The sequence below is a fragment of the Vanessa cardui genome, chromosome 6, assembly GCF_905220365.1.
Source record: "Vanessa cardui chromosome 6, ilVanCard2.1, whole genome shotgun sequence".
NCBI classification, from domain to species: Eukaryota; Metazoa; Arthropoda; class Insecta; order Lepidoptera; family Nymphalidae; genus Vanessa; species Vanessa cardui.
The window spans coordinates 412,879-557,057 of record NC_061128.1 but is presented as its reverse complement, the minus strand read 5'-3'; the positions used below and the strand labels follow the sequence as shown (position 1 = coordinate 557,057).

At 32.1% G+C, this 144,179-nt stretch overlaps 1 protein-coding gene across 3 annotated transcripts; it reads left to right on the top strand.

The window, feature by feature from the left end:
• The first annotated feature begins 27,630 nt into the window (after window positions 1-27,630).
• On the top strand, window positions 27,631-106,879 carry LOC124530763 (lachesin-like). Of its 3 annotated transcripts, none has more exons than XM_047105038.1 (11): window positions 27,631-27,792; window positions 57,008-57,158; window positions 63,742-63,848; window positions 80,439-80,646; window positions 85,245-85,406; window positions 86,836-86,958; window positions 92,901-93,075; window positions 99,238-99,347; window positions 100,499-100,561; window positions 104,314-104,451; window positions 106,774-106,879. In XM_047105038.1, exons 2-11 carry the CDS (start codon window positions 57,086-57,088, stop codon window positions 106,866-106,868), a joined length of 1,254 nt encoding a protein of 417 aa, XP_046960994.1. In that variant the 5' UTR covers window positions 27,631-27,792; window positions 57,008-57,085; the 3' UTR covers window positions 106,869-106,879. The 3 variants fall into 3 exon arrangements, with proteins under 3 accessions (XP_046960994.1, XP_046960993.1, XP_046960995.1); XM_047105037.1 differs by having other exon boundaries at window positions 86,830-86,958; XM_047105039.1 differs by lacking the exon at window positions 104,314-104,451 and having other exon boundaries at window positions 86,830-86,958.
• The last annotated feature ends 37,300 nt before the right edge of the window (window positions 106,880-144,179 follow it).

The window sequence follows — 144,179 nt, the reverse complement described above, 5'->3', positions numbered from 1 at the left end:
CTTAGAAAGTTGGTTGTAAGTTGAAACAGGAGTTGGTAACTTAGTTGATACTTGGACAAGGAGCAAGGAATGCATTATTCCTGAAAATAGATAACAGTGAAATGTGCTTATAATAGCTCAGCTATGTTATTGTTTTATCGTCAAGTAATTCTACAAAATTAAATTAAATGTTTAAGAATGATTATTTTCCTATGCTTATTTAAAAAAATCAGGTAGCGGCCTTTTTAAATAAAATTATACCACATTTATTTTCTTAAGACAAAAAAATCCGCAAAACCACATAAATCAAAAGGCTTAGGCCCAGCAATTATATATATTTTTTGGTTCGATTTCGGTATCAACTGTATCTATCGCATTTGCTATTAGCACAAATGTAATAATAATAATTTAGATTAGGAAACTCTAAATTCGCTATAAATTAGCCAAAAGTCTATATATAATGGCTTGAATTTGATTTCGCTGTACAAACAGACATTTAACATATTATTAATTCTCAGTCTGAATTGGTAACAACATCCAAATTAAGAATAAATTTCTCAAAAAAATAAGGAACAAAGGAAAACGTAACAATTTATATTTCAATAAGCAATAAAAACATTTACAAACAGAGCATTTTAAGTATTTTAAAGCACAATAGCCTTTCGATACACGAAATCACCGAAATGATTTTCACTTTTGCAAAATCACGTCACGGTCATAAATAAAGACCGAGCGCGTCAATCAGACTCATTACGTATTAAACTTGCAGTTCCGTAGCGTATATAGCACTTGCATATATCGCATGAACATTTCGGCTTGCACTATGGCCCGGCGCGCATTCATAAATTTATCATCTACCAATTTAAACGTTATTTTCGAATCCATCGCTGCACATGTAAGAACGTAACACATTTCGTTTGGATAAATACAAGCAATGGACGTAGTTTTTGGAATTAAGTGCTTATAATCGTTCAGTAATAATACAAGTCAGGTAATGCCAGTGATTCATTGCGCGGCGGACGCTGGCGTTGGGCTCAACTCATCAATATCGGACCGTTTGATATCGGCCGTTATTACATGGCGTACGGTTCGTGCAGCTATATAACGTACACTAGGCTATACAGATTGCTGATTAAAACTTCCTGTTTGTTGAATGGACTTGACAATTCAATGTTCTTTTGATGTCAATACGCAATGAAGTTCACGCCATATGGCTGTTGCGTTTAACTCAAAATTAATAGTTGTATTGGAAAAATATTAGAAAATAAATGTTATTTTTATAATTTATTTTGTTATCAGTACGACCTTTCTTAATCTTAGTATTAGAAGGGTGCAAATTCAAAGACTCAGAATGCGGCTTTTAATTTCACAGGCTGGAAATCCTTCTGGAAATTCACAGTAACACCCTAATGTGCTAGTGTCCTCTTCCCTACATTTCTGATCGTAACCAATTGCTATCCCATGAACGAAAGATTTGGGTGAAACCGACTTGCATGGCGTGATGAACAACGGAATTATCATATTTCTTTTTATACTTTATACTTGTTAATATTTAGTAGATTTATTTCATTATAAAATATTTCAAAAACTACACATACCTACAAATAGACTGTTACGGTTACAAATTCCCATTTATGTGCTAAGGTTAAGTACGCGCTCTAACCACTGGGCCATATCGGCTCACTGGGCTATCTCAGCCATTGATTACTAAATTTATTAATTCAAGCAGAACAAATAAAAACGTACCTACATTAGTAAATAGATATTCTGATATTTATCCTACGAAATATTTTCTACATTAACTTTTTCCTTAATTTGAGGAACTGCGTGTCTGTGTGTGTCTTGTTCCTTGAGTTATAATAAGGTTTTAGTAAACTTTACACAAGTCTCAAAGTTAAAATTTGGACACGTGAACATAACATCTTCGAGTTGGAGTTAATTTTATAAAACAATTTCGTGATAACTTCGCAGACGTTTACGTCGAATATGTAAATACATTTTATCAACAATCTTCATCTTACATCATGGAAGAAACAGGAATTTCCGCTTAATATCTCGAATTAAACATGGTTATTGTTTATTTGTCAAAAATGGTAATATTTGAAAAGTTGCACTATCATTATCCTACGGTCTCGATTCTATCATTAGATTTAGATGTTGCCAAAATATTTTATAATTAGTAAGAAGGATTTTATCAAGCCCCACTTGAGAGGTACCATTCTCCAATTTCATATTTTACCACCAACAGCAATACGTATTTTATATTGGTATTTTTGTGACTGGACCAGGCGTTTACTGGCACAAGTGGCATATTTTAGTTCATAAGATTGGTGTAACATTGATATCACAATAATTGTTCATAAAATGTAACATGTACAAGCCTTCAAGCCCATAAATAAATAAAATGTAATCGATATTGCATGTTATATGAATCTTTATATAACAACAATCAACAACCTGCTAATTTCCCACTGCTGGGCAAAGACCTTCTCTTCTTTTGAGGAGGAAGTGTGGAACATATTCCACCACGCTGTTCCAATGCGGGTATCTTCAAAACGATACAGTAATTTGAAGTAGGTTAATTTTGACTTCCTAGATGTTTACATAAGAACTTTATAAGTTTGATACAAGTTACAAGTGAAGCTAATAACATAAAGCGTTTGGATTGCATGTAATTACTTCCTTTTGAAAAGGTATTATAATATATTATTTTTTAAATATTTTACGACGTTTAAGTTCTTTGGCATTTATTAAAACTTAAAATACAACTGTGTCAAATACAAACGTAAACTAATTTTAGTTCCGATGATGTTTTCGCCAGTTTATTCATTGAATATTTTAATCGTCGCAACCGGCAATGCGACACCGTTCCAAATTGAAACTGCAGTGAGAAACAAACGATGACATTACATAAAACTTTACTTTGACAAAAAAATCGCATAATATTATTACAAATACGGATAAGACTAGTTACAGTTCATAGTTTTATTTCAAGTCTGTTCTCTTAAATTAATAGAGAATAGCTCTTGTTTTTGTAAAGTACATTTTAATGGCTAGACTACGCAATAACGAGGACGAAATAATTTCAGAGTAATATTTTATCATGAATTCAAAATCATTCTTATGGTAGCTTTCATATTAATCTGATATTTTAAATATTATCTGTATTTTCTAAAAACTATTACATTAATTATTCTAATATAATTAGTGCAGAGGTAGGATATCGCTGTATGGTTTTGTAATATTATATCATTTTAATGGATGTTCGTGTTTTATTTATGTACTAGCTTTAGTGGTTGAAATGTTATTCATACGTTATTTTTAGTATTTATATCTGAAATTACTGAAACAAATAACAACGTACCAAAATCAGATTAAATTCCTTTTCATGTATGTGAGGGTAAATTTTTTAGTTGAATTTAAGTCTGTTTCATCAACCGGTTTGGGTTTGATACCACATGAGTTTAATTTGTACCATACAACAGTATTATGGTGATATGTGAGTGGGTGGATTTATATGTGGCAGAATTTCGTTGAATTTAGACATTCGGCATATTAGTTGAAATTAAACACATAAAAATTCAGTTGTGTGTGAACCCGAACTCATCGGTTAAGATATTTCTAACAATTGGGCCATCTCAGCTTATTTAATACTATTAAAAATGAAACCTCTGCAAAAGCAAATTTATTAATATAGGTTTATATTCCTCGATATTGGCTCACAAGTTCGTTACGCTATACACAATATTTGTGCCGCCGCATACTTGATTGAATTTGAGCAGAGAACTGTGAATTTGTTCTCATTTTGATGGATATGTCATGAACACGTCCTTCACTTCAGAACGAGGAATTGTGGCCAAATTGTCTAGTAATTCTAGGTAGCCTTTGTCAATATTGCAAGCTACGTTTTTTTATTCCTTTTTCAAATATTTTTTTTCAATACCAAAACTAACCATTGCGTCTACTACAAAGGTTTAATTAAAGTAAAGACAATATTCAAATATATTTGCTTGTTTGAACTCATCACATCAAATCTACTCCAGTATCCACAAATATTTTGTAGTTCTACCAAAATTCCTTCATCCATTTATGGCAAAGTTTCATTCGACACCTTTATCGCTGATGGATAATTAAAAAATTAACTAAGTACAAAACCAGGGATGACCATTGCCCGTACCTCGTATCTCAATTCTATATTTGTAGTATTTTTTTACCTATAACTAATTGATTGTACTGGGGTATCATTTACTTTAGTAAATAATTTATTAATATTCACTTTACCAGATCCATATATTCGTGCATCGTGATCAAGTGGGGCATAATTAAGATTAGTTTACGCGAGATCAATTCAACGACTTCTGATAGTAAATCAATCTAAATGATTGAGTCTTGATCAATTTCAAACATCGGTGTTAATTTAACTTCACTATCAAACTGTTTCAACTCTCGAGGTATGTTACTGTCAGGATAAGTTACAGATTATAGTAAACATGTCAAGTTAATATACATGATGTTAATTGGATTTAGGTATTTATTAACATAGCTAATTATTCAAAATCAAAATCTAAATAAACTTTATTGAAGTAGGCAATTACAAGCAACCCCGAGAATCCCCCCTAGGTTTTGGAGGCTCGCATAGGCGGGCCGACCGTCAGGGCGTCACGGTAGCATGCGTAAGCGATCCCGTGGCGCCCGCCGAAAGACTGAGAGGGTACCGCTGGTTTTTTAGTCGGTAAACCCGGTAGACCAAGGAGCACTCGTCGTTCAGGGAAGCGGGGAGTCCCACAACCCCCCCCCCACCTCCCATCACGTGGGGGAAGCGCGTAACGCGTTTTTCCAGCGAGAAAAAAAAGGCCTTTTCAAGCACTTTTGGATCATTTCAGTCATTTAACAACTGTATTACGTTAAGCTACCACCCTGTTCGGAATAGATCAGACTCTACGGAGAAGAACAGGTAGGAAACTCAGAAGTTAAATAGCCTATCATGGGCTCTAAGATACTGGGGTTCAAGCTCCACTTTGGAAAAAAAATCGTTGGGTTTTCTGGCGTGATATGAGAACATCGGCAGATTAAGTGATCTTATTTTTCGAAATAGGATTGCAGGTGTGTCTGTTGTGTAATATAGAATTAGTGCGAAAAGCTTCCCTTAAAATGCGGCTCAGGAGAAAGAAATATTGGTATTCAGTTTTTTAGCTACTAATGTCAAATATTTTATTCACTTAATTATTATAAGACGGGAAATTAAAATGCCAACCGGACTAACCTGTTAAAAATTAGTTTTACTAGTAAGTGGATGATATCTTCCAATTGACTGTGCTTAAAATGCCAATAAAAAATCTTATATTCAATTGTAATAACGTAATTATATTATATGAATAATGACATGGTTTAGTTTTGGGCAATAGCGCTATTATTTTCAAAGACAACAAATTGAATACAATAGGAGCTCGTATTAGACCCTGTAACCATCATGATACGTATTAAACCCACTACAAAATTAATGCATGATTTATAGTGATATATAAAATATAGCCTCTATGTCATATAAAATAAAGATTAAAATCCAATTTTCAACGATTTCGCGGGAAAAGCAACATTGATATCAACGATTCCATTGGTCCTAAACCAAGCATTGACGATAAAATAATTCATTTTATAACGCTATTGAATTTCATAGCCCTACAAACTCTACTTCATGTGTATACGATGCGATGTTTATTGTAATGTTCGTCATGTTTAACCGACTGCGCAAAATCAAATTGGGTGATGATTTTGTATAACTCAAGTTTAAATAATATACTTTAAATCTATTGTGAAATACAAACAACAGATTTGGATGCGGTCTGTAGTAATAGATAGATTGATTTAAGAGGAAGATTTATATGTATAATACTTGCACAATATAGTAGAGAAACACAGACAATTTTAGTTTCTAAAGTGATGTCGTAAGACGTAGCAGTTTGTATTGTCTAATGGCAGAAAAATTATGAACGTTGTAAGACAATCTGTAGTATATCTATAGTATCAGCATTGCACGTGCAAAGCCGTGTATGCTATGTAAGCTTAATCATACAACTAACTAAATCAGTACGTAATAAAATATAAGAAATAATAAATATGAGACAACATCACATACATTACTCTGATCCCAATGTAAGTAGCTGAAGCACTTGTGTTATGAAAATCAGAAGTAACGACGGTACCACAAACACCCAGACCCAAGACAACATAGAAAACTAATGGTAATCTACATTGACTCGGCCAGGAATCGAACCTCGGGACCTCAGAGTGGCGTACCCATGAAAACCGGTGTACACACCAATCGACCATGGAGGTCGTCAAGTCGATTTTAACCAGCTTATAATTGTGTCAATTTAAAACTTAAAAATACAATTAGCTGAACTGATTGGGTCAAGAGTCGACCAGTAGTGCTCTGTTACCAAAAACTATACGAGTTTGGTTGAATTTTAACTAGAATTGTAAAGACAAAGGCGTATTTTTTGTTTTGATGTGAAATATCTTAGTAATAAGTACACACTACACAGACTTCGAGCAACAGACGAGAAAGTGTTAGCGTACCCATTGTGTTATTTAAATATTGTCTAACTTTATTGTTAATACAAAAATATAATATGATTAAACAGTTATTAATTAAAGATTTTTAAATTGATGAAGAAGGCATATTATTCAATACAAGATTATATCAAAGATAAAAAAACGTGGAGTTAATTAATACTTGTTGACTTATGAAAGGATGTATATACATATTACATATTAATTTTGTTGTTAACATACCTTGAAATACCGTATTAGTTATCTATACTACTTCTGCTCTATGTATATGTAGACATATGTATCTACTCTGTGGCAGGTTTGAGACACTACATGTATAGTATATATTAACTCGAACGACTTGTAATTTAACTTAGTCTAATGATAAACTTGTTACCTCGACTACACAGGGATAATAATTTTGTGGGGAAATTCACTTTTACATCAGCATACTAGACACGATTCAAAAAGATATAATAGTAAAGATAAATAAAATCTAATAAAATTTGCTTTAAAAATATTAACCTCATAGATCGCCTGGAAATCAACTGATCGTCTCCAGGACGTCTCAAATTATATTATTATTTAAATAAATAATATAATCATATTGACTTTCTTTTGTCGATTCTTTTCAAGTTTGCAGTATTCCTCCCCAATACGGAAACGTCAGAGATTTTTAACAATAAGTTAGGAAATGGAATGATTCTATATCAAAGAATTACATAGAGAGAATTGCCAGGATCAATCAAAAATAAAAAAAAAACTCAGACTAGTTTTATAAAATGTAGACTTCCGCTAAGCTCGGATGGAGTTTCGTAAATTCCATTCTTAATTCGTAATTCCGTTATAAGGGGACAGAAGGAAGGTTATAAGATTGTGTTTCATAAAATTCGCGCGGGTAAAGCCTCAGGTTTCGGTAGTAATTTATAATTGCGAAAATAGCTCTGCATGTTTGGTAGTAGTCTGATTAATACTAAACTTTCATTCGTTTTTAGCATTGATAGGAAAAGCTAGCACTCCTATTTTTTATCCGGTCTTATGTAAGCTTGTCCGGGTAGGCACCAATCACTCATGAGCTGAAACTGAAACTGAATCTGCAATACTAATTATTGTTGTGTTCCGGTTTAAAGGGTGAGTCCCTACAGGTACTAAGGACAAATGATTTTACTTCCTTAGGTTCGTGTTGCATTGACGATGTAAGGAATGAATTATATTTCTTAGTGCTAACCTAACCTAACCTATAGATGGTTATGACACTGACAAATAGGTCCATTTTACTGCCTACCTGCATTCCAAACAGAAATTAAATTTTTATATGATTAATCTTATAAAATGACACTTAAGCTTGCTTCTTTATGTCATAAAAGGTACAAGTAAATAGAGGTATTTCTTTATATTTCATGGTCATATAACATTATTTCTGTTTGTGTGGCTTAAGAACTCTTTGACAAGTTTGTTAAATTAACCATGTTAATAATTCAGTTATATCCGGGATAAAAATACAAAACTAATTTAATACCTGTAAATAAGAGTATTGTCAAGGGAACGAGAAGGGATATTAAACTATATCTCCCGACGAAGTCCAAGTATAATAATTTGCGGGCAGTACAATTCGAACATATATAAATGAACACAATAGTTTTGAAGCTTCATATAATATCGCACAATGCATTCCCGGGAGGTCCGTGATGCGGTAACAAGTTGCAGTTGATATTGCGGAACCCGGATTTTAATAAACGCGGTAATTCCGCACCGAGCCGCGATTGCCTCTTAATTACCCTACACATCATTAAACTTGCTTAATCACCGACCAAATTACTTATGCTGAAGTTATTTGTACAAGGTTCAGGAACATTCGTCAGACCTTTTGCTGTATTACTTTTTTATGTGTTTGTTGTGAATTCGATTAAAATACTTGTAAGTGTATTGCGCGTCAATATTTGTGTGTAATTTGTAACGGACTATACTATATACATGAGAATGAATGTGATTGATTTAATACATTTTTTTTTAAAGTATGTTGTAGAGCAACTATCCGGGTTCAATATAAGTCGTCGGTGAACCATATAAAGCACGTATTAAAATGTAATCAAAATTGGTCGCGTTGTTTTGGAGATATTAAAAACATGCATACATACATACATACACACATAAATACATATACGGAAACATAAAAACATACATAGAGATTACATTGCATAGTAATTGAATACATATACATGTAATAAATAAGGATGATAAAAGGAATGGCATTATAATAAACATACTTTTTTTTAATATACATTATTGTGGATAACGTTCGTGTAATAAATAATATGTTTCATGTATTGATTTTAACGTTAGACCGCGCCGAATGTCATACTCATCGCCAGGCATATATAGGGGCTATGATGCCCAGCGACTCGGTGCAATTTGAACGCGAGGAGCGACGCGCTCGCCGCACCGGCCGCGTGCAATATGAGGGGCTATGATGCCCAGCGACTCGGTGCAATTTGAACGCGCGGAGCGACGCGCTCGCTGCACCGGCCGCGTGCAATAATACAAATTATTATTACAAATGACGGTATGGCAGGCCGTCATATAAATGAATGTTCTCAATGAGACATCATATATATTATATAAAATTTAATAATGATATCAATATGATATAAAACGGTTTGATGGTGGCCGTATTGGAAATATTTAATTGCAAATACGTATGTACGGGGCGATACATACTGATGTCAGAGGTTTACCTCAATGACTATTAATTATGGAATATACTATATTGAAGAGTTTACTCTTCTTGTAAAACTGTGTCGATCGACGGACGCAAGTTCGTAAAGCGGTCGTTCTAAGAAATCTATAAATATTATCAGTAAACAAGTTTGCATACAAGCATTGTTTTGGTACGATCACAGGTTTGCTGTGATGATTGACGAACATAAGTTCGTGTAACAATTAAAATCTAAACTCTTCTTGTAAAACTGTGTCGATCGACGGACGCAAGTTCGTAAAGCGGTCGTTCTAAGAAATCTATAAATATTATCAGTAAACAAGTTTGCATACAAGCATTGTTTTGGTACGATCACAGGTTTGCTGTGATGATTGACGAACATAAGTTCGTGTAACAATTAAAATCTAAACTCTTCAATGTAAAACTGTGTCGATCGACGGACGCAAGTTCGTAAAGCGGTCGTTTTAAAAACTCTATAAATATTATCAGACATATGCATAAAAGCATACTTATTGGTACGATCACAAAGACGATGATCTATTTGTTTTAAGATTATTATTGTTTAATAACAAAACCTTTATAATATATTTGTATTGTGCACATGCATAATGATCGCGCACGAATACTGTACTGCATATACTCTGGTGGATTCTTGATGATTCGACGCTTGGTTTGAGGCTGTGCTGTGCTTGATCGCTGCATTAGTGTCCCTCGTGGCGATGTCGTCTTGAATTTGCTTCGGTGATACAGTTGCGGGGTTTGAGGTTACTGTATAACGTCTTCGGCGATACGGTAGTGTCCCCCCTTCTGTTGCCGAGGAGGCTGCCTATGTGAGATGGTTTCGGGGTTCGAGGTTACTGTATAACGATATGGTAATATCCCTCACTCTGTCTTACTGGGTTGCTAGAGTAGTGTATGTACTATGTGGTACTGAGCTATGGCTGGTTGACGTTACGATGGCGTTGTTGATGTCTTTCATCAATCGGTAGTACCAGTATCACGACCGAATGCTGCAGGGCGTTGCGGAGGCTGTAATAAGCTGAAGTGATACGTTCATGCAGTGACGGGCTCAAATAATGGATTTCATCCAGGCTGCAATAACTATATACACAATCATGGCGCACTAATCGTTTTATACGAGAAGTGTCGTTTGTAGCAAAATGTTCGTCCTTTTAGGGACGCCCCTTTAGTTTAGTGTTAAGAATATCATACGAGACATGAAGTAGGACACCTAATTTAGTTATAAGTCTGCATATCACATTGAAATTGATTATCACATGCAATTAATGATCTGTGCTTTGTGCTGGTTTGGGTAAACTAGTATCGGGTGTGTGCCTGTTGTAGGTTGAAGTTAAGTTTTATATCCACTTTAGGTTTAAGTAAAACGAAATATGTGAAGCGTATAATAGGTTTATAAGCTAGTTAAGGAAACGTACGGTTTAGATATAAGTCTTAGTTTTAAGTTTTAGATATAAGAGAGTACGGCGATAACGATCACACAACTATACGGTTATGATGTATATTCATACTTTATAATCTACTACGGTAGAAAATATAACAAATTGTGTTATATTCACTCGTATGATTCCTACGCGGTAATCTATGAGTTTCATCGAATTTTATTCCACTATGTTTGGAATTATTACGTATTATATATATATACGATATAACAACACTCTGCGTTAGTGGATATTTGAACGAAATACGTATTCCTTACATTAGGCCGCCTGACAGTGCGCTTGAACTGGTATGAGAGACAGTGATTTGATGCTGTGATAATCCAGGGTTGAACCCATGGCTACAGTTTTCCTCAGCGATAACTGGTTTACTATTTATGAGACTTTGATCCTCACATTGATTATTATTTTTGTGGCATTGGCTACTCTTTATACACCGCAGTTACGACTGTGAAAACTACCGAACCACGGTTTAGTTTATTAGTAAGACTATGAGTCTCCTATACACCTCAGCTACGGCTGTGATATCTGCTGGACTACGGTCTAGTTTATTAATAAGACAATAATATTTTATACACCGCAGTTACGACTGTGCAAACTACCGAACCACGGTTTAGTTTATTAGTAAGACTATGAGTCTTCTATACACCTCAGCTACGTCTATGATACCTGTTGGACTTTAGTTCCACTTTATACGTATATTATTTTACAAAGTGTGTGCGCACTATAAAAGTGCACGTCCCATGTTCGAGGAAGGTTCGCCGATCAATGGTTGGAATCTACTGTTGATGGCGGGCGCGGGGCCAATTCAACCTCCCCCCCACTTTTATATTTTTCAAAATTAGTTAAATATAAAATGATGGGTTGGAGCGACATCCTTCAGCTACTCGTAAGAGGTGCTAAAGGAAATGGGACCGGAATCTCATACATCTGATTATTTATTATTTTTTTTAATTAAACAAATTATTATTATAACACGTATTTAAATGATTAACCTAGTTTTATTTGACTCCGCTATAGTCGATTGAGCATGTGATCTCTGACGCTCTAAAAGAACACGGTTATTACGCATACATAACGTATATTGGGTCCAAACCATCTAGACGAAATCACGAGCCAAAACGCAATTTAAAATAAAAACGTAAAATTATATATTAATACTTTAGGTAGGGATTAGTTACAAATTGTGTGACAGCTAAGTTGGCCCCGTGGTTAGAATGCATACACTTTAACCATTAAATGTCGATTTAAAATTTTAAACCCACGCAAGCACCACCGAATTTTGATGTGCTTAATTTGTGTTTGTAATTCATCCCGTGCTTAGAGGTGAAGGAAAACTTTGTGACGAAACCTACGAAGTGAAAGATTTTATTCATTCAAATTCTGCCACATGTGAAATCCGCATTGAAACAGCGTGGTGAAATGTGTTCCTAAACTTCTCCTCAAAAGGAGAGGAGGCTTTTGCCCAGCAGGGGAAAATTTACAGGCCATTCAAAAAAAATCAAAATAAACTTTATTCAAGTAGGCTTTTACAAGCACTTTTGAATCGTCATTTTACAATTAAGTGGAGCTAAAGCCAAAGCCAACTGTTCGGAAAGTAGATCCTACCGAGAAGAACCGGCAAGAAACTCAGTAGTTACTTTTTTTAACATTTAAAAAATACAAAGTCATGTTAGTTAAATACAATTATTTAAATTAATATTGTTACTTTTTTTTTATTGTGTGATATTGTTTAACATTTAGAACAGCAGTTTGGAATTTTATACTTATAATCCACAGGTTATTGTAATTGTTTATTTGTAGATGTGTCGTGCTTACTTAAAATTTTGGCGATTTCGTGTCGAATTTACACCATTGTCGTGTAAATAAATTCACAATCTTGGCAACTTTAGGCATTGGCAGTGCTTGTATTATTAACGAGTCGATTTTCTGTGACTTGTTGTATAATTTTTAAATATTTATTTCGTTTTGTAGATGTCGTTATTCAATTTGATCCAGTTTCTAAATCACGCTATAATTTCAAATCAAATCACCACGCGACCAAGGGAATGACCGCTTCATCATCGTCGGCTGACGGGCGCTCGCTGGGATACACCGGCGAACTCGACCTCGCTGTGCGATGGGAGAAGCAATCACACGGACACACCACAGCGGGATCCGCCACAGCTCGCCGATCGCCTAGGCTCGATCGCTCAATGGTGTGAACCCCACCCGGATCAGACACGATGTATAGTAATCCACCCAGTGACCCGTCTGTAGTTGCAGATGACGTTTTGACGATTGACGATTGTCGACCACCACTGTAAATGGCCATCGCCCCGACCTCGATATCTTTTATTGAATAAACTGTAATTGTCTTGGGAACTTATGATGTCTTATTTATGGTCCTTCGAGCCGGATGACCAAGGTAAAAATGGTAGTTAAGTGAATTTGATTGTATCGTAGAAGAACAAACTGTGAATACTCACTAATAAAAAAGTAGTTACTAACGAAGCAATCACACAATCACAGTGAGGTAAGAACTAGTGGTGTTTTACTCACTTGCGCATCATATATGTTTTTTTAGTGCGCCGTCGTTATAATGTGTAATCCTAGGTTTTAATTAACTTTGTATCGTCTAAACTTCACTGACGAGTGGAAGACGACTCATTGTTAAACGGCCGCATTATGTGACTATATCCCATTCACATCCAAATTCCCTCCCTACCTTTCCGTGTTTAAACACTTTGGCATCAGTAAGCAACACTAGGATTGCATTCAGAGTTATTAGGTGCCTACAACTGCATGATAACATTATTCATTTTTACTGAAGTTTAGAAATTGTGATTTCTCCTCAATAAAATGAAAATTATTAAAAACATTCTTGACTTTTTTTAGAATTCAAATAGCGAATTTATTTTGAAAACTATGAATGAATCGTTTTTGTTTTTATAAAAAACTCAATCTCGTTTCAGTAAAACTAACCTGAATAATACAGTTGGATATGTCATGTAAAAAAGTGTTAGAAAAACTGACATTTCTAGCATGTCTGAGTTCTCCACACTAATGTATGTTATTCTAACAACGGTCGAGCAATTTTCTTTTAACACCATATTCCACGTTATACGGCAAAGCCATAGTTGCGAGTTGCGACTTTTAATCAAAATCAGCCGTTTGAAACTCGAATCAACTGGACGAAACTAGTTCCGAATAATATTTATCCGCTATCAGCGAAACAAAAGTGTTTGAAGCAAGAACTCTGCAATCCGAACGAGGCAACCCTAGTTTATTTGCTCCGCGAAAATGCCCTCTATTTTAACAGCGATACAGTGTAAACTATAGGGTTGTGTTTCCTTTTTGTACTGTACGAGCGTGTGAAATGTTTTTACAGAAAAATTCAATGGATTTTGAATTCTATTCGATAAACAATGGCGACGAGATTTGCTTGCATTTCGAGTGAATTCCATGAATTTCTCCCGTCACGGCGGTGTCGCGAGGGTTTACAGAGTTCACTCTTCAGCCAGTTCTATGTTGCTTTTTGTGTTTTTGTTTTTATTGAGATGGAATATGTTTCTCTTGGCAATCGAATCGTAATAGATTCGTACTCGTATTGATATTATTTACTTATAAAACAAAAAATATGCGACTTTGGGGACAATTGACGATGCTGTGGAAATTAAATATTATTTTTTATAAATAGAGTGTATTTATATTCTCTTATTATAGTTCTCCCTTCGAGTTAAGGTATGGAGCATATTACACCAAGCTGCTCTAATGCAGGTTGTTTCCGATTGTTTTTGTTGACGATGTTTTCCTTCACCGCTGACACGAGATGAATTATAAATACAAATTAAGCCATTGAAAATTCAGTGGTGCTTGTTTTGGTTTGAACCCGCAATATGCACGCGTTCTAACTACTGGACAATCTCTATACAATATACTGTGTATAGTATATATTATTTACTTGCAACTCTTCCCAGTTTCATAAACATTGAAATCTCGTTGTTAGCATGATTCTCATAATTTTATGATCATTTTTCACAAAGTTATAACTTTATTATTACACCTAAACAATGTACTCCGTTCGTAACAATGCTAAATACCTGTTACAGGGTTTATGCGTTTGTTGCATTTAAACAACGAGACAGACGAGGCTGATTTGTTTTATCATATGACATGATAAAGCCCTTGATACCTTTTCTATACATATAATAAAATTGGAGTGTCTGTTTGTAATATTAAAATAGGCCTATTTTACTCAATGCATATGTACACGGTACATTTAACATAATAACATTTTTTACAATTTTTGTCAGTCTGTTTGTTCCGGCTAGTCTCTGGAACGGCTAGACCGATTTTGGCGGGACTTTCACTGTCAGATAACTGCTATAATAAGGAGAAACTTAGTCTACAGTAATATACATTTATTTGTAAAATTCAAACGCGTACACGGTCGCGGGCATAGCTAATAAAAACATTAGACGTTCGCCTTATGCCGCTTATTACTATAAATGTCCAAGTACTTTATGTTGCAAATAATTTAAGTGGAAACTTTTATTTCAGAAAAATATCTTAAATTTTTAAAAGTTTAAATATAACATTAAATTTAACATTACATATAATCACTAAAACCAAATACTGTAGTACAATAATATTACTGCTTAATCAAATAAATCTTGATGATCATCAAAAATTAATTTCCAAAAGTATGAAAAGTAGCCATAACTTTTAATTGATTACTGGTACTTTTATCTGTTCACATAGTTATATCACCCTCGTACCTGTAATGCATCTCTAAAACCGGAACAAAGATGGCTATTTCTGTATGAACATTGATAAATCTGGCAAGTAACGCTACTATTGAAAATATTGATGTTTTGGGGTAGAATAAATTGTGAATAGATTTATCTAAACACGCCGACACATAGCCTTATAATGGCATGCCTTGATATTTTCTTTTTTATAGCTATTCAAGTAACAGTCACGCTTCATTAGAAGTTAAAAATACCCATAAACCCTTTACGTATCCGAAGACCTATATCGATGGACAACTATAAAGATGTTTACAGCAGCTTTTAATGTCTATAGATTCTATGAAAGGAGTATAGTGGTATAGAAATACGCCCATCAATGGATGTGCAGTGAAGCCTGCTTATCTGCTTCAAACTAGTTAATAGCTAATGCGTGTATGTTAAATATAATCTCATGTAAGTGACAAAATAATGCAAGCGAATTCGATAATTATTGCTATGACGTTAAGAAATATATTCGTGCACAAGGTGCTCGAGTGCGGTCGACTGTTTCTTTGTAAATTGATTTGCAATTTCCCTTTGATATTTAGGTAATAGATTAGACATTTTGGGCATTCAATAATAAATGTCAAAGGAATTCTTCTTTTAAATTCTGATGAAAAAGTTTGAATGGAATGGTTAAATATTATTTTCAAGCGATTTTTCAATGGGATATTATTTTACCGAATAATTTTATACAATATTTACTTTTATAGAAAAAATATATTAATATTCATAAAAAATATTAAATTACAGCTGCGATAACTTAATACTTGGAATAAACTTACTGATATATTACAACAATAACAGTCTATTACTGCCAGATACTCCTCTTTTTCGCTTAAAGAGAAAGACTTAGAGATTACTCCAGTCGGCTCCACTACTAGTTAGGCAATTCGCTTTCTATAATAATGATACGCTGCTACTATTCGTAAGAGCACCAGTGCTAAGGCTCATTTCAAATGACGTTTAGTTTTAGATAAATAAATAATTACGTATTACGTATTAATTATTATTAATTTTATTTATTTTTTGATTTTAAGTGAAGCTGATGTTGACTAACTAATTTTTTTTCAATATGGATAGATTAAGCGTTCCGTTTATATGAGTCAGAAACTACTTCGAGGACAATTTCAAAGAAAACTGGCGAATAAAGCAAAAATAAACTTTCGAAAATGCGGATTTAATACGTCACGCGGCGTAAACTACAAGGATCCCCCGAAAGAGCTGTAATCGAACTCAGCAAAAAAACTTTGAAAAAGACCAACTATATTTCGTACATCATATGACATCACATCACATACACAAAATTTGATTAAAGATAGTAAGAAATTCTGCCCCATATCGCACCCTAACTGCGAGCCGTATAGGAGTTCCATCACTACATAGTATAAAACAAAGTCGCTTTCTCTGTCCCTATATCTTTAAATGTACGCAACGGATTTTGATGCGGTTTTTTTTAAAGATAGTGTGATTCAAGGGGAAGGTTTGTGTATATAATACATGAACAATATAGTAAAGAAACACTGATAATTTTAGAAGTTTGCGATGTGATGTCGTATATAAACAAATTCTGTAGTATATTTAGTATCAGTATTGCACCAGTGCGAAGCCGGGGTGGGTAGCTAGTTGATTATAATATTCGACTATGATAATTATATAAACATAACCACATTACGGAAGGTGACTCAAATATCCAAATAACTTATAAATGAAAGATTCGACCGAGTATCGCTAACGTGCTCCTCAGAATTGTTCCGTTCCCTTCCGTTCCGTTACTTTGTCATGGATCCTGTGCTCAGAACCTTATCAAACTTTCACCAAATTACCCTTGAAGTATATATTTTATAATAAGAAAAGAATTATCAAAATTTCGAGGGATCCTTGTAGTTTACGCCGCGTGACGTATTAAATCCGCATTTTCGAAAGTCTATTTTTGCTTTATTCGCAAGTTTCCTTTGAAATTGTCCTCGAAGTAGTTTCTGACTCATATAAACGGAACGCTTATCTATAATCTATCCATATTAAAAAAAATTAGTTAGTCAACATCAGCTTCACTTAAAATCAAAAAATAAATAAAATTTTAACAAAAAGAAAAACCGACTTCAAACAAAACACTATTTTAAAACAAATGAATATGCACGAAAAAGTAATAAAAATAATTGCGTATTCAACATATTTTTTAGAGTCTTCCTAAGTTAAATGAAATGAAAAATATTAGACTACTTAAAAGTCGATTAACGATTATATCATGTAGTTATAGTTATTGGTATATTTGGAGTCGGTGTCAGCCACGGTGCCCTTGCCCCAACAATCAAAAGAAAGAAGCGATACGAGCCCCTTGATTGATCCAGTATATTATTGTTGTTGTTGTACAGTTATTCACCTATTTGTCGCGCATATACATAATGCAAATTTAAGACTTATGTCGTTTTCACATGGATACCATCATCGGAAAAAAAAATAAAAAAAATGGGACCCCACGGGAAGCACTACCTTTCAAACAAAAAAAAAATTATCAAAATCGGTCCACCCAGTGAAAAGTTATGAGGTAACATACATAAAAAAAAAAAAAAAAAAAAAAAAACAGACACATTGATAACCACATACAGACGAATTGATAACCTCCTCCTTTTGGAAGTCGGTTGAAAAATACTATTTGAGTTTTCTGTAATATATTAAGCACATTTGTTTGTTCAGTACACTACATGGTCTTATACAAGCTTGAAAATAAAGTAGCTTTATACTTGAGAAAAAAAACTTAACAAGTGTCCGTTAATGAAATGAAGTTTTCGAGATCTTTGTAATAAATTAGTATTTAATAGGGGTCATTTTAGGTGGTTTTTTATTTAAAATTTAAGCAAATTATACAATTTTATTTGTTAAGTTAATTGTAGTAATATTTTTTTTTATGGTATAGGTTGGTGGACGAGCAGATGGGCCACCTGATGGTAAGTGGTCACCATCACCCATAGACAATGACGCTGTAAAAAATATTAACTGTTCCTTACATCGTCAATGTGCCATCAACCTTGGGAACTAAGTTGTTATGTCTCTTGTGCCTACAGTTACACTGGCTCACTCACCCTTCAAACCGGAACACAACAATACTGAGTACTGTTATTTGGCGGTAGAATAACTGATGAGTGGGTGGTACCTACCCAGACAGGCTTGCACAAATATGAGATGTTGTATTTAACTCATAACTTTATGAAAGTAATTCCTATAAGGCCTTTTTTTAAACGCTACTATAACAAAACGTTTAGTGTTTTGCGTGCCTAATATAAATAGCGACTTCAATTGATTCACGAATTATTTTAGATGTAAAGCTTAATTTGAATGAGTGATTAGGAAAATTAGAGTACTAATGAATAATTATACCGGTCCATTTGTCATAATATTATTTAAGGCTGATGCCGATTGGCAAGCATCTAAGGGTCAAGTTAATTTCTTCTGTACTGAATCCCATTTTCCCACAGTCTTCCTTAACTTTGATAATATAGACATTCACATTGTTACCACAGTCTTTAATATCCCTCACTATTTGTAGTTCAACAAATAATACTTTACTATTCGTTTTTGTAGATACTTATTTGCACACATAATATATGATACTGTTATTACATATTGCTGTTTACATTCTCATAATCATTTATTTAGTATAATTTTATTTCGGTTTCAGTGGCGAGAGATCCAGTATAAATGCCTGCACAAAGAACCCAACTATAACTATAACCTTTGGTTCTCTCGAGGTCGTTGACGCATTAGCATGTGAAGAATGGCCATTTTTTATTACCTATTTAAAATAAAATGTATATAAATGTTCACGTACAGTATGCAACTCTTTCGCCCCTGTCCTGTTTAATATTTTATGGGAATCGAATAGACTCTTCAGTATGTTTTTAGTTAGGATGGCATTACAATATAGTGTACAGGATATAACAATATTCTCACAAAGAAGTCCCTGACAATTCGTATTCTAATAATTGTGTAATTTGTACTTCGCAATCTTCTCCGAAACGCCGTAAACTGGGGGTTTGATTTGATCCATGACATATAAATCGACCGGCGTTTGATCCGAACTCCGGCTTAATAGTTTTTATAAAACAAAAGAAAAAAAAAATAGATTTTAATTGATACTTCTTTTTAAATAAATTTTTGTAGTTGCATTTTTGAAAAAAGCTAAAAAACGTGATAACTCAAAAATGATTCACTTTTGCTTTTGCATATGGGTATGAAAATTATTTCAAATAGTCACTCCTATCTCTTCTTAACGGATGTACGTCGAATTACCAATAAAACTGTATGTAAATTTAAATAAATGTAAACATTAATTGTCGTTATTAAAATGAAAATATTATTCTTATTAATAATACCAATAATTATAGCACATTAAGATATATTGTATGTGCACCACGCATCTATATAGAAGTACAAAGTAGCGACGAAGCCTCCTTCGCCTCTTTGCTTGTCTGGGTAGCGGGAAGGACAAAACTTTATCTTTGGTATGAAATATTACGGCAATACTTAGTCAATTTTAAAAATTCCATATTCAATTACACATTTTAATTAAAACTGTTTTTAAAACACAGCTACATATTCATTTACTATTTAATTGAAAATATATAAAAAGAACATAAATCAAAAACTCTTTCATGGTAGAAAAGCGTCAACATTACTTGTAAACAACAATTACAATGGAACACTGAAAATGTAAACGTTTTATCAGAAGTAACATTTTACACAATAAAATTGTAAATCTCATATCAACATAATAGGCACGTCCATTTTAATGTATAAAAATATATTTATTTGCCATTTCACACTTTAGAATTTTGTTTTTGTAACGACAGAAAATAATATAATCCGTAACCAAATCCATTAAATTATCATTCTTTGAATGTCAGATTTAAGTTATGCGCATTATCGCTACGTATTTTTAGCGCGAGATGTAATAGCTTTCGTTATTGTGATTATAATGACTGCCTAAATAAAAATATTGTATCCCTTACTGAAAGCTATTTTAGTGATGTCTACTTTTAGTTTAGTTAGAAGTAAAAATAAATATGTTATATTTAATCGTAGCAAATTGCTACGCGTACCTACGTCGTAGCAAGTTCACTACAAACGGGCGTAGTATCATTATGAAAGTTAAATTCTAACAAAGCTTTTCTAACATATGCTTATATTTTAAGCTTGATTTACATGTATTCTTGTAGTAGTTGCATCTCCACATTCGGCATTTTTTTTTGACTAAATTATATTATGAAACTGCTTCGATATTAAGATTCATTACATGAACTCAATAGTTTTCTGTGGTGAACCGGCAAAGAGACAGTCGGGGCTATTTGTATTTATATATTTTAATAATTAGTCAAGTATCGATACATATATCTTTAATACTACGTAGTTTTTATTACATAATATTTGACTTGCTGATTAAAATGTTAATTTAAGTATTTAGATTATTAAATCGTCGGTATTTTTTTTAATATGAGACAACATCACATACATTACTCTGACCCAAATGTAAGTAGCTAAAGCACTTGTGTTATGGAAAATCAGACGTAACGACGGTACCACCAACACTCGGCAAATGAACCCGCGACCTCAGAGTAGTGTACCCATGAAAACCGGTGTACACCACTGGACCACGGAGGTCCTCCTAGCTTTGTATTTAAACATTCATAATGTTCCAATATTTTTAAATTGAATGACTGTATACTTTACAGCGTCGCTCTAAAAATATACTATATGGAAAAAGAATTATATTTGTATTCATATTGTCATTGTCCTTTATCAAGATCTAAATATATCAAAATACTTTTTTATTCACCTTTGTGGCACAAAACGAAAGTATCTCCCACATGTTAAGACTCTAGGTCCGAGAATTTGTGTGCGTAGGTCGTTATTCAGTCAGTATGCTACCCTTTATAAACCCACACAACCATAAGTACATGCAAAGCAACCAGGCGATTCGTAGTCTATCAACAAAATTGAATACTATTCGATATTAATATGACTACATTAAACACTTCAACATCTCGTAATGAATTTCGTGATGGACAGAAATTTCAATCAGACAGCTATAATCAATGGAGGTCCGGCTGAAGGCAGTAATTTCTGGCGCTACATTAATACATTGAATCAATCTAATTTGTCAATAGCAGTCGTGGGCAGACGGAATACCTGAGCGCGTTTAAAATGCCGCTCTGCTCTACTTCGCATTTATAAATATTATGAAATGGGATGATATTAAATAATTTGCTATACGATTATTAAAAAAATACACAGTATTATTCGAGTATTAAAATGAATTAGTATAAAATCAAAATAAAATAATTAAAGAGTAAATTAAATATAAAGATAGAGTTTATTTTAATAGATGTATTTTTTCTGTATGTTTTCTGCTTGTGTGTGTAAAGTGGAAGTAATAAGTGACAGTGGAGGGATAGGTAATAGGGATTGGCGATATAAGACAGCGTCACTACCTACTATATTAAGCTATTTTTAGTTATTGTTAGATAATCTCTTTCATAAATATATTATGCGGTATTTTATAATGATATAATAAAGTTGTGATTTGCTGTTAATTTCAGAAAGTAATGCGATGTAAAATTACTTATTACTCTGTCCGATGTTGATTGTATTATCTCAATGCTGTTTTTCAGTGAAGGCGTAAATAAGTGACTTAAGTACTCACTGTTAATATTTTTATTCATTATCTATCATTAAATTTCTATAATTTAATATCTAGAGACTTGATAATTAAACCTCTTTGCTAAGAGTCTCGATAAAATATTATGTAGATGGAAAAGTATAGAACTAGTATTTGTTGATTTTCATACAGATCATAAAAAGTAAAGTAACAACCTGATAATTTTCCAATACTGGGTTACTTCTTCTTGAGAAGAAAGCTTGGAATTAACCGAATCTTCACGAACCAGTACAAGTTGGTAGATACTCGTGGTTAGGTTAGGTTAGATTATCATTCACCACATGCAGGTTTCCTCATTTTCACGAGATGAACTATAAATTAAAATTATACATGGTATGATTTGATTTGAAATTAAGCGCATTTCGCTATTTGAAATATTAGCTTTTATAGCCGTTATATAATATCGCCCATAAAACACAAAATTTTATCAAAAATATGTTTATGATATTTGAAATAACTCAGGATATATTGTATGATATTTTATTAAAGTTTTCAATGTAAATTAATTCCAACTGAAATTGATTTAGGAATTCAAATAAAAAATAACAGCGATGTTTCAAATTAGATAAAGGTCATACAATAAATATATATTATTTTATAGTTCAGTAAGTATAGTTCTATCTTTATTTTCTATCTAATATTATCCAATGTATTTTGGACCGTCCTTAGATGATAACGATGTAATATATATTAACCACTCCACACATCGCCAAGGCTCTACCTACCCTGGGAAGATATTATGTGCCTGTAGTTACACTGGCTTATTCATCAGAACACAAACAAGAATGAGTACTGCTGCTTGATAGTAGAATATCTAGTGAGCCGGTGGTATTACCCAAGTTAATACCACCGGCTCACTAGATATTCTACAAAGCCTACCAAATAGAACTAAGTAAGTAAAGTAAGTAAAGTAACAGCCTGTAAATTAAAATGCTGGGATAAGGATTCCTCTTCCATTAAGTAGAGGATTTGGAACACATTCCTCCACGCTTTTCCAATGCAGGTTGGTGGAATGCACGTGTGGCAGATTTCGATGAATTTAGACACGTGCAGGTTTCTCCGCGATGTTTTCCTTCACCGCCGAGCACGAGATGAATTATAAACACAAATTAAGCACATATATAAAGTGATGCTTGCCTGGGTTTGAACCCGTAATCATCAGTTAAGTGCGTTCATGCATGCGTTCTAACCACTGCGCCATCTCAGCTCATCTCAACTAAAGTTCCTTAAATTATTAATTTTATGAAGCTCTCCTTGTTTATACGCAAACATTTTAGCGGCTTCATAACTAAATCGAAGGCAATTAACGTCAAATCAGTGATAGTCGATTCGATACTCAAATATTCACAGGTTTATTCATTGCCAGATAGATGCACCTTCCTATACGAAGTAACTACGTATACTTATAAGTAAGTTCTATACAAAAGACGATTTTCTTTGAAATATTGTTTCAATGCCTCTATAACTAATTTTAATGTCATTTGAATTGGATTTTCTGCATATTTACATTTACTGATGGTTGTTTGTCATATACTTTAGATTGTAGAGGACTGCGTTTCGTTGATTCGCATTTATTATTTATATAATTCGAGCTTAATAAACTTATACTATTAAATCAAAATCAAAATATTCTTTTTTCAAATTTGTCTTTTTACTAAACTATATTAAGCAAAGCTACCACTGGTTCGGAATGTACATAGGCAAGAAACTTACTAGTTGGTAGTTTATCCTTACGTCTCGTGTATATGTAATGATTTTATGATTTTTGTTTACGGCCAACTATGTGCTAATAACACATCATTATGTTCATTTGCTTTTCAGGGACTTTGGAAAAATCTGCATTGTATACGGAACAGTAGATTTTCCAAGTGATGTCGAGAGCCTACACTAATTGATATAAGCAACGGCTTCACTTCTAGCCTATTGTTACCCACGTAGTGGATTTTCTGTTTCATTCTATTTGCTTAATAAGTGTCTTTATTCTTCATCTGAATCCCAACTTAAAACTTAAATGTCAAGGATAATATCACTAGTGAAATTCATATTTATCTAATGTTTGCCTTCAATGATAGATGGGTTTTGTGGCGAGGAAAATATCAATATTAGATATTGTATAACACTAAAATATATAATAACACTTGCTAATTCTTCCTGCAACCAAAAAATAAAGGAAGTTTGGTACAGAACGTTCACAAAATCTGTGAAGCAATTGCTTAACATTTGAATTTCATTAAATACGGTTCAAATATCTTAAATAACGTGTAGAATTGCTATCATAGCCAAAATTAGCCCATGCTATTGATCAAGATTAAGATGCATATTTTAATTTAAAGTAAATATTATGTTCGAAATCATTGTCAACCCTAACTACGGTTTGCATGAACTCTCGGAACGGGATATCGTGAAGAGAAATTCATTAACATAGAACAATGCAATGTAATTATGCTATTAACGATTACAGTCAGACTGTAGTCGGTATGTCGATATAATATTAGGTTTATGTTTAACTATCAGATATTATTAACTAACATTTGACGTTAAGTGATATTTACTATAACATACAGCTAAACACATAATAAAATTATATAATATATAATTTACAACTAATTAAAAAAAATATCATCACTGAGTTTTTGTGAATTTTTTTGTCTGCTTATTTATGCTATTGTTATTATTACATTTTGTCAAATAAATATTTGGTTTGGCAAGTGGACCACCTAATGTTAACTGATCACCGCGAATAGGTATTTGTTTCTATAAGAAGTATTAAACTTTTCTCCTAACGCGCGCAAATCTTGGGAGCTGAGATGTTATGATCCCTGTGCCTGCCGGTACACTAGCTCCTTTCTATTTTAAACCGAATCCCAATAATATTAAGTATAGATATTTGGCTGTAGAATGTATGACGTTTTAGTGGTACCTACTCACATGACAATCTGCAAATACCTACCACTAAGTAAGCAATGTATTTGAGTTACAAACGTATTTTATGTGATTAATTAATATTTATGTGACTATCTGTAAGTAGCGGAAAGATTTAGAAATATACCTAATTTTGTTTTTGTTGTGACACTGTTTGATTGTCCTAGTAAGAAAAATAAACATAAAAACTCTTTATAAAATATAGTTTTAAATCCTTTGCATATTTATTAGGTAGTATAAATTTATGTATCTATGTTTTATGTGATTGTAAAAACTTACCAAATTGATAAGTGCCTTCCTCGTGAGGATTACCGTAGGCGATCTCTGTTTAACTGAGATATTAATTAATTACTTTATGCAATTATGTGATGAGGTTTAGGTCGAAATTGCCCAGTCGTTAGTTAGTTTTACTTGTGTCTGCGGATTCAAAACCAACCATTAAAATTTCATTTGCTTAATTCGTGTTTCTAATTCAACTCGAGCAGGTTGGTAAAGAAGAAATATCGTAAGAAAATCTATGTGTCTAATTTAAACAATATTTTGCAAAACAAAATGGTTAATCGTCAATCGTCATTGTAGCAGAATGGTGGAATGTGTTCCAAACATTCTACTATGAGATATGAAACTTTTATATTATTTAATGAAGGAATGTTTATTGAAAAAAAAAATATATAAAATTGGGTAATGGACAGGCAAATGTGCCATTTAATTTCGTACGAGTATGAACTCATTGGCGCTGTTAGAACTATTCCTCAAATCACCAATGCTTCGAATATTTTAGTGACTAAGATGTTATGTTCATAGTTGCCCCTTTTTTATTGGACATAAATTATGCGCACTTTTATCTGAGTTTTATCAATGACAATTTCTTCCTTTACTCATCTTTTGTATGCGCTTGTAAATCGTATTTAGAAGTTTTTACTTTGAAACAACTAAATCATAATAATTGATGAAACGTCCAATAATGAATTAAACGTTAAAGTATTCTAATATTTTAGTATTTTTTTTTAATTTATTTTGTAACCTAATTAAACAATCCTCGTTTGATACTGAATTTGTGGATAGTTCAGAACCGTATAAGTGAAACGATTAGATGTGTCAGGAGTACTCTCCACCGAGCGAGTCAAGAGCCGAGATGCGATCTCATAGGAGACGCCTCTAAGGCAGTCGTCATTCGGAACTCGAGATAGCTCAAATTTCAAGGCGGAGTCTAGTCCCCTTCAACTCGCTACACTTGGAGACCAATACACCCAAAAACAATTACGAAATCTTCCTTTAGCAAAATAAAATTTAGAAAGTATTTTTTCTTAAAAAGGCACTTAAAACCACTTTTCATAAATTAAATTTAAACAGCGCCGGCTCGTAAAACAGATTCAACTGAGGCAAACGGCAAGAAAGACATTTGTTAATATTTTTCACCGATTAATTTACATAGGTGTTTGTAATTAAAAAAGTTGAATTATTTCAATACCTTATTGAACTATATTTACAAGATCATACTATGTTAATAAAGATATAGTCTCATATATCATCAGAGCTTAGCCATGTTTGTTGTAAGTTAATTGAAATTATTTCGTAGTCCATATCACTGTTTGTAAGATATGAAATAAGGATCAACATCATCATTACTTGATGTTAGAGCTTCGTGACCATCCCATTACCACTCAGCTCATATTATAGTTAGTTAGAAATAATTTTTTTTTTTTTGTGTTTCGCTTAGAAAAATAAGTAGCCAGTTTAACTACAGCAACGAAGATCATTTCATTTGAGATCAAAGTTTAGTGGTGCATTGTTGATGCGAAAAATTAACATTTCTAAGTTTGATGACCACTTTCCATCAAGTGACCCATTGGCAGTTTCGCTCACCAATATACACAATACTTGATGTAACATTACGTGTGTACGTATAAAATATTACATCAAATTTGCGTCAAATTAAAGGACACGCATATGCGCATTTCTGGAGGGTATTTTAGATTAAAAAGTAATTGTTATTCAATTTAAAAATAGAACGATATAGTTACTTGAATCTTTTTTTAAGAACTTAAGTTCAGATTGATTTCATTGTCACTAATTAGTGATGTAAAATAATAATGTTACTCCAATAGGAACGAAGTATCGTACTCATTTATTTTCGAAATAATTTCTGTAATATTTAATGCTACCGTCAGTACGAAATCAGTTGAATTCGGCTCAAAATTCTAATTCTCGGAACTATTGGATACTGACAAAAGAACCTCATTCTCATCATGTCATAACTAGTATAATATAATAAGGTAATATAATCCGACAGAAATGTCTGACGGAGAGGGAATTAGTATCAGAACCAAAAAGCTAGGTAATGCAGCTTGCACTAATGGCGCATGCGTCGTATTCACACGCTAAATAGCCTACGATCTGTCTTAGTGAGCGCCCTAACTGCGTTCAAATTTCGATCTTACTATGTAACCAAGTGAATCCTTTTGGCGGTACGCGGTACGGTTGGGTGTATGGGAAATATTCAGTAGTCCGCTGGCCGCCGTGCACTGTGCACGCGTATCTCTTCAGTAACACTCTGGCCGGCAAAAGTTTCGAACTTTCGTCGTGTTTTTGTTTGGTTCTATCGTGTTTTGTTATGAGAATTGAGTTTTAAGGATTGTTAGTGTTTTCGTCTGGGATTTTTAGGATGTGTTTTAAAAGGTACGTTGTTTTTATTTTAACTTTACGTTAACTAAGTTATTGTGAGTAAGGAAACTTTGTGAATAATTTATTTGAAGAGGATACATCTATAATTTTTCTTTATTACTAAATTATTTAGATCTTAGAGTTTTATGTGATACGCTTAAGTACTTAATACTAATAAGATATGATTTAAAAAGCAATAAAGCATATTATTATTATTATATCGTATAGTTGAATAATAAATTATATAATATGTATTGAATAAAATTAATAGAATTAATTAGTTTTGTCTTAAATATTTATATGACAAAACTAATAAATATTTACGATATTCATAACTTATTATTACAAATAAAATAAATTTATTTTTAAGTTATAAATAAAAATATTATAAAGCACTATATTTGGAGAAAAGGAAATATTTAAATAAAATGCATACTTAAATGTAAATCTGATAACTTTATGTATTTGAACGCGCTAATATCAGGAAAAGTCTACTCAAAAAAAAAATCGTTAGATTGCTTGTATCAAAAACGGTTAAAGCCTTCATAACATCACGCTACAACTTGCAGGGTAGTAAAGGTTGTCACGAGGAAAACCGCGCGGAGCAGAGAGTACAATCTGGGCTTTCTTTTACTAACGAAAATAATTGCACTTGGTGGTACGGCTTTATATATGTATAACAGCAATATTTAGTATTTGGAATACATTCCAATTGAGAGACTCCCAGACGCGGGCACAGGGGATATTACTTTTAAGTTCCCAAAGTTGAATATTTGATTTAAGGAATGATTAATATTTATTACGGCTTCAATATCTAAATAATACTTGCTGAGTAAGAATTTAAAAAGCCCATAAATATACCCAAACGGGCTACTCAGCAATTCGTCGTAGTCAAACATTTATGTACAAGTCTTTGCAAAATATTAATTTTAAAAGTCTAAAGAATCATCTTTGAAAAATCTCTAAAATAAATATGAAAACTATGAGCTAACCTATAATGGTTATGTATTTGCTATTTTTATTTATATAATTCTTATTTTCGTGGAAGAAAATCTTGTGGGCGCCACATATTCTGTCACCCCAAATAAATTAAGAATAATCCTTGACACATGTATATATATTTCGAAATAAAACTATATGGACTTCGCGAATATCGCAAATTGATTTTATTAGTGATTTATATTACTATCTCTATCAATATTTTCATTACATTAATCCCTGTGTATATCACAGGATCGATATTCCGAAACGATACCTTTTAACGAATTTGCAAATGACAATTATAAATCGAGACTACTGGTATAAAAATAAGACGAACACGATGACGGTAAATACTTTCTACTTAACATTCTGTTACTGCTCAAAATAGTAACTTATCTATAAAAGGTCAATATATTAATAATTGCTCATAAAACTCAACTGTAAATACGGCTAAATATGGCTATATTTTACATGAAAGTGTATTAAACTTATATAACTTTGTATTTTACGTGTTGAAAAGTTAAGAAAGACAAAGAAATGTTCTAATCTTGATTTGTCTTTAAAAGTAATATTCTAAATTTGAATTTGCAGTAAGAAATTCAACAAATAATAATCCTACACCTTTTATCCTTCGTAGATGTTTCTTACATATATTCTATGTAGCAATGAATTTAAATTTAATATTTCAAAATGATAGAAGTGGAAAATATAAAATTGGTTCTCCTATCTAGAGGATGACAGCGAAATGTCAAGTATACGTCAAATGATCCTTGCAGTATTACTATAGAGATAAATATTTCAAGCATTCGTGAATGTCCAAATCCTGTAGTTTACGAGTTATAGCAAAATTTTCCCAAAATATACTCGAGATATATTTTGATGTAAACTGTTTTTTTTTTTAATTCTTCATTCGTTTAGTTTGCTTATAGCCATTATTTAGTAAATTTGTAGATATAATTCTCTAAAATACCTGATTAAATTAATATTCATCTTCATTACTTTCATTGGCATATATCTTTATACATATTAATTGTTTATATAAAACAGTTAAAAAGACATGTAAGTCAAAATATTTCCATTTTATTTTCAACTTTTCCACGTCTCTCATACGCATTTAAACAACCCTATGTAGTTTTTACAATACATTTCCGAAACATAACAATTCGAACAATGTACGCGTGACACAATAGAGCTATACCAATTTAGTCTTTAACCCTATAGTTGTATAGATTAAAATCGCCTCTTAAAAGCAAATAAGGGGAGACACGTCAAGCGCACGGATGCTGCGAATAGCAACAATAGCACAATAGGCGCAGATGGCACCTTACACGAGATTGATTGAAATACGGAACCGATTAATATTTAGTATTATGGCGTAAACGATAATAGTTTAATGTATGCTATAATCTATAACAACTAAGATATATTATGTACAAACAAACTAACATATCATATGTATTTGATCTTAGTTTTATACCTAGGACTAAAAACGTGAAACGCTAGAACGTTACACTGGGGTAGAACGACTATCTTAAAAAAAAAATATATGTATAAAGGAACTCCTTTACTTTTTTGTCCTCTATGCTCCGCCATGCCACTAGCTGAGAATATCATGGGACGGTCTCGAACGATCGCATAGCTGTCCTGATCAGTGGGAGGATCAGAATCAGTAAAATAGAAAGTTACTTTTGACATATTACAATATTTTTCTCCACATTGATCGTTTAAAGTCTAGGCGATGTTTGTCAAAATTCGTTCTAACATATTTAAGTTTCCTACAGGTGTTTTCCTTAATTGCTCAGAGAGCATCACATGAAACAATGATGATTTAACCCATGGTAACATCAACTGACCATCAAAACAAGCGGAGCAGCTATAATAAAAACATTTGGCTACCATTGGGCATTGATTCTTCCCTATTATTATATTCTAGAAGAACACAGCATTGTTTAACAAATCACCCCCTGAATAATATTATAAGTAATATCATCATGTAATTAAGATACTGAGATAATAAGCATATGTCTGTAGTTTTAACCTTAAAATTTGACATCAAAAATTATAAAGTAAGAAAAGTAAAGTAACAGCCTGTAAATTTCCCACTGCTGGGATACACACATGCAGGTTACATCACGATGTTTTTCTTCACTGCTAAGCACGAGATGAATTATAAACACAAATTAAGCACATATATTTATATAGTGGTGCTTGCCTGGGTTTGTACCTGCAATCATCGGTTAAGATGCACGCGTTCTAACCACTGGGCCACCTCGGCTCTCAAAAAATTATATCGGAATATAATTTTGAAACAAACAAAAATCGTATGGTTACAGTGTACGTCCTCTAAAAACCTTTTAATTTACAAAAATGAAAATAATGTAGGTAACGCTTAGTCTCCAAGGAGTGTAATGTTAGATGTTAATTAGTTGATTAAACTTTAATATTACAACACCTAAATTTTAATGTTCTAATTTCAAATTTAAATATCGTTTCATTTGAAACTTTATTAAATACAATTAGAAATGTCCAAAATTGCGAATTATTTATTTTCTTTTCTTATAAAAAACATAACAGAAAAATCTGAATGTAAATACCTAAAGAAACTATTATTGTTTTTTATATGTTTTTGTTTTTTAATAACCTTTTTCTGGTGCAAATGACGTCTACCAAGATATAAATATAAGAATAATATCGATTCGAACAAATTTGCCAATACATCGAGAACCCAAAGAACTGGCAGCGTTTTTCGTTTGTATGCCCAAACTTATACTTACTGAAGTAGTTGCCAGCTCGTGGGCCCCAATCAACTCGATGAGCCATTTTGAAATTACCTTGAATAAAGACCGTGCCCAAGTGATTCCACTCAAATTGGCACAAATATGAAGGCTTCCCCAATGCTATGCTTTTTGATTTTGTTCTACGAAAAGTTACGACTGCATTGGTACCACAGAAACGTATTTAAAAGTACATAGTGTAGCTTTGCAGAAAAGATGTGCATTATCTGATAACTGTGCCTCGATGCCTTGGAAAATTTCTAGGTACCAAAATAAATTCGTGCTTCGGAATCTCCTCATGTGTAATATTCCAGGCCTCTTTTATCTGCTGCATCTGCTCTGCAAACAAAATTAAGTGTTTGGTGATTTTTATATAAAATAGGGAAGATTATAAAAATAACAATATCTTGTATATTGTTTTCGTTTTTATCTATAAGAAATAAATTTAAAATACATTAAAAAAAATCTAAATATACTTTATTCAAGTAGGCTGTTTTGAATCGTCATTTAACTTTTTAAAGTGAAGCTATCACATACAATATCGACCCTATAATAATATTGATTATAATAGTAATCAATATTATAAGGTAATAACTGAAGCTAGAAGTGACGTTTACCTCTTGTAATTTTTATTTAAATAACACCTAGAATCATAAACTAATTGAAATCAAACAACCAATTCGACGTAAGCATGAAATGGCGCAACGCTCCTCTGAACTGCTCATTAGTTAAGATACTTGTGCAAAGAGATTATGCAGTAAAGCATTATTAATCTGCATTAGCTTGGAATCAGCTTCAGGGTTTTAGCTTATCTTGTATCTTAGAATATTTACTTCGAACTTTATTTCATTATAAAATTTAATATATATAAATATTTTTACAGCTAAATATAATCGAACAATCAAAGCAACGTTTACATCGATGAAGAGCTCGGGTACTGTTTTATGCTCAAAATGAAAGTAAATCCAGAATCTTGGGATTATTTAGAAAAAAAATGAATCACGATTGAATAGCAAATGATACAAATTTAACCTGTTCATAAGCTCCATAGCACACTTCTTCGGCAAATTAGAATTATCTACTATCATTCGGGTTCCTCTCCTCTTATAAACTTGGTTCCATCAAATGAGGCATGACAGGGACTTCTTTCGGGCCATACCAGTGCAGTGCAATCCCTCTGACCGTATCGGTCATCTTTGCGTTTAGACTCCAATACTTAAAAGTCATTTGCCTATATATCCAGTTAATATATTTAGACCTCTACTCTAGCTAGAATAACGGTGATATTAAATCTCGCAAATCAAGCTTATTATTCCTTCAAATTGGAATACCACACTAAAATATATTAAAAATAATTGGATTGTAGCTTAAGCAAAATGTACAACTAATTCAAGTTTGCAAATCTCAAATGAATTATATAGTAATTGTTACATATTCCAAAAATTTATACATTTTTCGAATAGTTAAATTTTCATTTTATATTTTAAAGGCAAATTACACGAAACAAATGCATTTATATTTATTTCTTTGTCGAGAACGAATCTCTCATATTTTTATGAATAGTACAATACTCTAACAAGAATTAAATAATTTATTAATCCTGATATCGAGAGAACAGCCAAGAAAATAATATTCCCGGTCTTTACGTTATACAGATGAAATGAGTAAAAAAAATATACAAGTTTTCTGTAGTTTGTTAAATAACAACAAGACCAACAACAGCTCCCTTTGACGAGAAGATATTCCGTATACATATTCCACCACGCTGTTCCAATGCAGGTTGGAAAACACATGTGGAATAATTTCTATGAAATTTGACACATGCAGCTTTCCTCACGATGTTTTCCTTTCACCGCCGAGAAAGAGATTATAAACACAAATTAAAAGCACATGGATATTCAGTGATGCTTGCCTGGGTTTGAACCCGAAATCATCGGTTAAGATGCACGCGTTCTAGTCACTGAGAAACCTCGTCTCGCTTCGTTTAATAATCGTAATTAAAATGGTGGAAATGAGTAACTACTAAGTTTCTTGTCTGTGCTCCTCGCTAGAATCTACTTTCCGAATAGATGGTAGCTTTCAATTTAATTAAATACGACTAATACGAATAGCTATGCGATGATTCAAAGTGCTTTCATGAGCCTACTTAAATATGGTATTAAGTTGATTTGATTTTGACATGCTGTCTTAGTATGCTGTCTTAGCCGATCCGATATGACCTCAAAATGGCGCCCTAATTATGCACATCCTGCTTATTTTCAATTCATATATTTGCTATAGGTAATGTATCTAAGACAATACAACAAAAGTTATATCATTTATTCAATGATAATTTTTGTTTCGTTTATTTGTTAATATTAAATAATGATAAAAACGCAACCCTTTTAGTTCGGTCTTTATACCTTATGAAGGTATATTCTAGTTTTGTTAATGTATTCTCCAATGTAGTGCTCGCAGTTATATAATTTTGTTAAAATACTTCACAAACTATAAACGACAAGAAATAAAAAGTTAAAACTCTGCCATAATAGAATGCTTAAAAGTTGCCATGCGTTTTTAAAACCATTAGAGTTTTGAGATGTTTATAAAAGCCTGTTAATATGCAGGTAAATGTACATCATTAATTAAGCCTCATTCAAATATATATTTCAGTAGAAATATACTCGTATAAAATAAACTCAAATGTACGACAGACTGGTGTAAAGCATTGAAAGAGTTTATAATTAAGGAAATCCAATAAATATATCTGGAGTAAAATATATTCAAACATATGATTACGTTAATAAAATAAATATATTTTGTGTGTGTGTTACATACACTTACTCAGAGAAGAGATACTGCGGCGAAAAATTCGACATATGCAGGCGCGTTACATCATCACAATCAATCATCAATGCAAGCAACGCAAATTTACGTGCATAACTTGTAACAAATTTGTAGCTAATTGCCTCTCAATATAACATTTTACAAAAAAAAAATCCTTAAATAAAGACTCTTAACAGATCTCGTCCAGTTACTTACATCCCTGAAAATTTTGTGTAGCTTAATTGTTTTGTTATTTGTTACAGTGGTAATGAATGCTACAACGATTAATCAAACTAGAGATATAATTTATTGTGTCCCATTTTTAAATTGAAAAAATGTTTATTCTAAATCTCCTAAAAATAGTTAATATATAACAATATATATATATATATATATATATATATATATATATATATATATATATATATATATATATATATATAAAGTCCCACTAAACAAACTACTTTGAAGAAAAGGCTTGGAGTCTCAACCGATCCCAAAGTCCGATTATATAGATTTCGTTTAACTAGACTATTATTATTATTATATTATAAATTTATTTGTAGTAAATATTACGGTTATTTGAATTTATTTTTAGCAGCATCTTCATAACAATAGAACAGTAACCTCATTATTAAAATTTACACATTGAATAGATATCTATGTGGTTTAAAGTTTTAACGATATGAAACTCCGCAGGAACACAGTCGACGTTCGTATATATTCGGGGATCGATAACGAGTGATATTTTCACCGGAAAAGACGGGAATTTCTGAGAATAACCAAAAATATTTCCAACGATTTCATGTATTATCGTAATTTTTATGTTTCGTAGTAGTAATTAGTGGTATGTTCAAATAATTCGTAAGATTCATTTCATAGTATAAAACAAAGTCGCTTACCGTTGTCTGTCCGTATGTTTAATTTTTAAAATTATGCAACAGATTATGATGCGGTGTTTTTCAATAGAAAGAGTAATTTAAGGTTTTTGTATACGACAAAAAACACTGATAAGTTTCAAATGTAATGTCATCAATAAACTAATTCTGTAGAATGTTTAGGGTCGCTCGTTCTAAATAATTTAAGGTTAATTTATAGGATAATAAGATTATTGAAGGTTAAAGTAAAAACATACATTCTTGTGCCTTGACAATACTGGTTTCTAGTCATAGCATCATCATCATCCTCCTGCATATCCCAAACGTCATCCTCTACCTTTACATCCACATCCATACTCAAGACCTTCATATACCATATGGTCTCATATATATGATCCAGTCATAGCAAATACGATATTAAAAAGTGCTTAAATGTCATCGAACACTGTAAATAAAACTTTGGATGTTTTCAATGCACGCACAGTTAAGCCCACTTGTAAACTGTTAGATCGTTCCCCGTTAACGCCGCGGGTCGCTCCCGGCGGACCTGACTTTTGTATAGTGACCTATTCTATTCAGTCACGTGTCGCTTGGGATCCGATTTATGGAGTTTTTCTTACCTGAACACAGAGAATACGTTCGGTCGGTATCGTTAGTGTGTGTTGTTGAATAAAAAAGATCACACAGCTTTTTCAATTTTAGATTCGACGGTTTTTACAAATGCTTTTTAATTTTCATTTTAGAGATAGATAATAGTTACAATAGTTAATGGATGAATCTCAGTCAAAGATTGATTCATATCATTTTAATTGTCGATTAATCGAGAAGAGTAACCTGTGTAAGTTCCATCAAAAATGAGTAGCTAGAGTAACTTGTCCTCGAGAGTCTGCTTTCCGAGCCCGTGGTAGCATTATATTCATCTCTTAGAATATTTTGATTTAAAGTAACAGTCTGTAAATCTCCCATAGCTGGACTAAGTCTTCATTTTCATTTTCACCAAGGAGTATCTACATATGTGTATTTGTGGGTGTTGATTTGTAATAAAATAATATATTTATATTATATGCTATATAAGCTAAAAATATAACGTCATTCGTGGAATCAAATGTAAGTTTAAACGTTATATCCCATTATAAATATAACTACATAATTTATTTTCTTTTCATAAAATATTATGTGAATAATTTCTATTTAAAAGTCAATAATTTGTTGATCTAACAAAACTTTGGATGGCAAATTATTTAAAGAGGATTGTGCGTTTGACGTTTATTTCAACGCAAAAGAAATAAAACTAGAAGTAAAAAAAAAGTGTAATAAAATCCTCATTAAGATTAAAACGATTTGAGACAAAAAAAAAACTATTATTACCTAGCGCTACCATTATACTTATTAATGACTTAGAGTATATTAGCCCAGTAATTTACACGAACATATCATACTACCTGAACCTGCGGCTTTACCTACTTATTCACTCGCTTTTTAAAAATACCTGTAGCGTAGAACCCATAACGTTTTAACCCGAGGTAAGGAGTAAATTTAAAACGTCGTGTATGTCCTTTTCCGGGAGCTCAAGCTATCTTCATATCATATATTTTATGGTATAGATTGACGAACCAGCATATAGGCCACCTGACGATAAGTGGTCACCACCGCCCAAAAATAATGGAGCTGTATGAAATATTATTACCATTCCTTACATCGCCAATGCGCCACCAACTTTGGAAACTAAGATGTTATGTGTCTGTAGTTGCACTGGCTAACTCATGCTTCAAACCGGAACACAACAATTCTAAGCACTGTTGTTTGGCAATAGAATATCTGATAAGTGGTTTGGTACCTACCCAGATGGGCACAAAGTCCTACCAAGTAAATCATGAAGAGGTAACAGACGGGAATAAAATATTAGTATATATATACAGTATATAATACTATACTATTTAATAGCCAACGCCAACGTCCAATTAATATAAATAAAGATTTTATGTAAATGTTTTCATATTACTTCGCTTGTTAGTATGTGCGAGCCAAAGTTTATAACTGAATTTTAAACCAATTCTACTCGGCCGATTGAGCTGAAATTTTGCTCACACTTTCGGTGCTGGCGATTTTAATAATCCAGTTCAGTTTTATTAGATGAAATATGTTAGGTTTCATCTTTAATAATATAATTTCAAACTTATACTTAGATCCCTATCTACTGCAGGTACCTTTATTAGTTTTAAATAAAGGTGAGGCTTTAGCTTGGATAAACGCATTTCCTCCAACTTGAGTGGGGATCGCTGGTGCCCAGGACATACGGAATACCCACTAAAAAACAGGGGTACTCTTTCCGTCCCTTCAGCGAACGTCACAGGACTTCTTTTTAAATGCTACCATTGCGAAAACAAGTGACGATCATTTGTGAAAAAAAATAGCTAAGTTAGGCATATATATATATACATATATATATATGACTCGATATATAAGACTCGTTCAGTTAAATATTCACGGATATCTTATTAATAGCAATATCCAAAATATATTACTATTTATAAGATATCCTTTCATATATTACTGAACGGGTTTAAATAAGACGATCACTGTGGTCGAGTGGTGTGTACACCGGTTTTCATGGTTACGCCACTCCGAGGTCCCAGGGTTGATTCCCGGCCGAGACGATGTAGTATATTAGTTTTCTATGTTGTCTTGGGTGGCCGGGTGTCTGTGGTACCGTCGTTATTTCTGATTTTCCATAACACAAGTGCTTTAGCTACTTACATTGGGATCAGAGTAATGTATGTGATGTTTTCTCATATTTATATATTTATCCATACAAAAAATATCCATCGGAAAGCTTTGATAAAAACTAAACAAATAATAAAAACAAATAATAAATATTATAAATACATCGAGATAAATCTTATTACTCGATGAAATATAAAAAAAGAAATAGATCATAAAATAGCGTGTAATTGGTATTCGAAGATATTCATAAGGCATAAATAATAATTTACGTAAAATGGTTCCATTTCAATTATATTATATCACCAAACAACGGCACTTTTTGATTTAAAGGGACCCAAAGAACGTAGCATCTTAGCTCCCAAAGCCAATGGGTTATAATAATAATCCTTGCAGCACGACCACTCACCAACACTGGTGATCACTACCCATTAGATACCTTTTTCATATAAAAATAATACATATTCAATTGTATTTATTTAACACTTCTATCTTATTTCTTGAAAAAGTAAATAATTTGCAGAGTTTACATTCCAGATCAGTAGTAAATTTAATTTAATTGATTCTTACATAATCAGGTTATATAAAAACGACTGTAAGATTTTACTGAAACGGCGTATATTTTCAACCGACTTCCAAAAGGAGGAGGTTATCAATTCGTCTGTATTTTTTTTTTTTTTTTTTTTTTTTATGTTTGTTACCTCATAACTTTTCACTGGGTGGACCGATTTTGATAATTTTTTTTTTGTTTGAAAGGTAGTGCTTCCCGTGGGGTCCCATTTTTTTTAATTTTTTTTCCGATGATGGTATCCATATGAAAACGACATAAGTCTTAAATTTGCATAATGTATATGCGCGACAAATCGGTGAATAACTGAAAATCACGTTAACCAATTTTGATACTTCTTTTTTTATTATAAAATATATACTTCAAGGGTAATTTGGTGAAAGTTTGGTAAGGTTCTGAGCACAGGATCCATGACAAAGTAACGGAACGGAAGGGAACGGAACAATTCTGAGGAGCACGTTAGCGATACTCAGTCGAATCTTTTATTTATAGGTTATTTGGATATTTGAGTCACCTTCCGTAATGTGGTTATGTTTATGTAATTATCATAGTCGAATATTATAATCAACTAGCTACCCACCCCGGCTTCGCACGGGTGCAATACTGATACTAAATATACTACAGAATTTGTTTATATACGACATCACATCGCAAACTTCTAAAATTATCAGTGTTTCTTTACTATATTGTTCATGTATTATATACACAAACCTTCCCCTTGAATCACACTATCTTTAAAAAAAAAACCGCATCAAAATCCGTTGCGTAGATTTAAAGATATAGGGACAGAGAAAGCGACTTTGTTTTATACGATGTAGTGATGGAACTCTTATACGGCTCGCAGTTAGGGTGCGATATGGGGCAGAATTTCTTACTATCTTTAATCAAATTTTGTGTATGTGATATAGTTGGTCTTTTTCAAAGTTTTTTTGCTGAGTTCGATTACAGCTCTTTCGAGGGATCCTTGTAGTTTACTCCGCGTGACGTATTAAATCCGCATTTTCGAATGTCTATTTTTGCTTTATTCGCAAGTTTCCTTTGAAATTGTCCTCGAAGTAGTTTCTGACTCATATAAACGGAACGCTTAATCTATCCATATTAAAAAAAAATAGTTAGTCAACATCAGCTTCACTTAAAATCAGAAAATAAATAAAATTTTAACAAAAAGAAAAACCGACTTCAAACAAAACACTATTTTAAAACAAATGAATATGCACGAAAAAGTAATAAAAATAATTGCGTATTCAACATATTTTTTAGAGTCTTCCTAAGTTAAATGAAATGAAAAATATTAGACTACTTAAAAGTCGATTAACGATTATATCATGTAGTTATAATTATTGTTATATTTGGAGTCGGTGACAGCCAATAAAACCCTACAGTATATCTATCAAAAAACAATACGAGAATACTTTAACAAATATGTTTTTTACAAATTACCTTTTACACAATAATATACTGGATCAATCAAGGGGCTCGTATCGCTTCTTTCTTTTGATTGTTGGGGCAAGGGCACCGTGGCTGACACCGGCTCCAAATATACCAATAATTATAACTACATGATATAATCGTTAATCGACTTTTAAGTAGTCTAATATTTTTCATTTCATTTAACTTAGGAAGACTCTAAAAAATATGTTGAATACGCAATTATTTTTATTACTTTTTCGTGCATATTCATTTGTTTTAAAATAGTGTTTTGTTTGAAGTCGGTTTTTCTCTTTGTTAAAATTTTATTTATGATTATTTTTATTTGTCTAAGCAGTTAATATTAAAAATAAACGTATAATATTTGTAGATTTAGATCATCTAAACCAAATAGTACTCTATAATAAACAATTTTCTGTATATTAATAAGTAAACAAATGAGGCTAATCTATTCAATAAGTAATATCTTTGATCTCTTGGGAAATTTATTGCGAAAAATAATTCAACCGCAAAGAAAGGCTATTTTTTCGCAGACTTGTACCGTCAGTACAGACGTCGAGAACTGTGATTATATCTTCTTGTTTTCTATCATAAGATATAGTACTAAGATTTACTGAGCATACTTTATAATTATTTAAGTTATGTTTAAGAGTATAGATATAGTACAACAACAACCTGTAATATTCCCACTGCTGGGCCTCCCCCTTTGAGGAGAAGATTTGGAACAGATTCCACCAGGTTGTTCTAATGCCGGTTAGTGGAATACACATGTAGCAGAATTTCTATGAAATTTGACACATGCAGGCACCTCACGATGTTTTTCTTAACCGCCGGGCACGAGATGAATTATAAACACAAAATAAGCGCGTGCATATTCAGTGGTGCTTGCTAGGGTTTGAACTCGCTATCAACTGATAAGATGAACGCATTCTAAGCACTGGGCCATCTTGGCTTAGATATAGAAGAGATAGAGTTATTAAAGTATCGTAATTGTTCAAAAGGCTTCCCATTGAGAAAAGTTTTGCAGCTTCTCTAATTTGATATTCAACACATGGAGGTTTCTTTACGATAATTATATAATACAGGATTACAAACTATTACAAAAATGCAGAACTTGACAATAACAAAGCTTGCCTGGTATTAAATTCTCAATGAAGAAAAATCACTCAATGGAAATCTTCTCGAAAGAATTTTTAAGGTACTTGGAACATGTTTCACCCAGCTGTTTCATAACATGACAGGTTACATACATTGCAAATTAAACAAACAAAATTTATCGTTTCATAAACCTTATTTAACGTGATAATACAAGCTCACATCTATTTTACGGCAAAGTCGGTTATTATAGGAAATATACCCAAGTGTAAGAGAAACATTTCTTTTATTTTCGAACAACGATGAATATTCAACTAAATTCATGCTTTATATACGAAAGAATAACCCGCGGCTGACTATTTTCGCAGCGGTTCTGATTTATAGTTCGTTTTACTTTTCCCTTCGTTTGTTTAAAGCCAATTTGAATAAAACAGTGCAGCTGAAAGATCGTCTTGAAATGTATTAAGATAAACACTTAGTTTCGTTTCAAGTGGTTTTATATTCTAAAATAATTCTCAACGAGACGGAGCAACATTCTTTTGAGATAATTTAATTAAGATTAAGTTGTTTTAATAAATGTTGTTAATTAATGTGAGTTCGTTTTCAAAGTTGATTAATTATTTTATGATAGTTTATTTATCTATTAAGAAATAGTTTCATTAAAGTTATATTAATATTTCAATTAAATTTTAATAAATTAAACAGTACATCGATTTCCGCAATCATTAATTAATTATATTTCCATGTATAATCATTCAATAATTGTTTTATATATGACATTGTAAACTGTAATTATATTTCAAATCATATAACATAGCTTTTATTTATTTTTATTTAATAATAGTACTTGAAAAGTATTTTTAAACAATGTTAGCAGATTTTTTTTTTTGCATTACTGACGCCTATTTCACCCTTCGGTTAAGCATAAGGCTAATTTGCTTATTGAACGAAGATGACAATCGCCCAAGGAATAATAATTTTACGCAGTAGTTATCATTGATTCTATTTAGCTATATAAACATTTAAAAACACTTATACTTATGATAATTAAGTGATTTATATAAAGTATATGTGTTTGAAAGAAAAATATTATTTATTTAAAATCTTTGTTCAATTCGTTACAAACTTATTTTCACTAAAGCTTATAAATTACTGATTAAATTGTAAATCTATATATATTTTATACATATATGTATATTTTTTACGATTTAGGCCTACATCTTTAAAATATGTAGTGTGTTAATTAATAGATATTAGAAAAAATTCCGTACCGTCTGTTTAACTTTATAAAGAAAGGGAAAATGATTGATAATTGTAAATTAAGCTTTGGAGGTACTCATTGATATAAGTAACAGTTTATGTTTAAACATGTAAAAATATTCGTACAAAACAACTAAAATATATATATAAAACATTTATCATTGTAAAGTTAAATAGTACGAAATAGCGATGCATCTATCATAACTATGAAATTGTGAACAAAACCTTTAAAATATCACAAGTCATAGCTTGACATGAAACAGAACATGTCGAGTAAATATTGTTCAAGTCTACATGATTCTATTTATTAAACATTAAAACAAACTCGTTGACTGTATATCTCATATACAAAACGCCCCCGGACACAACTTATTAGCTGAGGTAGCTCGACTTGATTAAACGCTGGGAGGTATCCGCAAAATTGTACTACGAATTACAACATAAAGTGACGCACATAGGCGCTGTCTCCGACTAAGATAAATTAGGATTTGTAAATAAGTTTTTATAAGGCAATTATATATATGGTGAAAATATTTACTTCTATTTTCATATGTCGATTTAAAGTATATTACTAAACTAAACATAACTTAATTGGTTGCACAGCTTGTGCGTTGTGTGGTAAGCGATGACCGCCTTTAGACTATTTAAAATAACGCAAACTTGTGTTATTTATTTTTTGTACAATACGAATATTAGTTAAAGATGACATTAAAATACAACAGATCCGAGATCAGGAGTGAATCGGTCCGGGGTATTTATTTCTGAACCAGTGGTAGATTTTTGATAATCAATAAAATGTAAAGTTTCTATATTGAATAAAGATGTTTGTAGTCAACTTTTGACTTTGACGATGTTTTTTTAAAGCGTACTGTAACTCTTGTTTTAGAGTCAGGAATAATAGAACTCAATAATTCACCACAATTGCCTTCCATGAAATGAATTCGGGGATAAAATTATTTTTTAGAGTATCCAGAATAAAATGAACATTCCCTACTATACGTATGCAATTGTACACTCGTACAAACTTCCTTCTAAAAACACAAAACTGGCATGTGGGAACCTCGGCACGTGGGGAGATGTCAATAAAAATTTCAGTCATTACAATAAAGTCTGAATGTATTCACAATCAAAAATATCTAAATCAACATATATTTTATTTAAGTAGGCCTTCAGAAGCACTTTTGAATCATCATTTAATAGCATAATAGTAATATGTGAGTATTTGTCTATGTTTTTCTTTGCTTATAATTGCCATTCTAGAATTCTACTTATCGGGAGACATTACCGTGAACAATAATTTTGTATAAATAATCACAGGTGCGCTCCCTATTTCCTTACTCTTATAGTCTGATCTGACTGCTCCAGTAATTGGACAGTTCATGTCAATGTTTTCACGTGTTATTCCATGTCAGAAAGATCTTGCCTGCCCTTGGATCTCGTCAGTTCGATTCGTATAGTCCACTGTTCACTGGAACGGAAACAAAATAATAGTGGTAAGCTTTCAATAAATTGGTGATATCTCTAATATAGTGATCAATTTTTGTTTACTCTCATTTTACGGTTTAATGGTGTAAAACAATAACCACTTATAACAAAATATTTATTTTTTTATCATTTACGAGACAAGAATTTCATCTCAGAAAAAGGCAATAAATATAATCGATTTGGTACGGGAATCAGGACCCTAAGGCATAAATACAAAATACTTCAATTAGATACAGAACTTGTTCACTTGAATTAAAAAACTATAGATATTATAGAAGCAAACGTTGAAACAATGGTTTCCGTGTGTTGTGTAAAAACAGCTTTAGCGCTATTACGAAACAGGCTACTGAATTTGACGAGTGTATCTTTGTTCCATCCGAAGTAGCTGTTGGGGACACTTGGAAAGAGAAAACATTATAATTGAAAAAGACAGCCCGTCAAACCCATTACAGTTGTTTTAAAATTGTAACTATAGTAGAAAAAAAAAATAGTTTCTGAATTTAGTATTCCTTATTAAATTTGAAAAAATCAATCATAATTGTTTAGATGTATAACGTACGGGCTCGTCTTATTTAAAAAAAAAAAAACTTAGAATGAGTGTACATAACATACACATACTATAAAATATAACGAATATTTGATATTTGACATGGTCAGTGTGTGTAACAGTCGGGAGCTTCTATAAAATTATGTTCAGAGCCGCTCTACTGAGTCACATTAACTCATCTGTCAATAGATAAATCATAAAAAATACACTATAAAACACTGATTATTCGTTACTTTCTATTGGATTTAAAGATTACCCGCTAATTTCTTACGTGTATGGTAGTTCGTCTCTTAGTTACGTATTTAAAATCCCACACAAAATCAAAAATAGAAAACATATTCAGGCATAAAAACAAAGTTGAGAGCGTAGATTCAAATAGTAAATAAATAAAAAGGTATCAAGCCGAGCGAACGGTATCGCTCACTTTGATTTTTGTCGACGCAGTATTTTTACGGTATGTACATATTAATATTTAAAAATATCACAAAGACCTACGTGACATATAAAGAAGACTCAATTATATTTACACGACCATATAAAAAGATTATGAGCATCTATACAAACCAGTATGACATCACAACAACAACAGCCTGTAAATACCCACTGCTGGGCTAAAGGCCTGCTCTCCCTTTGAGGAGAAGGTTTGGAACATATTTCACCACGCTGTTCCAATGCGGGTTGGTGGAATACACATGTGGCAGAATTTCTATGAAATTTGTCACATGCAGGTTTCCTCACGATGTTTTCCTTCACCGCTGAGCCTGAGAAGAATTATAAAGACAAATTAAGCACATGAATCAGCGATGCTTACCTGGGTTCGAACCCGCAATCATCGGTTAAGATGGACGCATTCTAATCACTGGGCCATCTCAGCTCTATGTATCTCTAGTATGACATCTATCTACATTTAATTTACACGTCTATTTTAGATAAAAAGATGTTAGTCAAGATTATAATAGACACATGAAAATGCTTTCGAGTTGCCTCTTAAAAATAATGTAGAGTGAAGCAAGGATTGGAGGAGAATCTAATAAAACGAAGGGACCCGCGGCAAAATGAAAAATCGGTGACAGAAAGTGTTTTATTAGTTTTGGGAGTCTGGACATTTAGTAAGTTGACATATATTTATGGAATCACTCGCATGATGGACATAGTTGAAGTTTTTTGTATCGCTGAAAAGTGCATCTAACTATCTCTCTCACAGATTGAGATTGTACCCCTTAAGGATATAGCCATCATGCAATGAAATAGTCCTGGTTGTCTGGGAGCAATCATTGACGCCCCATCAACTGGCTTGTTAATCAGGAAGGCGATCCCGAGAAGACAAAGTTCTAACTAGTCTTCTCTCTGGTGGTGGAAGAAGGTGCACACAGCACCATATTTTTCCAGGTCATATCTGATGCAGCAAATTTTCAAAAGTACCGTTGGTCGTGCACTTTGGTTTTCATGCTATAAAATAGACAGAATATAAATATTATCAAAATTTCTATATATATATATACATAAAATATTTTCAGAGCAAGTTTAAAAAAAAATATGGCGCATTCATTTTTATATATATTTATTATAACATTAAAGTCTTGCCTTAAATGTGTTCAACAAAAGTATTCGTTCTGACCAACATGAAATATCGTCAACTCAAGGCGAAAGACCGTTCATATTTGAAAAGACGGCTGACTTGGTTGAGAACGGGCAATTATTTTTATTGGTCATGTCCACGGGCTTCCTCGCTCATAATAGTAGCTTCACTCTAATGTTCTAAAATTGCTATTAGACGAAAAGACGTAACTTTCAATGCTTGCCGTTATCTTTATTGTTATTTATTACTAAAGTTATAAACGTCAAACGAGTTTAAAGTACTTTATAGACACGTGCTGTCTGTAATTATCGTAATAATAATAATAACTCTTGTTACATGAGATTTTTCGTCTTGAGATAGCGTTCAAGTTTTGTTTTAGTTTTTGTTTATCGAATAAATAATACAACATCCATCTGTAATATAATAAATATTATAACACAAATTCATTGTCCGCTTTTTACTTTTTCTGTATCCCTCAACAGTACGATTTTCACCATTAGTGACAAACAAGAAGGATAAATCCGTATGTGAAATTATTAAATATACACAAAAATCTTCATCCCTAAGTTTACTCCTTTGAGGAATATTTATTTTTTTAATATGAGACAACATCACATACATTTCTCTGATCTCAATGTAAGTAGCTGAAGCACTTGTGTTATGGAAAATCAGAAGTAGCGACGGTACCACAAACACCCAGACCCAAGACATAGAAAACTAATGTTAATCTACATTGACTTGGTCGGGAATCAAACCCGGGACCTCGGAGTGGCGTACCCATGAAAACCGGTGTACACACCACTCGACCACATAGGTCGTCAATCAATTTAAAGTAAAATACGACAGTCCTTTCTTCTTACCAGATTTAATTCTAATCGGTTATGAAAGTATAAATACAGACAAGCAGAAATAACCTCACATTTATAATGTCAGTGTGGGTTTGTAAATACAGTATCTGACTAGCTAAATTACGAATATCAATACAAAATACTGGAGATAAGCTGCATAGAGCAAGAATAAAAGAATAAAATCAATGTCTACCTTGTAATGTAAACACATAGTAACTAGTTTTTTTATAAAAAAAACTAAAGGTTATTTGGCGAAACCATTTTCAAAAAATTATTTTATTAAATTTAATTCTTATCCAGACAAACATGTTACTTCTTTTTTATTATAACTATTTGAATAAGACTTAGACTTTATCGATCCAATAAATACATCAGAAGATATGATCGATACCAAATTACCTCCAATCAAAAAACATTATTATCTTCAAAACGGTGGTCGGATAACTCACTGTAGTTAAGCCTTAGCAGTGAAATAACTAAATTTGAAACAATAACACCAATGAAAACTATTGATCGCACAATAATATTACGACTCAAATCAATTTATAATGTATTTCTATAAACTAATAAAGAATATTTAATAAATATATCTATTTCATGTTTTATTTATAAATAGACTAGTCAAGTGAAGCCAGGCTTGATCAATGGTATTATAATATAACTTCAATTGTGTTTTCAATTAACTAAGTAATTACACGATTAATTGAAATGCACTAATTTAGTCGAGTGGTTCATACAGTGAATAGTCAGATATAGCCAGACTAACTATAGACCACAATTGCCCATAGTCATTATCTCTGTAAGAAATATTAACTAATTCCATAAGCCATAACGACCAATCATAGCATTTAAAATCTTACAGGAAATGAATCAAGAGTATTTGTGACGTATTATTTTTGTCAAAATGACAGACATATTGTAGGATTTGTGTTAACTGGCCTGGTTGAGTGCGTTCACATTTGTATGGTCAGTGGACTATCGTAATACCGAATGTATATGGCTTCTTTGCACATTTAATTCTATGAGATTGTTATACTTCTAGCATCTTGAGCTTAAACTTAAAGAAAGACCAATTTATTCGTCTATTTTGTCTTTTAATATTTCAAATTGATTAAAAAACTTATGCGTAATCTCTTTTATAAGAAAAACAATAATCTTTAACACTTTCACACCACACAATTAACAAGCAGTAAACGCTACCTACCCTATCCTTTCGCTTTGAAACTGTCATGTTCTGTAAAGCATACAAATATTAAGCGAAATTTGATGGTCGAAATATTTCGAGATTATTGGACAAACTTACATTTTTTCAATAGAAATGAATTCAATATATTCTAATAATGAATCAGATTTTTTTATAAAGTTTATCTGTTGCTATTATATTTTAAAGAAGTAAGTTTTTCTTTTCTTAAATTCAACTGCAATCAGTAATTAATCTCGTACTTAAACTTCTTTTAAAAAAGCAAAAAGTACCAAGATGGTTATCTGTTTGAAATTTCTTTAAGCGACGGTACTTTTTAATTAAGATATTATTCTATGATGTATAAAATATTAAGTATAAAATAAACTAAATAGAAGCAAATATCAAGTAATATAAAGAACACATAATATCTTATGTGAGAATAAAACGAAGATAAAGTATCAAGGTCATACAATAAAGAGACTATATCTTAGAGACTCTCAAATTGCGTGAATTTACGAAACATAAATAAATGGCAAGTTTTTGCAAACAGCGTACTCATTCGTGCGGAATTTCTAATGTAATTTCACAATGTTGTAATAAGATACAGCCTAGGTAATCTTAATTTAGCCCAACGTTCTGTGAAATACGATGGAAATTGTAATTTATTTATTATTTCACATTTAATTCTGTTAAACTTAATAATACTAATTTGTTACCAAAAACTACTTACTAATAAACTTAATTTGTTAATTTTCATGCACGATAAATTATAATTTGTTTTATTTATTTGATACGTTATTTATTACTCATATCATTTTACTGGCTGTAAAGAGAAATCACGTTTATGATTGTTTCTGTTCTGTAGATTAATTTCGAAATTTTGCAATTTTATTGTAAGATGACGACTAATCATAAGTGACTCATTAAACCTGCTTAATTAAAGTAGAACTAATGTTTTTTACATATTGAGACAATTTTAAATTTCGTATGCAAAATATATTATATAATGTATACTTAAAAAAAATTGTCAACAAAACGCGCCAACTTTTTGATTTTATTTTATACAAAATGTTTAACTCTGACCAGATCTTTCAACATCAGATTTCATTAAACAAAATTGAGGTAAATATAGAGCTGAGATGGCCCATTGGTTAGAACTCATGCATCTTAACAGATGATTTCGTGTCCAAACCCAGGCAAGCACCACTATATAACCCGCATTGGAATAGCGTGGTGGAATATGTTCCAAGCCCTCTCCTGAATGGAAGAGGAGGCCTTAGTCCAGCAGTGGGAAATTGACAGGCTTTTTTTAAGGTAAATTTAAAATTAACAAATATGCTTAGTAATAATAATAATACAATGCTTATAGTATAGCAAATTTAAATATATATATCTTAAGATAACGATATAAACCAATACCTGATAATTTAAAAATAGAACTGTCAAGATTGTAATTAATAACTGAGTCCTGATTACGCCTAACAAAAATTCTAAAGAAAGGAAGATCAAAAGTAAACAAAGTGGGCACACTTTGCAAACGCGATTATTCCACCCCACAATTACGCTTGCAAATAGAGACGTCAGGCAATTCGATGGGGTGAGCATAAAAAATTATCACCCCATCCCGTTCTTCCGTCACGAATAAAAGAAGTAAGTCGCGAGTAATTTTTCTACAAGCTTTACACATAGCGGCAATAAAAACGCGTCGAGTTGAGGACAACCTTGTATATATCATTTTCTTGGCTCCTTTATTTTCGGACGGCCGCTGTTTCTGACACTCGGAATGAAAGTTTAAACGTTGGAGAATAATGTGAATTACGTGGTCCGTGATGAGTTCTGACATCCTTCCTAAAAAGAGTTGGAAAGTTTTCAATGTTTTTAGGCCTTTTTGATTTGAAGTAAGATTTGATATTTGTGTTGTAATGATTGGTAATTGAGCCAAGTGCAAATGTTTACACAATACTCATAAAAGAATGAAAGAAATTGCGTAACCAACCTTGATTTTAAAACATCATGTCCCTTGCTGGCTCACTATTCCAATCTAATCATTATGATAAACAGAATATTTGGCAGTCTAATATATGATAAGGGCATGGTTATATCCTACTGAGACGGTTTTACATAAATTTCTACCACCAAGTTCATATAAGTTCATATCAAAATGTAGGAAGTTTTGCTAGGTTATGTTTTTTGTGATCAAAGTGGACAAGTGAAGAATTCTGTATATATAAATAAGGTTAATCGGGATCGCCCTTAAAAAATGTAATAATTTCGAAATTACTAATAATCTATTCAATTTTCAATCTCCAATGTATAATATTAGGACTCATTTGCGGGAGGTTCCCTTAAAACGTTTAATATAGCGAGATGAGGTAAAATTGTTCATAGTCACGCTCCTTATTACCCTCTAGAGGTTTGAGATTTTCACTCTAATAGCATTATAACCCTTGGAAATATTCATATCTTTGCACAAAAAATTGAAAAGGCTCCGATACTCGAACTCGCTTCACGGTTTAGAAGGATTCAGCGCTCGCAATAAGAAGGAAATTTTAAATTATCAAACGTTCAAAGCTAACTCGATATATGATTGTCTCTTTGACGTTTCAAATTTTATTTTCTTTAGACGCGCTTCTGTTGGATGGTTTTAAAGATTCAATATTTACAATACCAATGCCATTTGAATACTTTAACATATAACATATAATAATCGAAATGAGTACTCCAAAATGTTCCACGTCATTAGTCATAACAATATCATCTTAATCAGTATCAACGTTATAAGTTTACTCAATTACATTATTTTTATAGATTACTATATTGCAGAGATTAGTTTATTTTTCTAATAATTTATTTTAATTATTTTAGTAAGAACTAGAAAAAATCCCACAATGCAAGAGGATGCACTAGCTTAGATACAAGTTAGAGTAAGTGCTCTCAAAGTGGAGCACGGAAAGCACTCGTGCCTCGCGGCTGACTTCTCGGGAAATGACGAAAATAGGCAACGAAGGGTCATGCCAAGAATACATTTATAAAGAGTGGAGCCCGTGACTTCGTGCACCTAGATTAAGACACAGATATAAAGTTTTTAAACAGTCTTTCACTTTCAGTGAAAATGTTTTATAATTAGATAACTTTGACCAGATTTTCTTATCTATATCTATAAATGTGAAGTTCAGTATATCATACATCTATATTTTATAAAAGTGTCATTATTTTCAACGATTCCTTAGCATGCTTAAAAATTCTATTCATTGCCTTATATATTTCTAGTTTTATTCGCTTCTCCTTTATCTATTGATTTGTGATCACGACAGTGCGTTTCTTGTGTTACAAGAAATTTGATTTGCCTAACGACCAGCTGCCTGCTTGACGCAAACAGTTCTTGGGAATGCTTTTGCTGATTGGCTTATCATTGAAACTCTATGCTCAATCTTATCTCAATCTCAAGGTCTCTTGAGATGAAGTCTTTAAAATATATCTGTGTGTAAATATATCGTACATTTTGTTATAATAATATACGTTACTTAAAACGTATTCATTACTTTGAATATTAAATTAAAGGTCCCTTGAGCAAATAATATAATGTTACATAATATGTAATATAATAATGTATTATCTGGTCATATTAAAAACGAGTGATTTATTATTCCATAGACTAGAGCAAACATTATCCGTGACACAAAAGAGGAATAAAATTATCCGTCAACATTGTCAATTCAGCCGGCGGTTAAAGGACTGTTGAACATCAAATCTAATATAATTCCAAGCATTGAACAAACAACGATATCGTAGACGATAAAAATATTTTTAGCAAATATTTTGTCAAATTTTTGCCCTCGGATATATGCAGAGGAAATAGAATCATTTCACCCTTATAATAGAATTGCAAATTGATCAGCGGTTGCCGCTGAAACGGCTCCGGGCGGACAGTGTCCAGTTGTAATTCCTCTTTATACAGTTTTACCGTCGGCCTTTTTAGTACTATGTGAGCTTAAGTAGCTCCGAACATGCTCGTTTAGTTCAAAATCAACGGGAAAAAGCTCATTCATGACATTATTTCATGAATTTGTAATCTAAAAATTAAGTCAACTTCACCTAAAATTTCTTATTCACTGTTTAGCACGTTTTTGGTTTATTTGAGCATAAAGAATTTTCACCAGTCTATCAGTTGGTCGGCACCACTTATTTATATATTGTTTTTTCACCAATATTTTGTTTCTTTTTTTTTGTCAACGTAAAGTAAGCCATTGATCATAAAGATTCAGGGAACATTACATTAAAGACCAAATGAACGAAGACCAACACACACATGACACAAAAGGTAAGAGAAGTGATTTCTACTCCTTGCAGTTACAGTCTCAACGAGCTGAGGTGAATAACCACATAATAGCTCATTTGCACATCGGCGTTCCTAAAAAAAACGAAAAGTAAAGGATGTATGGTAATAATAAAATGTATAAGAATATTCACTAAAATTGCTAAATCGAATAAAGAATAAAAATGTCTGAAATAAAAAAGAAACCTGTAAAATTTTACGAGATTACGACCTAAATTATCGGAAGTATCAAAATTTGATAGACATAACCGAATTACGAGGAGCATCGTCACAAAGAAATACAAACGAAAATGTCGGTAATATTACGGAGCCGACAGAAGTCATAGATTCAAATTCATAAAAACGTAATACCGTCAGTGGCGACAGTTGAATTTTTAGTCAATTTCTCGTTTGACACAATTGAATTTGATCTTCGAGTAAATCGGGTTTCAGGGCACGGAGAACGGTTGCCTTTAGATGTCGATTTTCATAGAAGAGATGAGCGTCTAGCGGCTTAAAAACTTGATACGCATATTTATAAAAAATCAACTCATATTTGAACTGCTACTAAACAAACTAGAATTGATTGTTAGAAATCATCCTAATAATGAAATATCACGCCTATTATTATGCATATGTACAATTAGTTATAAATAGGGCAAGCAAAGGGCAAAGCAATGTCACCATATATGTAGAACATATGGATTCAAATACTTGGATTTTGTCTTCGGATTTTAAGTTTCAGCGGCCAATGTAATTAAAAACTAAAGGGATATAATATTTTAATGCCCTTGCTTGGGCGCATTCATATCGATATGAGAAATGTGCATTCATATCGATGTGCTGACCACTCAGCATCAGGTGAATATTTGTCTGAAATTATATTTGATAAATTTGATCAAAATCCAAAATATTAATGATTTAGTCTAGATTTCGCATAGGAAATAATTGTGTTACGTTTTTTTTATTGGGTATCATCTACACTCGAATCATTTGGAAGCATTTGACGAGTACATTCAAATCAATCAAAGTTCCATAAAAGTAAATATCAAAGATTTGACTTGATTTGGTTTATTAAAATAAATCTATCCATGTCACCTTCAACGCGATCAAAGAAAACAGATATTTAGACAATATTGAAAAAATAAGGTCTGATGTTTGTGTCAAATGTAATAACGTCAATATAATAGCTTAAATAAGATGGAAATTAAATTATTAATATGATAAGCGAGTCTCCTATCACTTGTACCATCCACGAAGCCTTTGTCTCGCCGTCCGTCGTGGCTACAGATGAATCGTTTGAGGCTACTTAACGAGTCTTTGTACCGAGTTGTGGCGGTCGAAGGCCAATCGGTGCTGCAAATTGACTTCCAGCATTTTGGTATTTGCTATCTATTGCTTCTATTGCCACTTACTATGAAATTAAATTTAATGAAAATGTGTGACAGTGGTGAGTTGCTAGACTTATTTTTAATATAACATAAATAAAAGTCCTAATGCTGGTGAACTATAAATACTTCTCTTTTTCCGAGGTTTGGACGTTGTTCCACCCTTAAAGACACGTTACAAAATATACCGTACTTTTTCAACGGAAGATCAGTGATCAGAAACAACACTGAATTTTCATATGCCTAAGTTCTGCTTATATATCATTTCGAAATCCGCAATAAAGAAAGCTGTCGTCAATCCATATTAGAGCAGCGTGGTGGAAGGATCCAAACCTTCTTCGAAAAGTCTACTGTCTACTAAACATCTACTGGCTGTTACTCTACCGTATACTTTACTATAATTTTTATTCAATGGAAAAAAATAATTTTCCATTGAATAAGAATTCATGTTACGCCATATATAAGATAGAACGCAAAGAAGATATCAACACTCGTGGCGGGATCCTCCTCCCGCATATCGTTTTCGTTAGGAGCTATAAAGATGCCATCACCTGTTAGCAATATGTGTGAAGCAAAGTTTTATGATAACCCAAATATTCTCATATAAATCTAGTTACGTGAATTCTATTAAACGATTTTTATATATCACAAGAGTCTATCAAATACCCACTTTATGCAAGAGTATTCTCTCTTCTTAAGTAAAATGCCTCCATATGAGTTTAGTTATATGTGAATAGTGTTTGCCGGTTTTTTTCCCAGTGATTATGGGACGATAGCACATAAATAATTATATGTGTTCTTATATTAAATAGATTCAACCCCAGATGTAGAAAATTTAAGAGGATTCTCGATTTACTAAATTGTTAAAATTTACCAAGGAAGTAATTTTAAAGTGCGAAAATGTTATTGGGCGGTTAGAGAGTAATATAGCTACATAAGGAACAAAAAGGAAAATTTAAACAAAAATAATGTAAATTGTTTTCGACAAACTGCAATACTAACTGAACTATTGTATACTATTTGATATTAAAAGTTTCATTTAAGTATGCTTTCATATTTTTTTGGACCCTGTTTAGATGACTGACTATCTAGCAGGTCACAATGAAATTAGATCACATAAAACCTGGCATAGGTTTCGAAAATAATAAATCATCTTTTGAATAGATGCAAAGTTTGTGTAATTATGCATTTTCTCCACCATTACTATGTTACAAAAACATGTTATTTCTATCATCTGAATCTAGAATCCCAAAAAAATGATCTCTAAGCTACTAGATAAACGAAGTACGTAAGTGAGATTATATTTAAAAATATATGTCCATTGGAATCCCATTAACTCGCTGTGTAAACAGAGATAGTTTATATTCAATTATCATGTTTTAGTGATAGTAAATTCTGCAACAAATTAGTTTGCCTGTTACAATGTAATTACTGAACTCTCACATTACCAACAACCTGTGCTACGCTTTGAATAACGTTTAATTAATAAACAAACACTTACTATCCAGGATATTACTAATGTACGTGATACGAATTGGATATGTGGTGTTCTAATAAAAGCTATGATCCTAATAAAAGCAATAGGGAAGTCTATAGATATATATACGTATTTATAATATATGTGATAGTGCTATTAATACTATGTAGTAATAGGTGTTTTATATCAAACTAGATGGGTACGTGACTATGTGTGCGTTTGAATTTAACCAAAAAGTTTTTGTTGTCTAAGTTACTCCTTATTACATCAACTATCTGCCAGTGAAAGCCTCGTCAAAATCTGTTAAGTCGTTACAGAGATTAGCCGGAACAAACATACAGATTGACAGACAAAAATTAAAAGGAAAATTGTTTTGGTATATGTAAAGTGTATGCATTCAGTAAAAAGCAGTTACTTTAAATTACAAACAGACACTATAATTTTATTATAATTATGTAAAGTTGGTGAAGATTAAATTTCCCTCGAATGCTTAGTCTATGATAAGCGGTATTGTAAGTAGCGTTACAAAGTTTTGTGTATTTATATAACATACACATATAAATATAAAAACAACACATATAAATATACATATAATTTCTATAATAATACATATTAAAAATACTGTTAAGTTCATTCGTTTAAGCAATGAGGTTCTATGTTCTTAATTTGGGTTTAAATAAATTCATCTCTTTGTCAGCAATTAAGGAAATAAGCCATATTACTAAAGACTGTATGTCGCAGCCATCTTGTTCAATTAGCCTTTCAACGAAACGCCTAGTCTTTACTCGACGCTTTTGAATTCACTAACTTATTGAATGACATCAAACCATTCATCTCCGTTTATGGAATAGAGACGCTCCTGAAAATAAGATTGTTTATCAACAATTTCGAAATTCATCTTCGAAGCTATGAAATGTGCAGCGCCTCTGTCTTGCTTAACAAAGCAGATGCACAGTCTTAGCGCTTTCAGTTTCTGAAGAAAGAATATAAAGTTAAGACCACCACGCCACGCCAATAGTTTCATTTGAAAATACAACTAACTACATGTGCAGTATCAGTGGTTGCAAACAATTTATCTTTAATATCAATTAGCAGTCGTTATGCGAGGTTTCACGTAGATGTTCATCATCGTAGCATGACGTATGTGTTAAACCAATCTTTGACTGATATCTAATAACAAAAGATTTTTTCAAGTCGCTATTATCCTGGGATAATTACTTGAAACTAAATGTAGATTAGCTTCTATATTACACATAAATATTTACTACCTTTGATATCATAAAAAAACATTTTCTTCAATTCCTTAAGTATGAGTATGAGAACTAATGACGATCGATTGTTTATGATAAATGAATTCGAGTCTGTTTAAATGATACCAAGCAATACGTACGTTTTGTGAATTATTTATTTGGTATATTCGATTTTTTGTCTTTGCTAGTCAGCTTTATGATAGCGTTTATTTTAATGTTATCGTAATTAATCAGGTCCATAGGGTTATCAAAACAGTACATTACTTAAATATTTAATGGCACTTGAAACTAAGTGAGGTTGTTCAAATATTGTCCAAATGTTCTCCTTCAGACGAGAGGAGAGTTTTAATCTAATATTGATTTAAAAGAAATATCTCTATTTCTGATGTAGGTAGGTGGATGAGCAAATAGGTCACATGATAATGAGTGGTTAACACCGCCCATATGACATGATGATAATCGCACTGTTACAAATGTTAACCACTCCTAATATTGCCAATGCACCACCATCGTGCCTGTTACACTTGCTACTACTGTTTGGCGGTAGAATATCTGATCAGTGGATGGTACCTACTTAGGCGGGCTTGCGCAAATCTCCATGCCCAGTGACATCTCTATTTTACTGACTTATGTCTTCTTTCTTTTTAGATGCTGAATTGTCGATATGAGGGAGCCACCGCCCGTCGATCGCTAAGTGGTTGGTGAGACACGAGCTCTGATGTCACCATGAGCGGGAAACGCGGACCCTTCAGGAGTTTTGCTATCAGCCTCATACAGATCATCACGATCATATGTCAAGGTGAGAGTTACGCACTATTAAAACTGTTAAAAATTCAAATTTGTCATTGTTCAAGAGGCTTTTACGAGCATGTTTTATTCGACATTTTATAACGCTTCATTTTATAGTACCATTGAATCGAAATGTAAATATCGAGGAAAAGTATAAAATGACACCATTTGGTTTCATTTTTGTATTATATGTAATAGTGATATTGGCAGATGATCTACCTATCTTTGGGTTGTCTGGAAGAGATGGCTAACAAGCCATAATCTCGCCCATTACACAACACTCGAAATCAACATTTTGTTTTTTAAATTTTACTTTTTTTGTGGTGTACAATAATACATATTTCATTCGTTTCATTAAAATGTTAAAAGATTACCACTGTGTCTGTTTCTTGCTCCAAACCACCACTAAGGGAGGAGGAACGTGGATGTTATCTCCATTGTATTTAATTACACTAACTCAGTTACCCCCCCGACAAAACATAGTAATAGAAATTGCTTGTTAGTGATATAATCATTGCTTAGCACTAAACCTACCAATGCAATGCCTTAACTAATACGAATTATAGTAGGTCGCTCTTTCAAATTTATAGAATAAATATTTATTGAACAGATTGATCAAAATAAAAAAAATCAAAATATACTTTATCCATGAAGGTTTTTATTTAAGCAATTTTGAATCGTCATTTTTAACAACTATATTAGGTAAAGCTACCACCGGTTCGGAAAGTAGATTCTTTCGAGAACTGGCAAGAAATTAAAATATATATCATTTAGTTTAACACATTTAATTCGAATGAAATGTTTTTAACATATATGTAGATGATAAAATCAATTAATCAATCAAATTACTATACCTTTAAGTAGGCTCATAAAAGCATCTCTGAAACGTCGTGTAACATTACTGGCTATAGATTCTACCAAAAATACACTAAATAATTCCAGCATTAATAAATAGATTATATCAAATTAAATATAGGAAAATTCAAGTTCAAAAATGACTAATAAAAGGAACTAACTTCTTAAATATTCTTCTATTATAAGATCTATGTTATGAAACTATTTTACTCTTTTAAAATGAATATTTAAAAGTACAATATAATATATTTTACATTTTGGTTCTCATATTATAATACAAATAGCGACCCGCCCTAGCCCTAAACGTGGAACGAATGAAAAGGGCGTCTAGCAAGAAATATTTAATAGGGATATTTATTTTGGACGTTTATTTATTTATTTGTTTATAGAAGCGTGCCATAAATGTGAATGTGAATAATAGTTTTACTCTGAAATATAGATTAATAAAATACATCCACGGAATGTACATTTAAACTTAAATTTTAACTTTAAGTCAATGTTTTAACTTCTCGGTTCTATTGCCTCACACATTAGTATGATTAACGCTCGTACTTAAAATATGTCTTAGTGTGCGTAAGACTAACTGCCTTTGCTCTTAAGTAAAGACATAAATACGGCAAGATATTTGCTAATTAACGTCTTCTTGAGATATTTAAAGCCAGTTACCGAATTGCTCGTTATGCAGTGAAAGTTAATTTTTGCTCAAAATTTGGAAACTATGATATCTTTTTTTAGAGCCGAAATAGACCAGTGGTTAGAACGCGTGCATATTAACCCATGATTACGGGTTCAATCTCAGGCAAGCACCACTGAATTTTTATGTGCTTAATTTGTGTTTATAATTCATCTCGTTCTCAACGGTGAAGGAAAACATCGTGAAACCTGCATGTGTCTAATTTCATAAAAAAATCTGGCACATGTGTATTCCACCATTCCGCATTGGAACAACTCGGAATATATAATATATTCCAAACCTTTTTCTCAAAGGGAGAGGAGCCCTTAGCAGTGGTAATCGACGATTTAGTCTTTATTAAAGGCCCAACAAAACTAACCTATTGTCTAAAATAGATTAATAACGATTATAAAAAAAAATATTGCCAAAATAGAAATAGTTTTTAACTAATTCGTAATAGATAAAAATAGTCATCATGAATGTAACTTATATCATAGAAATCATAGAAAGACCAGTAGTTTTTAGGACAATACATTTACGTTTCTTATAAAGGTTAGCTAAAATTAATTATGTAAGCGTAGGAAAGCAGTTTTAGGCAATAAAAATTGTAAATTAACTGCAAATGTTACAACAAACGGTCCACGTAATATCACTCTTTCTAGTCGTAAAAACTATATCAAAATTCGTTCAATCGTTTAAAACAAATGAGGTACAGATAGAAAAAGAAAACAACTTTGTTAGATACTACTTATAGATATAGATAAGTATCGAGGCGAGAATCACACCCCTGGGTACTTAGTGATAAAACACGTTACGGAACATGTCTTCTGATGCGATCTCTGTAACATCTTGTAATATCTTCGAAGCACTGTGATTTATGTATAAAAGATAGATAAATTCTGTTGCACATATTTCTATAATAATTTTAAGTTTTATAAATCTCAAAGTTATTTCTGTTACGGCTTAACAAGCCTGACTAATAATAGCGTCGGACTAATAATCCTCTTCTCAGATATTTTAATAAACTATACCTTAAACTTATATACTGTTATGGTATGGTATGGTTATGTTATGGTCTGTATTCGTTGTGAGTATAATATTAAAGTTATATAAAATTTTTACAATGTTCGAGAAACGCATTAATAATATTCAAATAGGAGAGTAAGGGTTCCCCATACTATAAGTAAAGATGTATTGGCTAATCATCTTAATGTTTGTCTGAATGCTTAAACGATTAAGAACATTGTGCTGTTAGTTAAAAGGCTAATTAATCAAGCTGGCTACTTACAATGGCTTATGTCAATTTACAAAATCTCACATATATTTCTGAATGCGTCTATTTGAAATATCATAGATATTTAAATGAATTACTGACAATAGATCCGTATATGCGTGTTAATGAATTTTTTTAGTTAATATACGTGTCATTGAAATTTAAAAAAAAAAAAACGAGAACACTAGAAATCCGACGTGAGGCGACAATCGTAAACGAAACCGGTTATAGGCTAACTAACTTTTTGGAATTACATGAAAACTTTTCAAATAAAACAAGCTCAAAGGGCGCGTCTTAATGAAGACAATATTTTGAAGGGTTCTCAACTTCAGTAATTAAATCTTGCTCCTCATATCTTGGCGTGTCTTTGAGGAACGGTGACGATGTGGCATCAATCAATTTGAATGTGTGCGGTGTAGTTAGACTTAGTTCGTTTGTAGTAAGTTTTGAATTAGCTTCTCTATGCTTGACTGTCACTAATTCTCAAATTATATTATTAGTTTATATCTCATTAAGGTATTTACGATTGATGTATTATATTAAGTAGAATATAAAACGGCAGAGTAAGCTCGTTACAAGTGTTATCATCACTGCAAATTAAAAAAAAAAGTATGTAAACCAAATTAATAAATAAATCTTATTACTAATTAAAAGAGTACTTTTTTGAAACAAAGTGCTTGTATATAGGCTCAGGATCCATCACATGATACTAATTATTGTAAAGAACACAATCTTTTTATTTGAAAAGAGCAACTATGCGAGTTTCTTGCCGTTTCTTCTCGCTGGAGGCTGCTTTCCGAAACGGTGGTCGTAATTAATTATCGAAGATTTAATAACAACATGAAAAATCAAGAGATGTTTGCCCAAACTCGTAAACTTCAGTTAATATACCCGTTTTCTAACCATTGGGCCGCATCAGGCATACCCGTATCTACGATACCTACGTTAGTTGAGCGCAAAATATATTATGGTAAATATAACGCAAGTCGGAAAAGACACGTAGAAGATTGATCGGTTCCAAATTTCGACGTTTATATTGATGGCATGAGAAATAATGCAACAAACCGGGAGGTATATAAAATATAATATTATTATCATAATGCATATATAACATAGTATAGGTGTAATACAATTAAATACTGTCGCTCATCTAGCTCAAAGACTGAACCTAGTAATGAAAATTCATCTAATAGTGTACAATTTAACAGCGATTTGTAGCTAAATATTGTTTCCTTTCGGCTTAAAGGATGGATAAACCAATGTGACTACAGGCACAAGGGACATAGCATCTTAGTTAGCAAGTTTGGCGCTGTAAAAAATGGTATTATTTCTTACAGTGCCAATGTCTAAGGGAAGGTGACCACTTACTTGATGTAGGCGATAAGTAGACTTATATAATAAAAAACCTGTGATTTTTTTCATTTCATTTTCTTTAACATTTTACCCATCTTCAAAAAAAGGCGCACCTCTATTCTTTCCATATACATGTACAAATGCAATACGTATGTGTAATATATACAATGTACCTTATAAGTATTTATTTTTGTCCACTATCTTCTCAATAAATACTAATTCTATTTGGATGAGGTTTTCTTTATCTGCCAATTTGCATAAGATAATTTTTTCTTAACCTTCTCCACAAAAGTAAAGGAGGCGTTAGCCCAGCATTGAAAAATTTACAAGCTGTTATTGATTGGTCTTTGTTAAATACTTATTTTTACAGAGAAATGCTTATATTTGTAAGTATTTCGTATAAAAACACACAAAAATGAAACGAATGATTTATTGGAATACAACATAGTATAAACAAATAATAAAAAATGTAACTTTAATTTATTTCTCATAATTAATTAGATATTTATAATAAAATTGAACATGATAAATTAAAAGATAACTATCAGTTCGTTGAAAGTTGCAGCGGAGTTATTTTTACAAACAGTCTTGTTGTTCGGATTATAAAAATCGACATTTATAGATATTGGAAGACTTTCTAATATTGAAGAAAACTAATAGAAGTAAAATCAAAGAGTTTCGTAAATTAAATAATTATATTATATTATGATTTCACGTACAAACGAAGTATAATAATATAGTTGTATGCGCTACGCACACATTGTCGACTGTAGACTGTAAACGTCATTGGTGATGGAGATTTGACGGATCTGAAGGTCGTTTGTCATCAGGACATACGAATCGAACCATAGATGTCAAATTATTGTAACAAAAATATATGATGAGTTGAATTTGACCTAAGCCGCGTTAATAATAGCGCTATCTATAATATCATTTAAGCTTTTTGTGTTGTGAATATGAAATATGTCAAATATTATATTACCGTCGATGTTATGACGACACACAGACAGGTATGCTTTGTGCTTAGAATTTCTATCGTCCGAAATTTTATTAAACTATGTTAAAATGTTTTACAAGCCGTGGCACTCCAATTAAAATTCGAGAGCACTGCACTGTGGCGAAGTAAAATGTATACAGTTATAAAAAAATATCTGTATTAAATAAGTAACTTCCTTATTTTACAACATAATTAAACAATTTTCTGTAATTAATTAATACGCGATTACGATACGTTTACAGTGACATACACTCGTATGACTCACTCAAAATTAATACAACTTGAAGATTTTTAACCAGGAAGGTTTTTCTTTTAGACACACATATAGTATACATATAGTGAACATATATATTCTCCTTATTTTTTCAAACTCAGGTAAGAATATGAGAGATAGACTTTCTGCAATTAAGAAAGGAGTTGGATTTAAAAATTTTAAGGTCTTAAAAAAGCGATAGGTTTGGTGCAAGTATAAAAATCCATAATAAAGAAATATCAAATATATTTTATTTTCCAGAAACGTAAAAACCTATTTTATTAATATAATACCATTTTCATCCCACACTTCTAACCCAGACCACGTAGAAGTCTATCTTTATTACTTTAAGAGCAGCCCTTTCCAAGACCCTTTTTTCATCTCATAATTTATCCAAAATTAAACCAATCCTAAAGTTTAGTTCGTATTTATTAATTATTAATTTGAATACTCTGGAAATTGCTTGGGCATCATTATTGGTATATTTTACAAAGCGTCTATTATCAGCTTTACCCTAGTTAATGGAGAATGTTTCGCCTGTCACAGTATCATTCATAGCTATTTTAAAACATCCAAAGGCGTCTTTAAAATTATTTACAATCAATTTATCTTTTCTATGTTATTTCATTTTTTTTTAAATTTAGAATCACAATTCCTTCGGTTATTAACATCATACTCATTTAGGTTTCTGTACACAAAGATTAAAATGCAACTTTTGCTTAAAATATTAATGTATTTATTTTTCACTGAGACTTGCACCATTTACATCGCGAACTAAGAGGTTATATCTATTTACATGTAGTTACTCACGCTCATTCGCCCTTCAAACTGAAAAACTACATTACTAAATAACATTGCTTCACAGTAGAATATTCATTGAGCAGCTAATTAATTATAATAACAGGATACGTGTGTTGGAAAAGAATAACTACTGACTTTCTTATCAGTTTTTCTCGGTAGAGTCTACTTTCTGAACCGATGCTTTAAATTTAATTCAATACTGTAAAATAACAGATCAAAAGTACTTTTATAAGCCAAATTGAATAAAGAATATATATTATTTTCAATAACCTATACTGTTTATAGGGTAGATATTAAACCTAGTAAACTTACTTAAAATCTATTTTGTATAACAAAGAAAAGCTAATGAATAAAATAATTAAAGCTTTATATATATTTTTTGTTACAGTTTTAACAGAGGAGCCAAGGTTCGCTGAGCCGATACCTAACGTGACGGTGGCGCTTGGCCGCGATGCGAGTCTGCCATGCGTCGTCGAACACCTTGGCACATACAAAGTAAGTTACATATAAATATTACCATTACATTAATCTTAACAAATCCAGCTACATTACATTGTATAATCTGTAAATGTTTCAGACCTAAAATTCGTCGTTTCTTATACTTTTTGAAGTTACTAATTTTTTGAAGGGAAAGCAGAGTAGATTCGAGATGGCCCAGTGGTTAGAACGCCTGCATCTTAACCGATGTTTGTGGGTACAAATCCAGGGACGCACCACCGAATATTCTTATGCTTATTTAGTGTTTTCTTATGCTAAATATATTTCAAACCTTCTCCTCAAAGGGGAAAGAGGCCAGCAGTTGGAAATTTATAGGCTGTTTTTGCTGTAGTTGTTCTTGATATTAGAAATGTGGAAATCCGTATTGAAGTTTATGTCAATGAGGTTTGGCAAAATATGCCAAAGATTTTTCGAACATTAAAGGTGAAACTGGTATTTAAGCTTGCTTCATAAATAAAAGTTAGTCGTGAAACTGCTAACGATAATTCATCGTCTAAAGAGTTAAAATTGAGAATGAAAGTTTGCACGGAATTTCATCTTCATTTAAGTTGTAAAATTGGTGTATAGGCATTCTGTTTATAAGGATCAACGTGGTAGAGTTTTCCGATGGGATTATACTTTACTGAACGAATTATTATATAGAAAATTAAGTTCAATATTGGAACATAATTCATTTATTTTGATAAAAAAGAAAATCTCTCTACCACTCACACACACACACACACAGACTGTCTTCAATTTGCCTGTTTATAATTGTGATGTTGACAATTATATTGATTATTTTGATAAAAACACTGACGAGCATTGAATATACACGACTAGTTGAGATAAACTTCTAACTCCAAGATCCGGAAATTCACCCTTCATTGGTTACATTTAGCTTTGTCAACTATTTAAATATAATTTAATCCGGTAAATTAACGACTCAATGGCCCTAGTAAGAGCCTTACCGAATAAAGTATATTATATGTATTTAGTCGACTTCCAGAATAGTGGTGCAGTATAGTGTGTGTAATAAAATGTCTCCCAATTCGGATAAAAATGAATAGCTAACATAAGCTTGATTTTGCATTTTATTCATAATTTTCGAATTTAGTGTAATCGTCATAAAATGAAGTAAATAAAATAGGTAATATTAGATTTAGAAAATTGAATGAAATATAGACATTAATTTATTATTGAATCCTTATCGAATGTATATTTGCATTCATATACAATATTAGAATCTCAACACTAAAATTGTACATTGTTTCCACGATAGAATATTTTAGAGTGGAATGTAAAACTACGCCCGGATATATGTATATATTCCATATTATATTACATTTCAAATAAATTAAATTTATAAACGTATTATTTTTTGTTTAACTCGAATGGAATGCAAGCGATATATTAAATTATTGACATTCGCGTTTCGATACTGTTTCACAAAACAAAGGTATATTAATACAAAATACTTTATTCTAAAATTGCATTGGAAAGAGTGCTCTAAAATTCAGCATTCGACTTCCAACATATGCATTTTAAATGTGCAAAGTTACCCTCGTTTATTCAAACGAAAAATGGAGACAGGAGTACTATATTGGTATTCGGAGCTCCAAATTTTCTCGACAAAAAATATAAAGTGCTGCTAGTGTATCTTTCTAATCTCATGCGAGTGTTTCGACACCGAGTTACGAGAGATCTAAATATAGTGTATTGATAGTGAATTTATGCTGTGGGGAGATGGTAGATAGCAAGTTCGTATTTATTGGCTGTAATAAAAAACGGTGTAAGGTTAAATTTAATATCGAATTTATGCTGGGGGTAGAAATTCCGTTGGATGTGGATTTTTTAGGCCTCTTATGGAATACCCTTAAATTATTGTATATAATACTAGCAATCACCCGCATTTTGGGCTGTTGGTTGTCAGAAATTCGCAAAAAGTTGCCTATATATCCTTTCTTGGAAATCAAATTTCATGAAATTCGGTTTGGCCGTGAGAGCTACAGACACATAGAAAGACAAAGTTACTTTCATATTTATATATATAATAATATAGACTTATGAATAAATTACGTTTCAACAAGTTTAATAATTAAAAATAATAAATGTTTAAGACGTAATCTATATGAGTATTTCACTCAGTTAAAAAAAAAATACCTTGTTGTTTATTACAAAAGAACTTTTCAACCGAACAGGATATTATTATTCATACCATATTATTAAAGGGTAAAAAGTCGTCATCACAAAACACACATTCGAAAACTTCCAAATATACGGTCTCACACTAATTATACTTTACCAGAGCATCAAAGAAGTGGTTCCGTTTTCAAAACGCTTGCCGTTTCATCTAGGAGTAGGCAAGAGAAGATTTCCCTTGGGGAGGTACTTCACGGCAATTGGCAGAAAATCGTCTGAAACGTCGCCATTTAAAATACTCGCTTATTTTAACCTACTTTGTAAAGGCTGAATATGAAAGAATAATATTTAATTATTACATTAAATAGACGACATGACCTAGAAGGTGGAAACCCAGAAAATAGTATTTATAAGCTTAATTAAGCTTAGTTTCAAATGTAACCCTTTGACTAAGTAAAAGGAGATAATATACAATACTTATATACATTGTAATTATAATATCACTATAAATATATAACAGCTTAATGCTTTTCATTTCTTATGATCTAATTTTGGTGTGAAACATCTATTGGTACACTCAGGTCTAAGACCGACTCGCTCGAAGTGACGGCAAATGTTTATTTTATTAATTATTTTAAATTCTGAATTATACATCCAAATATGACGACCATTTTAAATAAAATAGCATAACCATATTTTCAAAAAAGTAACCATATAGTTTGACCCAAAAAGATGTCGATATTATTTAATGCATGGTATAGGACTTACTGGTCATGTCTGTCTTTGTATACGTTAAAAGTTAATGTTATTATTTTTTTTGGTTCCATTCATTTTTAATTTTTTATATTAAATCTGTTTTAGAATCTTATTTTTATTTTTAAACGTTTCAGTTAAGCAATCTGAACCCAGTTTTTAGATTTTTGATAAAATTCAGGAGAATGACTGTGGCTCATACAAATATATATAGTCGTGAGCTCAACGCAAATTATTACAGAACAAATAATAAAAACAAACTGACTGACCACTGAAAAACAACTGTTTTAAGTCTCTTTTAAATACGTTTAATGTAAGCAGGCTTTCCTCACAACATATTCTATTAGATAAAGCACATAAATAATAAGCCTCTGTTTTGACAATCTTCAATTCGGGCTATTAAGCCACTGGATCATCGGCTCTAGCACCCATGAAATACAATTATTAAATAAACATGAAAAATATTAAGTTCGATCGTTTCCAATTCTTGGTATTATTCCGAGCCAACTCAAAAGGCGCATCGTATCTGGGTCAAAAATGTTATTAAAATTACTTAATTATTACTTAATTGAGCCGTGTACTCAATTATTAAATTTTACGCCTCGATATTGAAGGCGAAATGAAGTTAAAGGTTTTGGAATTCATTGAACGAGCACGATGTATAATAAGACGAATTATTTCTGAGACTTTTCTGAAAAGTAAAAATTAGATACATACATAAATAATCTAAATAACAGATCAATACATTTTTTTATGAAATCTAATATACCTGGACTTTGACTCATTTATACATGGATTCAATTTGCACTTCATTTACATTTTCAAATCGAATTAAATTGGAAGAAAAAAAATTAGTATATAAACTAAAACATATGAATATGCACGACACGAACTATAATATTTTGTCAATAATAAACCGCCCTAACATAAAAAAAACAACTCGATCGTATTTTAATGCACAATGTTTATAAACTAATGACTAACTAATAAACTCGTTATTATCAGGATAAGAAAAGGACAAGCAGATCTTAACAGAAAATGACACGATATATTCAACAAAGTAATGAGTTTATTAAAACACCGTAGAGGCTTCAAACAGGCGGCGGGGTGACTAACTTTTTAATATGTTACTAGTATATATATTATAATAAAGTCTATTCATCATAGAGATACAAAATTCAGATATTTACTAGCTTATTTTTTTGGTCGAATTTAAGACAAAAATTCGCTGAAAAAGCACAGTTTTTTGTCCAATATTATATTTTCTTCTTTTCCAAATATCTTCCAAGTCTTTAAGAGAAACAATTCGACAAGCCGTCTATATGTCTCAACATATAGATAGATAGCTCGCGCTTCAAACGAAATGCCATTACCAAATTGTTTAGATAGAGTTCGTAAGTGCACACGACTCCAAACAATTAATCCCATCACGCTCAAACTCGCACGGTATTTTCTCGTGGCGCTTCAAATTGCAGACGCGAGTGCACTTGGTTAATACACTATCAAAATTAACAAGGACCCCTAGGCTGTCAGAAAATGGCACGTGATGTGAACACGGGCCCGTTAACCTCCATTCGGACTGCAGCGAACCAATTAAATTATTCATGAGTCGCTCGTATGTTGTCGTTTAGATAATAATTAGAGATTCCGAGCTTATCTCGCTGTTATAATTCGCTGAGGCCTGTTTCATATATTTAGAAGGATCGCTTGTAACTTTGTTTATCATATAATATGAAGGCGGTCTGGCAAACATACCGCCGGATGGTAGGTGGTTGCCACTGTCCAGCAGAGTGGTATAGTAAGTATACAGGCTACTCGTATTGTTACAATAGCTCACTCACTCTTCAATCTTGTATAAAAAAATAGTTAATATAGCTTTTGTACGGTAAAATATCTGTGAAGCGGGTGGTTGAACTTTCGTCACGGTAGCTTGCGATAGTGATCCCACGACACCCGCTGGAGAAATGGAGAGAACGCACTCTTCGTCTCTTGGACTTTCCAAGACTCTTCCCACATATCCCCCTCTTCATATGCCGGAAAATCTTCCAGAAAAGCTTAACGTATTTTTCCAGCGGAAAAAAGGGTGCCATTCTTACCTTAAGTATGTAAAGCTTAGGTAGGCTACTCACGTGGACTTTCGACAAAACCCAAGTATCAAGTTATCAAGATTATAATTATCATTTTTAAATCTTATAAATTAAGTCGTTTTATGAATAAATTATATATTAAATAAAATCTCTACCGTCATTCGTTAAAAATTACACAAAAATTGAACATAAAAAATTCAACTAGATTCGATGGACGAAACCGCACAAAGGGTTGAATTTAACCCATTGAGGCTTCTTTCACTCTTTAATTGTTCTTTGTTACGAACGGCTTAATGAAAAGGTACTTTATTCTTTGTAATGTATAAAACCCCGTATTATATAACATTAATTTCTGACAAAATTTATTAATTTTATTATGTGTTATTATTTATACTTAATTTAAATACTTGAACATGACAAAAAATATAAATGTTGAAAGCAATTTTTAATTATCTTACTCTTTATTTTCCAAAGCTGACTTAACGAACCTCTACGCCTCGCCTTGATCATCTTTGGATGCTATTCACTATTCTGCCTTGCAGTTTGGTGGTAGAATCCAATACCACCAAACACTAGATGATCAATTAGAAATTTTGATAAACTCAAAATTACTTCTCTAAAAGATGTTTAACTTTTTGTGTACTTCTACGCATATTTTTTAAACGGATGCTCGGAACAAACGTTGGTATGATCAAGAACAATAATTGTGAATGCATAATTTTAAATCTGGGTAATTTAAAAAGGCAACTATACGAGCTCTTTTTGTTTCTTCCCGCCTGAGGCTGCGTTCCGAAATTGTAGATTTTAAATATTAACGATTCAAAAAGGTTTTATTGTAAAGTTAACTTGAATGAAACACATTTAATGTGATTTAATTTTGGCCATGCCCAGCGGTTACTTGCTCGATCAATGCGCATACTTTATTTGCATGTGTATTAATATATAACAGTGGATCTGGGTGAATTATTGAATATTCCTTTTAATTACGTACTAGCTTTAAACCCAGGAGTCATTTAGTACAATTATAACATTGAAAGTATAATATGAAGTAAAATTTCAAGGTCAAATTAAAATATAAGTACCCTCTTTTGATGTGTTATATACACGTACAAATAAAATGCTCACGCTCCGAATCAAAGAAAAAAGGAAAAAAGTCAATCTTGATACTATATTTGTAACTTGATATACATAATAGAAAACCATAAAATCATAACAATGGATTAATAACAACGAGAACTAATAAGGAAATACTCACAGCCGAGAAAACTTATTTGTATTATCTTAATGCTAAATGAACACAATTAAAATGGAGTAACAAATTCTAGATGTTTCTGATTAGTCTTGAACTGTAAACCGCATCTCGAGACTCGGTACGATAAGTCCGGGTGGCGTGAATAAACTGGGTGTCAAAATTCACCCCCGCGGTAATTAAACAGAGGCAGGGCAAAGTAGCTGAGGGACGACCCACACTTAACCGTGGCAACCGCGAGAAATACGGACAACAAAACTAATTAAGCTGGGGATTTTTTTTTTATTATGCGTACTTACACGTAAAAGTTTATATTGTACTTTAATTATGCTTTATTACTTAAGTGTGATTTAATCTGTCTGTATATATTTTTTTATTATTATTACTCGCGGGTCTAGCGGCTAACTTTTTCACCTTCAGACTGTTAAGTGAAATTCGGGACATTTATCCTGGATTCGAATTCTGAATTGGGCTTATATGACTATATACAATGTTGCAAAAGTTATAGTTGTTATAAAACATTGACGTATTCTAGCTTTCTATATATCAGCGATTTATGCTATAAGCCTTCCCAGTAGTGAGAAATTTGTAACATCTTAATATTTTAAAATATTTAATTTGTAACATTTTCCACTTACAAATTAAACAGTTATAAATATTGTACTATTAATTTATTATGTAAGTGTATAAGATTCAAGACATTTTTCTTCAAGATATTTATCCAGCATTAAAAAAGCAAAAACATTAGACAAATCTGCTTGCATCCTTATTATTGTTTGAAATTAAAATATCGATATATAGTAAATAATGACATACCATGACAACAGCAAGTTCTTTAATTACATAAACGTTATATAAATCTAAATGTATAAATGTGTATTCTTTTATATCAAAGTATATTTATATTGATGAGCGGAGTATAAATAAATAGATTCAGTAGTTAACAGTAAACGTACATTCGTGAAATATGTCCATATGAGAATAATCCTAAACGAACGTAAGTGATTAATTGATAAAAAATAGCGGTCTGGTATTCATTTCTAACAAAACCCAAAGCCTCGTGGTAACTGTAATAGCCTCCAGTTTCTAAAACCCTTATAAACGTCAGACAAATTAGTTGGACTTTAATCAGAGCGCTCATTCGTCGCCTATTGCGTTATTGGCTGCCGATCCACAACCACTCCTCATTTACAAAACTAAGTTATGGTTGGAATTTTAAAAATAGAACGATTAAGAAAAACAATATAATATTTATCCAAATTATATTTCAATAGTATCCTGCTATAGTCTCCTGTGTCATGATGACCTGAAAACATTCAGAAACCGAAACAGCGTTGTTTAATAAAGGTTCGGATGTGGTATCGTTTTTTAAAATTTCCGCATATATTATCTGCAATATACGGTAACACGGCCATATGTAATCATTGTACTCAGACAGGCGAGAAATGCTCGTGCGGCGGGTAAGGGCAGTTAACCAGTTATTTATCTGTTTTTCGCCCGCCGCCAGTAAAAATTTGATCAAGTATGAAAACATGGTGCCTCTTCGAAATTTTCGGAGCTAAAAATGGAGTATACATTAAATTGATATATCTTCTAATCTTTTATATTGAATTAAGGGTACCGTAAAGTTTGAAGATCTTTACTTTTAATATATATATATATATATGTTTATATAAAATAATATCATAATAATTCAAGTTTTTTGTATCACTTTTAATATGGCTTGTATGTATTTCCTTCTGTCATAAACATTTGGTAGACTTTTTGACAGTGAAATGTTCGTGTTTTCAAATATTTTCAAGACCTTTGTTTGGAAAACTCCCGAGCTGACAATTTAATCTCGAACTATCTAAATTTAAAATATCTATCTAACATATTATGTCTAAGACGCTCAGAAATGATTACATTAAAATAACAGCACAAGGCAATCTTTTAGCTCAGTAATTTTAAATATGTATTCTTAAAAATATAAACAAAATTTTTGAGGGTAGCAACGGCGTCCCTGAGGTCCGGCCTCATTCGTCCGACCCTTAGGACTACCCCTAAGACGCGCGTACTTTGAGCCCTTAAGTGAGCCTCCAACATCTGGTTAGAATATTTCAATATTAGAGGCCATTGTCTTTATGAATGTATGATATGCTTACAATAATATTTCCATCAATTAGGTAAACAAAAATCACAGCCCATATGTTTGCGTCCATATTTATAGTGTAATATAATATCTTTAAAGCATAATAAGCATTAGCAATTGTTAATAAGACCAATAAAATATTTATTATTAAAGTTATTAATTTCGGGATATTTACCATGTTTTTTATTTTTGTTCGGTGGAGCTCGATATTTCGACATTGTCTACGAATGTCTTGTTCACGAGACTGAAGTGTGCGGGTAGATGCTGATAATGTTAGAGGTGTCCGTATCGAACTACCTCCTTTCTTGTACGTTTGCTACGTAAACACCGGTCACCACTACTATTGTCACCCCTACCATTGTCACTAGTTGAATTTATTTTATGTACACTCGACACTCGATCCCGTGTTTTGCAGACGAAACTCACCGTATCAATTCGCGAATTTTTTATTTTATTTTTATTTTGCGGGGGTTTGCATAATTTTATTATTGGATTCCATACTCTCGACAGTTGAAACCCATCCTCTCTATTGAAATTACTAAATTTAGTTATTTCAATGACTTCTCGTACCAGTCGGGGTATGTAGTGGCGTTCTGTCGAGAGTATCTGAGTATTATGAAACTCGATCCAATGGTTCGACCCGGCTTCCAGGAGATGTTCCGCGATGGCTGATTTCTTGGTATCGTTGTTTTTTACCGCCTTGATGTGTTCGTTAATGCGACAAGATACCGTACGCTTCGTCTGTCCAACATAGGATTTACCACAACTACAGTCGATTTTATAAACTCCGGGTTTTTCCAGGGGAAAGCTATCTTTAGGCGAACGCAACATTTGCCCTATCTTCTTGAAAGGAGTGAAGATAGTCTTCACCGCATATCTACTCAGGGTTCTAGCTATCTTGTCTGTCACTCCTTTAACATATGGCATAAACGCTGGTTGTCTTTCAACCCTGTACTGTAGCAGTAGCTTATTATTCCGTGCAGCTGTGTTTCTCGCTTTATATCCATTCCGTTGTAGGACCTCTTTAACGTGTGCTAGCTCAGATTGTATATGGTCTTTATCACAAAGGTCGTATGCGCGATTGGTCAATGATGTTACTACAGCGTTTAAGTGTCGAGGATGGTGGTGTGAAGTAGCATGGAGATATCGGTCGGTATGCGTTTCTTTCCTGTAGACAGTATGGCTCAACGACCCATCCGTACGTACTCCAATTTTAACATCAAGGAATGCTATTGATCTATTCTTCTCCATTTCACAGGTGAATTTAATTTTGCTGTGGATGCTATTTAAATGATTTAAGCAATTCATTACACTATCATTGTCTCCCTTTATGATAGCAAATACATCATCTACATACCTCTTCCACAGTTTAATTGTAGTTACAGCCTTCGCCGTTGACATGGCTATCTCCTCGAAATGTTCCATCCAGATGTTTGCGACTAGAGGAGCGACTGGACTACCCATTGCCACACCATCTATCTGCAAGTAGTACTCGCCTTGGTAAATAAAGTAACTCGTCTCTAGACAATGATGTAGCAATTTCATATATTCAGTCGGTATGTTATTTTGCTGTAATTTCACCTTTATGACATCCATACACTCAACGATAGGTACATTCGTGAACAATGACTCGACGTCAAAACTGACCATCAAGTCATCAGGCTCAACCGTAGTCGAACGCAAGATGTCAACAAATTGTCTGGAGTCCTTGACATGAGATTTTGTCTGGCCTGCTAACGGTTGTAGTACTTTACATATATGTTTTGCCAATTCATAGGTGGGCGAGCCAATCTGACTTACTATAGGCCTCAGCGGGACATTTGGCTTATGTATTTTCGGTAGTCCGTATAATTTAGGCGGTTGTATGTTTCTCGGCCGGAGTAAATATTTTGATGTCTCATGTCCAATAGCATCCCTACAGGTTTTAATTAGAGTGGTCGTAGCTCGGTTTTTTCTTGCCGTAGGGTTATAGGTCACTTTTCGATAAGTATTTTCATCACTCAGTAGGTGTTGTATTTTTCTGTCATAGTCTGTGACATCCATAACCACAGTAGCATTCCCTTTATCCGCTCTAAGTACGATAAGGTCTTCGTCTTTCCGTAGTTCTCGTAAAGCGGACAATTCCACCGAACAAAAATAAAAAACATGGTAAATATCCCGAAATTAATAACTTTAATAATAAAAATAACCATGTTAGTTTAAAATCCAATAAAATATTTAGTTTCTCATACTGATTTATCATTTGAATGTCGTTTTATTCGAAGAAAATATTAAAAGAAAACGATTCCGGACAAGTGTATCGCTTCCCTAATACAACGTCTTGCACCCGGAATTAGTAATTCATGAATTTGCCGCGGCTCTAATTATTTATTTTATTTTACGAGACCTATTATCGCGATACTGCCGCCTCGTAAATACTTAAGTAGTAATGGAGTGCCTTGGAATTTTAGAGTAATTGGACGGGTTGTAATGTTAGTTCGTTTCTTTTTATGTCATAGTATATTTGGAAAAGGTATTCGCTAAGTTCATTGACCCCGTCTGCGTGATTTTCTCATTTGATAAGGTTTCCATTATAATTTGTTAAATTTTGTATTTCAACTAGTTTTCACTTTTGTTAGACCCCGTGCGGTATGTATGATTAAGTGTTATTTACTACAAGAAGCTTGGTGTTGTTGTATTTTGTATACAATAATAAAGTCTAAGACGATAATTAATTAACAATATATTAATTTCTATAACAAATTATTAATATTAAGCCCTGAAATATATACACTAAATAAATCACTCGTTAAATTATTGTACAAATTATAAGAAGCTATTTGTAAGACGTTTATTAATTTTCGATACAATTTTGCTGCGTTCATTTTAAACTGATAACAGAAATAAAAAAATAAATAAATTTCAAATTCCAAATGAACATACATATTTAACAACTAAAGTCTTAAATCATATACAATGAAAATATTCTAAATGTAACAAACATTTATTTCATAGCATAATACAAAAAAAAAACAACGAAAAGGTATCGTTAGAAATAGATTTCATAAAAGAGTAAATAAATATGAGTATACGGGGACAGACGGCAGTGCGACCCTAATCAAATATACTTTAACTTTGGCACTATCGATTGAATAGTTCAGGTACCGGGTACCTTTTTGATAATAAACGTTTTATGATTCCACTGGAGACATACAAAAGCGAACGTGGTCTTGGAAGAACACGTGACTCTTAACTGATCAGCAACAACAACAGCCTGTAAATTTCCCACTGCTGGGTAAAGACCTCCTCCCCTTCAAGAAGAAGGTTTGGAACATATTCCATCACGCTGTTCCAATGCGGGTTGACAGAATACTGTCATACACATGAAATTAGACACATGCAGGTTTTCTCATGATGTTTTCAAAACAAATTAAGCACATGAATATTTAGTAGTGCCTGAGTTTGAACCCGCAATCATCGTTTAAGATATACACGTTCTAACCACTAACTAACTAACTAGACCATCTCAGCTCAAGCTTAACTGATCCTTGTGAGGAAACCAGCTCGTATCATAAAAATATATTTACATGTGTAACCAGTCCTCCTTATACTTTTCCCCAAAATAAGGGGAAATCTTTGTCCAGCAGTGGGATATACAGACTGTTACTTACTTCGTGCAAAATGAATATTTAATAAAGATATATTCTTAGAATAGCTACAGATAGAATAAATATTTGAACCTTGTTCGACTAATAAATTTCAACGCTGTCTGACCAGCGGATAACTTTGATAGTAAAACAAATATCATTGTTTTGCTCTTCAAATAGGTCAGGCGTTAATTTATGTTAATTGATAAGTTATCATACGTTAACAGGTTTATATGAAAACTAATTAGCAAAATGTGACCATTCATTTCATTATGTATTACATTTAAAACATTTAATATTTTTTAAGAGACTCCGTCGTACTTTTTTAACGGTTTTATTTTACTTCAACATCATTAATTCATAATTATCGAATGCTTGTAATAAATGTATTTAAGAAAAATGGTTCACTTTATATTACTAGCGTGTTTCAAGCTGTACAGCACTTTATCGCGATAACTCTGTCATCAATTGAGATAAAAATGTGGTTTGTCGTTATTTGTGTTTTTTGATTTTTTGTCATCATCATCATTATCATTATCTTTACATAGTATAAAAGAAAGTCGCTTGCCGCTGTCTATGCTTATATATATATCTATTTAAATCATTAAAATTTCGCAAGGGATTTTGATGCAGTTACTTTTAATAGATAGACACACACATGGACAAAATAGTAAAGAAATACTGATAATTTTTGAAGTTTTTATTGTGATGTCGTAAAAACCAAATTCTGTAGTATATTTAGTATTAGCATCCGTGTGAAGCCGGGGCGGGATGCTAGTTATGTTATATATATGTGGTAAGTAAGTAGGTACGTCTGTTTTATGAGTAAAGCTTATAATATTATGTAGGCACGATGATGGTAATGATGAAACGTCATAAAAATAACATTGTTCGTAAAATGACATAAGGTTTAACATTTTATTATTAAAGTTTTTATAACAAAACTTAGTATTCGCTGTACATACGAAAACATAACAATTGTACGCATAAACACAGTTGCTCACTTCGAGAGCAAAGTTCGGGTAATACGCGAGATAACGCGTGGTTTACTTGAAATTGCCGTTAAGTATGTGGTGGGGGAAGGTGGGGGTAAAGAGGCTTAGTGGCTTTGAGAGAGACAAGTTGCGAGTTGCGATTCTTTCTGTTTGTTTTGGATATTTTCAAGCTGATTAAGTGATTTGTAGAGGGTTTCGTTTGATGCTTCTGATATTTACAAAACACTTATATAATAATATAATATTCGTTATAATAATAAGAAATATTTTACTACAACAACAATAGCCTGTAAATTTCCCACTGCTGGGCTAAGGCCTTCTCTCCCTTTGAGGAGAAGGTGTGGAACATATTCCACCACGGTGTTCCAATGCGGGCAACTGGAATACTGGCAGAATTTCTATGAAATTGCACACATGCAGGTTTCCTCATGAATTGAACACAGGAATATTCAGCGGTGATTCACTGGATTTGAATCCGCAATCATCGGTTAAGATGCACGCGTTCTAACCACTGGGCTATATCGGCAATATAATATAGAAATATTTTAATTGAATATCAATTGTGATTAGCATTATTAATGATGCTAACGACAAAATACTAGGAAATGAGATGAAACAACATGAAACTACATGGGCTGAAGTGAAACTTGGCGTGATAACTTATACTCTAAGTCGTCGTCGTCTTCGTCATATTTATCTGAAACTTTAACTACTTAGTGCAATCAACAGCGAGAACGCAGGTAGTTAGTTTGCAAAGCAGATTCATTTATATATTTAGTAGGAGGAACATAAATAGTTTCAACATCAATTTGATATTGTAAAGAATCTAATAAATTCGAGTATATGTTCACTCACAGTTGCTATTTCGGATTTTGCAGGATTAAACCCCAAAACGGTAGCTACACTTGTCTTCTGAATGCGCCATTTCCAATATTTGTATGCAGCGCGTTTAAGTTGTTGAGCGTAAAGCAATTACAGTACATGCCCGGGGGTAGCTTTACATAAGTCCCACGTTGGGTGCCAATGTTAACTGTGGATGTTTAATGTACAAGCTGTACGACATTAAAACATAGATTAGCTTAGTTTTTAGACCGTACCGAAAAGTTTTAGCTTATATATTTTCAAAGTGTTACACGATCATATTTTGTAATATATTTTCGCATATATAAGGAATAACAAGTAATAAAAATATAGTTTCTTATAATATCCACCTTCAAAGATAAATTATGTAAATGCTTGTGAAATTTAACTTGTTTTGTGAACTTTCATAATTTAAAGCTCCAACAGACGGCGGTAACGTGTCTAATAATAATAATATTACAAAATTCACACACACACACAGTCAAATATCTTTGACTTCTGACTATTATCATCAGACTGAATACGTTCCAATACATATTCAGTCTGATGATAATGCGCGTAAAATTAACGTAATAAAAATACTTAGAATATCCAGTAAATGTATAGATTAGATTATGCTTGTGCAGTCAGGGTAAGAAAAGGTTCGTCACCTTAAGATCTATTTTCGTGTGCGAAAATCTGTTATACCGGTCGAGAAATACATACGTATTGCGTCGTATTGCGTCGCAATGATTCGATGTTTAGATTCAAAAGGTATTAAGAGCTTAAGAATTGGTAAAGGAATGAATTTAAAAACTGACGAAGGTTTTCTAACTCTGACTGTACATCTTGCTCTTTCACGACGGTATCAATTAGCGCGAACGTGTTTCTAAGTCGAGATGTTGATAAATGGTACTTAACATTTAACCCACTTTTCTGGTTGACGTTTTCCAATTAACCAACTCATTTGCAATTGCAATAACCTACACAATTCGGAACGCGATGAACGCTTTTAAGCTCCTATTAATTTATTTAACTTGCAAAATAATTTACGCTCTTATGTCTTCAGGCTTAGTAATAATTGTGAATGAACTTCAGTAAAAATATGAAAGGTATTAAGTGTCAATGTTCACAAAGGTCTAGGTGATGCTAATGGCTATATAATCGATGGAGCGAAGCCATTTATACCGTGGAGTTCCTGATGTCATAATTCATCGGTCACAGATTTGGTTGGTATTAAACTTTACCTTTGCTCTATTATCTTAACCAGACTGACCAAATGGATTTATGCAAAACATTTAATTTAGTATTGATTTCTGACTATCGCTTACAATTTGAATGTGAGTAAGAATTTGCTTCTTTTCCAAAATGGTCTTTGTCATCCTTACTTTACTATATTGGGGAAAATATACCAGCGATAATAATTCTTCTGACAACTGAAAAATAATAGCAATATAAATACCTTCAAATGTCTAAAAATACATCACTACGTGTCCATCAGTATTCCGTACTTATTTGATCCGTAGCGTTAATTCGTCCGTTTGAACTTCGTCTTAAAACTCCGTTGGAGAGTAAATTACTTCAACAATACGATCGATCAGTCCTGGTTACAGATCCACGGATACCGCTACGTTCAAAAGTAGACACGGAGTCAAGTTGAGAACTCTCATAAAATATGCAAGCTATTGACTAGTGCGCAGTGCGGCACGATACGGCCCGCGTCTGCGGTCTCCTCGGGTAAATTTAACGCGACTGTGACTCCGTCAAAGTAAACAACGATGCGTGCTCGGTTGAGTTTCAGCTAGTTTTCCAGCTTAATGTACATTTGTTTGTGTTTCGGTTTCGAGATTTTGAAATCCCGTAATGTTAGCTTTTGCGTTTCAATTTATATCAACGAAGTTCGTATCTATTGTTTGATTGTGCTTATTTTGGATTAGGAATGATTAAGAGTATTTGATTACAAGTTTATTACAATAACGCCTACGAATGTTATCCTTATGTTATTCATTTGACTATCGCTTTTATATGTACACTAGTTAAGTGTTATAGTTGTATAAGATAGTTATCAAGATACGGTATATAATTGGATATAAAATTAGAAACAGTATGTAAAGCACATTATGGGTCGACACTGTATGTGGTTGGAATTCAATTTCCTACCGAGTTAGAACTAAATTTACTGTGGCTTGGGTTATTCCCCTTCAATAAATTTAGCTTAATAATAATATAAGTAATATATTAATTCCATTGCTCTCAATATCGGAACGTGAATCATAGTCATGTTAGTATTGTGATTCATGATTGTTGTAACTCTAAGATATTAATTAAAATAATTAATAAAACATAAGTTCAAAAAAGGCGCTACGATTAAAAAAAAAATTATATCTTCTAAATATATATAACTCAATAGTGACTGACTGACTGACATATGATCAATCAACGCACAGCCCAAACCATGGAAAAATCGGGCTGAAATTTGGCAGTTAGATGTTATGGCGTAGGCAGCGACTAAGAAAGGATTTTGATAAATTCCACCCCTAAGGGGATAAAATAGGGGATGGAAGTTTGTATAAATCTTTTTGGATATTCGACTGATTGAACTGAAATTAAAGATTGGAGCTTTGATCCCTTATTTTATCCTTCCAAAATACATATATAAGATACTCCAAGACTATGGGCTACTTTTTTGCCTAAAAAATGACAACCAACATTCTTAAAAGCGAGCAAAGCGTCGGGCGACTACTAGTATAATAATATAATTATTAACAAGCAATTTTATTTACAGGTAGCCTGGATACACATAGACAGACAGATGATCCTGACGATTCATCGTCACGTGATCACGCGACTCGCTCGGTTCAGCGTGTCTCACGACAACGCAATGACTTGGCTTCTCCACGTAAGCCAGGTCCAGCAAGAAGACCGCGGATATTACATGTGTCAAGTCAATACGAATCCGATGATCAGCCAAGTTGGATATTTGCAAGTCGTTGGTAAGCCAAGTATTAACAGTATTTGACGACCTCCGTGGTCAAGTAGTGTATACAACGGTTTTCATGGGTATGCCACTCTGAGGTCCTGGTCGATTCCCGGCCGATTCGATGTAGAAAATTCAATAGTTTTCTATGTTGTCTTGGGTCTAGGTGGTTGTAGTACCTTCGTTACTTCTGGTTTTCCATAACACATTGGGATTTATTACAGAGTAATGTATGTGATGTTGTCCAATATTTATTTATTTATTTGACTAAAATAATCATCATTATCACTACATGGCATAAAATAGAATAGCTCACTGCTGTTTATCCCTATGTATGCTTAGATCTGTAAAATTACACGATGGATTTTGATGCGGTTTTGTTTATAGATACATTGATTGATAATTTTAGAAGTTTTAATACTGATAATTAACACTGGTAGTTAAACACTGATAATTTTTTATGTCTTATATTTTTTGCACTTAAATTAAAGCCGCAGTTCATAACTATAGCGATTATACGATATTGAAATATGTGATGAATTCAGTTCAATATTAAAATGTTTTAAATACGTATGATATATAAAGTAAATGCTTTATTTTATGCAGTGCATTCATGTTGTAATTACCTCTTCGTATAACTTTTTTAATTTTTGTGGACATTTCAGCAGAGTTGCACCTGTCGCTGACACGGGCGACTAAAACGCGAATATAACCAAATGCAATTGTGATTAGAGGAAATTGCCTTGCTATTTAAATTATTCTTTAACGTTTTTGTGTCGTATTTAGACGGACGGGCTAATTTCATTGATGGTAAGTGGTCACCCCATAAAAAAAGAGACCTTTAAGAAAGGAGCGTTCCTTCCTTAAAGGCCGGCAACGCATCTACAAGCCCCCTGATGTTGCAGATGTCCATGGGCGGTGGTAGTCACTTTCCATCAGGTGAGCCTCCTGCTTGTTTGCCACATATGCCATAAAACCTGTCAGGGCCTGTAAGAAATGGAAAAAATTTCATCCAACGGTCTTCTTCGTCGTCGTTATCCTCTTAACTATGATATGTTCCTTGTGCCTGTAGTGACACTGGCTAACTTCAATCCGAAATACTAAGTATTTATTTATGGCTGTGGAATATATTAATGTTAAAATTAAAATAAAATGAACGAATATTTAGCCAATAATATTTATTATCTTCTTACAGTTTATCAAGTTAGAATGATAAACTCAAATTCATTTATCTGTAGATATCACTTTCGTATTGAATGACAAAATTCACCAGCGTTATGAAAATAAAACTTCAGACCTGTGAAGAAATTCAGCGAAACAAATGAAGACTGAATAAAGTCTGTAATAAAGGCAAAAAAATATATAAATAAAATGTACAAATTTAGTTATGTGGTTTTTTTTAAGTGTATTATAGAGTACATTAATCATTCATGGTAAATTTAACAAGAGAACATCGTCGTATTCCAACAACGTAGGCGTGGTGGTCCCAAGCCAGCGATTTGGGATAGCTTAGTCTTTTTATACGACCACAATTTCGTAGAAACTTTTAAGTGGAAATAAAACGTGAAGGCTTCGTGTCGATTCCCAGCGAACACACGTTTCAGATATAATATTATTTATATCTCTCTCCAATAATTGAGGTTCTCCGAAACAAAAATCAGAATCAAAATATACTTTATTCAAGTAGGATTTTACAATCACATATAAATCGTCATTTAACAATTAAGTGAAGCTACCACTAGTTCGGAAAGTAAATTCTCCCGACAAGGACCAGTAAGAAACTCAATAGTTACTCTTTTTTCAACATTAAAAATAATAAAAATACAGTCATGTTAGATAAATACAATTAAATAAATATATCCTGCCTGGAAATAAACAAGTATTAATTTCACGCTTTTTTTTCTATCTAAACTAACTGAAATGCAAATTGAAATTTGAATTAAAAAATTTTAGTTATTTAAAAATGGATTAAACTTAGTATAGAAATTTTTAAATTCCAAAAAGTGTTGAAATTACGATTTAACAATACAGGTATCCAGAAATAAAGGTTTCCACAAATTAGTGTGCCATTCAAATAACGTAGGTACAGAGCATACAAGAGCACTACTTACTTTTTAAATTCTCCTATTCTTTAAAAATTCTCGTACCGCAAACTTGCACGATTGTACAGTAACTGCTGAAATATCACGTCCCACTGGAATTTAAAGTTCTTGAGATTTTCATCCGTAAAACTTTAAGCAGCGATGTAAAGGGTATAAAGGCTAAATTTTATCAACTTTTTAAAATTTAAAATTCTTATACAGTCAGCTTCTGAAATATTATATTATGTAGTGCTGTGTCAAAACTGGATTTATCTATGAGGAAAAAAAAAGTAAAATCTCAAATTTTATACCAAATAAATTTTTACGAGATACATAAAGTAAATCTTTATTCATTTTATAAATATGAAAGTAACTCGGTCTGTCTAGCTCTCGCTCTTTCATGGCCAAACGAATGAAGTGAATTTGATGAAATTTGGTGTGAAGTAAACACGAACTCCAAGAAAGAATATAAGCTATTTATTTCCTTACATATGACAAGCAGCCCCTAAAACGCAACCAAAACCGCGGGTCGACAACTAGTCTATAATAAATATTTCTTTAAAGAGTATGTAAAGCTTGGAATATGGCAAGACTCAGAAAGAGAGAAAGTTACTTTTATGTAGTTTAAATGTATGTTCATTTTATCTTGGATTTTTTCAAAGTATTCTAGCAGATCCTTCGTCAGAATCTGCTAGAATGCTCCTGTAGTTCTACTTAATAGCAATTAATATTAAATAATGTGAAAACCAAAAGAAAAGGGTACAATGGGACTGACGGACCTGTCTTGGACAAAAGTCCCAAAATGAATAAGATTAAAAAAAAGTATGTAAAGCTATCTTATCTATCAAACTTAAAATTTACTAACTCAATCGTTGGAACCAATTAAGTTTTCGTAAATAGAAAAATAAACATTACAAAATGCCACCTGTTTCTAAAAAGAATGAAATTCAATTTAATTTAAATTACTTTGTAAAAATTGAAACATGATATCATCTAATAATTGATAAAACAAACTGTCAAAAGTCTGTTAGGATGAAAATACAACGATCATTGGCAATATTAGCGCTCTATGAGAGTTTAATCGCCATATTGATGACTAATTAACTAAAATAATTACGTGCAATGATAGTAGGAAACCGCAGCTGACAGAGACGTACAGTGCTGGCGATAGTTTGAAAGTTATAAATTTCGACCAATTAAAATAAAATTATAACGATTAAAAATAAATACATAACTTCATTATGAAAATTTATATACTTCATTCGAGTTGATTTTTACAACAACTTTTGAATCGTCATTGAACAAAAGATATTAAGTGAAGCTACCATAATTTCGGAATGTAGATTTTTCCGAGAAGCCGCAAGTAATTCAGTAGTTATTATTTTTCAAGTCAAATCATCATTTAATTGTGGTTATCATTTAAATGATTAAACCATTTCGAAAGGAGTTACTGATTCTTTGGTTCTAATGATGATTGGGTATGATGTGAAAATTTCGGTTAAAAGGCCAATTTGATTAATATGTGTGTTTGAATGTTTATCGAATCTTCATTATATATCAGTAAGTGGTTATGGAAGTAACAACTAACAAGCCTTTACTACAGACAATTCAATTAGTTAAACAGCTTTTAGTTATACCCATCTTTATTAAAGTATTTCATTAAAGTCTTTACACCGCTTGGAAGGCGAAGTCAAAACTTTGGAAACGTTTTTTTTTTATTACGTCTCGTAGATAATTCTACCATCTGTTCGCTAATCAAATTACCTTTTGAATGTAGGGATCAGACAATATTTATTTGAATCCCTGAAAAAATAAAACGTGACCATTGTAACAGGTAAATGTTTGAAAAAATCATGTTTCGTTTGTATCTTGATTTCGTCGTATAGATAAATGATAATTCTGATTATCCTTTACAGATTTCAATCTCATGTGGTTTATTTTTCCTCCTAACATTCTCTTGGGTTTATTTTTGTAAGTTAAAGTATACTTGTTTTATATTAAGTTAACCTAGACTTTAAATTTTAACCTTCGATCGAGATCAATTGGCACAATCTGATTTTAAAATAGATTATGTTCTGAATTCTTTAAAAGAACTGACTTATTCTGATACATCGAGAGTCGAGATTTAATTAAGAATGACCTTTTATACTTAATAGTACTTTAACTAACAGATGATAAGTGTATAGTATTAATTTTTTATAATAAAATGTATACTTTGCCGTTTCATAAAGAATTTGTACAAAATACATTGGTAAAGAAGCATTTTATTCATTACAAAATTATACAGATGGTATAAAAGCGCATAGTTAATATTTGCTGGCTTCCAGGCAAAAACGGGCAATATCACACTCATATATTGTATTGTATTGTATTTAACTATACATAACATGAGTTATATTGAACTATATATATCTACTCAAAGGGAGAGGACTTAACCCAGCAGTGGAAAATTTACAGGCTGTTGTTTACATGTAAATGTAAGAATTCGTCTTATTTGTAATTATATAAAATAAAACAGAGATTTTTCTTACAGTACCACCAAATATACTGGACGAAGAAAGTACACAATCAGCAGTAGCAGTCAGAGAGAATCAAAATATTAGCCTAGTTTGCAAAGCTGATGGTTTTCCAACACCAAAGATAATGTGGCGAAGAGAAGATGGCCAGCCCATATCTGTAGACAAAAGGAAGAAAGGTAACTTCTCAATTTATCTAAATATTATTCCAAAACTTGTTCATGTAGTATCTAATGAATAGTCAATGATATATAATTATTTGGTTTGCGATAGACTTCTTATAAAATACAATTTTTATTCTCAAATAAGCAGTCAAATTAAAATATACAGGTACTCTTGGTACTTCCAAGAGTACCTACATACTTGTGAAGCAATTAATTTCGAGTTCCAAAAAAAAAACAATTACTTGCATGGCTATCAGAATACGTTTAATAAATGGAAATGCCTTTATACTTTCATGGTACGCAATAAATACTAAACTAAACAAGCATTTCAGAAAAGACACTCATTTGTGTTACTTATTTATAATGAAAGCGGCGGAATGCTGTTGGTGAAAGCGCTAAGTTCGTGTTTTATGAAATGCAAGACTGGTGTTGACACGGTAATTAAGCCTGTTAAAACCATTCTAATCCAACCCAAGCACAAAAATATCTAAAGATAATTATAAAGGGGTATTCAGATTAAATCGTTGAAGCATTGGTCCCAGGACACAAAGCTCCGAATTGTTTTTCAAGTGATTTTCTTTTATCGGCGAAATTAACGCGTGCTGGTGAGTGGCACTTGCCACTAATTGTGTGTGACCCTTACGTCAATCGCATGTGCTATGATTACTCGCGAGGTTTCACTGATGTTTTAATTACTTCCAAAACTGTTCTCGTTTTCATCCAGCGTTAATCCTTTGTTTGGTTTTATATTCCCGGATCCGCTTTTTATTGGCGTTAATGGAAAGAGTTCGTTCGGAGTGGATGAAAGCGTTTGCGATTTAAGACTGGCACAGAACGTTTGACTCCATTTTGCCGCTTGAAGCGCTTTAAGAGTCCATTCATTAAGCAGTTTTACAATTTCATCCCTGGAGTCTTCACGTTTACCAGCGATAAGTTTAAATAAACTTTAGAAAATGTTTCTGTGATATAATTGTCAACATTTTTTGTGATGTTTTAAAGAAAAACCTCACGATATAAAAAGGCGATATTATGAACAGTCTTTCTTCATTTAAATGTCCATTCATGACATTTTAATATAAACTTTATTTTATTTTAAAAAATCTTCTCAATTTAATAAATACCTAGAAAAGAAATAGTACTTTCAGGAAAGTTGAATAGAATATAATCCGATATCAGATCCGTTTATATTCAAGTCTTAACCTAGGACTTTTAATACATTAATAGTATAGTATAGGCGTAGGACTTTCTTACCACTAGATACCTATTCTCATTGTAGTTAAAAGGAGAATTAGCCAGTCTAATTGCCTAAAAGCGAAATTGTGATGAAAAATAACTTAGCGTATATTTGATTGATTTTGTAAGTAAGCTTACGAAGGTAATAAAAATATATCAAGACAATAGTTCTTTGGTCAATATTCTACAATAAGTTTTGTTTCAGTAACAGTATATGAAGGCGACACGTTGAGCTTACAGCGGATCAGTCGCACGGAAATGGGCGCCTACCTTTGCATCGCAACTAACGCGGTCCCACCTTCCGTGTCTAAGAGGATCATTGTTGATGTCGAATGTAAGTGATACTGTGAATATATATGTGCAACTATTAGGAGATCAGCTATAATATTAATATGTAATTTGTAAATAATAGTTACACACTCCATTTTAGAAAATTGAGTTCGTGTATTGAATCTGTTTTTGTATATTGAAACTGGACGGACTGATGGTCGAGAATCGAGGGGCAATCAACCATTCGAATAAATTCACACTCACGCGAACATACACTCACACATGCGCAAAGACACGAGCATCAAGTAACGAGGCCATATCTTTCTCCACGTTTTGAAGCTTCATTGATTTTTTTATTTTTTTTAAATAAAAAGTAAATCCATATCAATTCGATACAACTAGAAAGTTGTTAGTACATAAAGCTAAGATTGCCCTCAGATATAAATGATTGCACTAATTAGTCAATGCCAGACTTAATTTATGTCGTATATAATGAAAGAGTGCCGTGAAATTAAAAACGATATATCATATCAAAACTCAGCGTGAACGAATCCGCAGTAACAGACAATTTGTTATAATCTAATTTAATTTACTCCTGCTTAATTACACAGAAAACTTTCGACCTAAAATTTCATCACAGAAAATATATCGAGGTAATTAAATTAAAAACATCAACCCGAAAAGAGCAACTTTGACAGTTCTACGTTGCTTAATATTAACACATAAAATATTATGTGATATAATCTCAGTGATGTTGGCGCTTCATAAACCGACATATAAAAAAAACATTAAATATTATCCTAAATTATAATTTTATTTAATACTTAAAATATGAAACACTGCTGTAAGTATAGATGTGAGCCCCTTCACGCATTTTATAATAACAATAAAGAGAAACTCTACTCATGATATAGCTACGGTGTGGAGGAATTCATAATTCATACTGAAAGCCTGTATATCAAGCCACGGTACTTTTATTATTTACGGTTTTTACAACTTTGTCGAAATGTTATTTTTCTTTTACAGATGTATTGCAAGAGTTAGTAATCATTCAAACAGTAAACTTATGAAATCAAAATACAACGAATTGAGTGCAATGGTAGTTACACATTTTGTTTAGTTCGGAATCGGAAAAAGCAGCTTTGTTTCATTAATAATAACCTAGACAAATTGAATATATAAATTTTATTTAGATAAAACTCAAAATGTAAGATAATCCAAACATAAGTTGGTGAATAATTATATTCACCAACTTCGAAATAAAAAAAAATACTAAATTAAAATCAATTCGAATACTTAATTTGACTGGTCCGTAATCGATTAAACAATTCAACGGCACTGAAGCGTCATTATTTAATTAAACACGAATATAAAATCTACCTAAGAAAACGGAATTACTTTTAAATAATCTCACTTTTCAAACTCAGCTGACTAAATAAGATGGCGGCGGGTGATAATTGAAAGAAAACATTTTTAAAGTTGCACGTCCCAGGGCTGCCCATTTTGAAATCAATATTGGCATTTTAAACATTTCTTTTACCTAAATCAGGTGCGATGACGGTATTATATGTGAATCTTCCTGAAGGAGGATTCAAATTGGGTTTAATTACTGTTTACAATTCATTCGTAATTAAATTTATTATGCATTAAAACAATGTTGTGGAAGCTCCAAGCATTCTCCTCGATAGGGGAGAAAGTCTAAGTAGTGGAAAATTAACATTCTGTTATTTTAATGTCGCTGTATTAACGTTCATTTAATATTATAAAGTCTGTTCCATAAAAATGAAAATAAATGTTGTTACAAAAAATATTTACTTCAAGAGTATATATAATGTTAAGATCATATATATCTTTTTCCTCGTCACAGTATCAACACCCAAACCAGGATGACTTAAAATTTCAAATTGGCTGTAAAATCCGTTTGACTAGATACTTACCATCGCATACATTACCACCAAACAGAAAACTTTGTAGTATTGTTTTCCGATTTGAGAAATGAGTAAGCCAGTAAGATGTCTGGAGAAAAGGTCATCATAAAATTTTAGTTCCCAAAGTCAATTGATGGTGTACTTAGTAGTGTACTTCTCAAAAGGTATATACAATATCTACAGGTGATGGTAGCTACTTACCATCAGGTAGCCCATTGCCGCTACCCTTATGACATATACAAAATATATAAAGGGCTAAAATCAGGCTTTGAACCCAGAAGCTCGACAACCGAAGTAACGAGGGTGAACGATATAAATGGGTAGACGAGTATCATGGTGGATTTTGCCGACTTTAATTAGAATCTTTCCTTTCTACCGCATGGCTTCAAAGACTTACACATATAAATGCAAAATATATATTCAATTGTGGTTTCTTTATTCATTTTAATTATTTAGGATCAGTGGTGTAACTAGGCGGATAAATGCGGCTGTGGCGTTGCATTGGAAAAAAAATGGGCTTCTTTTCAAAGTTGATTAACACACTTTGTATGTATGATATATGACATTGTGACATACAAAACTTTTTTCTTTCCGCGTAAGTCGGAATAAACGCATGAACGGAAATGCCGAATAGCTGTAGGATTACTATAATTGTTGACTTAAATTATTTTGACGGCTGCTAAATTTTAATTTTCGGACTTCACTGTTAACAAATAAAGTAAGATCATTAATACATGCAAAGAACAATAGAGGACCTAAAATTATACCCTATGACGAAATAAATGATTATTATTTTGTCTACAAATATTAAAATTGATTTTTTAAAGATCACTTAAAAATTGAAATTAAAACGTCTTTCATAATTATAAAAAAAATAAATAAAAATGCAAATCGCGATGAAAGAAAGACCGCAAGTCGGTTGACTATTTGTTCTTATGAATTCCATTGACTGAATGAAATCACAGCGTTCGAACCGGCTTGCGTTCAGTCGATAACATTAATTTTCTATAGAAATTGGAAATTGAACTGTTATAAAATGAGATTTTTCTTATATTCAGAATCGCATTTTACTTGACTTGTCGTTACATTAATTTAGAACGAAGAGAAACGTGCCGTTTGTCATACTGAATTGTATTAAAAAATTACTTTATTTATTTTATTAGCCTTTATTGAGTCTGGCATTTTATTTTTGTACTAATAATGTATTTTATATAGCAGATATGTTTCACTGAATTGCTCTTTAGCATAGGCTTCATTCAGACTCTTTAAAGTAACCTAAAATATTATAATATTGTATCGTTTCGTTACGATTGGGTAATCGTAAACAATGTCTTATCATGCAAATAAAATGATTAGATATGTTTGTTTCGTACTTATGATAAGTATTACTAAACAGTTTTCCAAAAGTGTTGATGTTAAAAGACGTGAATACCGAACGACTGTTCAGACCTCCCAACATCAAAACTTCTAAACATAGAAATATTATAATCCTCTAGGATTGGCACACACACACAGCTCCAATGCAGATTAGCGATACACTTATCGCAGAATTTAATCCGATTGATGCAGGTTCCCTTACGATGTTTTTCTTCACCGATGAGCATTAGACTGATTATAAATACAAATACAAATTAAACACGTGAAATTTCAATGCAGCTGGGTCCAATTGGAACCCGCGATATTTTAAAAGTCAATGATTTCATCAGTCGAACCATATATATTATTCTGAAACCTTTAAAATTTGCAACGAATCGATCAATTTATTACACGCGTATTTAGCATTTGTCAGGTAAGAATACATTAAATAATTAACCGAAATAATTACACCACAAAACGCCTGTGGTGTTTCCGGTCACAACGTTCATAACACTCATTTGCATTTACATAATATGTATAATTAAATTTTTAATCAGTATATTTGATTTTACTTGTACTGCTAATTCGTTAAATTCGATTGATCTATGGAAAATACAGTGCCTAGCTTTTAGAATTTCAGTCGAGCTTAATAGTCCGATATCCAATTCTTATATACACAACAACAACAACGGCCTGTAAATTTCTCACTGCTGGGCAGGCCTCCTCTCCCTTTGAGGAGAAGGTTTGGAACATATTGCAACACACTTTTCTAATTCGGGTTGGTGGAACACACATTTGATAATTTCTATGAAATTAGACACATGCAGGTTTCCTCACGATGTTTTTATTTAAATTATAAACACAAATTATTAAGCACATGAAAATTCACTGATGCTCGAGTCAATTCCTGTATGAGACATAAAAAGCTATTCATATCAGATGATCAGATGTCGAGAAATTCAGTAGTAGTCCGTTGTTTTGAATTTGACAATGTTAACAGTCCCGTTTACGTAAGATGGTCATTTTGCTCCTGAACTCTTTTCTATAAAGGTAAAAGAGAGTATTTACGCATATATGTATTACTTGTTAGTCTAGTCGTATAAGTCACACAAAGCCACCTTCAAGCATTCTATATAATTGTAATGACTACAAAATAAATTGGGCAATTTACATTTTATTTATATACATACTCTGACGTCAAATAAAGTCTTGTATTTATTAATTTTATTTTTGTGTCTGTCTACCTCAAAGCTAAGAATTTGCCAGGGCTAAGGTTCTTTCCGGGAATAACCTAAAACTATCTCGAAAGCCAAAGATCTGGCGCACAAAGTAAAGGCGAAATGTCGTAAGGAATTTAATATTAAAATATGACTCTTTTAAGCATACACGAGCAAGATAATGAAGTCATCTTCCATGTACGCGTAAAGAAAGGTGGACTTCATAAATATTTTAAAACATCGTAGAATATTAAACCATATCACGGCCCGAGTAATATTCGTCCTGAAAATTGCCATCATAAACTCTGGGAATGTGAATTACGTTCTCAAAGTGTGGATTTTATTATCCAAGGGAGATGTGAAAAATCGTCGGCTATATTCGGCCGCGTTCGGGAAACTTCGCCTCTATCTATCATTATTGAGAGTTAATAAATTGCTTTAGAGTTTCCTATAGTTTAACGTACTTCGATGCACGCGCTGTCGAGTTGTTTTAAATTGATATGATTAATATTTCCACTTAATGACGCTAGCGACAATGAAATTATCTGTAGCTATTATAAGTTTTACAATCTTAGCATCAATTTTAAAGATTATATATAGATAAGATAAGAGCTATTTTTTATATATCATTTTTATCAGAAAAAAATTAAATGAAATGAAATTCAATAACATACAACTAACTGGCGATCATGAGTTTGCGAGATACATTTAAGCTACGCGACGTAGATACTCACTAAAATAGGTTTTTTGGAAATTTTAATTTCAAGGGGAAAATGCTTAGTATAAATTTACCCGTCCAAAACCAAGCCGTAACACTAGTCCATATATTGAACTTGCAAAACATGTATCAATTATCATTAAATTTGCAAGTATAATATTCATGAAATAAATATATATTTACTTAATTAAATACAGGCCAAATTAAAAACAACAAATCATGACCGCGAGGAATGGGAAGAACGCTTGCAACTTTTTCTTGTTGCATCGCGATTCCGATTCCCAGCGCAAAAAATGAACAAGCAGTTCTGTCACTGGTGGAGGCAATAAAGCGAAACGTTAAATCTTTTACATTTTTCTAGTACTATAAGGCTTAAGTGTTTCAACTGATAATTGCAAAAAAATAATTGAATTAAGAATGCAGGATGTTTGTAAAACCAATTTAGATTAGATTCATTTAGCAGTCATCAAATAATTTTTAGTAGTATCGCTGGTATTTTTGGAAATAACTTAGTTTATCCTTTCTAGTTGATTGCACACCTTGGGAATGATGTCATCGCCAGGCTGTTTCAAAAATATGTTTGTTTTTGTAATATATAATAGTAAAAAAAAAAATAGACCCCTCTGATTTTCTTTTGCCGGATCTTCTCAGACCCAAGGTGTTAAATTCCAAATGGTGGTAGATTTTTAAGTATCTATAAGCAAGTGTAATCACTTCTATTTGGAATAAAGATTTTTGACTCTGTCTTTGACTGAAACTTCGTTCTTAATTAAAAGTATTTTTTCAGTCTCACCAATGATCTGGGTACCAAATCAGCTGGTGGGTGCTCCAGCTGGAACTGACGTCACCGTGGACTGCCACACTGAAGCACACCCCCGAGCCATCTCCTACTGGGTGTACGACAATGTCATGGTGCTCCCAACTAAAAAATATGCCATCAACACCGAGGAAAACTCATACAGGTAAATTTCATTATTGAAAAACAGTTGTTTTTTGTGTGACTTATAAATTAATAATCAGTTTATTTAACAAGTTCAAATCTTCTCACAGAGACGACAGGTATAATGTAATAATAAAAGTTTGAAAGAAAATTCACGCGATATGATTTAAGAGTTTATCGGTTTGGAAAATTCTGATAAGAAACATTTGAACGTAAAGTGTAGTTTGGTAACAAATTTAAAAAAAATAATGGCAAATATGTATTTGTTACCATTTACTTAATTTCTGTATTTGATAATTTTAAATAAATGCCTACAATTCTCCAACAGCCGCACCAATCCAAACTCTACTTTGCAAAATTCGTCGTCAACCACGCCATTCCAATGCAGAACGATTCATGCACGCTTAGCAAATTATAATTCGACACATGCAGGTTTCCTCAAGTTGTTTTCCTACAAACTTGTTATACTAATTATAAATCAATAGTACAGTACAGTAACAGCCTGTAAATTTAAGGCCTCCTCTCCCATTAAGAAGAGATTTTGGAACATATTTCACCGCGATGTTCCAATGCGAGTTGGTGGAATGCACATGTGGCAGAATTTCAATGAAATTAGACACATGGAGGTATCCTCACACGGTTGTTTTCCTTCACCGCCGAGTACTAGATGAATTATAAACACAAATTAAGCTCATGAATGAGTGGTGCTTGCCTAGGTTTGAATTCGGAATCATCGGTTTAGAAGCACCCGTTGTAACCACTGGGCCATCTCAGCTCTTTTTAAATTAAATCAGTGGTGCAACATAAAAACCACTATCTTCGAACAGGAGTTACGTGTTCGAATCACATTCCTATCGGTTTGGATTATAATCTTATTCTTTGAAAAATATTATATCCAAACACATAAATCATATTTTTATTTGTTTAATAATAATCGATTCAAAAATAACTTTATTTTATTTCATCTCAATAATATTATCTTTCTTATAAATAATATCAGCAATATTAACCGTTAACGTTTCAGCAGCTGACTTCACGGATCTTGTAATATTAAATTTCATTTTCAAAAGAAACCCTCTTCAGGGTGAAATATATTCTGTAGCCGTATCGTTCTTCCTCAATCTCAAAGCTTACAATATATTTTAAACGTCTATTTTTAAAAATAAATTCATGAATTTAGCTTCGTCACTTATGAAAAAGTTTATCCTCTACATATTTTATCGACGTGAATATTTATGCAATGTATATAATACTGGCGATCCAACCCGGCTTCGCTTGGTTGCAATGCTGATCCTTAATATACTACTGAATGTCTTATAGTGTTCACAGCTTTTCCATCATTCTCTACTATATCGTGCATGTATTATACATATAAACCTTCTTCTTGAATCAATCTATGTATTAAAAAAAAACGCTTCAAAACCCGTTGCATAATTTTAAAGGTCTAAGTATACGTAGGGACAGAAAGCGGTAAGCGATTTTGTTTTATACTTAATTATGTAATCAATAATGAGCTGAGATGGCCTAGTGGTTAAAATCGTGAACCTTCATGTGCCCAATTTCATAGAAATTCTGCCACGTGTCTTTTTCACTAACCCGCATTGGAACTGCGTGGTGGAAAATGTTTAAAACCTTCTTTTCAGAGGAGAGAGAAGGCCTTAGCCCAGCAGTGGGACATTTACAGACTGTTGTTGTTATTGTTTGTTATTGTGATAATATCACCAATAATTGAATATAATTCAGAAATACATTTCATACTTGTCAATAGAATCTCATATATAAATGTCAAGTGTTCTTGCAGTTGATTTTATCATGTTAATAAATACTTTAAAAAAAACAGTATGTCCCGTGGGACACCTGGTTGGAACGAGGTTCCTTTCACTTTATTATGTATTAAACAATAGACAGTGAAAAAAATAAACATAACGCTCTTTCCTCACGTGATGGTGTTTTCTAATTTACTGTAATGTAAGTCGCATAAAAGAACTTCGTTCAAAAATCAGAAAAGTGTTAGATAGTGGGATCCTTGTTGAAATAGTTATATTAGGCCCCTTGTGTATTTAGTAACCTTATACAGCCTAGCAGTGGAAACTAAACAATGTGTTGCTTCACTTTTTTACACCTAACATAGAAGTAAATAATAACGTCTTGGAAATAGAGGCTGGATGACGTTGCTTATACAAAATAACATTATGTTACAGACTATAAAATATTGCTTTTATTTTTTACGTAACATCAAATTCTAAATAACCATCCAAAAAGTTTTACTTCAAATTGCAACAGTAAATCCTAAACAAAAACTATATTTCTACAAATTATATAGATATAGAGAACATTTTTTAAACGAAATTCGTAGATAGCATTACATTTCTTATACATGTCATGTGTTAGGCAAAAAAGTAGCCTATGTCCTTTCTCGGAGTTCAAGTTTGCTTGTCACCAAATTTCATCAAAATCGGTTCAGCAGTTTGGCCATGAAAGAGCGCTACACAGACAGAGTTACTTTCACATTTAAAAGATTGATATAAATATATTATCTGTATACAACGGTCATTGTAACTCTTACAATCGTATGAAGTCTTTTAATACACACATTTCGTAATGACCGACTCTTCTCTCGAGCACATCTGGCCCAACATTTGCAAATGTCAAACATTACTCCGATGTAAATGAACCTCGTTCGCCGATATCGTTAAAGTTGTATGAGGCGAGTTACTTGCGCATTACACATAATTAATATTAAATGCTCGCTGAGAGCACTCTCTCCAGCACTCGTAATCCGTATATTGTATTATGCATTGACGATTATTATAATGAAGCTCCTATACACTGAGTAATCGACCTAATGCACTACTAAGACTCGAATAATAGTCAGTAATGTAGTACAATATTAATAATAGTAACGTCCTGTAAATGTCCCACTGCTGGGCTCACTCTGCGGAGAATGATGGATTCACATCTTAAGGATTTCGATGATCACCGCCGAGGCGAATTATATACACCAATTAAGTACATTAAAATCCAGTGGTGCTTACCTGGGTCTAACTCATCGTCGCAATCATCCGTTAAGATGTGATGTTCATCACTGGGCCATCTCGGCTCTTAATAGTCAAATGGTTTTTGTATAATCATAGGTACAAGAATCATTTATACCATAGTATTCAAATTTTATTGACTACTCGACCGACTACAGCATCATGTTCATTAACATATGGTATATTAGACAGCTTGGGTCCGTAAAAAGTTTTCTGTTAAGATATATGAAATAATAGACAGAACTGTTCTTAAGTTTGGACGTTGGATGTTGGCTGTTGGATGTAAAGCATTGGCCGTTAACACTTTAGTCCTGCGCTTAAACTCACTTGGGCGTGTCAAACGGACTTGCCAACCTATCGGATTATAAGAGTATTCCCACACGTACATGCGTTTGTGCACTTACCCGAACTTTGTAAACGTATGTACGCACGAGAGATAAATGGAATGTATTGAGATGAATACAAAGGGGATTTGTTATTTCGAGATCCGAGCTCTTAATCTTGAAGAAACTCCCTTCCTGGAAACACTGTCTTAGTCTTCACACACTTGAAAAACATGAGCCAAAAACATAGGATGGGTGATATTATTTGTAGAATGGAAAAGCAATAATCGTGTCTAGCTAAAGCTAAAGTTATACATACATTGCTGCGGATCAAACGAGGTGGGAAGTACGTCATACATCAAAATCATATCATGGACATTAATTAACGTTTCAATAGCTGCATTAACCTAAATACGCTACAACATATACGAAATATAATCTTCAGCGTAGACTGTTCTCCCCTGAGAATATTCACCGTGACGTAACTCACATTATAAATACTTGTACTATTACAATGATGAGGATGCTATCATCCTAATGAATTATTATCCGACTTTGATTACCTGCCAATACAACATAATAATAAATAAATTATAATAACAAATTCGCTGAGTCCTTCAATGTACACAAACTTTTTTTTTTATATTGAATGCTTTTCTAAATATTTATTTCGTCTGTATTTAAGAGATTGATTGAAAATATTTCTTAGAATCAAATTCCTATTCAGAGACATTTTTTTCAATAATCCGATCGTATGTAAGTATTTACGTATTGTCAAATAATATCTGTGTAAACTAACCCATCTTTATCAGGTTATATTTTTTAGGTTATCTTGAAGAAATTATTGGTTAGCTATGTTAGTACCTTTTATTGTGAAGTTCATACGTATTTCATGTTTCCTTCTTTTGATATTTGTAATGCGCTTTAATTAATTTACTAAATAGCGTTGTATGTTAGAGCGAGAGAGAAGAAACTTACCTAACTACCGTTATCGTATGCGAAAAAGGGTTACCAGACAGGCAGCGTAACGCGTTACGTAACGAAGCTGTATATACTACTATAAGAAGTTATAACTTCAATGAATCCGAGATAGATTCCAACGCAATCGTTTAACACTCATTTTTTTAAATGATACTTTATATACAAGGTAATTTAACACCTATTGAAAGTCGAAAATCATTTTAAGTTGTAGACCTTCCACCTTTCTTAAAGGCTGGCAACGCATCTGCCATTACCGTTGTTGCTGAATGTACACGAGCGGTGGTAGTCCATCAGGTGATTGCCCATCTTGTCCTTTGTGACTTCCTGCCCGATTGTCAACTTTATAAAAAGAAAGAGAACAAAAGTCAAATATCAAAATTCATTAAAACGAGTCTTGTCAACTCATACATTCGGCGACCATCTTAATGGATTTCCTTAAATACTCACAATTGAGTAAAAACCGCAAGTTTTAATACTCAGATAACAGATTCTGACCATTGCGGCGTACCGTATTTTAATGGAAACTAGCCAACTGCGCGGAATATACTATAGTGCAGTATTACGCGCCAAAATAGATGCACTCTCTATTCCGTGCATAGTCTTACGAGACCTGACACGACTGACTTTCTTTTATAAACGTCACAGACAATCAAAGTTAGCAGAATTATACGGAAGATCGAATGTATTGAAGGAGAAGAATTTAAGGTACGGTTTTGTAAAGACACAAAAGGAAAATATATAAACGCAAGACTCATTAAAAAGATTATGATATTTAGTATGTACTTCTTAACTGTTGTAACGTGTAATGTTTTAAAATAAGTCATATTTTGTAATTTAATTCCGTGTACTAATTTAGTGATAGTTAGTTCTGTAATGTGTCGATATTAATTACATTTCATATTTGACACTTGTTAATTAATTTGGACTACAGTTAACTTAAAATTGAATATTGTAAGGGTTCACTTTGTTCTGAAAATTAACTTTAAATTTGGAGTGAAAAGTTATGTGTCAAAATTGTATAATTAACGCTAGACTATATATATAATAAACATTTTCTTATATTTTAGTAATATACTAGTCCAAGATTTTTAGATATCTATCCAATCGAAAAATCACGTAGAAGGATTTTATGCAGAGCGGACCAATTTTTGGTGCTTAAATTCCTGGTCTATACTTATACATGTAATGTCACTAAAGCATTTTTTGCACCAATTTTATCTTAAAAAAGGTGCATTTATTTATGTAGTCATTATAACTTCTGAGACGTTGAATTTAATTATTAATTTTTGAGTTTTAAAAACGGTTCATAAAATAATTTTGTACAAACTACTAATAAAATGTTTTAACGATAAGTAGATAATATTTTTTTAATTCAAATTAAATTTAATTTAAAAAAAAAACGTTAGACAAAATAAGATGTGAATTGAGCGATTTAACACTAAATTGACGGCTTAGAGTCTAACCTGATTATGTAGCATTTTTGTCAATAAGTGCTTGCATATAATAAAAAACAACAGAAGTATTAATTGTGATGTCCTGTAGACCGATTTTCACGTCCAATCTCAAGATAGACTAGCTAACTACGCTTACAAATGTATGCAAACACAACTGTATATAACTTCATGGTCTTATAACCCAAACCGGCTTGTTCAGTTCACGGTACAGGAACGAAGCCTTAATGTATGTTTTGAGGCTCAAGAATATTAAATGCTAATCTTCGATTTACGACCTGCTGATAATTTATGGATAGATAAACTCAATAACTTTATAATTTTCCGATCGACGTTCGTCTCGAAGACTTAATGATATGGAGTCTAATTTTTAAAATGTACCTTTTGCCAACAGAGCGCACATGAAACTCACTGTGCGGAATCTTCAAACCGGCGACTTCGGTAACTACAGATGCATCTCGAAGAACTCGCTCGGGGAAACCGAAGGCTCAATTAGACTTTACGGTAAGAATAATCATATATTAAACTTTATAACCTCAAAACAATTAAATGTAAAAAAAGGCGACTTAACATGATCTAGGGTTTTTACGACAGAAAATATTTGGAATAAGGACATATTCACAAAAGCCACAATTGTTTTCAAATGTGTTAAGAAATAATCATATAACGACTAACTTAAAGTTTGTATGTGAGTAACTTCATATATCAGAGCACGTATGTCAATTACAATGTTTCTTAATATGCGTGATATGAATATTTATAAATTAGCATTTTTTTTATTTTTGTCGCGTACTTTGTTTCTTCTTTAATAATCAAAGTAGTATTTTTGTCTTAAACGATGAGTTGGCCTATAAGAACACATACACACGGTAATATTTTTAAGACTTGATATATAATAAGGTACTTTGTATATCACGTAGGCTTTCGAAATAAATAAAACGACTAAAAGATATAAATTATATTTGTTAATGCAGGCCAATAATAATTTAACGTACATAAATGCGCACGAGTTCGTAAGTGAAATCTTATCTTAAAAGCGAATTCACCCACGACAAACCTCACTTAAGATCATAACATAATATTAATCAATATACGCTACTATATTATGTGTTACATGTTACATGACCTGTATCCCAGTTTATAACTAATGCCCATATTGAATGATTTATATTATTGATTTACAATCACTTACCACAGTTAAATCAGTGTAAAAAGAGAAGAAATACAATAGACCGTCCTGTTCACTTATAACATTTTGAAAATAACGATGAGCTATTTAATTTTTTTACATTAAAATGGAATATTTTAAAATAATTTGTTTTTGTGTCACCTTGTATTAGAACCAGTACACGTATTATGTAGAAGAAAACTTTGAGTTTTTTCTATTAATTTGTTTCTCTTAATATGCTTCTTCTTCCCAAATTGCAAGTATTATATAATAAAATTCAAGATTTATTATGAACTAATCATCCTTTACATGTACATACACACAATACATCCTTACAATTATTCTGTAATATTATTTAATTTAGATAATATATTCTTCGTCAAGTTGATGTGTTGTTTTGTCACTAAGGGGTGCGAAGTCTATAAATCCCAAACAGATATACCATATCATTATTGTAAACATACTAATATATTCATTTTTCCCGCAGAGATACCAATGCCTTCAACATCACCGAAAGCAACCGAGATGAAAAGCAATGCGAATAAAGAGAGTAAGTATTAATCAAACAACAGATTAAAAAACATCTAATTTTATGCAATTTTTTAATTTTAAATTATCTTAGACGAATTTAGCCCAAGACCCATAGACAATAACGGCTAATTACATGGTCTTAAATTATTTATACAATCTGCATGTTACACTGAATCCCTGAAAAATGCAACATCTTTGCTTGACTCTACAAAGTCACTTATATGTTAAATCTTACTGGTTTTAGTTTGAAATAAAATAATGTTCACGGGACCAGTAGTTGTTAAACATTGATTTTGTTAATAAAGGGAATAATTTAAAATTAAATATGGAGTAAAATAAATAAATTTAAGTATCGTTAGTAAAATAAATACCATTATTTATTTTTTTATTATTTACTTTTGTAATAATAGGAATAAGCCATTTTTTTAAGTTTATCTACTAAAGTAAATTAAATTCTTCAAGCACGAAATTATTTTTCATTAAGTTACACAAATAAATTAAAAATTCAATATAATATATTCAATCCTTCAATCGAGACTCATTGGGACTTACAAGATTGTAAACTGAAAGTATTATGAATGGAGCATTCAATATAGGATGTATTAGGCTAGTGTGTTTATTATTTAATCGAAGATGGGCGTTTTATTAAAAATTAATACAAGTATGTCACAGAATAATATGAAACTGCTATTAAACACAATCTGACTAAATTTATTATGAGTTAATAGTCCTCACTATTATCTGTTGACACAAACACATTATTGTTTCCATTGTGAATTAATTCAGTAGCGAGATTTTGTTAGAATTATTTTCGTGTCTCACACTTGAAATTATGACCATCGACTTACTTACACCATTTTATTGTATCCTATATTTTTTTTAGCTGTTATAGTCAATATCACATATAATATATAACATTTCACGTCTTCTACGGTGAGATCCAATTTTCATGTTACAAAATAGCCCTTCGTGTTATTTCTAAGCCGTTTTCGATAGTATTGTTCAAAATATTTATTATAAATTATGCGTATGCGACAATTTACAAATAATTAAAACAATTCAAAGCACAGTATTAGTTCATTGTTTTACACAATTAAATTTGTATTTGCTTATAACAATTATACTATTTAAATTTAATCATTTCAGTTTAATATACTCTGATAAACGGTATATTATTAAGTTTATTAATTCAAGCGATTAACATGTAAACATATGCAATTGAATTAATTATACTATTTTAATCGGATTAAAATTAAATTATTATTGAAAGAATTAGTAATCAACGGCAGAAATAATTATTGTTATTCAAAATATCTTTAAACTATTTCCAACTTCGACACCTATATGTGTATGGCTTATAAATACAAATTTAAATAAAAATCCAAAGTTAGAGTTCAAAGAGTTTTCACCTATTTCTAATAGCTAAAAAATTACGGGTGATATTAGAACCTTAGAATTCTCTTTGTGATAGCCAGTAGGGTAGGTGCTGGTAGGTATCGCCCACTCATTGGATATTCTAACGCCATAGAGCTATAATTATGATTGTTGTGTTCTGATTCAAAGGATGAATGAGTCAGTTTATCTACAAGCAAAAGAGGCATTACATCTTTTATTTATATCTATAGGTGAAAGAGTAAACTAATAACACCCAATACCTACGTCTTTCCTCGGACACGGCATTTATTTCTAGAGTAAAATTCAAAAAGTATTTTTAAGTTTAAAAATTTAAGGGTCATGTCAAAAAAATCACATATATATAGGGCACGTTACTGAACACAAGATTATATTAAAGATAAAAAGCGTGAAGTTATTGAAGTCTAGAATACTCTGTAGTTAAAATGGTGGAAAAGATAAAAACTACAGAGTTTCTTGCCGATTGTTTTTTACTTTTTCGAGTCGATAGCTTTAAATTTAATTCAACAATGAAATAAGGAATCAAATGTGTTTTTTTCGAACCTAGTAGAAGAAAGAATATTATCGTTTTCAATGTAAGCCTTTTTCAGACCTAAATGTTTAAGTAATTCAATAATATTTTGATGTATTTCCTACTCCCGAATGAGTTACTAATAGGGGAATGGTTTATAAAAATTCACACATAGCAGATTTTTTTTCAATAGATGCAGGTTTCCTTGCAATGTCAACTTTTATCGAGGATATGAATAAATTATAATCACAAATTAAGGTGATAAACCTTAGGTCATATTTTCCTTTTGAACCAAAGTCTTCGGTTAAGATTTTTGTGTTCTAGCAAATGAGGTATCTGATCTCAAAATGTACATTCTTCATTAGTGGGTACTTTTATGACTAACTGGAGCTTGTGACTTCGTTCGCGTTTTAAGGATTGTTCTTTTGGTGTCAGGCATTAAAAGCAGGCTATACTCATCCTCAGAGTTCAAATTACATACTAAATTTTATTCAATTTGGTTTACTGATTTGGTCGTAAACGAGACAGATTTATTTTCGCATTTTATTATTATTATTACATTTACATTTGCTGGTCTAGATTTACTAAAAAGAATTATATCTAGATTGAGCTTCTGGAATGAAGTTTAAGATCGGAAAGGCCCAGCACACCCTATGTCTTCATTTGTATAAATCTGATTGACTTTGATCCTGCATTAACAATTGTCAGGTTAACTCTATGTCTTACTATTTCTCCAACAATTAGAAAAACATACTAAAATCACCCCCCTGTCCTTATCCCAATTCTACTTGGGGTCGGGCAGCATATCGTATTATTCCATACCTTTCTGTTTGACATCATCTCAGAAGTAACATTCTTTCGAACCATATCATCTTTCACATAATCTATCCATCGATTCTTTGGTCATACTCTACCTCTACATCCACGCCCATGCTCAAGACCTTACCTTACCTTAAAACATACTAAAAGTAGCTTCATAAATAAAATGATAAGTGCTCTTATAATTGTACTCTTTTGGAACTGAAATTCCTACCTAGTAAAATAACTGAAGTTGTCATTATCCTCGGCGTAGTGCCCGCCTCGTGTTAACATTGTATGGTAATGTGAGGCAGTGAATCGCGCTGGACGTGTTTGCACTGAGCCCCGCTCACAGTAAAGGAAGATGTCTGTATCGTAAATATAAAAGGCATGGCAACCTGACTATCAATATAAAGCTTAACTGTACAATATAGACATATTGAATTTGGAATTTGAGATTTACCTACTAAGAATTGGCGAATTTAGTCGTTATTTCATTTTTAAACTAGAACTTTGTCTTTAGACACTTAGGCTTAATTTTAGAGCAACTCACAGTTACCACAGACCACCATAAAAACATAACGGACACGAAACCTCCCAATACATTTGGTTTCATCGTTAATGAAGAGATGAAAAGTTATGAAGATAGTACTCACAATAATCTTCCTTAGGATAATAAATTTGTACTTCTATTATATCTGCTAAGTATGCAAATATATATTTTCTATATTTGTCTTTTATAACTTATATGTTACCCGCATTTACTGTCCTAAAATATGATACACACGTGACACATTACAGGTATTGCTAATAATTAAAAGTATGTTAAAAAAAGTTTAATATTACATGTTGTGACTTCATATTGATCTAAAACTTTCTAACAGGGCTGGTATTCCATTTTTCTTGGTAATTAAAGTCAAAGCCTGACTCAAACATGAAGAGTCTGTCAATGCTTTCGCGATAATGTGTGCAAAAGCGATAAACATTTTATTTTATTTACATATCATTTGCTAAAGTCATACCAGCTCATAAACCGCGTGGCGTTGCAGCAACGCGTCGCGTGAACGCGAGCCGCGCGGTGCAGCGCGACGCGGTCACAGAGCGGCCGAGCGTGGTGCGCGCGCAGCTCGACCGCGCTCCGGACCGCGCGCACGTCTACCGCGCGCCGCACCCGCACCACGCCTCAGGTACGCGCCTGCGCAAACTGACTACACTCTTATTGTACGGTCAGTGTAAGAAAACCTTCGTCAGTTTTCAAATCAAGTTTTGAGCTCTTAATACCTTTTGAATCTAAACATCAAATCATTGCGAAGTAATATGTCATTCTCAATCTGTAAAGCAGATTATCGCTTATACTAAGCACACGAAAATAGATCTTAAGGTGACGAACCTTTTCTTACCCCGACTGTACTTCTATTGACAAGTGTCTAATCGGAAATAAGTTAGACAAAGTTAAAGTATTGCAGTCAGTTTGTTATATCATTTCATTATATAGCTACTCTTAATGATTTACAATATTTGAATTTAATTTGTTTTATTATAGCTTAGATCACAATTTTTTTGCGTTTTGCTTTTAAAATGAACGCACCTTAAGTAATCAATACGTCGTTTAGTTTTTTTACCTGAACCTATTACAAAAGTTCTAAAACAATGAAAATGCGCCGTTCCTCTGCAGTTAAAGAAACATTGAACCGTAAGGGGTTTACTCACCTCTTTGTATTCTTTGTAACAATACTATACATTATTAAGGACTTCTTCCCCTTCGAGGAGTAAAAAATAAACACGTTTAGAAGTCGCGGATCTGAAGATGCATTCACCTCTAGAAATGACTTACTATCTTTCACGATTAAGTCTTTGCATATTACACATTTTATGTCATACAAACATTTAAGTTCACTTTTCAAAATTAATTAATATCATAAATTAGATCTGAGTCTACATCATTTTATAATCAAGCCTCGTTATTATCTGATAGTCGTCCACTTGAATCACTAATTGGCGTTTAAATTTTAACATATCAAATAGATTCGGCAGTACACGTATTTGGTTTTCAGAGAAGTTCCATTTGATCTAGGCATGCGGTGAACCCGGGTCGCTTTCCACTACCGCCAAATAGAGATTAAACATTCAACGAGTTCGCATACACACTTAACCCTCATAAATATTCAGTGCAGACCGCGTACAATCAATTCTTTCAGTTTCCAAGCTTGAGGAAAAAGTGTTTGAACAGCCGAATAATATGATATCAAATAGAGAAACGCGTTTGAATAAAATATAAGGGTTTCCATTGTGAAAATTAACTATAAAAATGGAAGTTCGGGGCGAATCGATTCGAGCCGGTTCGCATGCGGCCATCGCGCTAACACGATATCTGCACCGCAAGATAAACAAAGATATCTTCACAGAATATCTTAAAATAACAATTCTAAACAAACCAATATTCTGCTTACACTGAATATCTTTACCAATAGTCTGACTAAAAATTAAATAACATTTTTATTATAAAGCAAATATTTCTTCTTCGCCGTTAATGTCATGATTTTTTTTTATTTTTTTAATATGTCTCTTTAAATAAAAGAACTAAAGACAAAGAAGAAAATTGTGACGTTCGAAATATTTTTCTTCGGTAAATATATAAATGTATTTATTTGAAAATGCGGTCCTTTCCTTGGTTCTCCCCACGCTTAAATGCACAAAGCATTACTTTTGTATTTTGTTTCGTGTTTCGTTGTTGAGTCTCATTTATTTTTTACTCCTTTTTCTTTATCTTTTGAATTTTGACTTTTATTTTTCTATTCCCACATTACACGTTTCGTACTAAGTCAACTTAAGATATCAACTCAATACGATATACTTAAATAATTATTAATAGATAACACATATTAATAAATACGAGATTATGTCATTCGCGATACAAAAGCGACTTATTTTGCATTCATTTTCATGCTGGATATAATGAAATACTTAATCATGATTATGTATTTTATTTGAATGTTAAAAAGGGTAATTATTGCTATCCCTCCTCGGTAGGATTTACATTTTCTCATTATAATAAATATATATTTAAATTAGTCTATTAAATTTTGATTTTCAACCAAATAAATTATTAATACATTTAAAAAATAATTAGTTCTAACTAAAATTTATTTACGTTATTAAACACTTATTTTAATAACTAGTAGGAGTACTGAGACTAAATCTAGTAAGACTAGATTTCAAAATTTACCTTGACTCGAAAAGGCTTGTCAATAAAAATTCAGCAAATTTCTTTTTTTGTATCATTTTTTTATTTATGGTTCATTAATGATGTAATCTTTATAATAAATTACTATTATTTGATAATATTGTCAATTATTTATACAGTTATGCTCAAGATTCGTTTAAATTTTGTTTAAGTTTATTAAAATATTATTTTTATATATAAATATGTTTTTTATCTGTATATAGTTAAGGACGTTTTTATGAATTACATTAAAAATATATTTATAACTGTATTTCAATTGTTTTAGGCTCAAGAAGTCTTCAGTGCTGGCGGCAATCCTTCTTAGCTATCGTCGTCTTGGTTCACATAGATTTCTTAACAGATATATTTATTTGTTTCTAAATACAAAACAATGTAGATTTTCTTTATTTAATTATAATTTAAGTTGGCAGTAATATGGACGTATATTTCAATTATAAAACGATAGTCCCATTGTAGTCCCATTAATTATTTAACCTTTCTTATTATTGTTATAATATTGTTGTATTTAATAAATTAACATATCATTCAATATATCCATATCCTCCTTTAAGATTGAGAGTGAGAATTTTATATTTGTATGGACGAGGTTTTTTAACCGCTAGCCGAGATAACAATACGATTAGCACATAAGACCTTTCTCAATTCGTACTTCCACATATCTTCCCTGTCAATATATTTTTACCCAAAACATTTTTCGTGATCGATAAATAAATTAAAATGTAAATTAGATTAATAATGGAATGCTTTCTCATCACTAGGATCGGTACAATTAATTTCAATTGAATCTACACCGTAATTGTGTAGTACTTCGGAATAGTTTAAAATGTTATCGTAATATTATTCATGATTCGGGTTAAGCCCTCCATTCCAGTCTTAAATTTACATTTTATACCCAATGTACTGGCATACATTACATATTACGATACCTATATTAGATAAATTTATATTGTATTAATTGTGGTGCCATGCTTCGCGTGTTGTTGTAACAATGTGCCAAAGATATTTAATATGAGATTTTGTTTTAATTTGAAAGCAATTAATGACTAAATTTTTATCAACACCTGTAATTGTGTTATTGTAATATGATTGTGAATTAGTTGAAGACAAGTGCTCACATTACCCTTTTCCGGCTTCAGCGGTTTAATTATAGCTTCCAATAACCTTATTAAATCGATTTAATACATATTAATTTTGTATGTGGACACTTGTCTTTAGTATAGATTTCGGCTTGCCCCTCACGCTTAAAAAACTGTAAATAATAATTTAATTAATCACTGCACATAATGATACATTTTAATGGTTAAATAAATTAATGATAAAAAAATAAATTGTTAACCTAAAATAGATTATGTACCTATGAATGTATAAATATGTATCTTTTATTATGAATAAGAGATATATCCCTAGGTTAAATTTATCTTTACAAAACCTTTATTGTACAGATTAATGTGCGATTTTGATGATGTAAATAAGAATATTAAATAAATTAGTATAAAATTATGTTTCTGTGTTTTATTATTCTGTAACATTTATTACTTCTGTGTGTTTCTAACGACAGTTGTTCTATTTAATACCATTAAGATAAATAGGAAGCTTTAATAAATTAAATTTAAAATTCAATATTAATTTGCTCAATAACAAAAACTTGACATGAAAGATACGTCCCAAAGTATATTTGGCTGTGGTAATGTAAATGCATACTTTGTGATATAATATTAATATTTTATTTATATGGAATGGTAGTCCATACACACAGTCACAATTCACTCATTCAATTCTGAAGTGGCTTAAGCTGGAAAGACTCAAAAATTTACTCTGTCTTGTAAGAGAAGCATAAAGAAAATTGTATGTGCAAATATATTTTTTTAAAATAAATGAATGACCTACTGACCGAATATCAAAAACAGCAGCCAAATACTATGACTAGTAATCTCTGCGGATTATACACATATTACAGCGTACGCGCAAGCCTACGTACTCAACGTATCTTCCTTTTAAATTTGTATTAATTCAAACAGGTAATTATCGAGATTCAATAGCTGTTACTGCCAGCTCTATTACATGTGATGCTACTCTTAAATTCTTAACAGTAAAACGTCCTCTAGACGGCTGATATAAATTTTTCCTTTTAAAAAAGGAAAAAACTAAAGTTTCAAAAAATAAAAACGGAATTTAAACATTGCATCATATACACAAAACAAACTTTACCAGTGGTTAACATAACTTCACTTTCTGCTGTAGCAGCACGTGATGTGAAGTCACAAGATTTAACCCAGACGATATAGTCGAGTATATAAGTGTAAATGTGTGTGTGTCCGCTACGCGTCGCCGGTCTACTGCGAGACGTCACGAGGATGCCGCGCCATCGGTGTCACAAACCTAAAAGATTGTCCCCTACCAAATAGCACTCAACGCGTCTAAAGATGTTCTTAATTTAAAATAACTAGATCAAAACTGCAGTTAAGCAAAACATACTGAATCAATTTAAATTTAAAAATGGAATAACGTATTCCATTTAAAAAAAAATGTAATTGAAAACGTTAAAAAAATTCGATGGCCGAGTCGATAGCGTTTAAAATAATTAAAAGGAGATCTGCGGGTCAGACAGTCTTATCGAGTGGCCATTCTCACTCACTCTGACAGACGTTATCGGTTCCATTGAATCGATGGTCTTTAATTGATTCCCGCTCAGCGTTCGCTACCTCCTTTGTCTTTTTCTAATCGAAATTCAGAGCAAGTGCGGTGCTAACGAATTTTTCTTAAAAAGAATACCCGATAAAACTGAAAGAATAAATACTGCTCTTTTAAACGGCTGCCGGCGAAATGGGGAGCTTTATAATTATTTATGGAGGCTTTCAGGAGCGGCCCGATAAAAACATTTCTAACCCACACTATTTCAAATGTGTACTTACGCGGTGGTACTTATACCAATATATGTTGGTGATGTTCTAGTATTACATTCCAGAGTTAAAGAGAACTAAATATAAATAGAATGTCTACAGATATAAGTTTTATTTTTCACTAGTTCTGTAAAAAATATAGCTCTGGATTTTTATAATTTTGTTCACCATTACCTTATTAGGTAATGGTGAACAACGTTGGATTCACATGTTGCAAAATTTCATTGAAATTAGACATATGCACGATGTTATATTCCTCGCGATGTTTTCCTTCACCGTTGACCACAAGATGAATTATAAACACAAATTAAGCATTTAAAAATTCAATGATACTTGCCTAGACTTAAACTCGCAATTATCTGTTAAAATGTATGCGTTCTAAACACTTAACCATCTCGGCTCTCTATGTACTGAATATGCAATGATTATTTCATGGGGTTATTGCCCAAGTTGTATTTGATAAGGCTGAAGGTAAATTAATTGCGTTTTTCTATCAAATCAAGAAATCTTCAGTAGCAGCTTGGAATTTGAAGGTTTGAAATAAGAGTTTTCATGCCTCAGTAAGTATGTTAAGCCAGCGGTCTCAAGTGTCAACTCTTTCTTTTCCAGTATAATTTAATCTATATATCTTTTATTTAAGAGTGAAGCAATAGTGAGTAATCTCCTGTTTGTATACACTTGTACAACATTTATAAATGCAGTGCAGTTGCTTAGTGTCCCTTGAGAATTGCCGCCGAATCTGAAATCGGATGGAGGACATAATTACTATTTTGTTATTAACATTATTACATTTTAAAACTCACTATTTTTTGTAAGTTCATTTTTTTTTAACTTGAATTAGAAAAATGACATAATTTTTATGGTAAGTGGTCTCCATCACCCATAGACAAACGCTGTAAGAAATATTAACTATTCCTTATCATCGTCAATGCGCCACCAACCTTGGGAACTAATATGCTATGTCCCTTGTGCCTGTACTTACACTGGCTCACTCACCCTTCAAACCGGAACACAACAATACCGCGTACTGTTTTTTAGCGGTAGAATATCTGAAGAGTGTGTGGTACCTACCCAGGCGGGCTTGCACAAAGCCCTGCCACCAAGTGAATGAAATTCTATGTATATCAACAAAACTTAAATAAAAATTGTTTACTCGCTAGAAAATCTTTGTGCAAGTTTATGTGGGTAGATACCAGCTAAACAACAATGCTTAGTATCATGATATTCCTATTTAAAAAGTAAGTGCGCCAGTGTACCTTCAGGCACAAGGAACATAACATATTAGCAAGGTTGGTAGCTTGTTGGTAATGTAAGAAATGGTTAATATTTTTTCAGCACCAGTATTTGTTTATTATAACAGTATAAAATCAAAAATCAAAAAATCAAAGTATACTTTATTCAAGTGGGCTTTTACAAGCATTTTTGAATCGTTATTTAACAATTAAGTGAAGCTACCACCGGTTCGGAAAGTAGATTCTACCGAGAAGAACCGGCAAGAAACTCAGTAGTTACTCTTTTTCAACATTTAAAAAAATACAGTTATGTTAGTATTTTATATTTTAGTTATTATATTAATATTAATTTAATAATTGTATTAACTTAAAAATTAATATATGTACTGCAGAGATCACTTACCATCAAGATACCAATAAGTTTAAAAATCGAACAAGCATAAAACAAATTTTATAAACGAAATAACTAAAACAAAATTATTAATAATTTTAATTTTAGAGACCGCAACGTAAAAGCAACGTAAAACCAGGAGGCTTGCTACCTCCCGGTTTTGCAGATGTCCATGGCGATGGTGATCACTTTCTTTCCATCAGGTAAGCCTCCTACTTATTTGCCACCTATATATGTATATTGACTATCCATATGTAAAACATGAAAAAATATTAATTGTTTTTCTTTTCAAATGGATTTAATTGCTATTACTCCATATGCATATATTTTAATACATAGGTATGTTTACCTAAGTAATCACACCTATCCACAGTATTCATGACTACCAGTAGGACAGTTGGTGCAGTATTCTTCCAAAACTGCAAATAATATTACCATCGGAGTTTCAGCTTAGTGTTCTAGTACATTAAAACATTTTGTATGCTTTTGAAACACATTTAACATTTCATAGCAGAATACTCTGATTGTGAATTAAAAGGAATTGATATAAAACAAGTACCTATAAAAGGTCTTGGCAGGCAGCCACTGTCTCTGTCACTCTGTGTGATACGATCTCAAATATTTACGTTTTAAAAGCTTAACTCGAAACGAGAGACGCGATCGCCATTTTATCTCGGCGTTACCTAATTTTCGATTCAAATTAAATTTTCTCCCATTTGGTAAACTAATATTTGACACTTCGGAAATTCTAACCGCGATAACAAGTTCAAATTATTGCTCAACCCAATTTGGTTATATCAATAAAGAAATTTCGGGATGAATTTTATGAAATGTTGGAGTTGTTTGTTTGGTCGTATCGCGTTCTTCGTTCTCGTGACGTCGTTATTGTATATTCTTATTCTTTTTTTGTAATTTCAGTATATTTTTTTTAAAATAATTCATTTGAGTTCGATGTATTCTAAACATGAGTAAATAATTAATGCTGGACTGTTTTACTATTTAAGTTAGTGTAACACCTCTGAAATTTCAAGATCTTTATTTATGTCTATAAATTATCGCAAGTTTAGCATTAATGGAAAACATCCGGCCTGTATAAGATGAAAATCCACTAACATTTAGTTTTGGACGACCTGCATAATTTTGAGGTAAATAGTTGCCCACTTTTTTTTGAAAAACCGCGTGTATATGTATTAGTTGGCTGACAATTTTGTTTTCAGCAAAACATTTGATTATTTAAATTGCGTTTGTCTATTTACATTAATGTAGTATTTTGTTTACTAAAATCGTGTAAGTAATCTTTAATTCGATCATCAACGTTCGTTAACTTTGGTCAATTTTTTTGCCGCAATGTATCATTGTTATTGAAATGAATATCATTATTTTATTCATTTATTGCAATCAAAAATTTTCACGTATATTTTACAATTAGAACAAGTCCTTTCGGATACATTACACGATTGTTCAAAAAACGTTCAACAAAAAATACTTATGGGCACGCCTCGCGAAGGCACGTGCAGGGCTTGGCAACGACTTCAGACAGTTTTTTAGTACATAATATAAAACCTTTTAATAAAAACCTTATTGAGTTATTATTCACTTTTTATTGCATTTCCCCCTTATCTGCTTAACACATATCTTTTGTTATATTAAGATTTCAAATCGTTTCATCATAGCTATACTCGTATTCTATTTTCTGGTCCATAATATTATAGTGAATCATTGATTTTATCGAGACACTAATTTGGGTCCATACGGAGCCACCGATTTTATTAGTTCACGCTGATGTCATCTGTCATAATGTTCTATTAAGTTCGTAGTATAAGCGAATATAATAATAATAAAAAACCGCGTTATAATAAACTTGGAATTATTCTTTAAGCGTAGATTTCATTGCCGTAAAAAAGTTTTGGGTTATTTTCTACTTACATTTTCGTGGCATTAAATTTTTATCGCTAGCGATTTATGATATGTATCGCATTTTAGTTTTTTTTTGTATCGGATTTTTTTTAGTACATTTCTATTTTAATTTGTGATTAGAATATTACTAGAGCAACGTATAAAACATAAATGTCATATGACTCTTTGAGTTCCAGATAATTCATTCTATGTCTGCTTAGTAAATGCGAAGGCGTCGCAAGCTTCAAATTTCAAAGATTAAAGAAGACGTCGTGAAACGTTTTCTATTTCCAACAAATCATCGTGACATAATTCGTAGAGTACACAATGGCATAACATGACAAAACAAAAAGTCCATATAAAACTGTGAAGTAGAGCCATAAACAATATTACAGAACGCTGACGCAATTTCACACGAGGGGATTATAAAGTTCCACCCATTTGATATTTTGCAACGTTATAACTCACGTAGTTTGCCCCAAAAACATGTATAGGCTTTAAAGAGCCATAAGTCTAGTAGTTCCGCAGTAAATTTGGCACAGCCTTCGAGAACAAAACCACATCTCTGAGAGAACAAGTTTAATTGACACAAGCTACCGCAACCGAGCAAAGCTCCTCCGTGAATTCGAATGCTACATTCTGCTTATTTTTTGACAATTATAGGTGTAAGAAATCAATGAATCATGAAATAGTGAGCGTGATCAACTGCGCTGTCATTATTTAATGACAATTCATGATCAGTGGATCAAATCATGACCTACGAACATACAAAAATGTCACGAATGTCAATTGAATCTGTGGACATATAATTATTTATTACTAGCTGTGCCCGAGAGTTTGTACGCGTTTGAATTTGGCAAAAATATTATTGTAGCCTAAGTTACTCTTTATTATACCAATGAAAGTCTCGTAAAAATCGGTCGAGCCGTTCTAGAGATTAGTCGAACGAACAGACAGACAGACAAAAATTGTACAAAATGTGATTTTGGTATATTTACCTACAGTCTATACATAATAAAAAGAGTTGTTTTAATATTACAAGCAGACACTATTTTTTAACATGTTTGTAAGCTACGAAAAAGAAGAAATTCACAGAATCCTATTTTTATTTTTAAATATTTGTGGGACACATATTCGCCAACCCGAAATGGAATCCCAATATTAGAAAAATATTGAATCTGAGAGAAAGTCAGTGAAACTCCGGAGAAGCAAAACATCAGTATTAGATAGAAGGAGATCAAGAAGACGCTGAAGAAACGAGGAATACACTAGTGTAACATATAATTGTGATGTATTGATATTACACTAAGAATTCTATGTTATATACTTGTTATTTAATATATTTAAATCGATTATGTAAACGAGGACACTGTAGACATCTACGTATAATAAAATTGGAGAGTTGGAATATCAAAATAACTGCTTTTCACTAAATGCACATGCATGCATACACGGTACATATATCAAAATAAATATAGCTGATGTATTGTAATACATCAGCTATATTTATTTTATTATTCGTAGGCGTAGTAAGGGTAATAATATATGTATTATCTATTAAATATAAATTAATAAACGACGGATGAATCCCTTTTGTTAAGAAGAAGTTTTTTGTTTGCGATATTTAAATTATTAAAAATATACTGAGTCGGTTAGCATTGATGTAAAAGACTAGGAAAAAGCCTTCCCGTCTCGGAGTAGGCCATCAACTCATTTTATATTAAAATGTCCACTAAAAGACAGAAAATATTCTTGAATATTCTAAATATTTTGTATCATCAAAACTTTATTTTAAATAAGTAATGATACCAGAAAATATAAAGACATTTTTCAAGGAACAATTTGGAAAGATCAAGACATGGTCAGTCTCTAAAGAAAATTCATATGACCGTCCATTCCCCGCAAATTGGACGATGCTGTCTCGAAGCTGTATTTCGGAAAACGCCTCTATTTTCTATGAAGTACAGTTGATTATCTATTGAAATATCGCAACAAAGACATTTAATCGAGATGATCATAAATTTGAGCTTTATTCTATGGGCGTAAAGTTCAATTTCGAGAATCTAGGTTGACTGTTAGTATTCAGTGGACTCTCTCTCGGCGGATGGTCTGAACCCGTCGACACTTGTAAAATTTCACGCACAGTTACTCTATATCTAAGATATAATACGAGAGATAAGGAAGATCTTCGAGAAGTGTCATATTTTAGGGAGGATTTGTCACGCGTCCCTAATTTATGTACTTATGTATATGGCTTTATCATTAATTTACGTTTGTTTATTGTATATACTTAAGCAACCCGCTTTTATTATTACATGTTTATTTGTATAATACCTTTATTTATTTTAGAAGGCTGTTGAGCACACGAGCTATCTGATGATAAGCGGGACTAGAAAAAATACAAATAAAAATTCTACAACATTTTTAGTGGCAAGACGGCAGGCAGGAGCTGGATGCGAGTAGCCAGAGAAAGACCACAGTAGCGTGCACTTGAAGAGATGATGATGATTTGTAGTGGTTTGTTTTTTAATATTGTTATTACATGAGCCAGATTGGCAAATAGGTTGCAACTAGTAATTGACTTTGTTTGACTAATATCTTTTAAGCTCACTTGGTTACTCATAACACGAAGTACACTGTTCAATGGTAGAATATAATATACGTAACAAGCGTGATGTACGTTTTTTTATCTCGCTGGAGGAATATAGGACTCGCCTGTACCGTGAACGCCGAGTACGCCCCGTTACACCGGAACTCCCACTAAATAACCAGCGGTACCTGTACCGACTCAGTCTCTTCGGCGGGCGTTACGAGGTCGCTTTCCCATGCTAACGTGAACTCGTGTTGTACTTGCCCTTACACTGTTTGTAAGGGCAAGTAAAGCACATAATTGACACTTTTGATCTTTGTATAAGTAACAAATTCGAAAAGGCTCTATTCCGGCTGATTACTTTGTGTCTTAAATTATATTTATGATTATTTTTATACTTTGATTAAAATTTAGTAGTAAAAAACGAAACAATACTCTTAAAAATGTTTTTCATTCTACGTAGCTGTCTCGAGAACACGATATATGACATTTGAGTAAATCGCTTGAGTAGAATAAATGTCGCTTGAGTAATAGAAATACTAAAACTTTTATTCTTCAGCCTATATGAAACTGTTCTTTACATTACTTTCGTAATACACTTCTGAGATGTTTAAATATTCATTATAGGCGTGTAACAATATACAGAGCTTTTATAGATTATAAAATTATACAGAATAATGTAATTAAAAATAACAATAGAAAAGACTTTTTTTAAGAACTTTGACCTGTTTCTGTAATACATAGTCAATAATTTCATATTTACTGAACTAATTAGTCTTACTTAATACTGAACGCCTGATGCTGCCGATTGCGATGATTTAGCTTAAGATTGCCTTGCCTTTGAATTGAAAATATAAAATTGTGATTACTACTGTTACATTGATTTTAATTGAATATTACTTAATAGGAAAAATAAAAGAGATTCGTTGCTGATTGCTGATTCGTAAACTCCTTTGACATCTTACTATATATATTCGCTACCTCCTAATTATCTTGAAGTGTAATAAAAAAAAAACGCTCAGATTTACTATTTTAATTTTTATTCATTTCTGCAAAGGAGAATTTTATTTTCTGGTTGATTGTTATTATGAAGTCTGTTAGTTATTAGTCTATCCTTTTTAAAGAGTCAGTTTAATTTCTAGTCGTTAAAATATTTTATATTTAGAACAAAAAATATACACATACGGTGATAAATGTTTCAGAGTATGAACAAAAGACGGTCTTGCCGCTTAAATAGCGATCTCCTCCAGAGCGGTGAGGTGTACAAAAGGCCACTTAAATTAATGACCACAACATTAAACACTATAACCTGAAGATAAGTCATCGGGGTCCATTACATAGGTACTCTATTTATTAATGTATATAAAGAACTGATGCGTCACTTGGTGGTAAATAGTCCCCTCCACAAAGAATAAATATATGTATGTTAAAGAATAAATAATTGTTAGTCACATCGTCAATTCACTTTAAGCTATGTCACTTAAGATGTTATGCCACTCAATCAACGTTTAAAACGTCATAAATTGATTTTCTATTGAGACAAGCGATAGTTGTAAATTTTACAATGATATATTATTTTGAACTGTATATATAAATAATAATCTTGAGTTCAAACAAGGTTCAAGCTGTCACGTTTCGCTATAGTAACTTTAAATAGAAACAGTATGCTATGCTGTTTCACGTAATGGAAGACAGGACAGGTGGGGCAACTGACGGGGGTTATGGAGGCCTATAAACTTTTGCAATAAACATGTAAACATAAATTTCTTATGTCTTTCATATTTAAACAAAAAAAAACAGCTCACCTTTATCTGGTTTAATAAAATATGTACACACGGATACAGATATTTAGTATTTTGTGACGTAAAGAAATAATTAGTAGAAATAAATCTCAATAGAAATATTCATGACTGTTCTATAGCTGTACGAATCATTCTGCTCGGCGCTTAAAACTTAAAGTAAAGTAACAGCCTGTACAATTCTCACAGCTGGGCTAAGGCCTCCTCTCCCTTTACGGAGAAGTTTGGGAGCATATTCCACCACGCTGCTCCAATTGATACTGTGTATCCACATGTGACAGAAATTCGTTGAAATTAGTCACATGCAGGTTTCCTCACGATGTTTTCCTTCACCGCTCAGCACGAGATGAATTATAAGCACAAATTAAGCGCATGAAATATCGATGGTTGCCTGGGTTTGAACCCACAATCATCGGTTAAGATGCACGCGTCCTAAGCACTGGCCCAACTCAGCCCAGTGGTTGCAATAAAAAATATTAATTATCTAAAATTTCATTTTAATCTAAATATTAAACTTAAAAGAGTTTTACATTCTTAGTTTCTATAAAATTAAAAGTAAAACGAAACAGCAATAAATTATAAATACAAACTTCATGCAACGCGAGGTCGATACGTTAAATTAACTTCGCTTGCCTTACTAACAATATATTAAATCAAACCAAGATTGGCATTGTCGTTAAGACTTTTGGTATGATTTTCAAATTTAGAATAGCAATTTTGCAGCAAAACATTGGTACCGTCAAATAGCAACACTTAGTTAATATTGCCGTGTTCCGGTTTGAAGGGTGTATAAGCTGGTGTAATTACAGATACAAGATATATATCTGCTTAGTTCTCAAGGTGGTGGAGGATTACTAATGTACAATATGTACAATGGAACGCTCGTGGCTGACAACGTACATCCGCGCCTTCCTCCTCTGCCTATATGTCAAAGAGACTAAAGGCAGAACGTTAAGGACAGACACCCTGTAGCGGATAAAATGACTGGTTCCCCAGCTGACCAACGGTGTAAAACAACTCGAAGCTTCGTAATGAGCTCTCAGCCTTTTGTTTGTCACGTGCCTCCACCTTCTAGGCAAATATGTAATCAGAAACGTACCAGGAGCAACTCTGTGGGATCCCGGCGGGTCATTCTTGCCGTGGTCAGCGAGAAAGCTCAAGCCGGTCCCGTTACAAATATCAATGTTACTGATGCTTTCCAACATATGAAATTACTGAACTGGAGTCACCTTTTTCTTATCAGGGTGTGTATATACTATACCATATAACATAGCATATAATAGCATTTTATTACATGAAGATAACCTATATTTACTAATGTTAATTTAAATAACGAAATAACTTAAACACAATTAACAATTATTAATATCAAAACAATCTCGATAACATTGCAACACAGTCGCGAATTAACTTAGCAGAAAACTATTTATCGTGCTGACATATTTAGTCCCGGCCTGAATATAAATACCTAAGTTTAATTAACTGGGTGAAGACAGCCGGCACAATACTGTTGACTTCCCCCTGATTTATCCGCCAGATATTCTCAGATTCCATGGACCACATCGGATAGAACGAGGCAATTTATACGATACGATATTTCATAGAATCATTAAATTATTTATTATAAATATGTTGGATATGGAACCTCAAACTTTTTCGACTGATGACAATTGATTTACATTAAAAAAATAAGAGTTATGTAATCACTATCTTTGAATATATAATATCTATAAATACCTTGTTTATCTATAGGTATTTATACATATATAACAAAAGCTAATGATTTATCAACACTAGCGAATTTATTTCAACTAATCTTAACTCGTCATATTAATTTCTTATGTTCGTCTGTGTTAAACTTGTTCCATTCAATCGCTGAAACTTTGTAAAAACATGAGGTATACTAGAGTATATCATTATTTTAGTATCATAAATTAAAATGAAACAAGTTTGTTTTATTTTTAACGTTTTATTTTTCGTAGCTTTATAACTTATTTCATAATCAGAAAACGTTTGAAGCTATCGGCTATCACTAAACAGATTAAGTTTCACACGACTAAAGGCTCGATTTAAGCTCATTTATAAAAGCAAGGATTATATGATAATATAAATTATAACACCTTTTATTGCTTTTATTATATTTATTATAAAATCGTGTTAGTACAAATGTATTATTTTTGTTAACTCATTTAGTTTATTTTGCTAAGAAAGTAAATAAGTGATAACTTATTTTCAACATGATTGAATTTTATTTCATTAATGATATAATAGTTTTGTGTTGACATTGTAAAGCCGAAAAAGGTTACTAGTTAGAGGGAAATTCATTTCAAACTTTTTAATTAGATATCGTAAGTCTGATCTTATTACAATTTAGCAGTACATTTAACGTTAAAACAATATTCTTTAGTGCTTTTGAACAAATATTTGACGACTTCTGTGGTGATTCCCGGCCGACTCGCTGTAGGAAAAGTTCATTAGTTTTCTATGCTGTCTGTGAGTTGGTGGTACCGTCGTTACTTCTGATTTTCCATAACACAAGTGCTTTATCTACTTATATTTTGATTAGAGTAATGTATGTGATGTTATTTAAATATAATATAAATATATACTACAATACAAACGTACTGCAGAATGTCAATATATAGAAGATTTATAGCTTTGTGTCATTAGACAATACAAACCGATACAGATATCAGTGTTTCTTTACTGTGTAGTTCGTAGTGTACAAAAAACTTTCTCCCGAATCACTTTATGTATTAAAAAAAGCACCAAAATTCGTTGTTAAATATGTAAGCATATGGACAGCGGTAAGCGCCTTTGTTTTATACTATGTAATAAAAATGATTTTTTGACGAAAAAACTGATTTTTTTTATTATCTCGTTCTATTTGTATTTAGTACCTGTGGACGTGCAGCAGTATAATCTAGCCTCTAGACTTAGAATTCACTCGAAATGTTGATTATAATCAATGCATTTATTGTCGTTACGATACGATGTTGTCGCCTATTAAAGTTTCGTTGGTATACACAAACATTAAACTAGAATATCGATCAGACGCTGTATTTCAACATTCGCTGTTGACTTGTTGCAATGTATTTGCTTGTATGTTTTGATTGATCTATTAATATATGTGATTCATAACGAAATAAACATCTACATAATGTTATTTTAGTTATGGTTTTACGTGAAACTGTTATCGATATCGAAGTAGATGGATTTGTATGCCGCGACGGCAAACGGCATGACATATAGAAAATGCCCCCCTAATTTCCGCCCCATTCTTACCTTATATGTATACTATAATTTACAAATTAACAGTCAGTAAAATTCCCATTACTGAGCTACTATCTAACCCGCATTGGAGCAGCGTGGTGGTAGATTCACATGTGGTAGAATTTCGCTGAAATTAGAGACATGCAATTTTCCTTACGATGTTTTCCTTCATGAAAATACAGTGTTGCTTGCTTGGGTTTGAACCCGCAATCATCGGTTAAGATGCACGCGTTCTAACCACTTGCCCATCTCGGCTCGTCGTTCTATATTGCTATGTATTACAAATGGATCCCAGAAAACGTTCAACAATATTTAATTACAAAATTCAAAAAATCGTTAAAGAGCGTTTGTGTGCTAAAGGATATTAAAACACTATTGACTTTCTAGTTGACTGCACACCTTGGGAATGTGATGATCGCCTCCAGGCTGTTTCAAATAACAAAAATATGTTTATTATTGTATATGTGTAACATATTGTATATTGTAACAATTATAAAAAAAAATAGAACTCGCTGAGTTTCTTTCACCGGTTCTTCTCAGGTCTGAGGAATTATATTCCGAAACGGTGGTAGATTTTCGACAGTCAATAAGAAAGTGTAAACACTTCCATTTTGAATAAAGGTTTTTGACTTGACTTCGATTATTACAACGTCGGCACACGAAGCCTGTTTTCTAAATTCTTCTCATATAATAATCTTCTCGTATATGTTTTTTTTATATATTTTTATAGTACTTTTATTTTCACTTAAGAAACACAAAATGACGTCTCATATAAAAAAAAAAGAATTAAGTTTATAAAAGGATTTCTGCGTATTCATTGATGTTTCAAATAAAAACTGAACAAACATGAAATAAATTCAAGTAAAGTTAACAGATGCCCTAAATCTACGAATACAGTAACTAATAATATAGCAGATCGTAATACCAATTCATTGTTTTCCCAATGAAGACACATCGTCCGCTACCCTCCGCGAAGCCGTGACACGGGTAAACCCTTTTTCTTCATAACAAGAACACTTTCGGCGTAATATTTCATATTTAAAAGCAATATCATATTTTTCCCTTCGGGTTGCTACACTTTTTTGGCATTAAAAATTCCCATCACGCTGTTTTCACGCTGTGGTCATGGTTTCGATTTCTCTCTTGGTTTGGTTCCCTGTTAACTCTCGCAATTCTCGTCTCGAAGATTCAAATACTCATCCAATTTTTTGTTATGGTATAGGTTGGCATATGGGCCACCTGATGGTAAGTGGTCACCATTACTCATAGACAATAACGCTGTAAGAAATATTAACTATTCCTTACATTGTCAATGTGCCACCAACCTTGGGAACTAAGGTGTAATGTCCCTTGTGCCTGTAGTTACACTGGCTCACTCACCTTTCAAACCAGGACACAACAATACTGAGTACTGTTATTCGGCGGTAGAATAACTGACGAGTGGGTGGTACCTACACAGACGGGCTTGCATAAGGCCCTGCCACCAAGTAATTCTAGCTAAAGAGTCAGACTAAACTTGCCATCTAATCAATTACCATTATCGATTTGTTCAATAATAATAATTGATATTTTTGAGGAAAAAACCGACTATGACGATATGAACGGCAAATTATAACAAGTACACGATTGGTTCACAGTAAATAATTTAGTTTTGAATACTCAAAAAAAGAAGGCATTCAATTCAATACAAGATTATACAGATGATAAAAAAGCGTGGAATTAATACTTGTTCATTTCCAAGCAGGATATATTACATACATATATAATTATTTAACTAAGATGACTTTATATTAACTACGGAGTTTCTTGCCGATTTTTCTCGGTAGAATCTTCATTCCGAACCGGTGGTAGCTTCACTTAATATAGTTGTTTAATGACGATTCAAAAGCCTGCTTGAATAAAGTATATATTGATTTAATTCGCTATCGATTGTAATTTTATTATTATAAATATTTCCTTTAAAATAACCTACGATATATGTTACAACAATCAAACTCCCTCCAAAACAACAAAACAAAAGTTATTAGCTTTAATTTGAAGCATTTAGATGGATACCAATAATTAAAAACGTCTTACACAAGTTGATGTTCATGAAACGGGTTCGTTTAATACTATCACTATCAAGAACAACTTAAACCCGCTGCAAAATTTAAACCCAACCCTTAAATATCCCATTATAACTTCACCTACAGGAACAATAAAAATTAGTCTTGGCTTTGCGGATATAAATTCGCTTCGGGTGCAAGGTGGAAGTTCTGGGGCTTTTAAACTTTTACAAGCGTTTTTAATAATGTGCGGGACATGTAAATTCGGATAAGTTTTCCAATAAAAGTTGCAACGCTGCTCGAGTGTGCCGAGCAGAGTTGCAACATTGCGCCTTGCACACTTAAGAATTCAGAAGTCTGAAATCAAAATAGCTCTTTGCTTTTGTTTATTTATTAAATACGACGTTAGTAAAAGTGTAAAGATAACATTTTAAAACTTTTTATAATTGTTTGAAAGTGTTTTTTTTTCTCGTCTGTAACAAATGTTCTATAAACAGTCTAGATAGTTTTTAATACGTCTTTGGTTAACAAGCAAGTTGGAGTCTGAAATCTTATGAAAATACGAAAAGTTCATACATTTATCTAGTGTATTTTTTATTTATATTTATCAGAAAGTTTAAATACGAAATAACACGAACGTTTACTTCTCATTAGCATATTCGTTTCGAGTCCCAAGTTTCATATTTAACATAACTTTCCAGGAGTAATATTTGTCACTATTATATATATATGTCGGCGCGAAACCACGAATTTAAGAAAAACACGTGTCCAGGAACGATTATTTAAATAATAATAATAATAATAATAATTTAAAATTGAATTGTGAAATGTTAAATTAGTCTCAAATATTTTAATGTTTGTAAAGAACTGTTATCTTGAGTGAATAAGTCTACCCACCTATTTTTGTTATAAAAGATCAAGCGCCCGTCGGTATCGACAGACTTGGTCGAGCCGTCGGAGCGATCGGACCGTCTCATATTGGAATAAATCAGCGAGGATTATTTCCTGAGTTTTATTTCATACCACCGAAGATGGTTAAAGAAAAAAGTCAAGAAACTCTGACACTCGCATGACGTCAGCATAGCTGACGTCACTTTTTGTTAAAACGGGCTCGGGCATGCCTGCTCCATTATATATTTAAAATAGTAATTACTCAAATGCAATAACATCTCAAAAATATATTGGAAATAATTGAAGACTTGAATTTAATTGTTAATAATATTTATTACACAAGATTATTACAGACAGTAACTCGTTCGACAAATTGAAACTGCACTTTTGTACGTAAAATTTAGTTATTTAAAATTACTATTTGCTATTCTAAGCTTCTCTAACCAAATATACTATTATAGATAAATACAAGAAATAAGAATAAACTTAACTTAGTAGTAACTTTTTGGGCAATGGTATACGCATATATAATAAGATACCGAAAAATAGAATCAATTTACCGTTTTCAAAATTTAAAAAGATGATTAAGACTAAATTAATAAATAAATCATATTATACATTAAAAGTACTTTTTAGAAAGAAACGCCTGGAGTTAAGGTCGGGTTCCATCGTAGGACACTAATTACTGTAAATAACAACATTGTAAATATGTTTATTTGAAAAGAGCAACTATGCGAGTTTCTTGCCGTTTCTTCTCGCTAGAATCTGCTTTCCGAAACGGTGGTAGTATTTAATTGTTAACGATTCAAAAACGCTCCATTGTGAAGTTTACTTGAATGAAATTGTTTTGATTTGATTTAGAAAAGTGCTAACAATAATAAAAGTCTATCACAATTGAATGCCTTCTCATACAAGGCAGACAGAGACAATCATAAGTGAAACATCATGTCATGGTAAATTAAATATTGAAGCACAATTATGTATATCGAAGAATTTGCTCAATTATTGTTAAGAATCATCGTCTAGCAAACCCGTTTGTGAAATCAGGTCACGCTCACTTTAAAAATGCATTGTTATCGGAACTAAACTAACATGTAAAATTTAGATACGTAGGATAAGTGGAAGTTGTGGGTTAAAAGATTTGACCTAAATAAACAAACTTTAATTAAGTTTCCTTTTAATGTATGTATGAGTTTATATATTAGTAACTTGTGCATATATAAAGCAAAATAAAGTTTTAAAATATCAATTTGTAATTGCATTTAATGATCTCGCTTTTTCTTTATTTTAATATTTGTGTTTAATAAATGTACGTATGTCGTTTATTAGTTCTGCGTGTAATACTAATGATCTATCATCAAAATCATAATCTACATATACTTTATTAAAGTAGACTTTTACATACAATTTCGAGTTATTATTTTACAATACTAAATTAAGAGAGGCTACCACCACTAACAATTTAAAATGTACCGTAAAGTTCTTTTATTTTTTCGCTTCTATTAATGACAGTCTTACCTAATGGTTCTATTAATAGATAATTTCTTTTTCTGATTCGTTCTTTTTTCTTAGTTTTAAAGTTTAAACTTTATTTAAAGCCTGTAATCTGATTAAAAGTATTTATTTGAAGTAAAAAAAAATACCTGTAGCTGAATCTAAGGTAACACATATGATAACTAGTTTTGAATAAACTTGTATGTTTTAACCAGGAATAAAATTTCCCCGTACTGTGTAAACTCTAGCGATGAACGTGTAGCGCCTTCAAATATTCCAACTCGCTTACTCACTGCCAAAACAAATTGTATGATATATCATTTGAATGAATACAGTTGGTAATATAAACTCTATACGTTTTATAAAATTGGCTAATTTTAATTAAATTAAATAAAATTATTATAACAAGAATATAGTAATTATAGCTTTTGACTTCCAAGCTGGATATATTAATTTAAATAATTGTATTTAACTAACATGACTTTTTATTTTTTAAATGTTAAAAAAGTGTAACTACCGAGTTTCTTGCCGGTTCTTCTCTTTAGAATCTACTTTCCGAACCGGTGGTAGCTTCACTTAATTGTAAAATGGCGATTCAAAAGTGCTTGTATAAGCCTACTTGAATAAAGTTTATTTTGATTTGATTTTATTTGATTAAAATATATATTTATTTTTTTATAATAAATCTCAAAGATTTTTAATATTGAATTGTCTCAATGGGAAAAAGGATCCGCTTAATCTATCAGAATTATGATATTTAGAATCTTTTAAAGTAATAAAATTAATGACCTTTATGAATTCAGCCGGTTTTTAATTACAAACATTTTATTTAATAAGCTGTACTTCGAGAATCCCATTTAAAGTTCAACATTAAGTTCCATGAGGGTCCTCAATACACCCCAAAATGAACTTCTTAGCGCAGGAAATTTGTAGATTAGACACTTATTAAGCGATGTTGTTTCATTGCAGAAATACCTGCTGTAATTGAGGAAATATATATATTTTGTTCTTAACATTTAAGCAAAAACAAATTCATTGCAATTAATGAAATAATTCTAAATATATTTAAAAACTTAATAAAACATTATGAATTATTTCTAATTACATTCCCAATTAAAATTAAAATCAAAAAAATACTTTATTCGAGTAGGCTTGTACAAGCACTTTTGAATCGTCATTTAACAACTATTTCAAGTGACTACTATAGCTACTACCGGTTCGGAAAATAGGTTCTACCGATATTGTCTTATCTTTTATATTAGACTTGAAGATTTTCTAATTTATTTGAGTTTAAAATAGTATTTTTTTGCATAATCATTGTAATTTTTTATGATTGTATGATATATATTTTATTTTAAATTAGTAATGTAGAATACCAAATGACTGTATTTTTACTTATTACAACTTCCTGAGCACAAGGCTTTATTTATATTTACCTTACTACGTTCAAGTATTTGTTTAAATTAATTATTCAAATATCATTATTATCTTATACAAGTCTATAAAGATTATTTAGAAAATTTAATAGCATGAACCAATAAGTACTAAATTCAGTAGAATATAAACTTTAACTAAACTTACGAGACGAAAATCTTGTAAAGCGTTTCATAAAATAATCAAATATGATTATGATTATGATTTACAAATACATAGCATAAAAGTCAATTGATACATATAAAACAGATGTAGATAAGACCATTACATATTGGCAGATAATTCAACGGTCGACGGATTGCAGAGGAGCGAGTTTACCTCTCGCCTGTATTTATCAAGCGGATAAAAGTTTCATAAAGAGAAACTCGCAGTCAGCACAATAGATTCCTTGCTGCGGTGTAGTTTCTCGAGCACGTTTACCGTCAAAGCGATACTTACGAGCGCCGATCACGCACCGCATGCGCTTCAAACAAATGTCTGCAAATAACATGCAGTTTTCGTAAGCTACGGTGTTTCTGGTTCCCAATATAAATTGGCTGCCATTTTGTTAAGATCTATCGACGTAAATATCTGTTTCTAGTGAAATATTTATTTTGTTTTCTTTTTATTTATGTTTGCTAACGTGATGTATTGAATTGCCTGTTTTTTTATATCTAACGCAAATAGGATTACAAAAGTTTTCATACTAAACTATTTAAAAAAAAAAACCATTTTTTTATACATCGTTTATTTATCATTAGCAAGTTAGAGAAAGTGGACTTTACTTGTTGAAATTAAATATAATATATCAAAATATACTGTAGTCTATTTAGTCAATTTTGAAGTTTTGGAAACGTCTTATTACAAGATAAAATTAAATTTAAAGTTAGCAACGCTTCAGAATGTACATGTAGAGAAAAACTGCTGAAGGAAAAAAGTATAAGAAAGAAAAAGAAATTAGCGAAAGTTTTTCATCAATGAGATTAGTATTCCCTTTTCTTTACACAATAAGTTAATAAAGTAAGCGTTAAAAATTAAACAAAAGTTAAGTGTTGCTTTCGAACCTTTGTGGACCCCAAAATTTCAATTAACTTCATCACTGCATAACGTATATATTGCTTAACGGATAATGTAAGTTAAACACACTCGAAATGTTGCTAAGAACCCTCCTTTCCTCTTTTCTAAAGCAGATTAAAAGATAATTCTCATTCTTTCGCCTCCAATTCGGGAGGGGACGGCGGACAGACGGAAATGCATATATTTTTTATGTCCCAGTTTTTCATCGAGTGCATTCACCTCCAACGAGGCGAAGTAAATTTTAAAGGCTCCGTAAGAGAAAAGGGCCTCCCGCTAATGAACAAAGGAAGTTTGTAATTAACAGACCATTTGCATAGGATTTGAGTTGACTAATTCAAGGAATTTAGGAATGAATGAACGCTTAGCTAGATTTAAGGGCAGTTGAGACAATGTTTTGTTGCCTTAAATCTACTTTATTAATAGTGTTCGTTTAGAGGGTTTTGTTTGAATGTAAAATATGATTGTCTTTGTACTTTACTGAAAAGAATTATAGCAGTTGAAGTATGCGTTTCGTTACGTAGGGATTTATTGCGTCGGATACATTTTACTTTTTTAGTTTGTAAGCGAAATTAAAAGATTGGTTGTAATTAATGAGATATAAAATGAAAAGACAACTACATGTAACAATAAAATTCCGCATACATTTTAAACTTTTCCGTTTCGTAAATTCAAATCGTTTATAAAAATACATTAGTAAAAAAGGCATATTATTCGATACAATATTTTGTAGATGATAAAAAAGCTTGGAATTAATACCCGTTGAATTCCAGAAAGGATACATTACATACATATATACTTGTATTTGACTAATATGATTGTATTTATTAAATGTTGTAAAAGAGTAACTACTGACTTTCTCTCGGTAGAATCTACTTTCCGAACCGGCGGTGGCTTGTAAAATCCCACTTGAATAAAGTTTATTTTTATTCTTATTTTATTTTCCAAACCAAAAGTTCGCTCAAAAATATTAATTTTCGTTATAGCCAATAACGAATATCTTTTATATTGCACAATAAAATATGTGCAATAAAATGTTTATAACTACTCGTATAGTAAATTTTGATGTCAACTTGACAATTTACAACTCTTACTCTACCGTCAAGACCATGCTCATATTTTTTTATAAAGTTTTATTACTTACTTTAAAATATAGTAAGTAAACATAGGTACAGTTATGACAAATATTACAAAGTAATAGCAACTTATTTAATTTGCGTTTCATTTAAATCGCTTTTTCGAACCAATGTTGAGCTAATATGAATTTGTCATGACACTGAAATGAAATGTGACATGACTTCAATTCCGAATTTGTTTATTTACAATATCACATTAGAAACACCTGACATTATAAATGTTTCTTTACAAACCGCATCAAAATCCGTTGGGTATTTTTAAAGATATAAGTATATATAGTGACAGACAGCGGTAAGCTACTTTGTTTTATACAATGTAAAATGATGATAAATAAATAATTAGCAATAAACATTTAAACATGTAAGTAATCATACACAGTATCCAATTAACCTCAAAACGCTTACACGTTGATCGACTAAAGTTATATGTTAATCTACAAAATAGAAGTATGCTGTAATTTATGTACCAATAGTCGGAATAGCTTGCAATTTTTGACAGGTAATTATTAAGACAGCTGCGAAGCTTACTAACTTCGCCTCGGGTTAGTGCTGCAGTTTGCAGTTTCCAACTTGCCTCACGTTTATATATCAAGTATCGATGCATCATTAAGTTTCGCGCGATTGTTTTATGTTGTTCCTTATGCGATAAATTGTTAATGTACAACATATTTTAGTGATATTTATTTATTTTAGCGTAATCATAGAGTAATCATAGAGTAGCAGTGTTAAAATCATCAACAGACTCTAAATTTCTCACTGCTGAGTTAAAGCCTCATCTCTCTTTGAGAAGTTTTATCCACCACGCTGTTTCAATACGGGTTGTTGGAATACACATGTGGCAGAATTTCTATGAAATTTGATACATTCATACAAGGTTTCCTCACGATGTTTTCCTTCGCCGCCTAACACGACATGAATTATAAACACAATTTTAGCATATGAATATTCAGTGGTACTTGCACCCGCAATCATCGGTTAAGATGCACGTGTTCTAACCGCTGGGCCAACGCGGTAGCAGTATTACAATACTAAGGACAATTTCTTTGCATCATTGGTGCAACTGCTTGTTGGTGTGGTTGTGAGTATTTGGGTTCGAAATTCAGGCTAGGCAAGTATAAGTCACTGAGGTTTTCAGTTAAGAACAATTGTAACCAAGACTTATGAAGTTTGCTTCCAGAAACAAGTTAATCCGGACTTGTATCTCTCTTCAAGCTCTCTCTGGTCCTTCAGATTACAGTTCCGTTAGATTACGAGAGTATAATCCAATGAAAATAGATAATGATGGCCTCTCTGCGGATGCAATATATAATGTACCTGTATTTGCATAAACTTGTATTCTTAAAATATTCGGGCACTTGTCTTGTCTATGTACTTGCCCGACTCGAAGACGACTACCACAGATATTACAAAAAACTTACAATTTCGTATATAAATAGAAATTAATAAAGATTTATAGATTTTACCAGAGTAAAACGCAATACAATCGATGGACATAGTTAAAGAAAATGCGTTGATATAGAATATAAGTTACAACATGAACACAAAATAAAGAATATGAAGATAAAGGTACTCTAATGGAAAGTTTTTTTTTTATGGTATAGGTGGGTGGACGAGCATATGGGCCACCTGATGGTAAGTGGTCACCATCGCCCATAGACAATGACGCTGGAAGAAATATTAACTATTCCTTACATCGTCAATGTGCCACCAACCTTGGGAACTAAGATGTTATGTCCATTGTGCCTGTAGTTACACTAGCTCACTCACCCTCCAGACCGGAACACAACAATACTGAGTACTGTTATTTGGCGGTAGAATAACTGATGAGTGGGTGGTACCTACCCAGACGGGCTTGCACAAAGCCTGGTAGGGCTAGGGTAGGGCCAAGTACACTAATTTATCAACATTGTATAGGAATATACTGTATATTAGTGTTGTAAAATACGGATGTATGTATGTTATTGTTATTAGTAGCAGTATAGTTAGCTAGTGTAATGAACGATTATCCTTCTCTTATCCTACATAGAATAGTTCCATGAAAAGGAGAGCCTGGATTTCGAGATCCCATCCTTCTAATTATCTTAGAACAGCCCACTTATTTCTAGCGAGTCTATGTATATTTAAAGTATTTTCTGAGAAGTGTGTTCTGTTTCCGTAATAAAATTGACGATTCGGCAAGTTCTCGACATCGGTACGCCTTTTAACACTGCTTTGTGTAACCCACGCGAAGCCCTCTCGAAAAAAGTATGACATTATAGAAAATTTTGAACCAGTTCTATTTAAAGTAAAGTTATTAAAAAATGACATTTCAAGACAGGGCCAATATTATCATAATCCGTTTGTCCATCTAGCAGTTGACATGGGTTGGTCCTTTGCACCAGATGTTCTTCAATCTTTGTATAATTTAAATCATGGGAAATACGTACAGATACTTTGTGACGTAACATTTGTGAAACTAGAAATTTTACCGAGCGCAAAATAGATGAGGCATTATTACATAATCTTCAGAACAAAATAATTATTTACATTTGGGATTGTTATATGTATAATATTATCAGATGAATGTTTTTGTCAATCTTCCAGACTTTCGTAACCGCTCATCAAATCAAAAAAATATATTTAATTACATCAGTACCAGAAAAACTATTTGAGTCTTTATAAACCTACGTTCCCTAAGCCTCCCTGACGTTGCAAGGGAAAATAATTCATTACCCGAGCGTATTGTCTGACCAAAATGTTGCTTAACTAACATGTTGTATCAAGAGTTCATCTTGTACTGCTTTTATCTCGGTTGCTAGCAGTTATTACGCCGCCCGTCGTCCAGTTGACGAGGGTAAATCTCCTTTCTTCATATTCGCGCACGTACCACGGTCTCGGTTTTTATGTCTGTCCGCATATGACACGTCGAATTCCGAGTCCACTCTGACAGGCCAGCGAAAATGTTAACAATTATTTTTTTAAGTCATTCTTTTTGGTATCCGATGTGTTTCATCTTGAGCGCAGAGGTTTAATGATGACTAAAATAAAGATTTGGTTTCTGTTAGTTCTAATTCTAAAATGAATACTTGATAACAAATTTTCAATGTTGTATTTTTCGCAGCTCACATTTACTCTATTAAAAATAAACCTTCTTAGCACAAAAGATATTGTATAAAAAAAAAAAAATCATAAATACACAATTATTTTTTTAAATTATTTTAAGATGACAGTCATGACGACACTAATCATTTTCCTAATAACTTCTTTAAGGTATAAATTGTAATCCCTCTAAAAATTAAGCTATTCGTTACATTTTTCAGTAATGGAGATCTGATTTGTTCAGTGACAGTTACATAAGTAAATAAGTTATAAATAAGGTATGAATGGATATTATATGCCTTAAAATGAGCACGTACGTTTTATGTATTTACGTAAACCGAACATATGTTTTCGTGGAGCGATAATTTAATTAAAGCATTCCTCAAGTTCATTGCGATAGCGTTATTACAAACAAAATGTAATTTATAGTTATATTTTGACGCGATAATTTCTTATTAAAAAATTTAATAACTTTTAATTGGAATGCCGACATACTCGGATCAGTGCGTAAACTACATGATATTAATACTTGTAATAATAATCTCAGAAATGAACAGAGAAATCTTTTCAAAACCAATTAATCCTTCATCGAATAAAATAAATTCATTAAACATTAAAAACGAGATTGCTTTAGGAACTCGAAGATATTCTGGAATTCCGAATGAAAAGCGTCGAAGAAATTTCTTGGCATTGTGTGGCATCGACTCTTACGAAGATCGGAAATACGGCTGTATACCTTACAATACAGTTAAGAGTCCTTTAAAATTTAAACAAACTAAGAACACGTATTATAAAAAGCTAATAGGGAGACAGTCAACAAATCCTTTTCTTCATATTTGCAACGGAATAGCAAAATGTCGTTACGTCTCGGGAACCGCTTCTGGTGTGATAATAGATGTATACTAATCCTGACAATACATTGTTGGATGAAAATGATGAAAATCAACGTTGGTTTTTTGCATACCAACTTAGAATCTAAATGGTACACCTATTTAGGACACGATTGCTATCATTGCTTACCAAATCTCTTTTATTGTAGATTAAGTGTAATAATTTTGAATTATTATTTATCAGGTTTTTCTTCGTTTTTATACCTTTTTAAGATTTTTATAATTGTGAAGTTTTCTAATTTAACTTCTTTTTTTCTTTCTATACATTAATGCAAATATTACAAAGACGTAAAATTGGTTTGTAAACGACATGATTTAAGAAATTTATGGCCAAATTCTAAATAAAATCATTGATTTTCTGCTTAGAGTATTCCTGAGTGCTAAGGGTACAAGAACATATTATTTTCTTTAGTAAATTGTACGCACTATTGCTCGTGGCACAGCCGGGTGGATCGCTAGTATATTATAAACTGAATTGATTAAGTCGTTTATAATATTATAATTAGGAGATTTTCCAACGACTGCCTAATAATACTAGTTGGTATGAGTAATTAAACATAACAATCGCTTGTAATTAATATAGTGTGTAAATATTAATAGAAATATAAAAAATGTTGCGATTAAGTGTTATAGTATTTATTAAAGTTTTTTTTAATACACAAACCCCTGTTGATTCCAAAACGTCTTAATATACTTCCCCATTTAAATGTTCATTCGTTTTGACACATCTCACCTTGGGAGTAGTAAATTTAATATATTTTGTCTTTTTAATATTTAACAGCAAATTATTAACACTAAATTTGTGTACTATTTCAAAGAGAGCATTGTTCACATCGTCATATATTAAAAGATGTAATTTTATATTAAAAATAAAAGAATTATCATCAGCAAACAATTCTATCACGTGTTTATTACCTAAAACATGGTCATTTAAGTAGACAAGGAAGAGAAATGGACCAAGAATTGATCTGTAAGCACTTCTAACTTCCAAACTCTGAGCTCACTAATTCCTAAGAATTATTCAATAGAAGTGTTCAATAACCTTTTATCGATATCTGGGATTTGAACCTAGGCTACTAGCCTTATATCCAAGCACTGGACCAACAAGGTGAACCAAATTCAAATGCATTATAATGATTATAAGTGCTAATGATAGTTTAGTAAGAGCATCATTTAATTTTAATATTGAATATAGTCAGAATATATTCACATTTACATAATAATTTAAATGAATATTAACGTTCTATGGTGCAATACAATCATTGCGCATAATTTTACATAATTTATCATTATTTTGGAAACCCAACGAGTTTTCTATGGGATCTTTATATAAAAAAGATGAGCTATTACGAACGATATAGCTCGCGTAAATGTTACTTCGGACCCCGTCGTAACTTGATGTTAAAATGTACCCTATCGCGTCACGCTACGATACTACTACGCTATAACCTTTATTAATAAATGGACTATCTTTTTTTATGTTACAGGTACAAAACGGGCAAATGGACCACCTGATGGTAAGTGGTCACCACTGACCGTAAACATTGACGCCATAAAAATATTATTATTCCTTTATATTGCCAAGTAACATATACCCTTTCTTAATTTTCACGTCAAAGTGTGATACTTTTCCGTATGAAACATTTTCATATAACAAACTTCTGTTATGTAGATTTCGTGACTTTCAGCTGATGACGTTGCTGTTCGTTCAGCATCCTCATCTTCGAGAGTAGTAATGATGGCAATAGAATACACAAGAGAGTGCGTTCCTATTTAAAATGACTCGCGACATATATTCGCATATTGAAAATATTTTATTTGATACATTAATTGCCGTCTTCTCTTACTTACGTAGTTACTAGCGATCCGCCCCCGCTTCGCACGGCTGCAATGCTGTACTAAATATACTACAGATTTTCTATTATTTCTTTTTTTCTTTTTACTTTCCTCTCGAATCATTCTATTTATTTAAAAAAACCGCATCATAATCTGTTGCCTGATTTCAGAGATCTAAGCACACATAAGGACAAACAGCGGTAAGCGACTTCGTTGTTTGTTTGTACCATTTGATGATTATTACGATCTACATAAAATATATTAGGGTATAAGTGATGATTGCACTTCGCAAATAATTTATAAGGTAATGGAAAGTAATCCTTTATATAGTTTTTATTACTACAAGAAAAATTAACGTTTCAACCAATTTGACTTATCTTAAGGTATCAGTACCGATCCGTTACTTTCACAATAATGAGTAATTATAACATAGATAAAGGTTTCCTTACGATATTACAGTTGAAACCACATACTAAACGAATCATAAACACCAATTATGCTCGAAAGATTAACTGTTATCTAATTTTGAAACTGATGTAGAGCAGATAAGATCGGTTCACAGACATTACGAAATTTATTAAATTTTATAAAGCAAGAAAGGTGCAAAATTAATAATATTCCAATTATAAAACTTAAAGTGAAGAAATACCCTTTAAAAAACTAGTAGATAACTCTACGACAATCACACAGTCTTCTCTTAGTGTAGCTCTTGAGTGTAGCTGTATGCACAGTCCATTACTAACGGTAGCTTCACTTAATTGTAAAATGACGAATCAAAAGTGCTTGTAAAAGCCTACTTTAATAAAGTTTATTTTGATTTTGATAATAGTATTAAGGCTTTTAATATCCTTGGAAGTGTATCGGCAGACGGTTCAAAAATGTAAACTCTTTGTAATGTACATTTCGTGATATATGCTCAGAAATAACTGTGAAATCCCATGGAAAGTATACATATATAAAGAAATATATTGTTTGTACTTTGTTTTGTGTTTTTTTTCTCTGAGTGTTTTACGATTAACATTTACTTAACTCTAAGTGGTTAATGATATGCGATCTACTTTGGGGAAATAAAAATTGCTTCGTTGAAACTGAAACTTTATTTATTGTTTAAAAAAGACCTAAAAGAACTAAAATATACTTAAAAATCATATTCATCTTCATCTTCCTGCCCTTATCCCAATTTTATGTGGGGTCTTCTCTGTCGGAAGTTCTCACAAGTACCATTCTTTCTAACCATATCGTCTTTAACACAATCCATCCATCGTTTCTTCGGTCGAAAAAGTTTCTTAAATATCATATTATCTAGTAGAATATGGATTTTGTGTATGGGACTAAAAACTTGATTAATAAAAAGTCTGTTCAAACTCTGTTTAAGAAATAAAAAACTCAAGAAAAAATATACTATTTCTACAAGAAATTATTTGAGCACTAAACTAATAAGAAGTTCCAAGTTCCATTTAAAAATAATCTAAGAGTTTCAATTAGTACGATCTCAGCGAGGCAGTCGGACTGCGGCTTAGCGCTGATACAATCGTGATTAGCAACACTACATCTATCATATGCATTTTAGATCCAACTAAAATTGCATTCTCTCTTTGACTGCACCGTGCGCTCAAGCCTTTGTAATAACCGTGCGAAACACGGAAATAAAACTTCAATTACATTGTTTATGTCATGCACGAAAGAGCGTTGTTTCGTATCATATTATCGTTTGCATTGAATTTTTTATTTCCATACCGTAAAGCAATATTTTCGTTTCAATTTAGGGATGTTGATGAACGCGTTTAAATGTTTAATTTTATATTAACGATATGATACATAGCTGATATGTCCCTGTCAATAGTGTATTAAATATCTGATATATAAAAATATTTGTATTATATATATTTATATATATCTAAATTATTTTAAGTTTAATTAACATCATATATAAAACCTTTTTTTACAATATTCAAAAAGAAAAAGTAATGTGTAAAATCGAATATTCTGTGATCCTCTTTTGTTTTTTTTATTCACTTACTAACTATTAATAAACGTAACAATGTTTATTTATATTGCAATAATATCAAGATTAAACCAGTTTTAAAGCATTTTTTTACTAAATGTAATGCAATTGTTTAATTGAGTTCGGATTATTTCATTTCGGACTCCAGTGTCTAAGTAATAGATAAATAGAAACGGAATAAGGCCTAAGACTTCTTTTCAATGGTCTTTCTGCTGTAGTGGGGCATTAAGACGATGTTACTTTTACTATATTATGAATTTTTAGCTCTAAAGAAGATTGTTTTTTCTACATATTTTTGTCTCTTATTCATGGAATATGTGTCAATCAATTGAATGTTTTAAATATGTGTATTTCATAATCATGATAATAACATCTGGTAATGAAACAATGAAGCCAGGAAGTAGGTAGAACTTCGAACGCTAGGAGCCCCATGGTTTAAGATTGTTTATTTCTTTTATTATTAAATTTTGATATTGGTGATAGTCGAAGTGGTGTTTCAAACTTATTTTTTTGTCTTACAATACTAGGAATTTTGTGATAAATAAATAGGATGAAACAAGGAAGATTGTGTTGCCATTACATTTTTTTATTTTTTATTTTTATTACGGTATAGGTTGGCGGACGAGTAGATGGGCCACCTGATGGTAAGTGGTCACCATCACCCATAGACAATGACGCTGTAAGAAATATTAAGTTAATAATCCTTACATCGTCAATGTGCCACCAATCTTGGGAACTAAGATGTTATGTCCCTTGTGCCTGTAGTTACACTGGCTCACTCACCCTCCAAACCGGAACACAACAATACTGTGTACTGTTATTTGGCGGTAGAATAACTGATGAGTGGTTGGTACCTTTTAGCCCAGACGGGCTTGCACAAAGCCCTACCACCAAGTATGTCACAAATGAATATAACATGTCACAAAGTTGTCTAAAATATTATAATATTACAATTTCATATTATAACAGCAGACAAAACAGATAGTTATCAGAGCGAAAGCCGTAGTCATGATCGAGAGACAATAGAACTTCCTAAACCTTATTATCACATAGAGACCACAGAACTACGAGTTATCTATACCAGTGTGTATAGAACCGCAACTTCCCACTGGATAGAACACATGTACCTTCATTACATAGTATAAAACAAAGTCGCTTACCTCTCGCTGTCCCTATGAATGCTTAGATATTTTAAATAACGCGGAACGGATTTTGATGCTGTTTTTTGAATAGATAGAATGATTCGCGAGGTTTTTTTTATATAATACATGGATAATATAGTAAAGGAACACAGATCATTTTATTAGTTTCTAATGTGATGTAGTATATTTAGTATCAATATTGCACCCGAGAGTGAGCTGAGATGGCCCAGTGGTTAGAATGCGTGCATGATTGCTGGTTTAAACGTAGGCAAGCACCACTATATATATGTACTTAATTTGTGTTTATAATTCATCTCGTGCTCGGCGGTGAAGGAAAACATCGTGAGGAAACCTGCATGTGTCTAATTTCATCGAAATTCTGCCACAAGTGCATTCCACCAACCCGCATTGGAACAGCGAGGTGGAATATGTTTCAAACCCTCTGCTTAATGAAAGAGGAGGCCTTATCTTAGCAGTGGGAAATGTACAGGCTGTTACTTTACTTTACTGCACCCGTGCGATGCCGAGGTGGGTCGCTAGTAAATGATAATCGTTGTCAGATCCGACAAGCTCCACTAATATTTCACCGATTTACAATAACAAGAAGGTAGAAAAATATAAGGGAGCGCAATACGCAATTAGTAAAAAAAATTAAACATAGTTAAATTTAACTAATGGAAGGTCCAAGCAGAAGTTCATGCTACAATCAATTGAATTTATTTCTAATAAATTACGTTCACGTCAAATATGTTCCTAAGATATGACACAATTTATATTCCTTTCGTATAATGCTGATTAAGCATTTACTTGTACTGTTCTCACACCTTAAGCCAACATAACTAGATTCTCAATTCGGTGGGTTTTTGTTTGTTTAGGGATATTTAATCACATTGTCTTAGCAACCAGAAACTTGTTGAAAAAATAATAAAAATACTGACAAATTTCAATAACGCTGTAACATTTAATTCATATACAAAATTGTAAACACCGAATACAATATTTTAACTTTCAAAAATGACGTATTCCATGTTTATATCATCAGAAAAGTCAAAATCTATACAAACTTTTTCTTAAGTCATTAATATTTCTTTTTATGGTGGATTTTGAAAAATCGTTTGCCACCTATGTCATAAAAAAAAGTCCTTATTTACGTTCTACAAGGAATTCCTTTGCAATAATTCACCCTCTTAGACGCAATAGTTTAAAACTCCGCAATAGGCAGTCAGCTAAAAAAATATACCTATAAATATATTTAATTTGTATTATTTGAAATCAGTTTTTTTAAATTTTTAATAATATCCATAAACTTAATCTTTAATTTAAGATTAATCTCTTGAACTGCAGGTATCATAATATTTATGATATTGAGCTTTAAACATCATATCTAACACTTCTTAGCCTTATACTCAACTATTCAGATTTTTAGTAGTATAACTTTACATTGCAAGAATTAACAATTACATAAGTAGATATATGAATTTGTTGAAATTTACATAAAATGTAGCAAAGCGTTTTTAATTAGCTAAGCGCGATCTATGCCACTAATACCGGATATTGATGCGATATTTGCGGTTCTACCGTCACACCTACAAATATATCATTTGCAAATTCATATTGGTTTAAGGCTTGTTTATACAGCGTGCTTATTTATAGAACTCAATATTGTCACATAAAAGAGTATTTATGAAAACACGTTTTTTAAAATTGCATTACAATTATGAAATTATTATTATTTTTTAAATGTTTAAAAAATGTTCAATCTTTTTTAAAAATTAGTGCAGTTATATATTTTATACCTTATAATAATTTATGTATATTCGTATCACCTAATTGTCACATTTCATAGGTCACAGCCAAATTCGAAGGCCAAAGCCAGTGTTACTAAAGGACAAACCATCTTACTTCCCAATATAGGTTGCGCGTTCGTCAATTTTTATTAGAGGTGTTGACAAATTCAAATGGCTCTTTGAATTTGTCAACACCTCTATTTTCAATCAATCAAGAGGTACCCATACATATACTTGGAAAAGCAAGTATCGTTTGCTAAAACAAAAACCGAAGACGAGGTCAACAGAAGGATTGCGTGCAGTTGGAACAAATACTGGGCCCACAAGGAAATACTAAAAGGCAATTACGACCAAAATATAAAAAAAAGATCATCATGGACACTTGTATTCTGCCCTGCTTGACCTGTGGCTCCCAAACGTGGTCATTCACTAACAAAATAAGAACTTGTCAGCGGGCTATGGAAAGGAGACTTCTTGTTTTAGGAATTTTTCTTAGGTGTAGCATATACCTAAGAAAAAACAAGAAGTCGCGAAATAAGAAGCAAGACAAAATTGACAAATGCATTACACCAAGTGCTAAAACTTAAATGGAGCTGGGCCGGACATGTAGCGAGATGCACCGACTAGCGATGGATTCTCAAGAGTACGAAATGGTCCGGACCACAAGGAAAAAGAACTGTGGGCAGACCATAAAGACGGTGGAGAGACGATATACAAGAAACCACCGGGAAAGACTGGATAAAATTAGCACAGAATAGGAAAAAATGGAAAGAATTGGAGGAGGCCTATACCCTACGAAGGGGTTCCTATAGAATAATTAAAAAAAAAAAAACCAAGTAATACAACACTAACATAGATATAAGCATTTTTCTTTTATAAAATATGTTAACATTATAGGAAATAAAAAGGCTTTATTATTATTATTATTATAAGAGTAGTGAGTGCACAAGCCTCTGTTTCTCTAGTCTCTATTTCTTAACTCCTAAATCCAATGGGGACGCTGGCCGACGATCGACGACATCAGACGCAGTCCCAACGGTTTAACGTACATTCCAATGAACGGGGAATATCCTCGCAGCGAACTTCCTTGCTCTGGACTTGATATTTCTAGACAAACATATCAAAAGTTTTATTGGCCAGAACTAAGATTCGGTTCAGGAACACGATCTGTAGCCGAAATGGGACTCGTCTCAAATCGTTTGAATTGTGAAATTATCTTGCACTGAACTAATATTTACAATCCTAATTTCATATTGACTTGCTACTTTAGTATCAAACCTGTTTAGTCATAAAGGAAACTTAAATTTTAATAAACTTAGATTTTAATAAATTTTAATAAGTTTTACTATTTTATAAATAATTATCCTATCTGTTTCATTCGATAAAGGTTACAACTGCCAGCGTTACAGCGCCTTTGGGTCCGCGTTTATAATATGACAATACGTGACACACTTATTAATACTTTTTTTATTAAATGGTTCGCCTAAAGCGAATACACTGGATAATCCAGAGATAAGTGCGAACAATTAAACTTACTCTTCAGCCTTGAGATGTCAACCTATATGATTTTAAAACGGCAGCAGACGTGTCCAGGGAAATCAAGGTTGGTGGTCCATTGGTGAAAGGAAAGGTTAATGTTTCTTGCAGCGCCATGGTCTATGAGTGGTGGTCATCCAGTAACCATCAGGTGGCCCATATTCTCGTTAGAATCTACGTTATTATATCATGAGATCAACGAGGCAGTCGAAACATTCCTTATAGTATTAGTAAATAGCGACTCGCCCCGGCTTCACACGGGTGCAATACTGATACAAAATATACTACGTAATTTGTTTATTTACGATATCACATTCCAAACTTCCAAAATTATCAGTTTATTTACTAAATTGTCTATGTATTGTAATTAAAAAACGTTACTCTCGAATCACTCTACTCTACGACTGACGGCGGTAAACGATTTTTTTTTGTACTATGTAATGCTGTATATTCTAATAAGTACGATTTCTGATTATTATGAAATATATTCAATATAACAAATCGTTAGCAGTCGGCTTAAAGCGATCTTTATCATTGCGAGCTCTGTATTGTATTATATACGTGATGCGTTGTATTTCAGTCGCGCGTACAGTATCTGCTGTGGTTTAGCCAGCTCATTCACACGTCATGTTATCATCGCGTCGGTTATATTTCGCAACTGTCAACATTGGCGCTATTTAATTAATTAATTTTGCCGCTATAGCAATATTAGGTTGAAAAATTGTATGATTTTTATAGTTTTATTACCGCAGCTTGGATTATAGGTATTTTCTATATGATGAGCTTTTTCTTCTCTGGTAGTTTGAAAGACCCTCGTTTAAGGAGCTTGGTTATCAAAATTTTAACAGGCGATAGTAGTATTCTTATCAGTCTTATGACAAATATAATAATATTGTAATTGTTTTTTTTTTAATTACCGTTTGCAGTTAAATATAAACTTGTCGTTGATCTTCCCGTAGTCACTCTCACTATCCACTTTAAGTTTAAAGCCACCCATTTAAGGTCGAAAGAGTGTGATCCAGGGTAAAAATTCAGCACATATCAGTTCCCAAGGTTTCTGGCAAATTGGAAATTCAAGGAATAGTTCCAATCTCTAAATGCACTAAGCGCATTACATTAATTCACAAATTTGGTCAATTTAATACGCATTAAGTAAATAAATAAAAAAAAAACTATTTTAAAAACAAAATATTTAGTCCATTTTAAGCTACGTATTTAATTTACTTCAATATTATTAAATATTTATGACATACATTGTATGTTAAATAAAAAGAAATGACCTAACATAACATTTAAGAAACTTTAGTTTATGTATGATATAATATATACATATGTTAACGAATGTAATAATCAATGAATGTAAAGTGATAATGCATCAAAAATGGTCTGATGCCCAACTGACAGAGCTACTAAAAGTTCAGGGACCTTAGCTAGATAATTTGAAAAGTTTCGTTATGGATGTACCTGCATATAAAAACCGAGGTGGATTTTTGCTGACGCTTCTTTCAGGTTTGTCTCGATTTGGGTACTCCGTCTCCTTATATTTACCCAATTAGGGAGGTGTGCTTCCCAACTGAGAAGTTTGCCGCGAAGTTGCGCTTGCATCGCCCGCTTCGAGTTTTGGTGTGTGACGCATGGTGCATGTGATGATGACGGGCGATTATGGAATTGATGTGCCTTATAATACATAACTCTTTTTTTGAACAACTTGTAAATTCTTCTTATATATCATCAATACATAATATCATCATCATATTTTATTATTATATATATTTGGTCGTTAATAGACTTAACAAATGTGATTTATATGAAGTAATATTAATTTATTAATTCGTGGTACATGACAAAGATTGTTCAGAACAGAAGACCATGTCATAATTATGATAAACTTAACTCATCCCTTTACACAGGTCTAATAAGGGTAAATATATAACTTTAAGATTAAAGAAAAAACATAAAGAAATATTCGTGTTCACTTTCAGCCAGGAAAGTTGAAATTGTTTTCTGTTATACATTAACCTTTTATTTAAATCACTCTGTTTATTGTTAAATACCGAATTAAAATCTGTTGCGTAGTCTGAGAGATCTAAGAGCACAAACGGCGGGATGCGACTTTGTTTCATACTTTTTCTCAAAAGTTACAGTCAACTTGGTGTGTCTCTTTATTAAAATTCAATTACATTCAAATGGTTCGACGGTGATAGAAGTTATTATATTGTTCTATCAAAAATAAAATAAAAATAAATAATAGTTTCTACTCATCACTTAAGTATCCTCAAGTAGAAGTTTAATGGTGTTGCTACATTACAAGCATCTAACAGAGTGTTCAAGGCGAAGTTCTTTCGCTATATATCACAATGTTTTTTGATTCACAACATTTTTGAAAAAAAAAATTGGTCACTAATATTTGTTTAAAATGTATGTGAATTATATTTTATATATTTATTATCATGAGCATATTCTTTTATCGGTAGCGTAAGGTGCGGTATAGAGATTAGAGCCCAAAATCGTTGCCAACCCATCACTCAGACCACAAGATATTACGCTCCGTAGCTGCAAGTTTTATTGTAACTTGCAAGCAAGTCAATTGCGCTTTGCGAACACTGTAACGCATAATATATATATACTATGAAACGCGCACGGTTCACGGTTAGTGTGTGAAGTTGTTAAAAGTTGCCACTTTGTAAACCATTCAAATGAAAATCCATAAATATGAAGCGCTCGAATAAAAAGTTTTCGCTCGCGAAATTTAAACGGCGGTAGAATGTTGATTTAGTGGCAACACAGGGGTGAGTCGAAATTATGTCTACGAGTGACTGTTATTATACGAATATTTTTCTTAAATTTTCACCATTTCATTATGAACTTTTAATCGAAAAAAATACGGCTGTAATTTTGACTCCTTTAAAAATCCTTTGTCGGAAAACGAAAATGCAATGCATGCGAAAAATCGTCTATGAAAAATTAAAAGTTTGTGAATTTTATAGAAACGAGCTCAACGTCGAATGGATTCAGTCGGGTCCCGCCACTTTTTAAGGTTATAATTAACTAGCTATGCCTGCGACCTTGTACGCATTTAAATTTTAATATGACATTTTATTTGAAAAATATTATCGCAGCCTAAGTTACTCCTTATTATATCAGTTATGTGGCATTGAAAGTCCCGTCAAAATCGGTCCAGCCGTTCGAGAGATTAGCCGGAACAAACAGACAGACAAGGAGACAAAAATTGAAAAAAAAATGGCATATGTACCGTGTATATA

Bases quoted from the DNA above. Each gene is read 5' to 3' on its own strand.
- LOC124530763 (XM_047105037.1), top strand. From the start codon at position 57,086: ATGAGCGGGAAACGCGGACCCTTCAGGAGTTTTGCTATCAGCCTCATA. The intron at 85,407-86,829 runs GTAACTTCTCAA...GTTTTGTTTCAG, and splicing joins TGTAGACAAAAGGAAGAAAG to TAACAGTATATGAAGGCGAC. The intron at 99,348-100,498 runs GTAAGAATAATC...TTTTTCCCGCAG, and splicing joins AGGCTCAATTAGACTTTACG to AGATACCAATGCCTTCAACA.